Source organism: Sus scrofa, chromosome X (assembly GCF_054392235.1).
Source record: "Sus scrofa isolate SSC_HxYL_T2T_F1_AM1 chromosome X, Sscrofa_HxYL_maternal_Yorkshire_Landrace_v2.0, whole genome shotgun sequence".
Classification (NCBI taxonomy): Eukaryota; Metazoa; Chordata; class Mammalia; order Artiodactyla; family Suidae; genus Sus; species Sus scrofa.
Window position 1 is genome coordinate 44,524,976 of NC_139401.1, and position 129,272 is coordinate 44,654,247.

The 129,272-nt window shown below is 41.0% G+C and overlaps 4 long non-coding RNA genes across 5 annotated transcripts; 2 read left to right on the forward strand and 2 right to left on the reverse strand.

The window, feature by feature from the left end:
* The first annotated feature begins 38,921 nt into the window (after nucleotides 1-38,921).
* LOC102167122 (uncharacterized) lies at nucleotides 38,922-44,450 on the forward strand. The gene is made up of 3 exons (XR_309212.4): nucleotides 38,922-39,049; nucleotides 43,460-43,544; nucleotides 44,162-44,450. It is a non-coding gene; the product is annotated as an uncharacterized LOC102167122 (long non-coding RNA).
* LOC146394572 (uncharacterized) lies at nucleotides 41,984-52,985 on the reverse strand. Its single transcript, XR_014835344.1, has 2 exons — nucleotides 52,820-52,985; nucleotides 41,984-47,027 (listed from the first exon to the last, which is right to left on the reverse strand). It is a non-coding gene; the product is annotated as an uncharacterized LOC146394572 (long non-coding RNA).
* A 150-nt stretch (nucleotides 52,986-53,135) lies between these two features.
* On the forward strand, nucleotides 53,136-104,004 carry LOC110257771 (uncharacterized). Of its 2 annotated transcripts, XR_014835347.1 has the most exons (4): nucleotides 53,136-53,256; nucleotides 88,374-88,462; nucleotides 99,096-99,220; nucleotides 99,543-104,004. It is a non-coding gene; the product is annotated as an uncharacterized LOC110257771 (long non-coding RNA). The 2 variants fall into 2 exon arrangements; XR_014835348.1 differs by lacking the exons at nucleotides 99,096-99,220; nucleotides 99,543-104,004 and adding an exon at nucleotides 94,759-95,950 and having other exon boundaries at nucleotides 88,374-89,812.
* An 827-nt stretch (nucleotides 104,005-104,831) lies between these two features.
* On the reverse strand, nucleotides 104,832-106,377 carry LOC146394573 (uncharacterized). The gene is made up of 3 exons (XR_014835338.1): nucleotides 106,170-106,377; nucleotides 105,790-105,824; nucleotides 104,832-105,128 (listed from the first exon to the last, which is right to left on the reverse strand). It is a non-coding gene; the product is annotated as an uncharacterized LOC146394573 (long non-coding RNA).
* Nucleotides 106,378-129,272: the final 22,895 nt, after the last annotated feature.

Genomic DNA, 129,272 nt, shown 5'->3' on the forward strand with positions numbered 1-129,272 from the left:
ATATAAAAAAAAAAAAAAGAACCCCCACAAGTACAATAATGGAAGATAACATAAGAAAAAGAATGTGTATATATGTATGACTGGGTCACTTTGCTGTACAACAGAAATTGGTACAATTTTGTAAACCAACTGTACTCTAATAAAAATAAAATTTAAAAAAATGACTCCATGTACATTCTAAAGATTTGCTATACAATATCGTGATTATAGTTAACAATGTTGTACCCTACATTTAAAATTTGTTAAGAGGGTAGACCTCATTCTATCAGTTCTTACAATAAAAAAAAATTTCCCATGTACTAAGAAAAAAAAAAACCTCTGGGAGTTCCTATTGTGGCTCAGCAGAAGTGAATCTGACCAGTATCCATGAGGACGCAGGTTCGATCCCTGGCCTCACTCAGTGGGTTAAGGATCTGGCGTTGCTGTGGCGTGGGCTGGCCACTACAGCTCTGATTCGACTCCTAGCCTGGGAAACCTCTATATGCCATGGGTGTGGCCCTAAAAAGACCAAAAAAAAACCCTTTTTTTCCCTATGGCTTCCCATCTGCTGTATCTAGGATAAATCCCAAACATTTCCATAGCTTACAAAATCATGCATGACTGGCCTGGCCCCTGCTTACCTCTCGGTGTAATCTCCATCCATTCTCCCTCTTGCCTATCAGGACATTTCCACCCTAAGGACATTTGTTTCCTCTTTCCACCTGTTGCAGATTGGGTTCTCCTGGAAATAAACTGTGTGACAGTGTTTAGCATACAGGGTGTTGATGAAGGGAGCAATACCAGTAAAAGGTAGGGGCTCAAGCAGGCATGGGCAAAAAGAGAAATCCAGGCTTTCTGTACCATCACCAGCCCAATGAAGGCCTTAGATGACCCTAAGCAGCACTCTGAAGTTAGAATGGGCCTCAGAGTTGTGCCAAGTGGAGACAAGATAGCCAGAGCTTTAAACCCCTGCCTCTGTCAGTCCGGGTATGGCCACCCGGGTCAGGGTATGGCCACCTGGGTCAGGGGCATAACCTTGGGTCAGGGGCATAACCCGGGTCAGGGGCATAACCTTGGCTGAAGTGATTCTCTGCAGCTGAGGCTGGCCCTGCAGGGGCTGATAGCTGGAGGCTGTTTGCAGGCAGCATTCCCAGCAGCTGAGGCAATAAGATCTTCCTTAAAGAGGTGTTATGGGTTGAATTGAATCCACCGAAAAAGATATGTGGGAGTCCTAACTCCCAGTGCCTCAGAATGTGACCTGATTTGGAAATAGGGTCTTTATAAAGATAATCAAGTTAAAGGGAGGCCATCAGGGCAGGCCTTAATCCAGTGTGACTGGAGTCTTTATTAAAAAGGGGAAATTTGGATAGAGAAACATACACAGAGGGAAGACTGTGTAAAGAGACAGGGGAAAAACACCATGCAAAGGTGGAGGATTGGAGTGAGGCAGCTACAAGCCAAGGAACTCCAGATTTCCACTAGAAAACCACCAGAAGCTAAGTAAGAGGCATGCAACAGATTCTCTCTTATAGCCCTTTGGAGGAACCAGCCCTGCTGACACCTTGCTCTTGGAATTCTAGCCTCCAGAACTGTGCCATTTCTATTTTATGAAGTTAACCCAGTTTGTGGTACTTTGCCTGAGCAAACTAATCGAAGGAGCTTTGGGCAGCAAGTTACAATGAATACCACATCGTACACAACCCCATATACTGCATGGAGGCAGTATATTGGTGTTTTTTCTTTAACCACCTCTCTTCTCTTTCATCTCTCTTTGGTCCTACTAGTGGTCTCTTTTTGATGAAGTTGTATAGCAGGACTGATGTTGCCTAAATGTTTGTCAGTCACCTGATACTAGAACTCTATGCTCCCTGACTTAGATATTCCACCTATTTGTGTTAGTGCACTCCTGTATCGCTAGAACCTGAAATGCAACGGGTATTCAATGAAATTGTTTATGAACAAATAAATCAATACATGAATATTCAATAGTCACGTGCTTATGGACATCCAGTTATGTCTGAAAGTCAGCCAAAGGGATGTTGTGTTGAACTGGGCTGAAATCAGACCTGGAAGAAACACAGCAAGTTTAGAAGCTTAGGATAAAAAGCTGTCGATCCTCCAGTAGCCATGCCAGGGAATGAGCACAGGAATCTGGAAATAAGACCCCATACAAGGCAAGCAAACAAACAGAAAAAGAGTCAGATCAAAGCAATGACTAAGAACCAGGTGTGAGGAAGACATAAGGGTATGGAAATATACAGATACCGGAGAGCCAGGCATCAGGAGTCACACCCAAGCAGCGAACAAGAGAATTGTATTTTCCAATGTAAGGAAGTTCATCAAAAACCAAGAGGTCAAGAGACTCTGGGTGTCAGGAACACAGTCAGCTAACAGAGGATTTGAGCAGGAATGGATAATTTTGTACTCTTGAAACTGAGGCAGTCCTGCTAGAGCCAGAAAATAAAAGACCATGGGGCCCTGGAGTCAGACTTTGATCCCTACACCAACTCTGCCATTTATTAGTTGGGAGACCTAGGTAAAAGAAGTCTCAGTTTCCTCGTGGATAATATGCATACAAAAATGGCTATCCCGGTGACAGCAGAGTGTTTATGAAATGCAGTTTGCCTTCCTTTATGTGTTTCCTGCAAGGTTCAGAGCTGTTTGTTAGAAGTCAACTGCAGAATGGACAAAAACCAGCATCTTAGGGAACTGGTGAGATAAAGTTAGTGGTGCTGGGGTTTGTCAAGGCAGGGTGATGGCAGCTCGTTCCAAGGGGGAAGTTACCCCCTAAGGGACTTTCCTGGCTGAGGGAATCTGACATCAAACCTGCCAAACCAGAGTGGTTCCAGGGTAGGCCCCATTTTAAGAGCAGTTCTGAAAGAAACATAACTCTCTAACATACTATGATATATAATAACTCTCTCTCTCTCTCTTTTTTTTTCGGTCTTTTGTCTTTTTAGGGTCACATCCATGGCATATGGAGGTTCCAAGGCTAGGGGTCAAATTAGAACTGCAGCTGCCGGCCTACACCACAGCCACAGCAATGCCAGATCCGAGCCACGTCTGCGATCTACACCACAGCTCACAGCAATGCCGGATTCTTAACCCACTGAGCAAGCCCAGGGATCAAACCTGTGTCCTCATGGTCGCTAGTCGGGTTCATTAACCACTGAGCCATGATGGGAACTTCCCTCCTCTCCATTCTGATGGTTCCAAAGAGTCCCATATTGCCTCCTATGTGCCTGTCCCTTGTGACCAGGGAGCTTATTTGTATTCTCTGCAGTGTTTAGCTCCTTACTCTTGTCCATAACAGCTGCTCAGTAAATGCTGAATTATGAAATGTTACTCCTCTTATATAGGTCCCTATTTTATAAACTGTGACCATAGCAGGTACAATAGTAAGCGTGTTTGAAAAATAATACCTCTGCTTTCACTTCTGGTCAGGTCAGACCAGATTTGCTCATTCTCCTAAAACAACTGAAAAACTGAAAACTACGGGAAATAATATGTTTCAAGATATTGAACATGAGACAGTGGAGAAGAGTGATTGCTAAGACCTGGGAAACACAGTGAACCTGTGGTTACCACAACTTACTGCTTGGAGAGAGACTCCAGGCTGCAAGACAGTCACCCTGAGTTGGAAAGAAAGAACGAGGGGATCCAGGGAGGCCCAAGATGGCTAGATTTCACAGGGCAGAGTAACAGACAGGAGAGAATTGGATAGAAAGAATGCCAGAGATGTGCAGAGGGATTCCCTCAAGTATTTAGGTGAGTACTGATCAGCACATGCCTATGAAGAAACTACCCATGTTCGGAGAGAGAACCACTTAAAGGATTGGAAGAAACAATCCTCAAAACTCACATGGGATTAAAAAAAAATAGTTCTTATTACCACCAGACAAAGTAGAAACCCTCATATATGATATGGTAGGCTAAAAATGGCCTTCCAGAGATGCCCAAGCCCTAATCTCCAGAACCTGCAAATATGTTGTGTTACTTGACTAAAGGGAGTTTGCAGATGTGACTGCATTAAGGGGCATGAGATGTGGATATTATCCTGGATTATCTACATGGGTCCAGTGTAATCACAAGAGTCCCTATAAAGAGGGAGGCAGGAAGGTCAGAGGCAGAGAAGAGGTGACAATGGAAGCAAAGGTAAGAGAGGGAGGAGGAGAGAGAGAGAGAGAGAGAAAGAGAGAGAGAGAGAGAGAGAGAGAGAGAGAGAGAGAGAGAGAGATTAGAAGATGTCATGCTCCTAAATTGAAGATGGAGAAAGGGGCCTCAATCCAAGCAATCAGGCTGCCTGCAGAAATTGGAAAAGGCAAGGAAACAGATTTTCCCCTTAGGGCCTCCAGAAGGAACCATCTATGCTGATATTTGACTTTAGCCCAATTAGGCTTACTTTGAACTTCTGGCCTCCAGAACCTTTAAATAATAAATTTGTGCTGTTTGAGGCCACTAAGTTTGAGGAAATTTGTTATAGCAGCAATAGAAAAATATACACATGGGTATTGAATAGAGTACTCAGTAAAGCCTTGCCTCAGTAGTACAGCAAAATTACTTTTAGACTAACTAGTACTCCAGTCCTGCCCAACAAAGCTTAAAAGCAAATGGATTAAACTATTTGGGGGTAATTTAAACACATTCAGAACAAACATCAAGAATACTTATAGGGAAACAAAAAGACCCAGCCCCCAATAAAGTAAAATTCACAATGTTTGTCATCCAATCAAAATTACCAGGTAAGCAATGAAACAAGAAAACATGACTCATGATGATGATAAAATCAATTAACTGAAACCGACCAAGAAAAAACAAAAAAACATGATGAAGTTTGTAGACAAGGGCATAAAACAATGATTGTAACTGCATTTCATATTTCAGAAACCTAGAAGAAAGATTGAACATGTTAAGTAGAAACATAGAAGACATTTTAAAAAGACCGAAATAGTAATTCTAGAGATGAAAACTACATTTGAGATGAAAAATACACTGGATGGGATTAAGGTCAGATTATACACGGCAAAAAAAGGAGATTATTTAACCTGTAGCCAGAGCAGTAGAAACTAGTCAAAATGAAATGGAGAGAGAAAAAGAATACCAAGAAACTCAAAGAGTATCACTGAGCCATGTGATAACTTCAAACAACCTAATATATAGGTGTAATTAGAAACCCTGAAAAGAGGAGCAGAAGAAAAATGTTTGAATATACAAAATTTTTCCAAATTGAATAAAAGTCACAGATCAAATAAGCTGAACAGACCCCCAAACACAAGAAACATGAAGAAAATCACAGAAAGAAATATCATATATGTACTATAATATATACCTACATATATACATGTATATACACCAAATTACTTTCAACCAGTGATAAAGACATCTTAAAAGCAGTCAAAGAAAAATATACACTATGTAATAATCAAAAAGACAAGGATGACAGCAGATTTCAAGTCAGAAAAAATGCAAATAAAAGACATAATATCAATTATAAGGAAGCTTATAGAAAACTAGAGAGGAGAGGATCACTCTCTGAAGCCAGCAAATGAGATAAAGATATTACAAGGAAGGAAAGCTACACACCAATATCTTTCATGAACAAAATTGATAAATAAATTCTGAACGAAACTTTAGCCAACTAAATTCAATAATATATAAAAGGATAGCACATTAATGCTTATGCCAGGAATCCACAGTTAGTTTAATATTCAAAAATCAATCCATGTAATTTGCCAAATCAACAGATTAGAGGAAAAAATATGATCATTATAATAGACACAAAACGCATTTGACAAATCCAACGTCCATCCTGGATAAAACTCCCAGCAAACTGGGAATAAGAGGGAACATCCTCAACTTGAAAAAAAATTTCTATGAAACACCTACAGATAATAATATATGATGGTGAAAGACTAAAATTTCCCCTTCCTTTCCCCTGCTATTCAGAAACAATATGACGTCTGCTCTATATTCAAAAATCTATTCAACATATTTGCCCTTCTATTCAATATTGTACTAGAGACTCTATCAGTGCAACAAAGCAAGAATAACAAATAAAAGCTGTCTGGATTAGAAACTATTTGTGGGCAATATGATCAAATATGATCAACCAAACGGAATCACCAAAAACATGGTGAAAATTTGTAAGTGAGATTAGCAAGGTTGTATGGCAAAAGATCAATATTCAAAATTTAATTGTAATTCTATGTTCTGGTATAGAACAATTGGAACTTAAATTTATTATAATAACTGGACACTGTAAGCAATGAAACATTGCTGAGAGAAATTAATGAATTCCTTAATACTGTTTCTACAAATTCAGCTTCATTAGATTTCACATATAAGTGATATCATATAGTCTTTCTCTGTCTGACTTATTTCCCTTAGCATAATGCGTTCGATGTCCTTAATATAATATTTTTTTTAAATTGAAGGACAAAAAAAAACAAAACAACCAACAGAAATGTAAAAAAAACAAAAAATGAATACTCTCCTTCTATATATATATATATATATATATATATATAATATATATACACATATATAAGCAAACATTAAACATATTCAAACTCACTCATAATTAGAGAAACGCAAATTAAAACATCCCTGAGTACTATTTCTCACCGATTGGACAGATAAGATTTCAAAAGTATGCCAATACATTTTGTTTGTGAAGCTATGGGAAAGTAGGCACTCTCATATATTGCTGGTGGGAATGCAAATTAGAATATTCCTTCTGGAAAGAAATTTGACAACATCTGACAAAACTACTTATGCATGTAACTTTTGATTCAGTAATTCCAATACTAAAAATCTACCTGAAAATATACCTCTAACAATACAAAAATACATATGCACAAGGGTATTAAGTGCAGGATTGTTTGTAATTGCAAAATACCGGAAACACTCTAAATGCCCATACATACAATGGTTGAATAAACTATGGTACCGCCACACAATGGAGTATTAGGAAGCTGTTTGAAAAAGAAAAGAATGACTAAGATCTCTATGAACCGGTTTAGAGTGAAAATATCAAAGTGCAAAAGAGTATCTACAGTTCTTTTTTTTTTAATAATTTTTTTTTTAATTTTCCCACTGTACAGCGAGGGGGTCAGGTTATCCTTACATGTATACATTACAATTACATTTTTCCCCCACCCTTTTTCTACAGTTCTTATAAAAAAATACACACATATCTGCTCTTCTGTGAAAAAGAAATATAAAGATAAACCATAAACTAAAGATGTTTCTCTCCTATAGGGTATGGTCAGCAAAAGAGGGGAAAGAAAGGTGAAATGGGAATGGGTTAGTAAGTAAGGGTGAGGAAGGAGCTATGTTTCTCTGATTATCCTTTTTTTGTATAGTTTTGACTCTTAGAAACATAATAATGCTTCACATGTATTCCACAATAAATAGCTGAAATAAACCAAGATGTGAGGGCAATCCAAAACAGAATAGAAACAATAATAAATGAACCTAATTGTATTACAAATGAAGAGCATAACCACACTGAAGGAAATCAGGGAGAAAAGTCCTAATCTACATATCCTTAGAGAAGAATATTTTGACTGGATACTATAAGGCTAAAGAGCAAAAGAACTGGACACAAATACCGTACTTAATTAGTAAGTCTGGTTCTCACAGGCCTATGGGCTAGCAATATAGAAATTATTTTATATGAAATCTATAATTGAACAGATAAGCCAAGCTTCTCACTCTCAGAGTTCCAAATAAGGAAAGTGCTAGGATGAACCTTGTGGTGGTTTAGTAGAATTGGAAGTTTCAGAAGGAACTCGTGATTATGTACATATACACACCTATACACACACACACACACACACACACACACATATACACAAACAGTTAGATAGCTACAGCAATAAATACAGACATGTGTGTATTTATGGGTAAGTATACACAGATATATTTCTTACTTCTATCTACTGAGAGAACCTAGAAGCAGTGATACCACAGTAGCATTAAGCACCCCCAGCATCCAGATCTTGGTTTCTAAAACACAATTCTCCAAAAAAAGGACCTGGGACCCCTTGGAGAAATGGTTGATTCCAGGACAGGGACAAGAAAACTGCAGGATGAGCCTGAAATATTTTGTGGTGTCAGAAAATAAGGAAGTACTTAGAAAAGGATGTGGATATGTCAAAAGGACACAACTTGAAGAAGGTCCCAATGGCCAAAGATGGAACGATTTGAGAAATGAAATGAATAATGGTAGTCTTAGATTATAACCCACAAGATAAAATAAATATTCATGAGTCCATGTTGATAAAAATAAATAATTAAATATATCAATGAGTAAGAAGAGACTGCTGTCCCTGACTGAAGAATCCCAATTCTAAAACGTAGAAGTAAGAGAAATGTGTAATCACCATGAGGCAAACACGTGATCACTGCTGTGGGCAAGATCCTCTGATGGATGCTAAAATCAGCGGAGGAGAAACAGGATATTAGCATACCCTAAAAACAGCCCTCTCAAGGTATTTATCAATTCCAAAGGAAAAAAGTAGTAATCTCCCGTAGAGAAATCTGGAAGACACCACCCTAACTAAGTAATCAAGGTTCACAGGAATAAAACACATTGGCATCATGGCCCTGAGGAGGACACAACTACTATACTATTCCCATCAAAAATGCATAATCTAAAGCTCGACATGAAAAAACACCAGAAAAGCTGAAATTAACTGTTCTACAAAATAACCGACCAGTACTCTTCAAAAGTTTCACAATCACAAAAGACAAGGAAAGACTGAGGGATGTCACAGATATGAGGAGACAAAGGAGACACAGTGATAGGAAAGCTGGGATCCTAGAACAGAAAAGTTTCACTTGGGGAAAAATTAAAACTGGTAAAATTCAAATGAGCTCTGTAGCTTAGGTAATCATATTATATCAATGTTAATTCCCTTGTCTGGATAACTGTACTGTGCTTATATAAGATATTAACATCAGAAGAAGTTAGGTGAAACATATACCTGAACTTTTTGTACTATTTTTGCAACTATCCTGCAAATCTAAAATTATTTCAAAAGGAAATGTTAAAAATAACCTGTGTATGTCTGTAGGCAGTAGAGAGAAAGACAGAGAGAGAGAGAGGATGAGGGAGAGAGAGAGAGAGAGAGAGATGTCACAAGAGTCACCAGAGATGTATGGCAGTCATCAAATATAACATAAGCCTTACTAAAACCCAATATGCTAAATAGCATAAAGGTGAATGCCTACCTACTGGAGACATGAGAAAGGCAAAGGAAGGGGCATCAAGCCTTCTTAAGTCACAGAAATACCATTGCACTTCTGATATCTGATCCACTGAAAGATAAACCTAAAGGAGATTAGTCTAGTCAAACATGACAAGCCCGCACAGGTTTGGTGAAAGCAGACAGGGGCAGGAATTACCTCAAGACCAGAATGAACTCAAAAAGACAGGTGAAAACTCACCTTTACTGAGAAAGAAATGACCGTTCTCCCAGAGTTGAAAGTGCCCAGAATTTCAGAAACTCCTTTGTCTCTGATGTGTGAGATTACCCACCCATGGAGACACGGGTAAGGGGCAGCAACAAAGGGTCTAATAGCTGAGTTCTTGTACTACTCTCTGTTCACTGTGATGGTTACAATCATACCAACTTCCTTTTGTTGATCTTGGACTAAGGCCTTCATGCTTAACAGCTCCTTCAAAAGACGGATCATTTAAGTATCACTGTTGTGCCCTTCATTTTTTCAGTCTGAAGAATTTTTCTATTATTGTCTTATTACTACACAGGCTTGTACCTTGAATCCAGATGGAAAATATATGCCTAATGCAATAACCTACAAAATTTTTAGTGTCTGAACCTTTTTTTGGCCAAGAGCAGCCATTTTCATGCTGGAGCTTGGTATAATCACTTTTGCTGATTAATTGCCTCCATGTGAGATAGATGAGTGTTAAGAGCTTTAAATTAGGCAAAATGACAAGACAGACAATAATTAAGACTAGTAAAGACAATTCTTTTCCTTTCAGATAGAACAAGAAAAAGAATCATAATGGTGGTGAATCGTAGGTACAATCTTTTGGATTAAAGAGCAGTGACTCTGTGAGTGGTGGCTGTAAAAATGGGGGGGGGGGTGCACAGGGTTTCTTTTGTGGTTGAACCGTTCTAATGTAGAAGGCTCATGAAATGCTTTTATTAAAATCAATTCATATCATGTTTGCTAAGTCACATCCTGTTTCAGCCTGGGTTCCCTGGAATCTGAGGAAACTGTATCACCGATGGTTTCTTCAGGAGGATACAATCTCAGGGAAGCAAGAAGGAAGGAGAAAGGGAAGTGGGATGAGGCAGGTGGGAGGGCGTACATGGGTGGCCTGGGATGAGTCGGCTACAGCATCTCCAGAAAATCCAACCAGCTCTCAGTCACGTGGGAAGTTCGCAGAGAGGCCTCACGGAGCAGCTCCTCTCTGTCCTCTCTCATTCATCAAAGCCCATCCCACAGAGCTTGATTTTCTCCCATACTCAGGGCAGTTGCTGGGAAAGCCAGGGTCTCTGCTGGTCCAGCCGGGTCACAGCTGGGCCCTGGAGCTGCTGTAGATCCAGCTCGGACAAGCATGGCTGAAGCTGTGGGGACAGCCAGGCCTTTGACCCCAGGGAAGGTCGGGACACTGTGTGCTATCAGGAGAGGAGACGAAGGTGTTGGTGGGGCTTTCAGACAGCCGAAGCGATGATGTGAGCAGCACCAGGCTGCTCTAGCCCAGAAGCCAGGCACGCAGCCAAGGCGTTTGAAAGGTTCTGTGCGTTTGTTCCCTGGGAAGCAGACTCTGAGCTGCAGATCAGCATGTGGGAGTTTTATGAGGGAGCACTCGTGGGATCCACACACGTGGGAAGGCAAGGAAGGGAAAGATAAAGAACTGAGAAGAGAGAGAAGTCAAGCCGTGATTCTGCCCCGAACCTTGGCCCATCCTGTGGGACGCTCTGCAGATAGGATGCTCCTTCAGCTGTCCTGAAGTGGGGGATGGAGGGCTGGGCCCAAAGGCCGCAATCTGTCAGCGGGTGTGGGACACCCTGGGAAGGGGTGTGACCTCAGGCACAGCGGCTCTCTGCAGCTGAGGCAATTCCAAAGCGGCAAACGGCTGAGGGCTGTCTACTGCCATCACTCTGAGGATCAAGGGGAAGAAGCCCTCTGTTTCCAAAGGCGGCTCGGGGCAGTGCCTCTCAGCGTCATCACTCTGGGATGAGACAGAAACATAGTTGCTGCTTTAAAATTTCAAAGCAGCTGTGCTGTGGGCAGGACATAAAGACGTGCAGTTTGGGCTTTAAAGAGTTGAGGTTAGCCTGAGGTAAGCGGTGCCAGATCAGCAGCCCCACATCCATTCTCCAGATGCGGGGCCAAGGCGGAACTGTGGACAGGCCAGGAGCTCAGGCGTCATTCCAACCCCACGGCCTCCACTGGGTTCTGGATTACATCATGACAGGGTTCAGCGCACGGGGCTGGGCTTCCAACCTCCGCATGCCCTGGCTCTTGAGAAGGGCATGGTCTTCATGAGGTTCATGGGGGTAAAGGTGCCAGGAATCGCAACCACAGTTATGGCTCAGACTCTGCTGAGGGCCACACTCCGGATAAAACAAATATGGGGATGAAGGAGACACCTTCCTCAGGAGGCACGCTTCTTAGGCCTCAGCAGTCCCACGGCAAGAGGTAGTGGCCACAGCCATTGTGACACATGACGAGAATGCCCACTTAAGAGAATGGAGGAGCCTTGTCACCAGAGAGATACTATCTGAATATAGCACAGGGTGCTAGACATACAGGACTCGGAGAAAATGGAAATGAAGAGGTTCTATTTGTACAACCATAAATGTAATAAATTCACTGAGCAATAGAAAAAAAAAGAGGTCCCAAATAGATTGTTTGGGGAGGGGGGCGGAGAAAGCAATTCAAATAAGATACGGAGCCTGTGACTGGCATCATTTCAAACTCCCGCACTTGGCAAGAAAGCATCAATGTCTGGCATGGCCATCTCAGAGTATGACCTAGGGCTATTCCACTACAGTTACCATACAGACCTAGTGTCCACATCCACCTCTGGGTGGAGGATTTCCTCGGGGGAGTTTAGGTTGACAAGTTGCAGGCACTGGACAACTGGTATAGATGGCCTGGTGTTTTAGAGAAGCCGAAACCCAGAAGAATGTCTTTGCCCCTTTTATCCTTCAAGATGCCACCGAGCCTCTATTACGTCTTTAGCAATGGTAACCCAGGAACCTGATGGCACCAGCATTAGATTCTGGGATTTCATTTTGTTTGGGAAGACTGCTCTAGTGCTAAAACTTACTAAATGTTATTGATGCGAGTTTGTGTTGTGATAATCTAGTGTTTCCTGTTGACGATTTAGATCTAATGTACTAGAGGCTGATTTAACTTCTAGGTCCCCAAAGAATCCCAGGCCATGGTGCTGAAGGCATTGATAACAACCCAGATGCTAAGAACCATTCCGGCAGACAATGGGCAGAATAAGAAATTGACAGTGCCCTTAATTTCCGGATTTTATTTTGAAGTTTTCATTTTTGGACTCTTTAAAAGTGGACACCTAGAAGACATGAATTTCTCCCTGAGTAATTCATAGTAGGAAGGAATTTATATTCAAATATGGGATAGCCATATTTTCTTTTGCATTTTGTTCTCGGTATCTTCATAATGTCACTTAACTGTATCGCGGATGCTCTAATAGACTGAATAGGACGATTTCGCTAGACCTAATTTGGGATGAGAAGTAGAACAAGGAGTGGATTTTCAGCCATGATTTGACCTTACAGTAAACCTAATTAATATGTATTTCTAACCCATTTCAGAACCTGCCTCTGACAAAATCTGCCTTGCCTACCTGTGGTTAAGGAATAGCTCCACAAAAGCAAAAGTTGTTACCATGAAAGCAGTTTGGCAAACATAGGACTAGAACAACTGACCTCTCCCAGCAGAGGACCAGACATACCACTGGTTGATCATAGGCTTGCTAGTTCATCTGTGGGCGTGAGAGGAGAAAACGTGGGAAATCTATCATTATGGCCAACCCACTGTTGTTGCTCATCGATACCATGTTCTCCAACATCAAGACGACTGTTTTCATCTCCATCGGCCACTCTCCTGTCTATGACGATTGGTACAGAGCTCAGGCATGGGAAAGAAGGGTGTTGTGTATTGGTCCCTTCGAGCTACAACAGCTATGATTACTTTATGTTGTGTTATTGATGTTACACATAGGAGTGAGGGGCAGGGAAAAGGGAGGGAGGGAGAATGCGCCTGTGGTTCGCAATCTTTGGACATAATCAGTGGTAGAAAATTCGCACATTCTCATCTTCAGAAGAAAGCGCTGATTTAGGAAACAGTTCATCACAGCCAAGCCCAGTGGACACAGTGAATAACTTTGGTGTGAGCAACAGAACTGCTTCTTCTTAGGATAGTGAAAAATAGTATGAGAGGATGAAAGAATGAGATGGGGTTAAAGGGAATTGGACTGCTCTTGTAAATATTTCACATACTAGTCTTGCTGGTGATTCCAATAGCATAATCCTGAAAATGTCTGAGTCAATGAAAGCCTCTTCAAAATAACTATTTATTTGGTCTTTCAAGATGATTATTTTGAAACACTGTCATTTGAATATCAAATTCTATCTGGTATTTGTAAGGTTGCCATATAATGTATTGATTGCACCCCAAAGGGGCACTTTTGAGAGTGACGAGGGTGCTATTAATAATCACACTGGGGAGTTCCCAGCGTGGCTCAGCATTTAGCAAACCTGACTAGCACCCATAAGGATGCGGGTTTGATCCCTGGCCTCGCTCAGTGGGTTAAGGATCCAGCGTTGCCGGGAGCTGTGGTGTAGGTCACAGACACAGCTTGGATCCCCTGTGGCTGGGGTGTAGGCCGGCAGCTACAGCTCTGATTGGTCCCCTAGCCTGGGAACCTCCATATGTTGTGGGTGTGGCCCTAAAAAGACAAAATAATGATAATAATAATTATACTGGAACAAAGGCATAAGTCAGCCCAGTACTAAACAAATGGGGACATACGGCACCTTAGATATATGTAAAACACACCATCATCCTTCCTTATAGTCACCCTTTTAAATACCATCAGATGTCTCTTTTTCAAAGATTTCCACTGTGAGGCCCTATGAAAGGAGAAACACGTATTGAAATCTCTTATTGAGATGATATCATATTTTGATAGTGAGGAAGAATTTTATTCCTTTTATATCAGTGAAGGGAACCAGAATATGCTATCCCAAAATATGCCACTTTGGCATAAGAATTATTTTGAGCTAAAGGCAATTGAGAACCAGCAGACCCAGAAAAAGCTTTTTACCTCCCCCTAATTGCCTAAAAATAAAGTATAAATTTCCCCTTTCGTAAAGGAATTTATACTTATACAGGAAATTACCTTAATTTTTTGTAAAAATATCTGTACCGGGCAGAAAGCTACTCCCAGAGCCAACCCTTATCACCTACATGAGAGACTTATCTGCATACAAGATAACCCATTTTTACCGGACATTTCCTCCCCTCATCTTCCCATATTTTACCTCCTCTGCCCAGAAACCCCAAACCCCTTTTCCTTTGTTTAGCCTAAAATGGTATATAAGCCTCAGTCATCTGGCTGCCACCTTGAGCCACATTTTTCTTTGTAACTCCCTTGTACATCATTAAAACTGTTTCTTCTCTTGTGAATCTGTCTTTTATCACTTTGATTTGTGGGCCCCCAGACATCGAACCTAGAAGAGTTGAGGCAAAAAGTTTTTTCCTCCCCTACACTGGCTGTGTTGCGAACAACAACAACAACAACAAAAAAGCCAGAACAAATGTATGAAAAGAAAAAAATTAGTCAATTGAATAGAATTTAATTACTAGATGTTTTGACTCAATTATTCCAAGTGCCTAGTGGGGGTAACATTTCTTCCCCAGGTAGCCTGAATTCCCTGGTCTTACTGGATCTAGGCAAACTGTCTCTGTGTCTTCCAGCACTGACTGCATGAAGTTGCAGGGCACACTGTGATGTGCTGCCCAAATCCTCCCTTAGAAACGAAGAACTTGCTCCACAGCTACTGGGAGTGCTGCCCACTGGCAGCTTTCAGTTCTTAGCCCCCTTCAAGGATTGCCTTGGCTGTAAATAAATTCCTTTGCTCAAGGTCCAGTTGGAAAATCCGCATCCAATGCCTGAACAGTGCAGGGGTTATAAAAGCCTGGCCCCCTTGCAGCAAGAAGAGACAGCTCTGAAGAGCTATCCCAATTCCAGAGCTCCCCAGGACATCAGCTGAAAGCTTCACTGAGACTGGCAGCTAAACATCCCCCTCGACCTAGTCATGTCTCCTTCCCCTCCTTTCTATAGGTCCCAAGAGCACTTTCTAATAAATACCATGTATGCTGATCTCCATCTTGGAGTCTGATTCCTGGTGACCCCAAACCGTGACAGTCAGCTTTAGTCTAACATTTGATCCATTCTGGTCTCAACTCCTGAGTAAAAGGCTCAGATCTATTCTTGGCTCACCAATTCTACTTTCCATGAATGCCCAGATGGAGAGGTGCAAGGCCTCGGCTCTTAAAGCTGCCACTCTCCTTTGAGGATAGACATTTAAGGAGGAATAATAGAAATATCTGTACACCTTCAACAATCAAGCCAAACCCATTATGCACACTACAGCAGCAGTCTTTGTACGTTCTAAGCCACTTGACTCATCAGAATTGTAGGGCCCTACTGCCAGTCTCTCTATAAGACAGAAACTGTCCTATTCAAGGTGCATCCCTAGTGCCCTACACAGCCAAAAACAGAAGAGGTACTTGGTAAATGTTTGTGAATCAATGTATGTCTAGAGAGAATGATGGGCCAACTCATGCAGTCCCCCAGGGTAGTGCTTTAGAGCCCTAGAATTGAAATGGCCAAATCAAGGTATGGAGATGGGAGGAGGAAAGAGCAAAAAAATTAAGGACATAAATGGGAGATAAATAGGAAGGTCCATGAAAGGGAGTACAAGGCTGAATAAAATCAAGCCAGTCTTCTACTAAAGAAGGTGGTGTTCTGGAGTACCTGCTCTGATGCAGTGGGTTAAGAATCTTACTGCAGCAGCTCAGGTCACCGTGGAGGTATAGGTTTGCTCCCTGGCCCAACAGAGTGGGTTAAAGGATCCAGCACTACCGCAGCTGTGGCATAGGCTGCAGCTGTGGTCAGACTCAATCCCTGATCCAGGAACTTTCATATGCCACAGGTGTAGCCAAAAAACTAAAAAAATAAATAAAAACAAACAGAAAAAGAAGGTGGTGTTCTGCAAGCTTAGTTATTCCTTAACCTTCTCCTCCCTGAAGTTACTTTTCAGCAGATTCTCACTTCCATTCAACCTACTAAAACAGAGGAGCATATTACAGGCACTGCTTTCTTGCTAAATTTTTTGTGGCATTATGAGAATGTGTCTGTAGCATCAGCACAGTGCTGGCTAACTCTAAATTCTTTTGTAATCAAAACTGGAACCATGCAGGCCTTGGGCACCATGCTGGAGATGATAAGCAGGAAGTGGTAAATGAATAACTACCTTATTAGATCACATTCTCATTTTACAATTCTTTAGAACAAAGACATTTGCAGCAACAAGACTTGTTACCCAGTGGTATAGTTGTGTCAAAGCCAGTAATGATTGTACCAGGTTAAAAGCCTGCTCAAATCATCACTGGTAAGTATGAAGAATCCTCAGACACATCAGGATTTACTATAATTTCTTCTGGATAAACTGACATAGTAATGGAAGTTTTAAAAATGATTCCAGGCATCAACTAATATAAAATATTTTAAACAATGGTGTAAACTGATTAGTATTCTCTTGATTACAAATAAAATCTACTCTTTTTTTTTTTTTTAAGAGAAAAGACATCTAAGACAAAAGCCTTCAGGGATCCTTTCAAACTCCCAAATATCTGACTAGGGTTTCAAATGACAATGGATCAAAGGATGAACCCCCACCCCATGATAACAAGTATGGACACCATACTTACCCACATTAATTATTACATTAGGCTGAATGAATTAATCCTGAATGCTCAACAATAGTATTAGGTGAGGCGGCTATTTGAAAGCTCTGACTACCTCCAGTAATGACTGATTTACAGGTATAAGAAAGTTTTTCAAAATGTGTGTCTTATAAAATTCACTATGCATGTGAAGCACATTTCATCTCATGGAGCATTAAGCATGTATGTAAATAGGGTAGAATTCAGCATAAAGCACTGATCAGGTGATTATAAAGCATGAAGCAGAAATCAAATAAGAAGGCACTTTTCACAGGGAACTATATCTAGTCACTTATGATGGAACATGGTGGAGGATAATGTGAGAAAAATAATATATATATATACATATATATATATATATACACACACACACATATATATATAGCGTGACTGGGTCACTTGGCTGTACAGTAGAAATTGACACAACACTGTAAACCAACCATGATGGAGAAAATAAAAATCACTAAAAATTTTTTTAAAAAAGAAGGCACTTTTTACTGACACTTAGAATTGGCCCATGAAATCACTCCAAAGAGTTCAGATTCTAGTAAACCTACTTATGGTTACATGTCATAAGGCTATTCAAGAATGTATAAACAATAACTAACTCCAATTTTCATTGGGTGCCATAATTATTTAGAGTTCTTGTTTTTTAGATAACTTCTAAAAGTATAGGTCTCTTTCAGAAACTGATTTTGGGGAATGCTTAAAAATGGCATTCTTTAAAAAAAAAACAAAAAACAACTAGTCAAATAATCTACCAGCGAATGAATAGTAGTTCAAATGTAGTAAACTGTAATTCAAGAAACTCCATTGTTCACAAGCCCTCCTAGAATTGCTTAATTCAACAACGTTCCGAGTTTACCCTCCCACCACACCCTTGCAGAGCTGCCTGCATTCCTCCACCTGAGGGTGGAAGGAAATCACGTAAAAGTCAATAATGAAAGGGGTAAAAAGCATTTTCGGAACCTGATTTTCCCCATTCCTTCCCTTAGTGCTCAGAGCAAAGGGAGGGGAGAAAAAGAATACATACATTTCAAAGGGAACTATAAAAGTTTATCTAACTTTTTAGATAACCTCAGGAGGTATAAGTTTTACACAGATCATGGAACCACCCACTCCCATTCAGGAGGAAGTCTACTTTGTATCCAAAATAAACCTATTCAATTGGAGACCTTGTGGAGGAGAGAATCAAAGGTTAATACAGAGTGTTCAGAGGAAAAAATACATAAATATGCTCTGGGGGAAAATACTAATACAAATGAATATGAATCAGAACATGTATTATTCTTCAATAAACTGATAGGAGGGAAATAAATCTCACAGAGTTCATCTTTATTCAAAATATATTTTCTCTTTTTTTTCCCCTAGCAAGCCAGAAGCATATGCCTCTTAGCAACATCACTGCTCTGTGAGAGCTCACTAGAAGTACAGCTAAAAATGGGTCCATATGTATCATTATGTATCTTTGGCAATAAAGATTTTTTTTTTAATAACAGCTGAAATTTGCTTGTGGGCTTGTAAAACAAAACTTAGCCAGGTTTATCATTACACCTGATACTGTATACCAAACTGTGTGTGCTATTTTAAAATCTCTGACAGAGTTATAAAATTAACTATAGCGCAGGAACTCTATGCTAAAGTGATGAGTGAATGACTGAACATGTGAATTTCAGCCTACATTATTGGAAAACATTTCCCCTCATGTATTCTTGAAGCTTCATCTCCAATTTTATCTTCCCAGGAACAGCGCTGATATTAGAACAGAATCTATGAAGTTCTCCCCCTCAAGAAAGTTCTCCCTTTTAAGTGGAGAATTAAAAAAAAAAAAAAAACTTTGGCTTTTTCTAATTTTTTAAAATAAAAACCTTTTTTTAAAAATTTACATACCATAAAATGCACCAGTTTTCAGTATACAAGTTAATGATATTTAGTATCATTCAAGGGTCATATAACTATCACTACTATCCAACTTTAGAATATTTCCATCACCCCAAAAAGATCCCTCGCACTCATGTGCAGTCATTCTCCATTCTTATTCCCAACCCCAAGGAACACAATAACCTACTTTTAGTCTCTAAAGATTTATCTTTTCTGAACATTTCATACAAATGGAATCATACAATAGGTGGTCTTTTATGACTGGCTTCTTTCACTTAGCATAGTTTTCTTGAGTTCCATCCGTGTATTAGTACTCTGTTCCTTTTAATGGCTAAACATTCCACTGTATGGATATATTACATTTTGTTTAACCATTCAAAAGTTGATGGACATTTGGAGTTGCTATTATAAACAATGCAGGTTATGAACATTTGTGTACAAGTCTTTTGTGGGCGTTATGTTTTTTTCTCTCTTGGGTAGATATCTAGAGTGAAACTGCTGGGTCCTATGATAGATTTTCTTTAACTTTTTGGAAACTGACAAATTGTTTTCCAAACTGGCTCTACCATTTTATATTCCTGTCAGAAACATATGAGGGTTCCAGATTCTCCACATTCTCACTAATGCTTATTGTCTTTTTGAGTATAGCCGTTCTAGAGGGTGTGAACTGGTAGCTCATCGTTTTAATTTGCATTTTCCTCATGATTAATGAGGTTGAGCATCGTGTTTATGTGTTTATGGGACTTTAGTGTATCTTTTTGGTGCAATGTCTATTTTCAAACCTTTTACTTATTTTTCAGTTGGTTCATGTGTATTGAGTTGAAAAGATATTTCATGTATTCTAAAAACAAGTTCTTTACCATATATTTGATTTATTAATATTTTCTCCCAGTCTGTGGCTTGCCATTTCATTTACTTAATTGTGTCTTTGAAGTCCAAAAGATTGTAATTCTGATAAAGTCCACTCTATCATTTTTCTTTGGGGGTCATGGCTAAGAAATCTTGTCATAACACAAGGTCACAAAGATTTCTCTATATTTTTCTCTAAGAGGTTTGTTTGTTGTTTTTTTTTTTTTTTCTAGTTTTAGCTCTTACATTTAAGCCTATAATATATTTTGAGTTAATTTTTGGTTATGGTGTGAGATAAGAGTCTATCTTTTTTTTCATCTGGATATACAGTCATCCCGGCACCATTAGTTGTAAAGACTATCCTTACCCTACTGGAATATATTGGTGTCTTTTCAAAAATCAACTGACCATAAATCTTAAGGTTTGTTCCTGGATTCCCAATTATGTTCTCTTGATCAATTCTTATCCTTGTTCTTGTTTCTAACTTTGCAGCATTCAGCCTTTCACCATTAATTATGTTACTTCTAGGTTTTCATAAATTCCTTTTATCAACTTTGTTGAGAGCTTTTATCAGGAATGTTGAATTTTGTCAGGTGATTTTGTGTCTTTTGAGATGATTATATGATTTTTGTCCTTTATTCTGTTAATACAGTGTAGTATTAATTACTTAATTTCTAGATAAAAAATTAACTTTGTATTCCTGGGATCAAGTCCACATGTCATGGCATATAACCCTTTTTAATATGTTGCTGGGTTTGGTTTGCTAATATATTCTTGGAGATATTTGTGTTTATATTCATGAGGGATATTGGTCTAATTTTCTTTTTATGTGATGTATTGCCTGGCTTTGCTATTAGGGTAATACCGGCCCTACAGAATGAGCTGGCAGGTATTTCCTCCTATGTTTTATGGAAAAGTTGTGAAGGATTATCCCTATTTCTTGTTTAAGAGTTTGGCAGAATTTACTAGTAAATTCATCTGTGTCTGGACTTTACTTTGTGAGAAGATTTTTATTTACTAGGTCTGGGTCTATAAGTATTTTTTACTTGTTCTTCGGTTAATTTGAGTCATTTGTGTCTTTCTAGGAATGTGTTCATTTCATCTAAACTCTCTTGTTTATTGAGTAAAGTTGTCCATAGTTTTGCTATGTAGTTATTTTAATTTTTGTAATTTAGTAGTGGCATCTCCTCTTTCATCCCCAATTTTTATACTTTGTGTCTTCTCTTTCTTATTGGTCAGTCTAGCAAAGGTTGGTCAATTTTGTGGATCTTTTCAAAAAACCAACTTCTGGTTTCACTGATTTTCTCTACTTTTTTCCTGTTTTCTGTTTCATTGATTCCTGCTGTAACTTTATTATTTCCTTACTTCTGCCTGGTTTTTGTTTAATTTGCTCTTATTTCTCAAGGTGGAAGTTTGGGTTATTTGGGATTTTTCTTCTATTCTAAAATAGGTGTTTATAACTATAAATTTCCCTCTAATCACTGCTTTGGTGTCATCCCATACATTTTAATATGGTGCATTTTTATTTTCATTGTGCTCAAAGTATTTTCAGATTTATCATATGATTTCTTCTTTGACCTATGGGTTATATAGATGTGTATTATTTAATTTTTGAATATTTATGAATTTCTAAAATTTCCTCCTGTCATTTATTTACACTTTGATTCCATTTTTGTCGTAAAGCACACAGAGATTTATGTCTGGATGGCATTCTGTTGTTTGTCCTAACCAGTAATGCAACCTAAGTCTAACTGTGATTGCTGTTCTTCCCTGATTGTTTGCCACCAAAATTGATATAGTTTTTGACAGTCCCTCAGGCATAGAGTGCTCCAAACAAGCCATCTTTCTTGCATGGCTGCAGAGCTGTCATTCCTTACAATGCGCCCACCTGGGCAGGATTACGGAGCGAAGGTGAAGGAATTGGGGATGTACCAGGCTAAAACACCAGAGATTCTTACTGTTTTTAGAGATTTTCACTGAATTTTCATGAATAAACACCTTTCTATTTGTTCTATGTCTTTAGTCAATTTTCAGAGTCTTTAAAAGTTCCTTTTTTACAACTTTGCCCAGTTTTAGCATTGCCTTTTACAGAGAAGCTTACTCAGCCCTTCTGGAAGTCCTGCAGAATTTCAGGTGTTTTTTTTTGTTTTGTTTTGTTTGTTTGTTTGTTTTGTTTTGTTTTGTTTTTTTTTTTTTTGCTCTTTAGGCCCACAGGTACAGCATAAGGAAGTTCCCAGGCTAGGGGGTTGAACAGGGCTACAGCTGCTGGTGTACACCACAGCCACAGCAACGCCGGATCCTTAACCCACTCAGTGAGACCATGGATCAAACCCACATCCTCATGGACACCCGTCGGATTCATTTCCACTGAGCCACAACAGGAACTCCCAGAATTTCCACTTTTTAAATCAGTAAGATAGTCTAAACACTAGAAGGCTTTGGGACATATCAGTTATTTCGGTGCAATTAGCATTTAAATTTTACTAATTTCTTTAGGACATTTTTTAGAGTGGATAAATTGGCCAGAGAATTCTTTTTAGAATTCATTTAGGCAGTAGTAATTATAACCATCATTGCTACTTACTAAGGCTTTTCTATGCCCGGGTACTTGGCATAATGTCACATTCAGTAGTAAAACAAAACAAAAAAACCTTCCTGTAATGTATCATTATTTCATTTTATAGATGGGGAAACTGAGATGCTAAGGTCTTTGCCTAAGAGCTCACAATTAATAGGTCCTGGATCTGAGATTTGAACCCAGAAGTATCTGACTTCCAACATTCCTTTTATACACTATGCTATAGAACTAAGCACTGCTAGATAGATTTCTCCCCACGACATAATTGCAGATTACTAGATAAGTCTTGGACAAGAAATAGATTTCAATAATTAATAGAACTGGCATTTATCTACTTGGTCGGACATTAGAGGATAAAATAAATGCCACGTAAACTAAAATACTTCTACTGTCTGCAATTTATTCTATTTATTTATTAGTTTGTATATGAATGATTTATGCACTCCCTACCTCAGAAGACTTGACGTGACTTAGAACAGTCTGTAGACACAAGGATTTTAAACATTTGGGGGTTCATACAACAATGAAGATCAGATAAAGTCTTTCCCAGAAAGATGGAAAAATGTATACCCAATTGTGAATAACGCTTCTAGGAGTACATGGGTCCTCAAAGTCCTCAAAAGTTATAAACTCCAGTTTGAAAACTCTTACTTTAATAATGAGGATGAAGCCTAGAGCAACTACTTGCCCATACAACATGTTTGTAAAGTATTAGAAGAAGGCAGCCACCGTAATCAAATGCCCTTGTGCAATAAAGAAGTGGCACAGCTGTACACGGTGGTCCTGAAAAAGACCATGGACTTCCTAATGAAGGTGTCCATACTTCCTTTGTTTTGTGTCCCCAGTTTCCAGCACAATACCTGGTACACAATTACGTCTGATTCATGAAGAAATGATTACTAAAATACTTTATTCCAAAATAAGATATGACTTAAAATGCAAATGACCTGAGAAAGGCAACAGTGAGTCTAAAATTTAGAGTAGAAGTTAAGTCCCTTGTCAGTTCCTTTGAGATGGGGGAGGAGGGTCACAATGTGGAATTGGGGAGTTGCAGGAAAACTTTCACCAAGACCTGAGTCCGGCAGGACCTCAGTTACCTAGTCCCTCTCTGAAGAAACTAAAGAATGAAACTAGTGAAGCTAGTGAATAACATACTTGTGGGCTGCCACAAAATAGACTTTTGTAGATAAAAACAACACACCTTTAGCCATACTAGAACATCTTCGTGTTTTCCACATCTCTGCATGTTCAGCTTGCTTCCATGTAAACAATGGATTTACACCGACCCATAAACAGCTTCTACAGGCAAAGACTTGGAGAAAGCCAAATGCAAGTATGTCAGGTTCCATGTACTCAGAGGTCTCAGGGAAGGCTGGCAGAGGCAGCCAGCATACCTTCTGACCCTCAGTTAATTATCAACACTCTTACAGGCATTGCTGAATATATCATATTGAATCCCCAAACATCTGATTTCTATACTTCAATGCAGAAAGCTTTTTATTAAGGGGCTACTCGGTGCCAAAAATGGTCCTAGCATCTGTGATTAATACCTATTGACTGCAGGGGAAGGGCTAATGAAGCAGCATTCATCTGCTATGGTATTCTAGGTGCTTACTGGGGCTCCTCAACACCTAAGTGATAGGTTGTCCTGTTTATCCACCACCAAGGCACCTTAGGATCTCCTTTGGTAGCACTGGCCACACTGGCTTAATGGCTAATTTCCCATTACGCTGGGAGACCCATACTCTCTTATTCACTACTTTATCTCTTACATCTAGTGTAAAGACTGCTACGGGGTGACACCTAATAAATGCTTATTGAATAAAATACTTACTAGAGCAGTTTAAATATTTTCAGATGGCAAGATTATTTTCTGAGGGTAAAGAACCACCCTTCTGGTGAGAAGGGAACATGATGAGAAGTAGGGGTTAAAGCAGAACTGTTTGCCTCTTAAGGCAATTAGACTGTAAGCCTTCATTCCCAGCCATGTTTCTTAATGCTGTATCTCTAGCTCCTTAGTTTTTATTCAGTCAGCTGTTTTCTACTGACAGGGACTTTTAGGCTTAAGAACTAATTATTCACATATATTGTAAAGAAGCCTGCACTTTGCCCACCTCCAGGAAAGGAGAGTTTGATGGGCAGACTCTAAGATGACTCTCAATGACCCCAGCCTCCTGATATTTACACCCTTGTATCATCCCCTGCCCTTGAGGATGGTTGGGACCTGTGTCTGAGAAACAGAACACAGCAAAAGGGATGGAATAGAACTTTTGTGATTACGTTACCTGAGACTATAACTTCTGTCTTGCTCATTGAGACTTTGACTTGCCTGCTTTAGTGAAACAAACTGCCATACTTTGAGTTACCCACTGGAGACCAGGTGGTAAAGAACTGAATTCAGCCTCTGACAAATAGCAGGCAAAGAATTGAGGCCCTCGGTACATCATTCCTTGAGGAAAGAAATCCTGCCAAGAACAACACGAGCGTGGAAGCAGATTCTTCTCCAGTCAAGCCTCCGGATGAGACCTCAGCCCTGACTGACACCACTGATGGCAGCCTTAGCAGAGAGTCGGAAGCAGAGAACCTTGCTGAGCCATGCCCAGATACCTGACCCACTGAACCTGAGAGACAATAAATGTGTATTTTTTTATAAAGTACTAAGTTTGTGGTAGATTGTTATGTAGCAGTAGATAATTAATCCAAAGGGGTAGCTTATTCTTTTTGCATTTTCCTTTAGGCAAATAACCTTTGCCGCAGGACAGCCCATCTGTCAACTTCATTGTTAAGATTTAATAGCAAGCAGAGAAAACAGTACCCAAAGTGATAAATTAATTTCAAGGCTAATAATAGCTATTAACAGAACTGCTAGAATCTCAGTAAGAGAATGGAAATGTACAGTCAGAAAGAAAGAAAGAAAGGAAGGAAGGAAGGAAGGAAGGAAAGAGAGATAAAGAAAGAAAGAAGGAAAGAAAGAAAGAAAAAGGGAGGGGAGGAGGGAAAGAGAAGAGGAATAGCAAACTTCTTTATAGATCACAAAAGGAACCCTCCGAGGACTTCAGTTTCAGGCCAAGAGGGTGTAAGAGGGCCGGGATTGAACCTGTACACCGAAACAACTAAAAAACAGACTTGCCATATGAATTAGCAGTTTGTGAGACACTATATATCATAAGACAAAGAACAGTGATCTGTGAGAGATGGCAAGCAAAGGAAGTCAGCTCTACAATTTTCCCAGCTTACTGCCCTGAGAGATTTTTGCAGGCCGTGCTTCAGGAAAGGGAAGTGCAAGCAGAGTTCAATGATTTCCTGACTCAAAGAGACAAATCTAAGAGTCTGGGGACATCAAGGCAACTAGAATTCTCATAAAAGAGTACTGAAGAGGAGATGACTGTACACCAAAAAAATGCTGGAGATACGCAGATGGTCCCCCCGAGGTATTCAACTTAGTAATCATCAGTGCATATGTGTGAGGAAATTACCTGAAGCCGGGGAAGGAACCACCTAAAAGGATTAGAGACAACAGTGCCAAGCCCTCGCAGAGGCCTGGTACTAGTGCCTATTCCCACCATTCACACTGAAAAGCCTCAAAGTCCATAGTGCATTGGCTTAAGAATAGAGAGGGGTTTTGCCTCAGTAGTGGTGGATGATTAGCCTTGGAATAAACACATCTTTTGATGTTTTGAAACATTTACAGCTGTCAGAAGAGCAAAGTATAAATTCTATGTATAACATTGATTTTTACCATCGTAATTTAGGTCAAATATCATATTCTCCTTATTAAAAAAATAACCCTCTGAAGGTGACACTCTATAATCTACTATGATGAATCCTACACAGAAAAGCATACCCTGCCCTCCTGTCACACAATCCCGATTTACAAATGCATCAAATTTTGCTCCTAAACCATCTGGAGCTTTGTCTTAGAGGCATAATTCGTTAGGAAGGGAAGATTTGAAGGTACCTTCCTCAAGGACCAGCCAAATCTTTAAAATTGGGACAGCTCAAATACTTAGGGGCCCTGTGTCCCACTGGTGCTAACTGGTTTCCTTTTAATATCCCTTTAAAATAATCATCATTGTCTCCATTTTGCAGATGAGAAAACTGAGGCTTAAGAATAGTCATTTTATCTGGCTCACTCAATTGCACCAGAGAGCATCATCAAGCTCTAGATAGGCTAGCTTGTAATAAAGTCTAGGATAGTCACACAAAGAGCTCTCCACTCATGTTATCTATTTAATGATGGTAAAAACTCTGAGAGTGAATTGACCATTTCTAACTCACAGATGAGGAAACCAAGCCAGAAACAGGTCAGTGCTGGTAAGTCGCTGAAGAGTTGTGGGTGGATTACGAAGCTGACAGCGCCATAAACAAGCTCAGATAGATGAGTTTCAGAAGCTGAAGAGATGGGGACCAGGGAGATGGCAGAAATGCAAAGGCTATATTCTAGAATCCGGAGACAATGTGCCAGAAAAGATGCTTTGGCTGTGGCTTCCTTTTCTTTCCATTTAAGACCCGCAAGAACATCCTACTCTATTTCTTAAGGGAAGAGTGGTGATTTCTAACAATGTCCTAACAGATGCACGGAGATGAATCTGTGACTGGGTCTGGTCCAGCCTTTACATCCTTCTCTGAGTCCTACACTACAAAACCATCCTAACCCCCAGAACAGAGATACCTCTGTTTAGCATTTACTTTATCCATGTTATGCCATGGTAAATTATTTGTAGGCGGGAAGCCCAGCATCTTGGCTTTATTTAATTTTTTGTTCAAAGACAAGAAAAGATGCAAAATTTTTGGAAAGAATGTCCCGAGAAAATCTTACCTCAGCACTTCTCACTTTGGAAGCTCACAATGATAAAGTCTGTGGTAAGAAATGAGAATGGACAGTATATTAAAGGGCATTGCCTTTATAGAGTGTCCTTCACTTGAAATGGATCAGAAACAAAAACTAAAGTTCTTTGGGTTCAGTTTGGATGATCATTTTTTTTAAGTGCACACATATATTGTAGAAACCCAAATGATAAGAGACCAACCTTATAGAGCTAAAAACAACAATAATAGTAATTTTTTTTTAATGTCGCTAAACGCCAGAAGTTATATACATGCTCCTGACTAATCCTCACAATAATTGGGTAAAGTATGTGTCAGTATCTTCATTTGCAGAGAAGGACAGGAGGGAGGTTCAGAAGGTCATAGGACATTTTCAGGTTCACACAACTAATAGATACATCAGAATGAGGATTCAAACCCAGCTTTGTTTGGCTGCACTCCCCATACGGCACCACCACTCTGGTGCTGCGGGAAAGAGCCACTTCTACTCCGTTTCCACTTTCCTGATTAGACGTGTTTCCGAGGCTATAAAGTGACCAAATTTTCTGATTAGAAAAGATTCGCAAATACTGCCTCAAAGCTAAATTAGCAGCATGGCTCTAGGAGAAACCCCTTGGCTTTGGGCCTCCATCTTTCCTTGTCTCCAAATTAGGTCTAATGGTAGATACTGGGGGGAAAGAGGGCACTGGAATTGGTTTGTGTCATTTTACGAAGATATATTCTGGACTGATCCACCTATAACAGTGTCAGAGTTCCCTCCCACAACCCTGGTGTCGTGCCTAGGGGTCTGTCAGTGTTCCCCGGTGTAGCGTCAATATTTATTAAATTATTTATATGGATTATTTCACTTCAGCCCTCATGTAATTTGATAAGATGGGCAGTGTTTCAGGTGAGCAACAGGGCAGAGAGAGGTTGAGTGATTTGCCTAGGGTTACATAGCTAGAAATTAGAAAACCAGGATCCAAACTAGGTCAGTCTGACTTCAAAATCTACTCCGAGACATCATGTCAGTGTTGCTGAAAGCCTGGTTGTTTTAGGAATTACACAGCGGGGCCATCTGTCAAAGGGAGTGTGTAATCACACAGATTCTTGGGCCCCACTCAAACCTATAGCAAAAGATTGAAGTAGCTGCATTTGAAAGTGTGAAGACTGGCGGTCCTGACACAAACATCCCAGAAGCCTCCTGCCTCTCCTCCCCCACTGCTCCTCACAGGAACACCTGCTGGTCACTCTCTGCTGCTGTCAGCGCTGGACACACGCCCTGTCACCCTTCCCATCTTATATGAGTTCCCCAGCTGTCACCCAGCCCCTTACTGTCAGTTCCATGTCCCCAAGACATGACAAGCACTATCCTGTGAAACTAACGACTACACATCTCAGAGAGTAAGACTGACCAGGGGGGAGTTCCCACTGTGGCACAATGGGATTGGCACTGTCACTGGAGCACTGGGATGCACGTTTCAACACAGTGGGTTAAGGATTCCGCGTTGCCACAGCTGCGGCTTAAGTCGCAACTGTGGCTCAGATCTGAGCCCTGGCCCAGGAACTCCTTATGTCGAGGGACACCCAAAAAGAAAAAAAAAAAAAAAAAAAAAAAAGATTAACTGGGCGTTGAATTGTCTGGAGCTGCTGGAACCATCATGTTTGGGCACCAGAGCCCCAGGAAGAAGAATCACAAATGACATTTGGTACCAGGCACTGTGCTCAAGGCTTCATACACATGATTCCATATGATCCCCTCCAGCCACCCCAAAAGGTAGGTTTCATTTTGTCCATTTAAAAGAGGAGAGTCTTGAAATAAAAGAGGTGAAATAATGTCCCAGCATCATATGCAGTGTCTGAAACCTTCCATACACCTCTCCAGATCCACTCCCCCACTTGCTGTCCATCCCAACGTTGCACCTGTGTGACCAGATCATGGTCCCTTTGCCCGACTGGGTTCAGCCAACAGGTACCCTGGCAGGATATGGGAGGGCAGGAGGAGAAGGAGGTCAGTGTAGTTATTCCCTGGCTTCCTCCCTGCAGGGTCATTTTAGGCTGTTGGCAGCCCTCCATTCTTGAAGGTCACAGCTCCTGTCAGAGGCCCCTCTCTGGGTTATTGCAACCACTCTCTCCTCTTATTCCTTCAGGCCCAGGAGTAGTAACAGCCACACCATTTAGGTACGCTACCCCATGTGGCTCCCATATACCCTTCCCACACCTTCGTAAATTGTTGCCTTTTTAAGTTTTCCTGAAATCATCCTGACTGATGCACATGGTTATTGAGTCATCGAGGTGGGATTGGAACCCAGATCTTGTCTGGCTCCAAAACCCACGTTCCTACTATTACCCCAGTCTTACGCTTTGACATCCTAACTGGAGCAGATTCAAAGAAAACACCACACCTCTTGCTCATTCATTTCAATTAACAGAGCATCTACTGTGTATTAGGAATCACCTGGAATCACAGACGAGTTGCTGAACCTTTCTAAGCCCACTTTATCCATTTTTGTGAAGTATGAATAGAACTATCTACCTAACTTATACAGTTGTTATCAGGATAAAACAATATTCTTTATAAAACATGACAGAAAAAAAGGATGCTACTCATTTTTCTCCCAGAATCTTGTACAATGCCTGGCTCACAGAAGGACTCCAGTAAATGTTATTTGAATGATAGGGTACCTGGATGGATGGATGGAACATGGTTGGGTTTTGTATTTAGACATGCTAGAGGAGTTCCCATCATGGCGCAGCGGAAATGAATCTGACTGGGAACCATGAGGTTGCGGGTTCGATCCCTGGCCTCGCTCAGTGGGTTAAGGATCTGGCATTGCCATGAGCTGTCGTGTAGGTCACAGTCGTGGCTCGGATCTGACGTGGCTGTGGCTGTGGCCAGCAGCTGCAGCTCCGAGTGGACCCCTAGCCTGGGAATCTCCATATGCTGTGGGTGCAGCCCTAAAAAGCAAAAAAAAAAAAAAAAAAAAAAAAAAAAAACAGACATGCTAGAGATGTGTAAGGTATATATTAACTTCCTCTTCCATTGGACTTTGAGCATTCAAAGGGCAAACATCTTTCCCACTCCTATGTGGGGCTCTTCTCCTTCCACTTTAAGACTGAGAAGGCTGGGAAATGGCATAAAGTTCAAATCGGCTTCACTGGCCCAAGGATCACCTTCCCGAAAATGAATGGGCCAAGTGTGTACTCATGCCAAAAACTTTACATTAATTCTAAGACCATCCATGGAACTTTTGCAGATACTTGGAGAAAGACTCAAAATGTGCTCAAACACTCGATAACTTCCAAAGCAGCATTTTAATGAATTACAGTAAATGCAAATTGATTACGCACACGTGGATTTAATTTATCCTTAAGGCCATGCATTTAAACATTTAAAGGGAAAACGTGTCTTTTGAAACATTCTGGACTATGTCCAATGTAGCACATTTCAAACAAATTTTCAGATTTCAGATGACTCCAGATCTCTATGATGCTCACTCAGGCATTATCGAGAGATGTAGATGGAAAGTTGGTTTGTTTTGGGCTTTTTTTATTTTCAAAATGGAATTCTCAAAAAAAGCTAGGAATTGGAAAGCCAGCATTCAAGTCCTGGCCTGACCATTTAATGTGTAACCTTGGCAAAGCCACGGACCTTTGTGAGACTGCTTCACACTTGTGTAAACTTTATAATACCTTGTGCACTTCACTTGCTTTTTGTTAGGATCAGATGAGATGACTGATGTCAGAAGTTGGTGGATGGGAAAGTGCCACAGAAATTAAACAACTATTTGCTGCTATGCACACAGGAGACACTTTATATTTACTTTTTTCTCATAAGTATTGATGTTAATCATGAAACAAATGACTGATTTCCCTTTTCTTTGTGTTTCCCTTCTATCATCACACACTCCGTTTGGAGCACACTGAACTCTCACCTATTTGGCTGAACTACACAGGGATGTTTGTTGCTGGGCTTTGACACTAGTTTTCCATAGACTCCCTGATTCCCTGGAAGGAGCATTAATCCAGCTTTACTCAATGAACACAAAGAACTTGCACGTTTATCCTTCTAGTATAGCTTATTAAAATATATTCCATTGATAATTTTGCTGATCAGCTCTGGCCAGGGGCAGGATAAACAGTGCCTGTTCCAAACTGCACTAGCCTGTTCAAGGGCATTTATGTGGTGCAACGTTGATTGATCTTTGCTGTTCCAGTAGCCGAATCCTTTGACCTAGAGTAACCTCAGGTGTGGACAGCAGCCGTTCAGAAATTCCAAGAGCTGTTCGCTTTAGCATACTTTGTACCTCAACCCCCAAGACAAAATATTTTGTGCTTAATTTTTTTCTTGCTTGAATCTCTGCTGCATCCGGACTCTTTGAGAGAGACATTTTTTAACTTTGTATTTTAAGTTTAGATATAGAGAAATAATTTTAGATATAGAAAAATGTTGCAAAAATAGGAAAAAGAAGCCCCATATGTTCTTCGCCCAGCTTCCACAAATGCTAACGTCTTACATAATGATAGTAAAACTACAAAACTGAGATACTGACATTGGCACAGTAATATTAATTGAATTATACACTTTATTTTTATTTCACCAGTTTTTCCGCGAATGAACATGTTCCATTCAGGATACAAATGAGTGTCCCAAATTGCATTTAGTCATCATATCACCTTAGTCTCCTCCAGACTGTGACATTTCTCCTTTCCTGTCTTTCATAACCTTGCCATTTTTGAAAAGTACTGGTCAGTTGTTTTGTATAATGTCCCCCAATTTGGATTAGTGGGATGTTTTCTCCTGATTATACTAAGGATATGCATTTTTGTCAAGAACATCACAGAAGCGATGCTACGTCTTTCTCAGTACATCGTATCAGAGAATACATGAGAGCAATATGTCTTATGACTGGTGATCTTAACCATAATCACCCGATGGAGGTATCATCTGTTGAGTTTTCTCTACTGCAAAATTACGATTTTCTCTTTGTAGCTAATAAATATCTTGGGAAAGATACTTTTAGGATACAGAAATATCCTGCTTATCCTCAAAATGTTGTTGACTAATTTTGGCATTCATTAGTGGTTATCTTGCCTGAAACAATTATTACTGCTGTCTTCTAACGGTGATTTTGTATTTCCTTCGTATCTTCTACATATATTGTAATTCTTCTCCAAAGAAGAGCTATTCTTCTCCCTTCTTCATTTATTTATTCAATCATTTATTTATATCAGTCTGGACTCATGGGTATTTATTTTATCCTGTGGTTGATGATTCAGTACTACTGTTGTTCATTTTGTTGCTCATATTGCTCCATCTTTGGCCATTGGGAGCTTTTTCACATTGGTCCCTATGCTCTTTTGACAAGTCCTATATTTTTTAAAGAACTTCCTTATTTTCTAGCATTTAAGATGCTTCAAGTTCATCCTGTGTCCTCCTTTCCGTGGAACCAGCTGCTTCTTCAAGAAGTCTTTTTATTGGAGAATGATGTTTTAGAAACCAAGATACAGGCGCTAATGAGTTTGACTGCTTCTAGGCCCTCTCAGTGGACAGAACTAAGAAATATATCTATGCATCTCGACCATGCATATGTTAATTTCTCTATCTGTATCTATCTACATACAGAAATAGATATATTTAAAACCTGTGAGTTCACACTGATAACTATGACCTCAATCTAGCATGGAAGGATTCATTCTAGCCTTCCCTCTTTCTTTATTTATATAAGTGTATTTCTTAACAGGGAAACGTGATTCTCATTATCTATAAAATATTTATTTATTTAACTCCAAAATTCACATCAAATAATTTGAAAATTACTTATCCATTTCCTGTAAGAGTCACATATACTAACCAGAGTGCGGCATTTATGTACGGTTCTTTTTATCCCTGGGTTTACAATGTCCAGTCAAAACACTGTTTCCTAAAGTTATTTAGGTTAATTCTTTGCTTCACTATGGTTGCATTATTCATTTGCCATATAGTAGGTTCATTTGTTTCTGTTTGTATTCCATTTGGGTTCCCCCACATCCTAGTTGATTTTTTTTTATTTACATATAATAAATTTCACTCTTTCTATTGCTCTGTTCTATGGGATTTTAAAAGTGCATAGAGCCATCTGACACCATATTCATGCTACAGAATAGTTTCATCCCAACAAAATTTCCCTGATTTCAAAACTCTAAAGACTATAGTAATTAAGTGTCATATTGGCATACCGATAAACATAAATCAATAAAATAGAATTGAGAGTTTGGAAATAAATCCTTGTGTTTATGGTCAATTGATTTTCAACAAGTGTGCCAAGACAAATCAATGGTGCTGGGACAACTGTCTATCTCCATGCAAAAAAAGGAAGTTGGACCCCTACCTCATACCATTTACAGAATTCACTCAAAACAGATCAAAGACCTGAATATGAGAGCTAAAATCATGAAACCTTTAGAAGAAAGCATAGGTATAATCATCATTAACATAGAGTAGACAAAGGATTCTCAGATACGACACTAAATGCAAAAGCAACCAAAGGAAAATAGATAAATTGGATTTCATCAAAGTAAAAACTTTGTTACAAAAGATACCAACAAGAAAGTGAAAATAGGAGTTCCCGTTGTGGCGCAGCGGAAACGAATCCAACTAGGAAACATGAGGTTGTAGGTTTGATCCCTGGCCTTGCTCAGTGGGTTAAGGATCCAGGGTTGCTGTGAGCTGTGGTGTAGGTCACAGACGTGGCTTGGATCTGGTGTTGCTGTGGCTGTGGTGTAGGCCAGCAGCTGTAGCTCTGATTAGACCCCTAGCCTGGGAACCTCCATATGCCGCCGGTGCAGCCCTATAAAGACAAAAAGACAAAAAAAAAAAAAAAAGTGAAAATACACACATATACACACACAAAGGAGTTTCCTGATGGTCTAGTAGTTAAAGATCAGGTGTTGTCACTGCTGTGGCTTGGGTCACTGCAGTGGTGGGGGTTTGATTCCTGGCCCAGTACTTTCTGCATGCCATGGGTGTAGCCAAAAACTATATACAAACATATATGTACATATATACATATATATATATATATATACAACTGACAAATTGGAGAAAATACTTTCAAATTATACATCTATTAAGAGATTTGTATCTAGAATATATAAAGAACTCTTACAACTTGATAATAAAAAGATACCTCAATTTTAAAATGGGCAAAGGACACATACAACTAGATATTTCTCAAAAAAAGATATGTAAATGGCCAATAACCACATGAAAAGAGGTTCAACATCATTAGCTATCAGGGAATGCAAATCAAAACCACAGTCGGATACCACTTCACTCCCACTGGAATGGCCATCATCAAAAGGACAGATAATAACAACTGTTTTTAAGAATGTGGAGAAATTGAAATTCTCATACACTGCTGACAGGAACATAAAATGGTACAGCTGAAAGTATGGAAATAAATCCTTACATTTATAGTCAAATTGATTTTCAACAAGGGTGCCAAGACAAGACAATGAGGAAAAAATAGTCTTTGGAAAACAGTCTTAGAGTTCCTCAAAAGTAAACACAGAGTTACCATTTGATCCAGCAATTCCATTCCTGGTTATAATACCCAAGAGATGTGAAAACTTATGTATTTATAAAAACTTGAACTTGAATGGTAATAGCAACAATGTTGCTTAATTTTGATACCTTAAAGGATTTTAAAGACATTTTTATATGATTGATTCCAGTTTAATTCCATTATCATCAGGGAACATATTTTGTATGATTTCTTTAATATTAAATATGCTCCTTGATTTTTGATAGAGAATATGTTCTACATGGGGGAATGTTTTATGTATACTTCAAAAGAATGTGGATTCTGCTCCTATTGGTTTGCCTTCTCTATATATGGCATATAGGTCAAATTGTTTGATGGGGTTGTTCAGTTCCTCTGTGCTCTTACTTTCTATGTACTTGTTTTACCAATTAATAACAGACTAGGGAGTTCCTGTTGTGGCTCAGTGGTTAACAAATCCAACTAGGAACCATGAGGTTGCGGGTTTGATCCCTGGCCTCGCTCAGTGGGTTAAGGATCCAGTGGTGCCGTGAGCTGTGTTGTAGGTCGCAACGCAGCTCGGATCCCACGTTGCTGTGGCTGTGGTGTAGGCTGGCAGCTACAGCTCTGATTAGACCACTAGCCTGGGAACCTCCATATGCCGTGGGTGCATCCCTAGAAAAGGCAAAAAGACCAAAAAAATAAAAAAATTAAAAAAAAAATAACAGACTAGTATTGAGGTCTCCAACCATAATTGTAGTTTGTCTGTTTCTCCTTCTGGTTCTATCAGTTTGTGTTCTATGTATTTTGAAACTCTATTGTTAGGTGCATATACATATAAAATTGCTATGTCTTCTTAAAGAATTTATTCCTTTATTATTATTATTATTATTGGATGTAATTCTTTATCTCTGATAATATTCCTTGTTCTGGATTTTACTTTGTCTGATAATACTATAGCTACCCAACTTCTTTATTATAGTGTTGCTTCATATATAGTTTTCCATCCTTTTATCTTTCATTTTAAGTAGATTTAGTGTAGCACCATATAGTTATTTTTCTGCCTTCTCTTGTATTCATTGCATATTTTTGTTGAGACTTTTCTTATACCATTTTATCTCCACTACTGTTTGTAAACTTATGATTTATACTTCATTAAAAAATGTTGTATTACTCTAGGGCTTACAATGTATATCACCAGTTAAACAGAATCTACCTTCAAATAACACAGTATCACTACATGTATAGTGCACAGACCTTAAATAATGTGCTTCCAACTCCCCTCTCCCAGTCTTTGTTCCATATTATCATACATTCAACTTTTACACAGTATGTCATAAATACAATTTTGCTTTAGTTAGTTTTATTGCAGAGCAATTTAAGGTAAGAAAAAAACAATTTTATTTTACCTTAATTCATTCCATTTCGAGTGCTCGTCATTTCTTTGTGTCTAAGTTTTTACCTGGTATTACATTCCTTCTGCCTGAAGAACTTCTTTTAACTTTTCTGGTAAAGTAGTTCTGATTTTTTGCTTGTCAGAGGAAGTGTTTATTTCCCCTTCATTTTTGAAAGGTATTTGTGTGGGCTTTAGAAATTCTGGGTTGAAAGATTTGCTTTTCTTACAGCACTTTAAAGTTGTCACTTATTGTGTTCTGGCTTGTGTGGTTTCTGATAAGAAGTCTATGGTAATTTTTTTCTTTTTTTTGAGCAAACATTTACTCATTTACTTATTAATTTAGTTGATTTAAAATGTTCTTTCAATTACTGCTGTACAGCAAAGTGACAGTCATATATATATGTCATATATATGTATACATATATATATACACATTCTTTTTCTCACATTATCCTCCATCATGTTCTGTCACAAGTGACTAGATATAGTTTCCCTGTGTTATACAGCAGGATCTCATTGCTTGGTTAATTCTTATCCTTCTTCTTCTGTATGTAGCCTGTCTCTGTTCTTGTTCTAATTCTTTTAGGTGGTAGGTTAAGCTGTTGACTTAAGATTTTTCTAAATGATAATCTTGCTGGATAGCGTATTCTAGGCTGCAAAATTTTCCCCTTTAGCACTTTGAATATATTTTGCCACTCTGTTCTGGCCTGTAGTGTTTTTGTAGATAAATCAGCTGATAGCCTTGTAGGAATTCCCTTATAATTATATATATAATTATAATAATCTTTTTGCTTTTTTTCTTGCTGCCTTTAGAATCCTCCCCTTATCTTTAACTTTTGCCATTTTTATTATAATATGTCTTGGTATGGGTCTGTTTGGGTTCAACTTGTTGGATGCCCTCTGTGCTTCTTGTATCTTGATATCTCTTTCCTTTAGATTTGGAAGGTTTTCAGCCATAATTTCTTCAAATATATTTTCTCTCTCTTTTTCTTCATCCTCTGGAATCCCTATTATGCATAGATTGGCCCACTTTATATTATTTCATAGATCTCTTACGTTGCTTTCATATTTTTTCATTTGGTTTTCTGTTCTGATTGGGTGATTTCCATTGTTCTATCTTCCAAGTCACTTATTCATGCCTCTGAATTATTCATTCTGCTCTTCAATGCCTTTAACTCAGCTTGCAACTCTGCAAATGAATTTTCTAATTTTTCTTGGCTCCTCCTTATATTTTCTAGTTTCTTTCTAAAGTAATCTGCATTACTGTTCATATCTGCTCTTAATTCCTTCAGTATTTCACTATCTCCTATTTGAACTCAGTGTCTGTTAGACTGCAGAGGTCTGTTTCATTGTTTGCTCCTTGAGGAGAATTTTCCTGTGCTTTTAACTGGGAATGGTTCCTGAGCTTCTTCATTTTGCTTATATTTTTGTTATTCTGTGAGTTTAGGGGAAACAACTTCTGCAGTCTTAGAGGGGTATTTATATGCAAAAGTGCCCCTGGGCTTACTTTTTTTTTTTTTGGCATGAGACCTGCTTTTGGTTTGGATGCTTTCACTCTCTTTCCTCAGTGTGTACAGGCTGTTATCCCCTTGATAGGAGGTGTGCCAAGGTAAGGCCTGCACTTGCTTCCAGGAAGATGGAGGCAATGGGCAGGACCAGTACCCAGTGTATGGTTGCTAGGCCCTTCACAGTGGCAAGGACCCACAGGGAGGTGGCACAGGCTGTTCCTGGTTGCAAGGCCCTGGACATTGGCAGTGACCCTCAGGGAGGTGTAGATGGTGGCCAGAGCCTTTGGCAGCAGCAACAGCTGGGTGTGTGTGTTCCCAGAGGAGTGACGGCAGTAGGTGGCCCTTGGTTGCAGTGCCCTCTTTTATCATTGTAAATTTCTTGGCTAAATCTGGCCCAATGATATTTACCCATTTAAAATCAGCCTGCCAGGTTTCATTACAAAAGCTCAGGATCATGAACTGAGGATTAAAAACAGATATTTCAAGAAAACAGGCTCCCCCTCTTCACGGAGTATACTAGGTAGGGTGTGCTAATCTTGGAGATTTACTGGAGACCCAGTTTGGGTGCAAATTTGTCCCAAATGGCTACAGTAATGGCAGATTTCCCTCAGGGTAGGAAACAAGTACTTCTAAAAAGGCAATGGAACTTACGGGGAAAGATGAGCAGAATCAACAATCATAGATGACTTTAGCTTCATAGGTATAAGGCTGAGCCAGAAAACTGTTCAAAAATTGGGGGTATTAGGAAAAGGGGAAAAGGGAGGAAGGAAAAGGAAAAATAGGGAGAAGAAGGAGAAATAACAGAATGAGGATAACACCTGGAGATTATTCCACAGAGGCAATATATTCAGAAATTAGAAGAATGAGAAACAAGCCTAGGATGAAAAGGGAGCTGATAAAATTGGTACAGAAGTCATCTTGGGCAGAAGCTGTCCACTGTCCAAGGTCATCTGTTTGTACTAAGTTTCTTGGGAAAGATTTTCTCCTTTGTGTCATCATCTGCTTCAGAAGAGTTTCAAGAAACTCTCAATTTTAAGTCTCTGCTTAAGGAAGAAGGTTGAACAGATCTATTACTACGATGCTGGAAATGGAGGTATAAAGCCAGGAGAACATGATCACACTATATGGCTTATAGCCCTTCAGCCGTGTGTAAAGAGGAGGACAGGAGCGCCACAGGGACCGACGTAAGGAATAAGCAAGTCTCCCACCGGGTGTTGTAGTCCCTCTGGTGCTTTGGGTTTTAGGAGATACTGGGACAACTTAGGAAGAAGCATTGTGGGATCTCACAAGGCTTCTATCATCTTCTTTTTCCTCCCATTTGTAGGTGACGAAGCCCAGAGGACATGAGACACTTAGGAAGGTAAATCAGAAAACTGAGGTGATTCTAAGGAGAAAGCAAGCTGGGGAGCCGAGAGTGCGGGGTAGTTAAGGGAAGCCACCCTAAGATGATGTTCGGAGTCATCCCAGTTTGGGAGATCAAGAAAAAGTCTTTCAGGTGAGCCCTTAATAGTGATTTCTCATTGAGCCAAAAGTTCCCTTCATGAGAGCCTGGGAAACAGGGGAGGAAGGTGGAAGGACTGAGGAGAAAAACATGGCGAGAAGTTAAGGATCCAAGGAGACAGACAGGAAACTGTGTTATGTTTGTGGAAGGCCCTTTGTTTCCCTCAAGCTGTTGAAGCTGTAATGCCATAAATTGCAGTATAAGGTTTCCTCTTTTTTTTTTCATATTATCCACAAAATGCTAAGTGCTGTAATTCATGGATAGATATGATCTGCCAGCCTATTTTAGGCTTCTGAACCACATCTAATATTTTAGGCATAAGGCCATTCATAATAATTAAAAAAAAAAAAGATGGTGATCATGTGTGAAAGGGTGGTATCAGTCAGTTCCTAAAGTTGGAGACAAACCCATCCCACCCTTGACGACCCATCCCACCCCAATCACTGAGAGGTGGTAAAAACTTCAGGAATTACTTTTTAAAGACTTTCTCCAATATCTAGGGTTTTGGTCTATCTGGAGGAGGTGTTATTTCTAGGAGAATTAGCTAAATCCTCATTTATGGTGATCACTTGGCCTTGTCAAATCAGGTTCTGTCACCCCTTGGTCTTACTTAAATGTGTGTTAACTAATATAGATGGGGAAACTTAGGAGCATAAGCCCTTCCAGTTCTCCCAAATTACAGTACATTTCTCTCTATCCTTTTGAGGATTTGGGAAATCTTTGACAGTCAGCCCAGGACCAGGGTTTGAAGGTAAAGTGTAACTGAGGTATTGGATTTGGGTCAGGACCTTCTTGAGGGGGAGCAGGTGAAGGTCTGGGTCTAAAGGTGAGAGAGCTGAGGAAGGGCAGGAGGAAGAGGGAGGCAGAAGGATCAGGAAAGGAGGGAGGCCAAAGAGGAGTGAGGTTACAGGAGGCAGAAACAGCTAGACAGAACGCAGGCAGTCTTTCTGGAGGGAGAAGGCCAAGGATGTTCAAGAGCCAACTTCCCTAGATTGGAGTCGGCTTGACTTGCTCCTTTTTCCAGAGGCTTTCCTCTTACGTATTGAAGAAAAACATCCATTTTAAATGACTTGTTTTCATTTGGTCTAAATACCATGCAAATACACATGTTTTGATTTGTCCCAAGAGCCTCCAAGGGGCCACTGGAGTTCAATAGTTCTTCCTAAAGTCCTACCACTTAGAAATTTAACAATTAGGATCATAAGGGCAGAACAAATGCCTGGCGTGGGTGCATGGGGGTTGGGCAGACTATGTTTCCCACGGTCAAAGAGATCCTAGATAAAAGAAGGGAGCATGGCCTTAGGACTATCATCTAATGCTCTGCTTGCCCAGAGAATCCCCAAAGTCAAAAGGAAAAGCAATGCAGCAACTTGTCAGACAATTATGTTAACCCTTTCAAAGACTCCAATCCTGAAACCTACATGCAACAGGGTAAAATTGAATGAAGCACAAGCTTAGAGGAGGACTCTTCTCTGAACCCAACTGTCACCAAGAAGGGAGAGAGTAAGGGTTCCTCAGCACATTCCATCCTTCTCTGAAACCTCAGCAGGATCCAGGGTTCACCTAGACTCTATCCAAGCCACGGCAATAAACTGTCAAGATAAAAATAGCTAAGTGACCCAAATAGAGGCTGAAGGCTTCATTGACCTGATGTGTGCCAGGCAGTCTCAAAACTAGGTAACTCTCTGAGCTCCAGATTTGAGTTGTTTATAGACTGGAAAAGAGAAGGGTATGGGACTTGGGTCTTGTCCAAGGTTGCTGTGTTATTTATCTGTAACGGCTGCAAAATCTGCTGTTGGAAAGCTTAGGATAGGGTGGTTTTTATGCCTCTTTCTCAGGTCAACAGTGCAATCTCATTTTGGCAACGGACAATTGTTCTTCTGAGGGTGCTTTGCAAGCCTTGATGGTGGTCTGTAAGCTGTCTAGCGCCAGTTAAGGTTCAGGGGAGTGGGAAACAGAAAAGGAGAAAGAGCGAGAAAGAAAATGGGACGCAAAATGGAGGCAAAAATCTAAGCAAGAAAAACTGGGGTCTGTTTTAATTATTTCCAGTAGGAAGTAATAACCTGGGTTCTTTTAGTGACATGACCCACTCAGGACATTACTCCTTTAACTGCTTTATGAGACCTGAATTTGAGTCTGTGCTTTGCACAGACCCTTGGCAACTGGCCCTCTGAAATACAGCAAGAGTCCCTAGACCACTACAGTAGCAGCTAAAGCAAATCCCTCATGGGCAGATTTCCTATGACTGAAACTATAGCCAGCCAGGGAAAGGGAGGCAGAAAAACTGTTTGGACAAATTTTCTGGAACAATACATTCCTGAACTCTGCCCAGCCACACCTCTGTCCTACCCTGAGGCATTGGCCACTCCTGAACATGGAATTCACATACAAGCCAGCGGCCAACTTCAGAGCTGAGGAACACCTGTGTCTATGAGGAAATGAGCTGGTCTGATCTCTTCCCTCTTCCCAGAGGCTACAAACTTGAGATGCTCACACAGTCTTGTGTTTCCCTACCCAGAAATGGGCACAGGCTGACTCATGGGCAAGCAAGCATTAAGCAGCTACTTTGGGCCAGCCTCAGTGAATTAAAAAGTGAGTAACACCAAGCTATGAATAAGTGAAAGGCTGATAAACTTAGCTTTAATCATACATTTCTTTGCTCAGCAATGTGTTCTCCCAGAAATGGCAGAATCCACCATTCACAGGATCGGAATCTCTGATCATTAAGAAGTTCAAAGTCTTGAAGTTTTGCCTAAGCATGGGAGGAGTCAAAGGGAAGAAGGAAAGATAGAACCTGAGAGGTCTAATGCCCTGGTTGATCAATGACTTCGGTCAAAATATCAGGCCTTTTCCAAAAGCCACAGATGCAGCCCTAACCCCATACCTGTTCTCTTTACATTCATTCTGGTTTCAATGCCAGAAAGGCAATTTTTTTTTCTTTGTATATTTAATTTGGAAGTACCTTGGGTCAAGAAGGGACTTTTGACATGCAGGGGAATACAGGAGCAAAAAAAAAAAAAAAAAAAAAAAAAAAAAAAAAAAAAGAGCATTAGAACAGATGCGTGGGTTAATGCCCCTGATCCAGCTCACGAATCTAGGAACACCAGAGAGGTCATAAGCAGTCTCCATGAAGTGTGCTTCCAAGCCTAGGCCATACCTGCAAAAGATGCTTTGCCTCCTTCCTTTGTTACGGTTCCTAGAAGCAGTGACTGACATAGAAATTCCTGTTGAAGTGATGTATTGAGGGAGGACTCAAGGCTGTGGTTGGTGGTGGGGATGTAACTAGCAGGACATGATCTAAGCGGGAGTATAGCTTCAGTCTGATGGCACAGGGAAGGCTCTGGGGCACTAACATACCCCTGTATCAATTACTGGCCAAGGACTGCAGTAGGCAGAAGGGCATGGAGATGACTGAGCAATTTTCTCTGGAGAAGAAGGTATCCTATAAGATATCAGCCGACAGTCACCACAGCTGGGATATGGGCAGGGAACAGGAAACGGGGTGAGGCATCTGCAGCATCCAGTACCACTCCCTCCACCCTTATCTTCTAAATCAGGAGTCAGCAAATTTTTTCTGTAAAGGGCCAAACAGTAAATAGCTCAAGCTTTTGCCATAGAGTCTCAGTCACAACCACTCCCCTCTACCATTTTAGCAAAAAACGTAGCCATAGACAAAATGTAAATGAGTGGACAAGGTAGTATTCCAATAAAATATTTACAAAAACAGGCAACTCTGGTTTGCAGCTGTCCTTCTGAAGGCAAGGCATCATCTTGGTCTGTCACTAGTACCAGGTATGAGAAGTACATGTGGACTCTGGTGGAAAAGACTGGGCTTCTACCCACTCCTAGGCATATATGCGGACAAAACTTTCATTCAAAAAGATACATGCACCCCTATGTTCATCGCAGCACTATTCACAATAGACAAGACATGGAAACAACTTAAATGTCCATCGGCAGATGAATGGATTAAGAAGATGTCGTATATATGTGCAGTGGAATACTACTCAGCCATAAAAAAGGACAAATAATGCCATTTGCAGCAACATGGGAGGAACTAGAGACTCTCATACTGAGTGAAGTAAGTCAGAAAGAGAAAGACAGATACCATGTGGTATCACTTACATGTGGAGTCTAAAATATGGCACAAATGATCTATCTACAAAACAGAAACAGATCATGGACATGGAGGACAGTCTTGTGTTTCCCAGGGGGAAAGGTGGAGACCAGGGGACTGATGGGAAGTTTGGGTTGGTGGATGCAGAGTGTTACATTTGAAACGGATGGGCAATGGGGTCCTGCTCTAAAGCACAGGGAACCTGTATATGGTCTCCTGGGTAAGAACCTGATGGAAGAACAAAAAAATAAGACTGGACTTCTAACCATAGCCTTGTCTCTCCACAGCTTTTTCAGAAGCAGGTGCCAGAAACCCAACTCAAATGAGCTCAAGGGAAATGGAGCAGGGGAGAGGGAGTACTTAATGACTCAGGTAACCGAACCATGGGTGAGCTGGCTTCAGGGACAAACAGTTCCAGGAGCTCAAACTCCTTAGGACCTGCCCTCTGCTTATTCAACATTTTGGCATTTCGCTCCTGCTACTGAAGCCGAGCAAGGCCCTGTGGGGCTCCTGGGCACAAAAAGGATTTCTGTGCCCCCATTTCCTGTTTTTAGGAAATGGGCCTCATTCAGCCTCCACGGCCTTCCCTGAGTTCCAAGGGGTTAAGTTCAGATAGTTGCTGATTGGGGAAGGGAAAGGATGCAGAGACAAGGTTGGAACGGTCAAGAAATAATAATGCACCCTTGGGGCAGGGTCCTGATTCCCCCTCAAGGGATACACGTAATGATGTAGGCATCTTACACACCTACAAGAAAAGTTATATTCCTCATGCTTCTTTTCGAAATGAATACTTCAAAACTGAAATAGCTTGGAGCCCTCCCTTGTGCTTCTCCCTCATGTGATTGTACCCTAAACACGATCACCTGTAAGCTAAAGATTAGGCACCCTGAGCACAATTGCTTGACGGTTAAAGATTACAAGCACATGAGGTTTTTTAGGAACCTTCCTAGGTGGTTCTAATCTCTGATCAATATGCTCTTTTTTGCAAGTATTATTATTCCAGGAAAAGTCAAGATGCCATAACCTAGAAGACCACCACCAGGATCATGCTGAGATCTCCTGATGCCTGCTTCGATGACTAAGATTCCCAGAAAGAAAGAAGAATGCATGTTTGCCCCAACCCTGATTCTTATCTGAAACCCTGTTTTTCTCCTTTTGACTATAAAACTCCCCACAATCATTCTTCAAGAGAGGGCATGGTCTTTAAGGCATTAGCTTGCTGTGGCCTCCTTTGCCTGGAAAAGCAATAAAAGCTATTTTTTTCTCCTTCACCCCAAACTCTATCTCCACGTTTCTACTTGGCACTAGTGGACAGAGGCTGAGTTTCAGCAACACTCTCAGTGGACTTTATTTCTATGCCAAGGAACATGGCCTCTGGCAGTTCTGGACTCAAACAGTGATGGCCCCAGATCTGGAGAGAAAAGGGGAATCTTCTCTAACCAAGATTAAGAAAGAAGGTCATGGTGCGAAAACTGAATCATGTGCTCATCCATGGATTATTCACTCCTCCTTCCCCTCCCCATGGTCAAGGTGAGAGACAAAGTCTCACATAGGAAACATGGCAGAGAGAGACCAGACCTGGCCGCTGGGGCATCATTATGACCCAGAGTCTCCCCAAATTATGTCAATTACATTGACCTCGATCTACTAACCTTCCTCAATGCCTACCGTGCTCCATACTCAACAATACTTTCTGAGCACATACTATATGCCAGGTACTGTGCTAAGAAGGTCGTGTGGATTTAGCATGACCAAGACAAAAATGTCTCTGCCTTCACTTGACATCCTGTAGGTTAGCACTGCAAAACCCAGAACAGCCAGGCCTGATCTTTGGTCCCAATGGTTTGAGAATCACAGAACAGAGGATGTTATCCTAAAGAATAGTCCCCATCACTGTCTCCACTTCTTCTTCCTTCATTATCTCTATCCTACTGCACTTTCCTCCTTCATTCCACTGAAACCGTCCTGGGAAAAGTCACCAGGGACTTTTTGCCAAAAGGAGGATACTATTTGTGTCCCCATTTGTACTGAATTTGGAGGCATCTGATACAGCTGCCTACTGCCCATGTTCTAAAATTGTACTTTCTTACCTTTGGTGGCATGTACTCTTCTGGTTCTCCTAGATATGTGGATGAGAGGTCAGTTAATGGTGCTTTTTAATTTTTACTTTGTATGCTTTTCTATGAAGAGGAGGTTTTATACTGAAAATTGAATTTTAAAAATAAAGTTAAGGAGTTCCCGTCGTGGCGCAGTGGTTAATGAATCCGACTAGGAACCATGAGGTTGCGGGTTCGGTCCCTGCCCTTGCTCAGTGGGTTAACGATCCGGCGTTGCCGTGAGCTGTGGTGTAGGTTGCAGACGCGGCTCGGATCCCACGTTGCTGTGGCTCTGGCGTAGGCCAGTGGCTACAGCTCCGATTTGACCCCATATGCCGCGGGAGCGGCCCAAAGAAATAGCAAAAAGACCAAAAAATTAAAAAAAATTTAAGACTCATAAGAAAGTTTAAAGGAAATAGCAGAAAGACCAAAAAATAAAAAATAAAAAAAAAATTTAAGACTCATAAGAAAGTTTAAAAGTCTAGGATTCAAGAGAAAATGGGTTTTAATCTAACTTTAATTCTATCTAGCCATCAGGATAATCTTTCTACATCTCACTAGCGTAATCTCTAAGAAAGGATATTGCTAGGTTCAATTTCATAAGCACTGACTGTACATTCTTTTTGCATTAGGATGGATAGATATACACACATTAGGAGTACAAAAATGATGAAGACGTTGCAATGGCTTCCACAAAGAGCACAGGGGAGGGGCAGGAAAGGTTTCATAGATGAGATGATAATTGTCTTGAGGTATGAGTAAGCGTTCAGCAGGCCAACAAGGTGGCATGCCAAACAGGATCGTGGCAGGTAGATTAGAAACAGCCAAGTTTGTGCTTGGAGTCCGGAGAAGGTCCTCATGGCTGAAGTGTGACGTCTGGGGGTGGGGACAGAGGGCCCGGAATGAGGCCAGAAAAATACAGCAGTGAAATCAGGGAATGATACATGAAATTTGAACTTTTCACGCAAGCAACAGGAAGGCAGTAGAGCTATGGTTTCTTAATTGGAGGTGTTAATGTGGTTGATCATCGTTTTATTTGTGTCAACTGTTTCAATTTCTACTGGGTGGCTTCTCTTTTCTTATCATTTGGCAGGGTACTTTTTGTAATCTGGATCCTAATAATTTGCCTTTTTCTAGTGGTGCAAATGTTTCTTCTCGATCCATCACTAGTTTTTTTGCGCTTGCCTATATGTCTTTGCTACAAAGGAGGTCTGAACGTTCATGTAGATACATGTTTTGATCTTTTACTTTGGTAAATTCAGAGAATTGATTTTGTGTCTTAAAAACCCTTCTCCATTTCAAACGTGAAAAATATTTTCTTATCTAACTCTTTTATAGTTTTGTTTTTATAGTTCACTCTTCATCTGGGAATTATTTCTATGAAGAGTATAAGATAAAGACCTAACTCCTTTGTCTCCCAAAGAAAGAACCATCTTTCACGGCACCATTCATTATACAGTCTATTATTTTCCACAATATGAATTGTCCTCTTAATCACACTCTATTCCAAATTTCCCTATGCACATTAATTTACATCTGTAAATATGTATAAAATTGAAAAACACCAAAACCTAAGTAAGAAAATGGTTAAAAGATATTAACGGGCAGGGGAGTTCCCGTCGTGGCTCAGTGGTTAACGAATCCAACTAGGAACCACAAGGTTGTGGGTTCGATCCCTGACCTTGTTCAGTGGGTTAAGGATTGGCATTGCCGTGAGCTGTGGTATAGGCTGCCGACTCAGCTCCAATCCCGTGTTGCCCTAGAAAAAAAGGCAAAAAGGCAAAAAGGCAAAAAAAAAAAAAAGATATTAATGGGCAGTATATAGAAAAATATATTTAGCTAATCTCCAACTTCAATAGAAACAAACGGCTGACTAAAATATAGGGTTTTTTCTTCCAGTTTTATAGAGAGAAAATTGATACACAACATTGTATAAACTTTAGATGTACAGTATAATTAATGATTTAAGTTACATACATAATGAAATGATTATCACAATAAGTTTAGCAAACATCCATCATCTCATGGAGATACGAAATAAAAGATAGAAAAAAATATTTGTCCTTGCAATGAAAACTCTTAGGATTTATTCTCTTTATATATATCATTGAACAGTGTTAATTATATTTATCAAGTTGTATATTATATCCCTAGTACTTATTTATCTTACAACTAGGAATCAGTACCTTTTGACTGCCTTCATCCAATTCCCCTATCCCCAACAGCCCATCTCTAGTAACCACCTATCAGAGCTCTTTTTCTATGAGTTTGTTTGCTACTTACAACACCATGTTAGTGCCTGTTACACAACACAGTGATTCAACATTTCTATATATTTCAAAATGATCACAATAAGTCTAGTTATAATGTAACCATACAAAGTTGTCACATCGTTATTGCTATAATCCTCATGCTGTACATTTCATACTGGTGACTCATTTATTCTGCACTAAAAGTTTATGCCTCTTAATCTCCCTCACCTATTTCCTTCCTCCCCTCACGCCCCTCCTCTCTGGCAACCACCTGTTTGTTCGCTGTGTCTATAACTCGGTTTCTGTTTTGCTATGTTTCTTGTTTTCTTTTTTAGATTCCACATACAAAATCGTACAGTATTTGTCTTTCTCTGTCTGACTTATTTCACTCAGCATAATAACCTCCAGGTCCATCAACGTTGTTGCAAATGGCAAGGTTTCATTCTTTTTTATGGCTGGGCAATATTCCATTGTATGTGTATATATGTCACATCTTCTTTAATATTCATCTATTGATGAGCACTTAGGTTGCTTCCATATCTTGGCTATTGTAAATAATGCTGAAATGAAAATATGGATGCATATATCTTTTCTAATTAGTGTTTTTCTTTTCTTTGGATAAATATCTAGGAGTGAAATTGCTGGATCATATGGTAGTTCCATTTTTAATTTTTTGAGGAATATGCATACTGTTTTCCATATTGGCTGGACTAATTTACATTCCCACCAACAGAGCACAAGGGTTCCCTTTTCTCCACATTCATGCCAACACTTGTGATTTGTTGACTTTTTGATGACAGCTATTCTGACAGGTGTGAGGTGATATCTCACTGTGGTTTTGATTTGCATTTCCCTGATGATTAATGATACTGAGCATCTTATGTGCCTGATGGCCATCTATATGTCTTTGCTGTAAAAAAAAAAAAAATGTCTATTCAGCTCCTCTGCCCATTTTTAAATTTGGTTGTTTTTTCCGTATGATGTTGAGTTGCATGAGTTCTTTGTATATTTTATTTACCCCTTATCAGAAATATCATTTGCAAATATCTTCTCCCATTCAGTAGGCAGCCTTTTCATTTTGCAGATAGGTTCCATCTCTGTGCAAAAGCTTTTTGGTTTGATGTAGTCTATCACAACTGCTTCTTGGATAGACTGTCTATCTTTACTTCACTTAGATCTGCTGTGGCTTTATCTTATTCCCTTGTCCGGAACATGTTGCCCCGATGCTTCATTTTGCCCAAGTTGCTATTTTTATTTTTGTATCTGGTAGGTTGGTTACATTTCCTGATGTTAGATAAGTGATCTTTTTTAGGAGATCTCCTATGTATCCCAGCAGCACACTCCCCTCTTACCACCCAAGCTATAGGGGGTTCCCCCTATGCAGGCTGTATGGGTGCTTCTATTTTGGTAGGCTAACGACGTGGGCAGTCTGGTAGGCTCAGTTGGCCCCAGGTCTGGTTGGTTGCTGGGCCCTGCTTTGTATGGAGGCTGCCAGCCACTGGTTAGCAGGACCAGGTTACCAGGCAGCAGACTACAGAACCCCAGAGATTGTGCTGGCTCACTGGTGGGCAGAGTCAGGGTCCAGAAGGCTCTGGGGCTGTTCTCTGCCCAGTGGTGGGTGAAGCTAGATCCTGGGCCTAGGATCTAGCACCACTGATGAAGAAAGATCGGAACCTACCAAAAAGGATCTGGCCTACTGGTGGGCAGAGTCAAGTCCTAGAGTCTGGCTGTAGGACACAGGGGTCTGAGAGCTGGTGTCCAATTGCTGGGGGGAGAAGAGGCAGTTCCTGACATGGCTGGGTATGAGGTCTGGGGTGTCCTGAAGCCTGTGCTGGCCTAGTAGTGGGCAGGGCCAGGACTCAGCTGGTCCCAGGGCATGATCTGGTCTGCTGATAGGCAGGCTGGTCCTCTGGGCTGTGGGATTGTGGTTTTCTTGAGTCTGGTATCTGCCCCCTTGTGGGTGAGACTGGCCAAAGGCTAGAGTAGGCTCCCTGGAGGGCAGGGCCAGGGCCCAGGGATTCTGGGTACCTGCCCACTGGTGGATGGAGTTGGGTCCTGGTCCCTCTGGTGGGCAGGGCCCCAGAAGTGGATGTGGGATCAGGGGGTCTTAAGGTAGCTTGTCTGCTGGTGGGTAGGGCTATGTCCCCACTCAGTTACTGGGCTGGAAGCATCCCAGTACTGGCACCTAAGGCAATTAGGTAGGGCCAGGTTTTGGCATTAATGAGCTAGAGAGAGGATTTTCACAATGGTGCTTGCAGCAGTAGTTTCCACACAATAAAAGGAACTCCCCAGAATTGCTGCCATCAGTGTCTATGTTCCCAAGGTGAGCTGCAGTTGCTTCCTGACTCTCTGGGACACTCTCCAAGATCAGCAGGTAGGTGTGACCCAGGCTTCTTTGAATATACTGCTGCATCCCTGAGTCCCAGTGCATAAGATTTTGTATGCACCCTTTAAGAGTGAAGTCTTTATTTCCCCCAGCCCATTGGGACAACTGAAAGTAAGCGCCATTGGCCTCCTAAGCCAAATGTTCTGGGCTCTCATTTTTCCAGAGCAGGACCCCAGGCTGGGGAGCCCAAGGTAAGGCTCAGACCTCTCACTCCTTTGGGAGAACCTCTGCAATGTAATTATTCTCCAATTTGATTATATTATGAGTCCATCCCTTCTACTCATCTCATTATGGTTCCTTCAATATGTCTTTAATGGTAAAAGATCCTTTTTGGTAGGTTCCGATCTTTCTTCATCAATGGTTGTTCTGCAGATATTTGGGATGTTGATGTGCTCCTGTGAGTAGGTGAGCTTAGACCCTTCTCTGTGCAAAAAGCCCTACCTGCAGGGCATTCATTAAAAAAAATCATTGGCAATTGTTTAACATCACACCTGCCTGAGATGGTATTAAAGGGTGGGGTCAAAAAGAGGCTGACCAAAAAATTTAAAAGAAAAAAACTGGGGAATGAGATTTCCATAGGGTGATTTGAAAAGCTCTAACATATTCTCAGCTATCTAGAAAGCCACCTGAATGTTCTGGGTTGTTCCTGTGCCCAGGAAAGCTCTCAGAGGGCCCTAAATGCTTACCTCTGGCTTATCTTGAGGCTTTGCACAAGCAGGAAGTGAAGGCTAGCACAGAGGTACAAAACTGCCTACTGGAACATTAAAAGTATGCCCCAACACATGTACAGAGCCCCTCAGAAAATGCTGGGAGACTTACTAGTTCACACATTTAGGAAAATCCCTGTTCTGTAAATAACTGATCATTATGCTAACTAGGCAGACTTCAGTGGCCATGCACAACAAATAATATAGATTTTATAGAACGAATCCAGAAAAGTAACTAAACACGCTACAGATCAATATATTCTATTAATACAAATGCAAAAATCCTCTAAAATAGCAAATTAAATCTAGCAGCATATAAAAAGGATCATCCAGCAACATATTAAAAAGTGGCATTTATCACAGGAATGCAGGGTTAGTCTAACATACAAAAATCAACCATATAAATGGAACAGAGAACAAAACCCACATGATCATCTCAATTAATGCAAAAAAAAAGATAACAAAATCAGCACACTTTTATGATTAAAAAAAACACTCAAGAAACTAGGAATAAAGGAGATCTTATACAACCTAAGAAAGATATCTACAAAAACCCACAGCTAACATCATACTTAATGGTGAAAGACTGAATGCGTTCTTCCTAAGATCAGGAACAAGACAAGAATGTCCATCCTCACAGCTTATATTCGGGATTGTAATGGAGGTTTTAGCCAAGGCAATCAGGCAAGAAGAAGATATTAAAAAAAATACAGATTATAAAGGAAGAGGTAAAACTATCTCTATTCACAAATGACATGGTCTTAATATAGAGAAAATCTTAAGAAAAATAAAAGAGTTTACAGTGTGGTGCAGTGATTTAAGAATCCAACTGCAGTGGCTTGGGTCACTGCAGAGGTGCAGGTTTGATCTCACAGTACACTGGGTTAAAGGATCCAGCATTGCCACAGCTGTGGTGTAGGCAGCAGATGTAGCTCAGATTCAGTCCCTGACCAGGCAACTTCCATATGCCACAGGTGTGGCAGAGGGAAGGGATGGGGAGGGAAGGGAAGGGAAGGGAGAAAGAAAAGAAAGAAAGAAAATCATAGGACTAGACACCAGAATTGTAAGAATAAACAAGTTTAGCAAGGTTACAAGGTATAAGATCAATATACAAAATCATCTATTTTTCTATACACTAGCAATGCACAATCTGAAAATGAAGAGAACAATTCTATTTAGAATAGCATCAAAAAAAACTAAAAAGGAATAAATTTAACAAAAGAAGTTACAATACAAAAATGATCCAATTAAAATTGGGGCAAAAGTTTGAGTAAATATTTATCCAAAGAAGATACACAAATGGTCAAAAACATAAGCAAAGATGCTCAACATCACTGGTCATTAGAGAAATAAAAACTAAAACCACAATGAGATACCATTTCCCATTCACCAGAATGGTTATAATCAAAAAGATAGATAATAACAAGTGCTGACAAGAATGGGAGGAAACTGGAACCCTCATACACTACTGGTGGGAATGTAAAATGGTACAGCCACAGGGAAAACAATTTGTCAGTTCCACACAAAATTAAATATGACCCAGTAATTCTACTCCTAGTTATACACCCAAGAGAACTAAAAACTTATGTATGTATACACACAAATTTGTCCATGAATGTTTATGGTGGCATTTTCCTAAGAACCAAAAAGCAGAAAACAAACTTTGTTAAACCATCAATAATAAAATATTTTAAGCATCCATACTAAAGGAAAGACTATCTTTGTATCCTCTCTATTAAAAAAAAACATTTTTTTTAGGAGTTCCCAGTTGTGGCTCAGCCGAAACGAATCTGACTAGCATTCATGAGGATGCAGGTTCCATCCCTGGCCTCGGTCAGTGGGTTAAGGGATCTGGTGTTGCCCTGAGCTGCGGTGTAGGTTGCAGGCATGGCTCCGATCTGGTGTTGCTGGGTCTGTGGCTAGGCCGGTGGCTTCAGCTCTGATTCGACCCCTAACGTGGCAACCTCCATAGGCCACGGGTGCGGCCCTAAAAAATATACATATGTATATTTTTAAATCACTATAATATAAAGAGGTGATCAAACAGTATGCAGCCTACAGGTAGTCTGGCAGTGGAGTATATTTTGAGAAACTCTTCCCTTGTCCTTAGACAGTGATCCCTAGGCATGGCTCAGTCCCCCAGCAAAGCTCATTAACAATTCCCAGGAAGTAAAAATAGAATCTGGGTAATAAAATAAAATCTAACCTTATTTCTTCCTTTGTGCTTCATCTAGTTTCATTTGCTCATAGGATGCCACATGCAAACGCCTCACACCCTTCGGAGTTTCCAGTACCAAATGGCTGGGCCTGGCACTGCAGCTTCAGGGTCACATGCAGAGGCACCGTCCCCCCACATCACAGCAACTCAAGATGGCGGCAGCCAGCTCTGTGCAGAGATGCCGCCCAGGGAACTGAGCAGCGTCAGTGGCGTGGGCAGCGTGAGGAGCGTGGGCAGCGTGAGCAACGGAGCTCCGCCCCCCCACTGAAGGGATCCTTATAAAGCAGCCCCACCTTCGCCTTGTGGGGGAGAGAGTGGAAGAAAGAAGTTCCCCTTTGCTTCGGAATAAAACTCATTCTATTGGCTCAACTAACACGGGGGAGGGGGGGCGCAGAAGGACCCTTGCTGGAGACGGACTCTAGAAGGTAGGTCACAGCTCTATATCAGAATCACTTGTGGAGCGCAGTTCCCGACATGACTCAGCAGTAGTAAACCCGACTAATATCCATGAGGATGCAGGTTTCATCCCTGGCCGCGCTCAGCGGGGTAAGGATCTGGCGTTGCCGTGAGCTGTGGTGTAGGTTACAGTTGCGGCTCGGATCCCGCATTGCTGTGGCTGTGGTGTAGTAGGCTGGCAGCAACAACAGCTCCGATTTAACCCCTGGCCTGGGAACTTCCATATGCTCCGGGTGCAGCCCTAAAAAGACCAAAAAAAAAAAAAAAAAAATCACCTGTGGAGGAGTTCCTACTCTGGGGCAGTGCGTTAGTGATCTGGCTTGTCTCTGTGGCATTGCCTGCTCCATCCTGGCCTGGTGAAGTGGGTTAAGGATCCGGCATTGCCACAGATGTGGTGTAGGTCTCAGGTGCGGCTCGGATTCAATCCCTGCACTGGGAACTTGCAGATGCTGAGGTGTGGGAAAAGGGGAAAAGAGCCAGAAATTGGAGCTTTTCAAACAATGACTCCTTGGGCTTCATTCCCGGAAATTCTAACAGTGCCTGTCTGTCTGACAAGGAACCCAAGCATTCTGAAAGTTTTGAAAAGATGATTCCAGTACTAGCCAGAGTTGAGAATCATTACTTCACAGCAGTGATCTCCAAATATTTTTTCTCCATGTCTATAGCGGAAAAAAATTCAGCATATATCTGTAGTATATGTATATCTATTTATGAAATATAAGCCAGTTTTACTGCACTGTGTATTATATACTTTAAAAATATACAAAAAATGGACATTTTAAAAAGACAAAATAGTGTGCAGCCTAAAACATGCAGAAATTATTTTAGAGGCATATCAGATACTAATAAAAAATATCGGGCTCTTTTTTAAAAAAGTGGAAACAACCCAAATGATAAATGGATAAGCAATATGTGGCGTATCTGTATGATGGAATATTATTCAGCCATAAAATGTACTAAAATGTACTATAACATAAATGACCCTTGAAAACATTATGCTAAGTTAAAGAAGCCAGACATAACAGGCCACATATTATATGACTGCATTTATATGAAATGTCCAGAATAGTCAGATTCATAAAGAGGGATAATAGTTTAGTGGTTACCAGGGCCTGGGCAGGGGGAGGAGGGAATGGGGAATTGCTGCTGATGAATATGGAGTTTCTTGGGGGGGGGGTGGCAAATATTCTGGAATTAGTAGCGATGGTTGTACGACCTTGTGAATATACTGAAAACTATTGTATACTCTAAATTTTATGGTATGTGAATTATATCTTAATAAAGCTGTTACTAGAATATAATAGAACACCAGAAAAAAATAAATGAGGCAGGAGGGCTTGCCAGTTACAACCTCTGTATAGGGAAGTCACAGGACCTCCTCCTGGGTGACATCCAGGCCAAAGCCCTCAGGCAATTTTCAGCATCCTTTGAACCCATCGGTGTAACTTCATGGTCTAATCGGGGATTGCAAAGAGCTGGAGTATTCTCTTCCAGAGATCCTGGGAAGAATGAAATATGTTTGCACATATGAGCTACCAAATACTAATTGTGTGATTTTGGTGAATCGGCATACAGGTATAAATACTCTTAAATTTGCATTTAAAAGTAGTATTGGGAAATATAAAGATGAATGGTAAAATTCATGCTAATATTCAAATGTTTAATTTTTCTTTATTTAGAATCATGTTCAAGAGCAAATTTAAAACATCGTGACAGGTTGAGGGAAAGACCATGAAGGAAAGGAATAATTTGTACTGTTTAGTACCATTAATGGCATGTTGTTCCTGCTTTTTGAGCAAAGGGCCCCACGTTTTTCTTTTGCACTGGGCCCTGCAGTTTATGTAACTGGAAATTGCCTTCATGTCTGCATTTCTGGTTCTCAAAATGTCTGCTTCTTCACCACCCTACACTTTATGTTGGAGTCACTATGTGGGTGTAAATTGTGTCAGCGGGCGTATGTTAGCAGGGGTGCGGTGAGGTGGAGAAGGTTCTGGAGAGTAGGCTGACAGTAGCAAATCCAAATTAAGAACACACAGAGGGGTATCAGAAAAGGAGATGGTAGTTGGATTCTCTGAGAGGCTCATGCTCAGTATTAAAGTCACAGAAAAAAAAGCTGAGGTGTTATCATCATAAATTTTCCAACTCAAATGCTGAAGAGAGAGGGGACAGGGAGGAGTTTGTGCTTTACTGTGGCAGCAAACAATGTTTATAGATGCCTGAGTGAGGCAGTTCTTCCTCGGAGCTAAAGGTACAGAATGTGAAGGAAAATTAGAAATGGTCACAAATGTCATTTGTTGTGAGATATAAAGCAATCTCAAGCTTTCCTCTGAGAAAAAGAGTTTCTGCCTCCCAGTGCCCAGGCAGGAATGTGTTCAAACTCCTCTCACTGCACAAAGTGAAATTTTTTGTTTGTTTGTTTTTGGGGGGGGTTGTCTTTTTTTAGGGCTGTGCCCACGACATATGGAGGTTCCCAGGCTAGGGGTCCAATCGGAGCTGTAGCCGCCGGCCTACATGACAGCCACAGCCACGCCAGATCTGAGCTGCGTCTGCGACCTACACCACAGCTCACAGCAACGCTGGATCCTTAACCCACTGAGCAAGGCCAGGGATCAAACCCACAACCTCATGGTTCCCAGTCGGATTCGTTAACCACTGAGCCACGACGGGAACTCCACAAAGTGAGTTTTAGATTATTTTCCATTTCTTAGCATCTTTTTGAGGATCTCAGTATTTAAAATAGGTATAAAATATTTTAAAGATACAAAATTGAAGCTCAGTGATATCGGGTCGTTTTCTCAGTGTCGCACAAAAGGCTGAAGAAAAGCCGAAATATGTTGCTGCTTGACATAATGAATGGGATACTGGATCTCGTTCCTTTATTCTATGAATGCAGCACACAGTTTTCTAATTCGGTATTGGTTGTGTGGTTTTGTGGGCAGAAAGGAATAATGATTCATTTTAGACTAAGAGCTACTTCAGATCTTATTAAAGGTCAGCTGATTAGCAATCTTAATTCCATCTGCAACCTTAATTCTCTTTTGCCATATAACATAGCATATTGAGGGATTCTAAGAATCATAACTTGGACATCTTTGGGGAGCCATAATTATGCCAATACACACATGATACAAAAATGAAGAAATACACAATTCAACAGGAAATTTGGAGAATTCAATATTTGACTCCCCCAAATTGAGAGGACAATTAGACAAAAGATCAGCAAGGACATTTAAGACTTGCTGTGCCTTATACATACAAACAACTTGACCTGGCAGCTATAGAACACTCCACTAAACAACGTCATATGCATTCTTTTCAAGTACACATAGAACTTTCTACAGGATAAACCATATTCTAAGCAATAAAACTAGCACCAACAAATTGAAAACGATTGAAATAATTTAAAACAAGTTCTCTGAAACACAATGGAATTTAATTAGAAATAGAAAACAGAAAAAATTGAAAAATCCACAAATATTTAGGACTTAAATATCACTTTTCTAAATTACTCATGGGTCAAAGAAGAAATTACATGGGAAAGTTTTTTGTTGTTGTTATTGTTGTTGTTGTTGTTGCTATTTCTTGGGCCGCTCCCGCGGCATATAGAGGTTCCCAGGCTAGGGGTTGAATCGGAGCTGTAGCCACCGGCCTATGCCAGAGCCACAGCAACGCGGGATCCGAGCCGCGTCTGCAACCTACACCACAGCTCACGGCAACGCTGGATCCTTAACCCACTGAGCAAGGGCAGGGACCGAACCCGCAACCTCATGGTTCCTAGTCGGATTCGTTAACCACTGCGCCACGACGGGAACTCCTGGGAAAGTATTTTTGACTTTTGGATTTTTAATTTCTTTTTTATTGGAATTTTATTTTTTGTTGATTTACAGTGTTGAGTTAATTTCTGCTGTACAGTAAAGTGATTCAGTTATCACAGGATATTGAATATAGTTCCTTGTGCTATACAGTAGGATCATGTTGTTATCCATTCTATATATAATTGTTTGCATCAGCTAACCCCAAACTCCCAGTCCATCCTTCCACCACCCCCTCTCTGCTTGGCAACCACAAGTCTCTTCTCTTTGTCTGTGAGTCTGTTTATGTTTCATAGATAAGTTCATCTGTGTTTTTATATTCCACATATAAGTGATATCATATGGTATTTGTCTTTATCTTTCTGACTTACTTCTCCTAGTATGATAATCTCTAGCTCCATGTTGCTGAAAATGGCATTATTTCATTCTTTTTTATGGCTGAGTAGTATTCCATTATATATACATATGTGTGTGTGTGTGTGTGTGTGTATATATCACATCTTCTTTATCCATTCATCTGTTGGTGGACATTTAGGTTGTTTCCATGTCTTGCTTATTGTGAATAATATTGCTATGAACATAGGGGTGCATGTATCTTTTTAAATTATAGTTTTGTCTGCATATATAACCAGGAGTGGGATTGCTGGATCATACGGTAGCTCTATTTTTAGCTTTTTGAGGAACCTCCAAGCTTTTTTCCATAGTGGATGCACCAACTTACGTTCCTACCAACAGTGTAGAAAGATTCCCTTTTCTCCACACCCTCTCCAGCATTTGTTATTTGTAGACTTACTAATGATGATTCTAACTAGTGTGAGGTGGTATCTCATTGTTATTTGTAGACTTACTAATGATGATTCTAACTAGTGTGAGGTGGTATCTTATTTTGATTTGCATTTCTCTAATAATTACAATGTTGAGCATTTTTTCATGTGCCTGTTGGCCATCTGTATGTCTCATTTGGAGAAATGTCTATTTAGTTCTTCTGCCCATTTTTCAACCGGGTTGTTTGGGGGTTTTTTTGTTATTGAATTGCATAAACTGTTTGTGTATTTTGGAGATTAAGCCCTTGTCTGTCACATCATTTGCAAATATTTTCTCCCATTCTGCAGATTGTCTTTTTGTTCTTTTAATAAATGAAAAAGAATGTATTTTCTGCTGTGCAAAAGCTTATAAGTATGAGTAGGTCTCATTTGTTCATTTTTGCTTTTATTTATATTGCCTTAGGAGACTGACCTAAGAAAACATTGATATATATGATTTATGTCAGAGAATATTTTGCCTAAGTTCTCTTCTGGAAGTTTATGGTGTTATGTTTAAGTCTTTAAACCATTTTGTATATGGTGTGAAGGTGTGTTCTAACTTCATTGATTTACATGTGGTTGTCCAGCTTTCCCAACACCACCTATTGAAGAGACTTATCTTTTTCCCATTGTATATTCTTGCCTCCTTGGTCAAAGATTAATTGATCATAGCTGTGTGGTTTTATTTCTAGGCTCTTTATTCTCTTCCATTGATCCATATGTCTGTTTTTGTGCTAATACCACACTGTTTTAATTACTGTAGCTTTGTAGTATTGTCTGAAGTCTGGGAGCGTTATGCCTCCTGCTTTGCTCTTTTTCCTCAGGACTGCTTTGGTTCCATATAAATTTTAGAATTATTTGTGCTAGTTCTGTGAAAAATGTCATAGGTAATTTGATGGGGATCGTATTAAATCTGTAGATTGCTGTAAGTAGTATGGCCATTTTAACAACATTAATTCTTCCAATCCAAGAGCATGGGATATGGTTCTATTTCTTTGAATCATTTTCTGTTTCCTTTATATGTTTTCTAGTTCTCAGCATATATGTCTTCTACTTCTTGGTCAGGTTTATTCCTAAGTTTTTTTTTCTGGTGCAATTTCAAAAGGTATTTGTTTTTACATTCCCTTTTTGATATGTCATTGTTTCTGTAAAGAAATGCAACCTGTTTCTATATGTTAATTTTGTATTCTGCCACCTTGCTAAATTTGTTTATCACTTCTAGTAGTTTCTATGTGGAGTCCTTAGGGTTTTCTATATACAGTTATCATGTCATCTGCATATAATGACAACTATACCTCAAGGGAAAGTGTATTTGAACTACATGAAAATGAAATCACACCATATAAAAATGTATGGCATGCAGCTAAAGCAATTCTAAGAGAGGAGATTATGTGCATAAACGGTTATGTTAGAAAAGAAAAAGATCTCAAATCAACATAGTAAGCACTCATGTTATGAATCCCACACCCAAAAGAAGAGCTAATTAAACACAAGGCCAGAAGAAAGAAGAAAATAAAAATAGAATGGAAATCAATGACATACAAAACAGAAAATCAGTAAGGAAAAATCAATTAAACCAAAGTCAATTCTCTGAAAAGATAACGAAACTGAGAAACCTTTAGCCAGACTGACCAAGAAAAAAAGAGAAGACACAGAACACCAAAATCAGGATGAATAAGAGAGGATATTACTACTGACCTTAGAGAGAATAGAAGAATTATAAGGAAACACCATGATCAACTTTATGACAAGCCAGACAGTTTAGATAAAATATACACGTACCTGGAGAGACAAAAATTAGCAGAACTGACTCAAAAATATAGAACATCTGAATAGACCTATAACAAGTAAAGAAATAGAATTAGTCATTTAAAATCTTCCTACAAGCATGAGAATGTGAGAAAAAAGAATGTATACATGTATGTGTGACTGGGTCACCTTGCTGTGCAGCAAAAAATTGACAGAACACTGTAAATCAGCTATAATGGAAAAAATAAAAATCATTATAAAAATTTTTTTAAAAATAAAATCTTCCTACAAAGCAAAACCCATGACCAGATGGATTAAATGGTAAATTCTATCAAACATTTAAAAATGAAATAATGTCAATCCTACACAAACTTACAGAAAATACAGGAGGAGGGAATAATTCCCAACTCCTATGAGGCAATATTACCATGATACCAAAACGAGACAAAGACATCACAAGAAAAGAAAATTAAAGACCAACATCTCTCACTATAATCCTCAAGAAAATATTAGGAAACCAAATCTAGTTAAACATAAAAAGGATTGTGTACCACAACCAAGTGGGATTTATACCAAGAGTGCAAGATTGGTTTAAAGCCAAAAAACATTTAACATAAACAATATTAAAAGAATAAAGGGAAAATACTACATGATCATCTGAACAAATATAGAACAGGTATTTTGCAAAACCCAATACCCATTCATGATAAAAAAAAAAAAACCTCTCAACAAACTCGAAATAGAAGTTAACTTCCTCAAGCTGAGAAAGGGCATCTATGACAATTCTATAGCTATCATAGTTCATGATGAAAGACTTAATAATTTCCTCCTAAAATTGGGAACAAAGAAAAGATGTCCATCTCACCACTTCTCTTTAACATTGCATTTGGGGTCTGGCCAGTGCAATGACGTAAGAAAAAGAAGTCAAAAGCATTAAGGTTGAAAGGAAGAAGTAAAATTCCACAGATGACTTAATACTATGAATAGAAAATCCTAAGGAATCCCCAAAACATTATCTGATTAACAAGTTCAGCAAGGTTGCAGGATGCAGTTCCAGTATTTGAAAATCAATTGTATTGTTATGTATTTGAGGAATAAATGATCCAAAGTGACATTAAGAAAACAAGTACGTACATTCATAATATCACCAAAAAGAATACAAATTTAGGAACAGATTTAACAGAAGGATTTCAAGACCAAGTACACTGTAAATTATAAAACATTGCTGAGGAAAATTAAAGAAAATCTAAGTAGAGAGACAGTCTATGTTCATGAATTGGAAGACTCCATATTGTTAAAGTGGTAGTTCTCCCAATATTCATCAGTAGATTCATTGCAGTCCCCATTAAAATCCCAGCAATGTATGTATGTCTCTCGCTGTGACTGATAAAAAGTATCCTAAAATGTATATGAAAAACAAGCCTCAGAATAGCTGAAAAACAAGCCTCAGAATAGCTAAAAAACAATTTTTAAAAGAAATTTGGCAGACTTTCATGTTAAAATTTTAAGAGCTTACTATGAAGCTACAGCAATCAAAACAGTATGGTACTGCATTAAAGATAGACATATAGATCAATGGAACAGAACTGAGAGTCCAGAAATAAACTCTTATACTTATGATCAATTGATTTTCAACAGAAGTACCAAAGAAATTAATTGAGAAAGGATAGGCTTTCCAACGAATGGTGCTGGTACATATTGACATCTACAGGCCAAAAGATGAACTAAGACCCTGACGCTATACACAAAAATTATTTTAAAATGAACTGTAGGAGTCCCCACCGCAGTAACAAACCTGACTAGTATCCATGAGGATGCAGGTTTGATCCCTGACCTCACTCAGTGGGTTAAGGATCTGGCATTGCCATCAGCTATGGTGTAGGTCACAAATACAGCTCAGATCCCTGTTGCTGTGAGCTGTGGTGTACGTCGCAGATGTGACTCGGATCCCACATTGCTGTGCCTGTGGTACAGGCTGGCAGCTGCAGCTCTGACTCAACCCTTAGCCTGGGAACTTCCGAATGCTACAGGAGCGGCCCTGAAAACACACACATACATACATACATATATAAATACGATGAACTGTAGACCTAAATGCTAGAGCTAAAACTGTAAAAACTTTAGGAAAAAAATTTTAGGCCCTTAAGTTTTATAAAGATGTCCTGGATACAATCCTAAAAACATGATCCACAAGAGAAAAAAATTATTAAATTGGAGTTCATCAAAATTTAAAACTTGTGCTTCAAAAGAAACCATTAAGGAAATAAAAAGACAAGCCATAGCCTGGGAGAAAATATTTGCAAATCGCATATCCAGTAAAAGATCTGTATATAGAACATACAAAGAACTCTTACAATAATAAGACAAGCAACAATTAAAAATTGACAAATGATTTGAATAGATATTTCCCCAAAGAAAATATATAAATAGCCGATGAGCACATGAAAAGATGCTCACATTAGGAAAATGCAAATGCAAATTAAAACCACAATGAAATACCATTTGATATCTGCTAGAATGGCTATAATCAAAAAGACAGACAATAAGAAATGTTGCAAGGATATGGATAAATAACAACTCTCATACATTGTTGGGGGAATGTAAATGGTACAGCCACTTTGGAAAATCACTTGGGAATTTCTTAAAAAGTTAAACATACCTTTACTGAATTACCCAGATGTTCCACTCCTTTGTATCTACCCAAGCTAAATGAAAACATATGCCCACACCAAAAAAAAAATTGTACACCAATGTTCAGAGAGCCTTATCCATGAAAGCCAAAAAGTTGAAGCCACCCAAGTGTCCATCAGTGTACGAATGGATAAACAAAATGCAGTATATCCAAACAATGGAATTTTATTTGACAATAAAAAGAAATGAAGTACTGATACATGCTACGACATGGAAGAACCTTAGAAACATGCTATGAGAAAGAAGCCAGACATAAGAAGCCACAAAATGTATGGTTCTATTTAGATGAAATGTCTAGAAAAGGCAAACCTATAGATACAGAAAATAAATTATTGGGTGTCTGGGACTGAAGGTGGAAATGGGAAGTGACGCAAATGGGCAGAAGATTTCTTTTAGGGTTGATGAAAATATTCCAAAACTGGATGCTAACTCAGTGAATTTACTAAAAAGCATGAATTGTATACTTTAAATGGGTGAATTTATGGTAAACAAATTATACCTCAATAAATGTATTTGATAATTCTAACGGAAACCAAATTACCCACTTTAAGGTACAAAACATACTTCAGCTACTTTGGAGAACTGACTAGTGTTTGTTGCCCATAGGGCAAGGCCCTTAGAAGCTTCTCTTTATAGTTACTAACCATAATAGCTATCACACTGAGTTCTTACTATAAGTGGTACACCATCCTAAGCACTTGAAATGCACTTGCTCCCTTTAATGCTTGTGGTAAATTTGAGTTAGATTTAGTAACGTGATCAAAGTCACACAGGTGGCCAAATCAGTGCTTAAATTCATGCCTGCCTGACTCTAGAGTCCCAACTCTGCATCCCCATATTCTTATGTATTTACATGAAGCTAGAAAAAAGAACACATCACCACCTTTAAGGAGATCTAGAAAACTTGATCCCCATCTGACAAGCTAGCAAATACAATAGCAATTATGATCACAGACTTTGAGACAAAGAAATTGTATTATTTCCTAATGCTGCATTAAAAAAATTACTTCAGGAGTTCCCCCTTGTGGCTCAAGTGGGTTAAGAATCCAACTGGTCTTCATGAAGATAAGGGTTCAGTCCCTGGCCTTGCTCGGTGGGTTAAGGATCTGGTATTGCCACCAGCTGCAGTGTAGGTCCTAGATGCAGCTTGGATCTGGTGTTGCCATGGCTGTGGCATAGGCTGGCAGCTGCAGCTCAAATTCAGCCCCTAACCTGGGAACTTCCATATGCTGCAGGTGTGGCCGTTAAAAAAAAAAAAAATTACTCCAGACTTAGTCAATATAAAGCAAATATCAAAAAACAACAATGAATATTTATTATCTTGCAGTTTCTGGAGGTCAAGAATCTGGAGGTGGCTTGGCTGGGTGGTTCTAGCACAGGGTTTCTCACAAGGTTGCACTCAAGATGTCAACCAGGACAGCGGTCGTCTTCAAAGCTCAGCTCAGGCTGGAACATCCACTTCCAAGGGGGCTCACTCACATGCCTGGTAAGCTGGTGCTGGCTGTGGGTGGGAGGCCTTTATTCCTCTTTACACAGTCATCTCCACAAGGCTGCATATGTGTCTTCAAGACATGGTTGCCCACTTCCTTCAGCGTAAACTGTCCAAGAGATCAGAGTTCAGTTGTATTCTCTTTTATGATCCAACCTCAGAGGTCACACACCATCATTTTCGCAATATCCTGTTCCGAGTAGGAAGAGTCTCTTCGAGACTGTGAATCCCAAGAGTGGGGATCATCACAGTCCAGCTCGGAGGCTGGCTAACACAGCAAGCGTTCAGCTCATTCTGGGAGGGCTGAGCCAGAGGTGTCAAACGTTCAGTCCCACAGGCACCACAGACATGCACCTGACACGCTCACCACTTTGGAAATAGTTTCTCCAAAGTCGTGGATAACAGCCTGTCCTTTGGGCTGCAGTCTCGCTCTGCTGGCCACACATGACCATCTGAGTAGACCCACATGATGACTGAGAAGCCAGAATATGACTTCGAGTGCCTCCCCAAGCCCCCTATCCCCTCTACCTGCAATCTTATTATGGTATCCTGCCTCTTGTTGATTTCCTATCCTGCACATCGCTTCACTGCACCTCCCCACGTCCACTACTCCTCATTGAAATAGACTTTTCTCAAATCCCATCTTCTTGAATCCTCCTTTTCATCTAGAGCTCGGAAAGCTCTAAATCTGGAGTATTCATTCAAGATAGTGGGTTAGGAACTCATTCAGTATATTTGCATTCTAACTGCCTTCCAAAGCTTTAGCCCCAAAATGGATGCACGTGAGAGTTTCGGTCATCTGCAGGCAGAAGTGGAGCATCTCTGTCTCTTCAGATCATACCAAGTTGATTCAGACTCTATCTTCATGCATTCATTCAGTTAATCACCTAACCCGCATTTACCGAGTGCCTACCATGTACCACACGCCGTATTACGCACTGTGAAACTCATCTTGGATACTTGAATGCACGTCAGCAAAACATTTTATAGGTCACGCAACTACAGAATATGGCAAGTTTGAACATAGCTCCCTTCCTAAGGTTCCAAGGAAAGGGAAGGAGCACATAAAGGTATCTCCTTGTACAGCACCCCATGATATGCATACATTACTGGAAGGGTACATTTGTTCGAGTCTCAGCCACACCTAGGAAAAGCTTGTCAGCCAAAAGAAAAGCCCAAATTAGTTCCTCTGAGTGCAAGCCTTTTTTAACTGCATTTAAAGTACCACCCCCATGAATGCTTCAATAGGTACATTTCTGAACCCTATGAATATGAAAATATATCACATCTAAGAGTTGATATTCTGCCTAAAATAAGGCAGCTAACAAATGTCGCATCCCGAATAATCAGACATTACAAGCATGAAGAGCTATCAGGACAGGACACCATTGTTTTAGAAACCAATCAATTAAAAATGTATTACATTCTTCAATACCTCTTGGATTCCCTTCCCCCCAATTAACAGAGAGAAAAAGAGGAATTGACTGGTTTATTCAGTCAACGAAAATTCCTCAGTGCCTCCTCTATCGGAACTAGCTGTCCTGGTGCTGGGAATGCAAAGATGGACAAGACAGACACAGCTCCAGTGTCACTGAGCTTAATCCAGCAGAAAGGCACAAATTGAATAAATACTGCAGAAATTTATTCACAGGGTAATGAATGCTAAGCAGGAACAAACACTCCAAAAATATGCAACCCTACACTTCAAGAAAGAATCTTTAGGACCAGGCTCCTATTTTAGCATACAGGGGAGCAGTATCACATATTCATCTTGGAAACCAGGTTCTAAAGACTGGCTCCATGAGTTCAAATTCCAACTATACCACTTCGAAGTTGCAAGCCTGGGTAGTGGATATTCTCTCTCCAAGCCCCAGTTTCTTCATTTAAAATGAAGCCTGCTTTGGGGTGCCCTTGAGATAATTAGGTGAGATACGTGACAACGCATACTGCTTGACATAGAATGAGTGCTTAGTAAATGTTACCTGCAATTGTATTAACTATGGATCATCCAAAGTAATAAGAAAAATGTTTCCATTTCTTGAGGATACACTAATGTTATGAAAGAAGGCTTGGGTTTATATTTCCTCCATGTATTTATTTAGCCACCTATTTACGTCTTTGACACCTTTCTTGCCAAAACCAAGGAGAATATAGGCTCCTAATGCTTTCTTTAAATGTCTTACTTGGCCACACTTAGATTTTGCTCACTCCAGACACTTGAGAGCATAAGTTTCTTTACTCCCACACTCTAAACCCCATTTCTCTTTTCCTTCCCGCTTCTTCTCAAGGGCATCATGGACTAACATATGGACTCAACACCCAAAATAAAGTCAACTCTTCTCATAGGTATAACAGCAATCAAGAGAGACCGTGCCAGAGCTGTTAGTGCAAGAATGAGGCCCTGCTATGAGCACTTGGTCTCTGTTTTTGGAATGGTTTGGGTAACCATTTTAGAAAGGGAATTTTTAGCCTTGAAAAAATTCACTATATCCTGGGCAGAAAAGTGATCCTTCAATATATGGACCCAGATTATACCCACCTGTATGAAACAAAGTCAATATAAAGCAAATACCTATCATTCATCTTAGAAGAAAAGGAAGAGGTGTGCCATTCTTCCATTTCTCTCTTTTTTTTTTTCCATGATTAATAGTGCCATTTACTCCCTTCCTCCTCAGTTCTTTATCCTCCTGTTTTAAATACTTGCTGGGGTTGTTCCTAAAAAAAAAAAAATCTCTTGCATAACTTAAGCATCTCATATAACTCAATAAATGGTTATGGTTCCAGCATCTCAAGATTATTATTAACTTGAAATCCATTTCTGGGTTCAAACTATATATATGTGCACAACCACACATGCAGATATGTTTAAGGCAAACTATTTACCTTCTCTGAACCTCGTTTTTCTCACATATGCATTGGGTTTATCACAATGAATAAATAACATCCTTGGAATACATGCACCATACCATAATATATGGTCCATAAGTATCAGCAGCCTCTTTTGGAAGAGGTGTAGGAAGGGAGTCACGTATAACGTAAATGTCCACAGGCTGTACAATTCTTTCTGTAGAAATGGTAGAAACTCAACTCCCACTGGTTCAGGCCCCTCAGCTGCATCAGGACATCTTTCTCCCCAAAGTCTCCCCACTTTTTGCTGAGAATTCTTGGGGAAAATTTTACATGTGTTCACAAAATCGTTCCCCACCTTGGCATTGATTTTGGGGTCCCCAAGTCTTGTGAAGCCAAAAAGAGGCCTCCGTTTACCCTTTCCATCACTATTTCCCCCACCTGCAGCGCTCTCCAGAAGAGCATCATCTTTCATGCCAGGGAGGCGGTTTGTGCTTCATCTCAAAGCTGTGCACCATGAGGTATTTGAACAAAACTGGTTTGTTTCGAGTCCTTACTCTGATGCACCACACTGCGTTCTAGGTCTTAGTGGGGGAGACGCCCCTCCTCCCAGCTCTGTGCCGCATTTGTCACCTGGCCCCTAAGAAGCACTATTTTGTTTCCTGAGTATTAACATGAAGCTTCATGAGAAAATCTTTAGTTTCTGCCAGAAGCCCCTCTGCTCATGGGCCTCAGACCTCCTTGCTGGCAACAAGCGGGGGCGCATACCATGTTTACCTCCTGTGTCACATGCCATCTGTGTCCCATCCGTATCTCTCAGGCCTTACCAATGGCCAACACTTACATCGCTTTGCCTGAGTCCTTCTTCTGTAGCCCGCCTGCCCTGCTTATCAGCAGGCTTCTCAGGTGCAGTCCTCAGCCAGCGACTGACAGGAATAAGTGTGGATAACTCCAATGTCCATGTCCTGTATCAACTTCTAGAGTTGCCCGGTACAAGGAAGCCCCAGTTAACCACAGCAGTACCTGGCTTGATAAGGCATCATTTAGTGGCTCTCTTCTTAGCTGTCTCACTTCCCCACTCCTTTATTAGTGTCTCTTAGGATTAGCTCCCCCCAAAACTACTTGCACGCAAATCCTTGTCTTAGAGTCTACTCCTCGGGGGAACCTATTCCAGGATGCCTCCTTGTGTCCCCATCTTTCCTTGTAGACACAAAGGGCAAACATCTCCTCAGAGGCCCGCATCCCCCAGGCAAAATCAACACGTACCAGTAGATATCTGAGGAACTACTAGTCCACCAGTTCCTTTAGACATACCCAAGCTCTGAATCCTTGCCCCCACCCCCCACCCCCACCACCCCACTCCGTGTAGGAACCCACTTTTCAGCATTCCTGGTAGGAAGCCTCTTTTTTTGAGCACCTCCCCAGGGAGTAGTATATGCCTTTCATTCTAAATCTCTCTTCGTGTATGAGCCACTTTCACTCTAGAGTTCTCGGTCACTGAGCCCTAATTTGCCCACCATAGCTTCCATCCAGTTATCAAGATTCTATCCGTAAGACCCATTAAAAATAGGTCTCGTTTTTCTTGCGTATAACAATCCCTCAAATTATCGAGAACACCTGATATTTTTCCCCTACTCTCTTCTGTTAGCTCGCCACTAGCCCAGTTGAACTTACCCTTCCACAGGTGAAGTGGCTTCTAAACCTTTCACCATGTTACATTCCTTCTCTAAATACAGTATCATTTATCCGCACAATTTAAAACACGGCACTGAGAACAGAATACTGTTTACAAATAACTCAGAGGAGGATGGGATCATTACCTCCTTTGTTCTGGGATAAATTCATGCATCCTAAGACTGTACTCATATTATAAAAAATGATGTTATACGATTGACTCATTCTGACCTTCTTGGCAGCTGAAAACCTGAGTGTTTTATTGAATTTCCATTAAACCTGGTTTCCCTTATATGCCTATGTGGGGAAAATGGAGTAACTCAGGCTATTTCCTCCTAGCCACCACATTGTTCCAGTGAGGAATGACTAAGCAAATGTTATATAAGAATGACTATGCATGTGCATGCGCAGTAGAATATGATGACAGCTACCCCTTATGCAAATAGCCAGCTTTGTGTATGCTAGTATAAAAGGCAGACAGGACTTTCACCACTGCTGCTTGTGAAACCAATAAAGGGATGTCTGATCTACCCACGGTGCCTCGGCTCTTCTTTAGGTTGCTGGAAATCTAGGGGTGAACCTGCCTGGTCTCAAGTGACTGCATTATAGCCCATATGCTTGATTTTGGAATCTATGTGGAATATTTTTTATATACTTCTGTAAATTGCCCCTTTTTTGTTTCAGCTCATTTTTCCAAGCCGTCAAAATATCTTTCAATTCTGATTTCTCATCAGCATGATAACTTGCTCTGACTGACTCATTCCCATGCTCCCCTACTCCCATCCCTGGAACTTCACACTCTGTCTTCAGGCTCTGGCTCTTAGAACCTGCTCACATATTCCTATAAGCCATTACTCCTAGCTCTTGACTCTTCTCAAGTCATGACAGCCCATTTCTGGGCCAGGGCACCAATCTCTAAAGCTCCTTCCATCTCTGATCTTTTATCGATGTTAGATACCAGCAGATATTCGGAATTATTGCCTTTGATAAGGTGCATGTAAGTGTAAAGAGCCGCTAGAGCCCCTTTTGGGATCCCAGAGGACAATCAGTGTTTTATAAATGGCATCAAAGCAGTATACTGGGGAATTACAGCATCTTTAAGAAGATTCACAACAAGGTTTTTGCAGCCCTTTTGGATTCTCTTCTCTGTGCTGCAGGTATGAAACCAAAAGTGGCTCTCAGAGTTCCCACTGTGGCTCATTGGGTTAGGAATCCAACTAGTATCCATGAGGATGCAGGTTCAATCCCTGGCCTTGCTCAGTGGGTTAAAGATCTGGCATTGCCACGAGCTGTGGTATAGGTCAAAGACACGGCTCGGGTCTGGAGTTGCTGTGGCTATGGCGTAGGCCGGCAGCTGCAGCTCAGATTCCATTCTCTGGCCCAGGAACTTCCATATGCCGAAGGTGTGGCCTTAAAAAGCAAAAAAAAAAAAAAAGTGGCTCTCATAGGCCTGTGGACCAGTTCTAAGGCACTAGGGGCATCACCACCTGACACTATCAAAACTAACTCAGTAAGAAGGGCCCAGAGTTCACTAAGGTTGTTGGGGCATAACTAATAATATCAATACCTTGCAATTGTTCTTTATTGAATTAAAAGGCATGTCAATAAGAGAGGTGAAAGGGTGAGGTAGGGAAATGTGACATGCTTGGGGAAAAAAATCCTATTTCAATGCCACCTTTTCTTTTTTCTTTCTTTCTTTTTTTTTTTTTTTTTTTGCTTTTTAGGGTTGTACCTGCAGCATATGCAAGTTCCCAGGCTTAGGGTTGAATCGGAGCTGTAGCTGCCAGCCTACGCCACAATACTAGTTAAAGGCTGCGTCTGCAACCTGCACCGTAGCTCATGGCAACGCTGTGGATTGCCAACTCGCTGAGCAAAGCCAGGGATTGAACCCGCATCCTCATGGATACTAGTCAGATTCACTTCCACTGTGCCACAGCAGGAATTCTGCAGTGTCACCTTTTCTGATTATTTTTCTCCATTTTTTTTCTGAAAAAAAATTCAATGTTTATTACTGTTTTACAAATTTTCATATTCCCTATGCTATTGATGCAAGTTATTCTTAAAAGTATTTATAACAAATGATGGACCAAAAGGGCTAAAAATAATAAAAATTAAGCAAATACCTTCAATCCAAAGTCACCACACAATGGTACTTTATACCTACATAGCACTTTACCTTTTTCAAAGCACTTTTGCATGCACTGAAAACTCACAACAACCCTATAAAATTGCCACTATTATCTCTGCTTCAAAACGAGATTTGATAAGGTCAACAGTCCTGCCCAAGTTCATAAAAGTAGAATTGAGAATTGAACTGTTATATTCCAAGCAGTATTCTTTTTTAAAAAAAATTTTTATTGAATTATAGTTGATTTACAATGTTGTATTAACTTCTGGTGTACAGCAAAGCAATTCAGAATATATATGTATTCTCTTTTTTTTTTTTTTTTTTTTGCTTTTTAGGGCCGCACATGAGGCATGTGGAAGTTCCCAGTCTAGGGGTCCAAATGGAGCTACAGCTGCCAGCCTCCACCACAGCCACAGCAACTCAAGATCTGAGATGCATCTGCTAACTACACCACAGCTCCTGGCAATGCCAGATCCTTAACCCACTGCGTGAGGCCAGGGATTGAACCTGCAACCTCGTGGTTCCTAGTCAGATTCATTTCTGCTGTGCCATGATGAGAACTCCTATATATATATATATATATCTTCTTTATCATAATTTTTCCCTTATGGTTTATGACAGAATATTGAATATAGGGGAGTTCCCGTCGTGGCGCAGTGGTTAACGAATCCGACTAAGAACCATGAGGTTGCGGGTTCGGTCCCTGCCCTTGCTCAGTGGGTTAACGATCTGGCGTTGCCGTGAGCTGTGGTGTAGGTTGCAGACGCAGCTCGGATCCCGCGTTGCTGTGGCTCTGGCGTAGGCCGGTGGCTACAGCTCCGATTGGACCCCTGGCCTGGGAACCTCCATATGCCGCAGGAGCGGCCCAAGAAATAGCAACAATAACAACAACAACAAAAAGACAAAAGACAAAAAAAAAAAAAAAAAGAATATTGAATATAGTTTCCCATGCTATACAGGAGGACCTTATTGTTTATCCATTCTATATAGAACAGTTTGCATCTGTTAATCCCAAACTCCCAGTCCATCCCTCCCTCATGCCCTCTCCCCCTTGACAACCACAAGTCTGTTCTCTATGTCTGTGAGTCTGTTTCTATTCTGTATATAGGTTCATTTGTACCATATTTTAGATTTCACATGTAATTGCTATCATATGGTATATGTCTTTCTTTTTCTGATTTACCTCACTTAGTATAATAATCTCTAGGTCCATTCATGTTGCTGCAAATGGCATTGTTTCATTTTTATGGCTGAGTAGTATTCCGTGTGTGTGTGTGTGTGTGTGTGTGTGTGTCTTTATCCATCTTCTTTATCCATTCATCTGTTGATGGACATGTAAATCGCCTCCAAGTCTTGGCTTTTGTAGTGCTGCCAAGTATTATTCCTCGACCATGGTACAACTATTGTGAAAGAAGAAAGAACAAATCATTACTAGCACAGCAATCCTGAAAAACTGCAATTATCTTTAGATTTCTTTTATATACAGATGGAAATAATGTAATCATACTGCACGTCCCCTATCTCAGCCTGTTTGAGTCCACAAAGATGTTTCTAACGACGCCAATTCAATGATTTAACAAATGTTTATGTATATTTGAAACACATAATGTGCTATGCTAACACAATGGAAATTATAGTTATCTCGGGTCTCAAAAAGATGATCATCTAATAGAGAAGACAGGTCTTAGTTATCTATTATTGCTCCGTAATAAACCAACCCAAAACATAATGATTTAAGAAAACAACAGCCATTTACTATCGCTCATGGTGCTGTAGGTTGGCTAGGCTCAGCTGGGCAGTCTTTCTTTTCCACTGCCATTTAGGGGTCCCCAAGACACCCCTCAGGTTCAATAAGAAGGATTCACAGAACTGAGAAGAGCCATTATGCTCAGAATTACAGTTTATTACAGTGAAAGGATACAGATTAAAATCAGCGAAGGGTAAGAGGCACATAGGGCCGGGACCAGGAGAGACCAGGCACAAGCTTCCAGTTGTCCTCTCCCAGTGGAGTTGGATGGATAGAACTTATTTCTCCCAGCAGTGATGTATAGCAACATGCACAGAATATTGCCAACCAGGGAAGGGAAGCTAACATGAGCCTTGATATCAGAGATTTTACTGGAGCTCAGTCCTATAGGCATGGTTGACCCCCATATGGCTAACCTTAGTCTCCAGCCCATTCAGAGATCAAGCTGATACCACATGGCCCAAGGCCTCTACCCAAAATCACATTGTGAGCAAAAACTATCTGCTATGGCCCATGGCCCCCAGGTAAACAAAAATACTCTTATCAGACAGTGGTCTGATAAGATCTTAGAGGTTACCTCTCAGAAGCTGGGAAGGATCAAACCTTTCTTTGAGAAAGATTAATCCTTTGTTGCCTACTCACATAATGTCCCCCGGGGCTGCAGACAGATAGGGACTTGATTAGACCGAAAAGTCCAAAATGGCCCACTCACATGGTGGCAGTTGGTGCTGGCTATAGTCTGAGAAAACTCAGCTGGGACTGTCCATTAAAACATCTTATACAAAAAAATAAAAAAATAAAAATAAAGAGGAGTTCCCGTCGTGGCACAGTGATTAACGAATCCGACTAGGAACCATGAGATTGCGGGTTCGATACCTGCCCTTCCTCAGTGGGTTTGCGATCCGGCGTTGCCATGAGCTGTGGTGTAGGTTGCAGACGCGGCTCAGATCCTGTGTTGCTGTGGCTCTGGCGTAGGCTGGCAGCTACAGCTCCGATTAGACCCCTAGCCTGGGAACCTCCATATGCCGCGGGAGCGGCCCAAAAAAATAGCAAAAATACAAAAAAATAATAAATAAATAATTTAAAAAAAATCTTATACATGGCCTCCCCGTGTAACTTGGCCTTCTCATAACATGGCAGATGAGTTATAAGAGGGATCCTTCCAAGTATACAAAAACAGAAGTTGCAGATATCTTAAAGCTCAGCCTTAAGTTGCTCAGTGTCACGCTATAGTCTACTGGACAAAGCAAGTCACAGACTAGGCCACACTCAAGAGGAAGGAAATCAACTCTACCTCTTGATGGGGAAAGTGGGAAAAAATTTATAACCATATATATGGTTTTATATATATATATTACATATATATATATATTTTTTTTTGTCTTTTGTCCTTTTTAGGGTCGCACCCGCTGCATGTGGAGGCTCCCAGGCCAATCACAGCTGTAGCTGCCAGCCTACACCACAGCCACAGCAACACAGGATCCAAGCTGCGTCTGTGACCTACACCACATTCACAGCAATGCCAGATCCTTAACCCATTGAGCAAGGTCAGGGACCGAACCTGCAACCTCATGGTTCCTAGTCGGATTCGTTTCTGCTGCACCACAATAGGAACTCCCATATTTTCTTAAGTATAAAAAAGTGAAACCACCATTTTAACTACATTACAAAAAAGTCCAATATTCATAAAACACGAAGCCAGACTATAATCCCAAAACCTAAGACATTTTAACTCATAGATTTTCCTTAGTAAAATAATCATTTTTTGGAGTTCCCATCGTGACACAGTGGAAACAAATCCAACTAGGAACCATGAGGTTGCAGGTTGGATCCTTGGCCTTGCTCAGTGGGTTAAGGATCTGACGTTGCCATGAGCTGTGGTGTAGGTCACAGACTCGGCTCAGATCCTACGTTGCTATGGCTGTGGTGTAGGCTGGCAGCTACAGCTCCGATTGGACCCCTAGCTTGGGAACATTCATATGCCACTGGTGTGGCCCTACAAAGACAAAAAAAGACCAAAAAAAATCATTTTGTGAAATTTATCTTTTTCTGTATAAAATATCCATTTATATAACCATTGAAAATTCTTGAAATTCTTTTTTTAATTTAATTTTTATTTTACATTGGAGGATAGTTTTACAATATTGTGTTTGTTTCAGATATACAGCAAATTGATCAAGTTATACATATACATATATCCGTTCTTTTTCAGATTCTTTTCCCTTATAGTTTATATAGAATATTGAGCAGAAGTTCCCTGGTCCTTGTACTATACAGTAGGTCATGTTACTTATCTATTTTATATATATAGTATGTAGATATTAATCCCAAACTCTTAATTTATCCCTCCCCTCTACCTTTCCCCTTTGGTAACCATAAGGTTTTTTTTCAAAGTCTGTGTGTCTGTTTCTATTCTGCAAACAAGTTCATTTGTATAATTTTTTCAGATTCCACACGTAAGTGATATCATATGATATTTATCTTTCTCTGACTCATTTCACTTAATATGTTAATCTCTAGGTCCATCCATGTTGCTGTAAATGACATTATTTCATTCCTTTTTATGGCTGAGTAATGTTCCATTTTATATATGTACCACATCTTCTTAATCCAAGTGTCAATGAACTTTAGGTTGTTTCCATGTCTTGGTATTGTGAATAGTGCTGCAGTGAACTTTGGGGTGCATGTATCTTTTTGAACTATGGTTTTCTCCAGATACATGCCCAGGAATGAGATTGCTGGATGGTATGGTAGTTCTGTTTTTAGTTTTTTTAGGAACCTCCATGCTGTTCTCAATAGCAGTTTTACCAATTTACATTCCCAACCTGTAGGGCAGGTTCCCTTTTCTCCACATCCTCTCCGGCATTTATTGATTTTAGACTTTTTGATGACATGCATTCTGACTGGTATCATGTAATACCTCATGATTTGTATTTCTCTAACAATTAGTGATGTTGAGCATCTTTTCATGTGCTTTTTGGCCATCTATATGTCTTCTTTAAAGAAATGTCTATTTAGATCCTCTGCCCATTTTTTGATTTTGTTGTTTGTTTTTTTGATATTGAGCTGAATGAGTTGTTTGTATATTTTGGAAATTAATGCCTTGTCAGTCACTTCATTTGCAAATACTTTCTCTGATTCTGCGGGTTGTCTTTTTGGTTTTTTTAATGGTTTTCTTTGCTGTGCAAAAGCTTTTAAGTTTAATTAAGTCCCATTTGTTTATTTTTGTTTTTATTTTCATTACTCTAGGTGGTGGACCCAAAAAGATATTGCTGCATTTATGTCAAAGAGTGTTCTGCCTATGTCTTCCTCTAAGAATATCCATTTTTGAAATAGTGTCTGGTCTTACATTTAGGTCTTTAATCCATTTTGACTTTATTTTTTGTGTATGGTGTTAGAGAGTGTTATAATTTCATTCTTTTATATATAGCTGCCCAGTTTTCCTAGCACCACTTGTTGAAGATACTGTCTTTTCTCCATTCTTGCCTCCTTTGTCTTAGATTAGTTGACCATTAATTTATTTCTGGGTTTATTTCTGGGCTTTCTGTCCTGTTCCATTGATCTATACTTTAGTTTTTGTGCCAGTACCATACTATTTTTGATGAATGTAGCTTTGTAATAGTCTGACTAATACTGCCATATTTAATGCATGGAACGGAAGGAATGTTTACTTCAAAGGGACTAGAGTTTTCTTCTCCAAACTCCAGTGACGCTGCCCTGAAGGTCCACTGTGAACTCTTGTTGGAACAACATAGCTAGAGGGAAGTGTAACTTACACTCTTGATCCTGTTCTGGGTCTCAAAACTACAGGAGAGTTGAGGCCAAGGACAAACCACATAGCTATGCCCTATTTGTAAGAGGCATATGTGACAAGCTGAAGGAGAGATGGTGAGTGCGTTGTAGTCTGCAGCTGCTGATTAGTCAGCAGAAGATAAATACATATATACTTACATACATATAAAACAACCACAGAAAAAATGTCACCTCTCCAATGTCCCTGTCCCCTGGGAAGCCACCCTGTCTGTATCCCCTTTCTGGGACATAAACCAGTTGCCGGAACCTTCAAACATTTAAGAGTCTTAGCGTGGCAAATCTGTACCACTGAACTGCCTCTATTAATCCTAAATTTAGTTTTGGCCACATGATGAAGACCTTGAAGGCCAGCTGTGCATGTGACAACTCCATAAGACAGGCAGTTTCTGAATTCTTTTTAATACTAGAGGGACTTGGTAAAACAATGAAATGGTTCACCAAAATGACTAAGCAACTACAAGTTCAAGACACTGTGTTTCCAGGTTTAGTTTAAGAAAAGATTTGTTTACAGTTTAGTCATGGTCTACCTCATTCAAAAAAGAATCAACGCCCCCCCCCCAAAAAAAGGAGGAAGACTTCCTAAATATTCTAATAACAGAGTGTCAAAAACTGATAGAGCTGGGAGTTCCCGTCATGGCTCAGTGGTTAACGAATCTGGCTAGGAACCATGAGGTTTGATCCCTGGCCTTGCTCGGTGGATTAAGGATCTGGCGTTGCCATGAGCTTGGGTGCAGGTCACAGATGCGGCTCGGATCCCGCGTTGCTGTGGCTGTGGCATAGACCGGCAGCTACAGCTCTGATTAGACCCCTAGCCTGGGAACCTCCATATGCTGCAGGAAGTGGCCCTAGAAAAGGCAAAAAGACAAAACAAAACAAACCAAAAAAACCTGATAGAGCTGAAAGAAGCAACAGACAAATCCACAATTATAGTTGGAACCTTCAATAGTTTTTTTTCAATAATTGATAGAAAAAGTAGACAGAGGAGTTCCCGTCGTGGCGCAGTGGTTAACGAATCCGACTAGGAACCATGAGGTTGCGGGTTCGGTCCCTGCCCTTGCTCAGTGGGTTAACGATCCGGCGTTGCCGTGAGCTGTGGTGTAGGTTGCAGACGCGGCTTGGATCCCGCGTTGCTGTGGCTCTGGTGTAGGCCGGTGGCTACGGCTCCGATTCAGCCCCTAGCCTGGGAACCTCCATATGCCGCGGGAGTGGCCCAAGAAATAGCAACAACAACAACAACAACAACAAAGAGAGACAAAAAGACCAAAAAAAAAAAAAAAAGAAAAAGTAGACAGAAAATCAGTAAGGATATAGATGATCTGGACAGCACTACCAAACAGCTTGACCAAATTGATATTTATAGAACACTCCATCCAATGAAAGCAGAATACACATTTTCTCCAAGTGCACATGGAACATGTACCAACATAGACCACATTCTGGGACTTACAATAAAGCTGAACAAAATAAAAAGAATAGAAATCATACAAAGTACATTCTCAGACCATAATAAAATTAAACTGAAAATTAATAATAGAAAGATATTCAGAAAATCACCAAATATTTATAAATTAAATCATATACTTCTAAGTTACTCATCTCAAGGGAGTAAAAAAAAATCATCTCAAGGGAAATTTTGAGACATTTTAAACTAAAATTAAAATAGAATGTATAAAGATTTGTGGTAGGAGTTCACTGGTGGCTGAGCAGATTAAGAATCTGGTATTGTCACTGCTATGGCTCTAGTTACTATGGCAGCATGGGTTTGATCCCTGGCCTGGGAACTTCCACATGCTCCAAGTACAGCCAAAAAGAAGTGTGAAGAGTCAGTCACAGACAAATATTTAATAATCTAACTTATCTGGGATACCTGGAAAAAGCAAATTTATAGAGAAAAAATAGAGGTTAGCAGGGGCTGAGGGAATATGATGAAGAAGTTCTCGAAAATGATGATGGTGGTGGTTGCACAATATCATGAATGTACTTAATGCCACTAAATTGCACACTTAAAAACTCATTAAAATTGCAACTTTTTATGTTATGTATATTGTACCACAATTTTGAAAAGTATAAAAAAATGTGCAGGAAGCTGATATAACAGTGCTTAGAGGTAAATGTATAGCATAGCTTTAAATGAAAATGTTAGAGGAGTTCCTGTTATGGCTCAGTGGAAACGAATCTGCCTAGCACCCAATAGGACGCAGATTCAATCCCTGGCCTTGCTCAGTGGGTTAAGGATCTGGCGTTGCCGTGAGCTGTGGTGTAAGTCGAAGATGTGGCTCAGATCCTGCATTGCTGTGTCTGTGGCATAGGCCAGTGGCTACAGCTCTGATTTGACCCATAGCCTGGGACCTTCCATATGCCATGGGCGCAGCCCTAAAAAGACAAAAAAGAAAGAAAGAAAATGTTGTATAAAAAAAAAAAAAAAAGAAGAAGAAGAAATACCTAAAATCAATAACCTAAGCTTAGACTTTGGGAAACTAGAGAAGAAAGAGCAAATTAAACCTAAAGTAAGCAGAAGGAAGAAAGTCATAAATATTACAAATTGAAAAGAGAGAAAGCAATAAAAGCTAAATCTTTGAAAAGATCAATAAAGTTGATAAACCTTTAGCCAAACTATCAATCAAGGAGAAAAAGAACCTGAATAGCCCAGTATTTATTGAAGAAATTGAATTGATATTTTAAAACCTTTCCCCCCTCAAAACTCCTAACCCAGAATATTTCATTGGTGAATTTGACCAAACATTGGGGGGCAGGGGGGAAATATCAGTACCACCAAATCTCTCATAGAAAACAGGAGGGAACACTTCTCAACCTATTTTATGAGGTTAGCATTATTGTAATCAAAAGCAAACCCTATAGACCAATATCTTTCACAAACATAGATGCAAAATTCCTTTAAAATTAGCAAGTTGAGTCCAGTCATGTATATTAAAAGGATATCAAGACCAAGTGGGGTTCATACCAGGAATACAAGGCTGGTTCAATATCCAAAAATCAATATTTTTTAAAATGTTAAGTATATGAAAAGACTAAGAAAACCCATATGATCTTATCAATAGATGCAGAAAAAACTCTCAAGAAAAAAATTGTAAATCAACTATAATAGAAAAAATAAAAATCTTAAGAAAAAAATATCCATTCATGGTAAAAACACTCAACAAACCAGAAATAGAAGGGAACATCCTTAACCAAATAAAAGATCTCTACAAGAAACCTATAGCTAACATTACAATTAATGGTGAGAGATTGAACACCCTGAAGTCATAAGGTAAAGACGTCTTTTCCATTAACTCTTACTGGAAAGTGTACTGTAATCACTAGTTAGTACAATGAGGCAAGGAAAAACAATAGAAACTATACAGATTAGAAAGGAAGGTATAAAATTTTCTCTATTCCCAGACGACATGATTATATATGTAGAAAACTCAAACCTACAAAACAGCTATCATAAAATGGTTAAGGAGCAATTATGAAAATTCTTGAAACAAATGAAAAAGAAATAGTCTCAGCAAAGAAATAGAAAATATAAAGAAGAAACTAATGGAAATTTCAGAACCGAAAAATCCATTGACCAAAACTAAAAACTCATCAAACGGGCTTCATAGCAAAATGGAGATGGCAGAAGAAATAATCAGAGTTAAGGTAGATCAAAAAAATTACCCAGTCTGAATGACGGAGAGAAAATAGATTGGAAAAAAATGAAAGAGAACAGAGCCTCAGACACCTATATGAAAATGAGAAGATCTAAGATGCATGTCATCTGAGTCCCAGAAGAAGAAAAGAAGGTGGAGCTAAAAGAAAAATTAAATTTTAAAAAATGGCTGAAAGGTTCCCAAATTTGGTGAAAAACAAAACTGCAGATTCAAGAAGCTGAGAAAAACCCAAATAGGATAACCCATATCCATACCGAGACATATTAAAATAGAATTTCTGAAAACTAAAGAAAATGAAAACATCAGCTAAAGAATGTTTTAAATTGGAAATTTAGAGAGATCTACTTTTAAGGTTTCTTTTTTTTTTTTTTTATTTTCCCACTGTACAGCAAGGGGGTCAGGTTATCCTTACATGTATACATTGCAATTACAGTTTTTCCCCCACCATTTCTTCTGTTGCACCATGAGTATCTAGACATAGTTCTCAATGCTATTCAGCGGGATCTCCTTGTAAATCTATTCTAGGTTGTGTCTGATAAGCCCAAGCTCCCAATCTCTCCCAATCCCTCCCCCTCCCATCAGGCAACCACAAGTCTCTTCTCCAAGTCCATGATTTTCTTTTCTGAGGAGATGTTCATTTGTGCTGGATATTAGATTCCAGTTATAAGTGATATCATGTGGTATTTGTCTTTGTCTTTCTGGCTCATTTCACTCAGTATGAGATTTTCTAGTTCCATCCATGTTGCTGCAAATGGCATGATGTCATCCTTTTTTATGGCTGAGTAGTATTCCATTGTGTATATATACCACTTCTTCCGAATCCAATCCTCTGTCGATGGACATTTGGATTGTTTCCATGTCCTGGCTATTGTGAATAGGGCTGCAATGAACATGCGGTGCAAGTGTCTCTTTTAAGTAGAGCTTTGTCCGGATAGATGCCCAAGAGTGGGATTGCAGGGTCATATGGAAGTTCTATGTATAGATTCTAAGGTATCTCCATACTGTTCTCCATAGTGGCTGTACCAGTTACATTCCCACCAACAGTGCAGGAGGGTTCCCTTTTCTCCACAGCCCCTCCAGCACTTGTTATTTGTGGATTTATTAATGATGGCCATTCTGACTGGTGTGAGGTGGTATCTCATGGTAGTTTTGATTTGCATTTCTCTTATAATCAGCGATGTTGAGCATTTTTTCATGTGTTTGTTGGCCATCTGTATATCTTCTTTGGAGAAATGTCTATTCAGGTCTTTTGCCCATTTTTCCGTTGATTGATTGGTTTTTTTGCTGTTGAGTTGTATAAGTTGCTTATATATTCTAGAGATTAAGCCCTTGTCGGGTGCATCATTTGAAACTATTTTCTCCCATTCTGAAAGTTGTCTTTTTGTTTTCTTTTTGGTTTCCTTTGCTGTGCAAAAGCTTTTCAGTTTGATGAGGTCCCATGGGTTTATTTTTGCTCTAATTTCTATTGCTTTGGGAGACTGACCTGAGAAAATATTCATGATGTTGATGTCAGAGAGTGTTTTGCCTATGTTTTCTTCTAGGAGTTTGATGGTGTCCTGTCGTATATTTAAGTCTTTCAGCCATTTGGAGTTTATTTTTGTGCATGGTGTGAGGGTGTGTTCTAGTTTCATTGCTTTGCATGCAGCTGTCCAGGTTTCCCAGCAATGCTTGCTGAATAGACTTTCCTTTTCCCATTTTATGTTCTTGCCTCCATTGTCAAAGATTAATTGACCATAGGTGTCAGGGTTAATTTCCGGATTCTCTATTCTGTTCCATTGGTCTGTCTGTCTGTTTTGATACCAGTACCACACTGTTTTGATGACTGTGGCTTTGTAGTATTTCTTGAAGTCTGGGAGAGTTATGCCTCCTGCTTGGTTTTTGTTTCTCAGGATTGCTTTGGCGATTCTGGGTCTTTTGTGGTTCCATATAAATGTTTGGATTGTTTGTTCTAGTTCTGTGAAAAATGTCATGGGTAATTTGATAGGGATTGCATTGAATCTGTAGATTGCTTTGGGTAGGATGGCCATTTTCACAATATTGATTTTTCCAATCCAGGAACATGGAATATCTTTCCATTTCTTTACATCTTCTTTGATTCCTTTGATTAAGGTTTTATAGTTCTCGGCATATAGGTCCTTTACTTCTTTGGTCAGGTGTATTCCGAGGTATTTGATTTTGTGTGGTACAATTTTAAAAGGTATCGTATTTTTGTATTCCTTTTCTAATATTTCATTGCTGGTATACAGAAATGCAACTGACTTCTGAATGTTAATCTTATATCCTGCCACTTTGCTGAATTTATTAATCAGTTCAAGGAGTTTTGGGGTTGAGTCCTTAGGGTTTTCTAGGTATAGAATCATGTCATCTGCATACAGTGACAGTTTGATCTCTTCTCTTCCTATATGGATGCCTTTGATTTCTTTTGTTTGTCTAATTGCTGTGGCTAGGACTTCCAAAACGATGTTGAAGAGCAGTGGTGAGAGTGGGCATCCCTGTCTTGTTCCAGATTTGAGTGAGAAGGCTTTCAGTTTTTCCCCATTGAGGATTATATTTGCTGTGGGTTTATCATAAATGGCTTTGATTATATTCAGGAATGTTCCCTCTATACCCACTTTGGCGAGGGTCTTGATCATGAATGGATGTTGAACTTTGTCAAATGCTTTTTCTGCGTCTATTGAGATGATCATATGATTTTTGACTTTTTTTTTGTTAATGTGGTGTATGATGCTGATTGATTTGCGTATGTTGAACCATCCTTGTGAACCTGGGATGAACCCAACCTGGTCATGGTGTATAATTTTTTTGATATGTTGTTGGATTCGGTTGGCTAAGATTTTGTTGAGAATTTTTGCATCTATATTCATCAATGATATTGGGCGATAGTTTTCTTTTTTGGTGGTATCTCTGCCTGGTTTTGGAATGAGGGTGATGGTGGCCTCATAGAATGTCTCTTTTGGAAAATAAAAGGCAATAAACAGAAACAAGGATGCAAGACATAGACCCATGTTCATTCTTATTTTATATAAACCAGGGTAGGGTCATTATTTATCTTCAATACCAAAATAGCATTCATTTACTTATTTATATCCTGCCTTCCTCAAAGGAATGAGATCACAAAAAAAACAAATAACTTCAAATATTTAACCTAGCTATTAGGTTTGATTAAATCCAGAAATATCTCAAACATTTGGCTGGTACAGTAGACAGCACAGTAGTCTCCCCAAGATGTTCACAACCTAATCCCCAGAACCTGTGAGTATGTTACGTTGCAAGGCAAAGAGGACTTAAGGTTGTAGATGCTATTAGGGTTGCCAATCAGCTCACCTTAAAATAGGGAGATTATCCTGGATTATCTGGTTGGCTCAGTGTAATCACAGGGGTTCTTAAAAGTGAAAGAGGGAGGCAGAAGAGGAGGTTAGAGTGATGGATATGGAGGACTCAACCTGCTGTTGCTGGCTTGAATTTTAACGAAATGGCCCATGAGGCAAAGAATGTGGGTGGATCCCTAGAAGCTGGAAAATGCAAGAAAGTGGATTCTCTCCTAGAGCCTCCAGAAGGAGTGCAGTCCTACAAATACCTTGAGTTTAGCCCAATGAGACTAATAGTAGATTTCTGATTTCCAGAACCATAAGATAATAAAGCTGTTGTTTTAAGCTGCTAAGTTTATAGTAACTTGTTACAGCAGCCATAGAAAACTAATACAGCTGGGAAAATGTTTTTTCCAAGCGCACATTTGAAGTTAAAAGAAATTTAAATCTGCTTTACAGAAGGTTGTTTGCCCTTTATGATCAGACATTATTAGTATCTTATTTCCTTTCCTTGTGACTTGACAACTTGGACACACATTCACTTGCAAGAATAATTTGGACCAGATATTTTTTAAGTTAAACTCTTAGGAAGATAAAGCCTTTAGGAAGCGTTCTTTTACAGTTAGTTAATAGCAGATGTAGGTGGCATTCTCAAAGGTCATCCAGATTTAGATATGGAAGTTTAGGTTGTAGAAAACAGTAAGAAGATACAATTATTTTAAATTATTGTTGTATATTAATATCTTATTGCTGATGGGAATACCTTTAGACATTTTTAATTAGAGCCCTGACGAAACTTACATGACTTTTTGTTTGACTTATGCTAGATTTTACTTCTGGAAAACTCTTCTAGAGACATTTGCAGAAAAAAATCAAAGAGCAAAAGCCTTACTTGTTTACTCAAAGTGGCCTTTGGTCTGGTTAAGAGCTTAATGCTCTCCCACTCTACACAGCCAGAGACACAGAATTCTTCTATAGAAAAAAAAAATTCTGAAGAATTAAAATTGATTTAAAATATACTGGGGGAGTTCCTGTTGAGGCTCAGTGGAAACGAACCTGACTAGTATCCATGAGGATGTGGGTTTGATCCCTGGCCTTGCTCAGTGGGTCAAGGATCTGGCATTGCCGTGAGCTGTGGTGTAGGTTGCAGATGGGGCTCAGATCCCGAGTTGCTGTGGCTGTGGTGCAGACCAGCAGCTGTAGCTCCAGTTCGACCCCTAGCCTGGGAACTTCCATATGCTATGGGTGTGGCCCTAAAAAGACAAAAATAAATTAATTAATTAAATTAAACAAAATATACTGGCAGAGAAGTTCCCATGTGGCTCAGCAGGTTGTCACTGCTGTGGTGCCATTTTTTTGTTTTGTTTTGTTTTTAGTGAATTTTATTACATTTCTAGTTGTACAATGATCGTCACAACCCAGTTTTATAGCATTTCCATCCCAAACCCCCAGCTCATCCCCCCACCCCCCAACCTGTCTCCTTTGGAAACCATAAGTTTTTCAAAGCCTATGAGTCAGTATCTGTTCTGCAAAAAAGTTCATTGTGTCCTTTTTTTAGATTCCACATGTAAGTGATAGCATATGATGTTGGTGTCTCACTCTCTGAGTAACTTCACTTGGCATGATCATTTCTAGGTCTGTGGTGCAGTTTTGATCCCTGGCCCAGGGAGCTTCCACATGCTACAAGTACAGCCAAAAAAATAAGATATACTGGGAGATACTATGGATTCTCAAGAATCTGCTGGGAGAGAAATAAAATGGTTATTCATGTAATTCAAAATAGCTGATAAGCTTTTAATCTTTAATATATGTTTATGAAATATGCTATATGTCATACCACATATGAAGCATTCTTGTAAAAAAGTCAAACCTGAATATGACCAAGTCTAGTTCAAATTAACATTTTATAAGAAATTCAGAAGACAGGAGAACTTGTCATGTTAAATGACAAGTCAATTGCAAGAAGAGACTCGTAGATTTACATGGACCTAAAAGCCAAATAACCAATTACAATGTGTGGACCTTATTTGGATCCTGATTAAAATGAATAATCTATGCTATTTATGAGAAAGTTGTAAATTTGAACATCTAATGGATATTCGAAGACGTTAAGGATTTTTTGTTACCTTTTTAAAGTCTGACAATGGTACTGTGGCTATATTTTTTTAAAGTCCTTACCTTTTAAAAGTGCATGCTGAGGAGTTCCCGTTGTGGCGCAGTGTTTAACGAATCCACCTAGGAACCATGAGGTTGCGGGTTTGATCCCTGGCCTCGCTCAGTGGGTTAAAGATCCGGCGTTGCCATGAGCTGTGGTGTAGGTTGCAGACACGGCTTGAATCTGGCGTTGCTGTGGCTCTGGTGTAGGCCAGCGGCTACAGCTCTGATTAGACCCCTAGCCTGGGAACCTCCATATGCCTTGGGAAGTGGCCCTAGAAAAGGCAAAAAAAATAAATAAATAAAAGTACATGCTGAAATGTGATGGATAACGTAACATGACATTTGAGATTTGCTTCAAAAAGCATGGGAAGGAGACAAGTGGATGGCAACACAAATGAAAAAAGATTGGCCATGAACTGACAGTTGTCAAAGCTGGGTGATAGGTAGTGGGATTTTCATTATATTATTCTGTCTACTTGGTTTTATGTTTGAAATTCTCCACAATAAAGAGGGTTTTGTTTGTTTGTTGTGTTTTTGTTTCTCCTAGGGCCACACCTGCGGCTTATGGAGGTTCCCAGGCTGGGGGTCCAGTCGGAGCTGTAGCCACCAGTCTACACCACAGCCACAGCAACTCAGGATCCAAGCCGAGTCTGTGACCTACACCACAGCTCACGGCAACACCGGATCCTTAACCCACTGAGCGAGGCCAGGGATCAAACCCGCAAACTCATGGTTCCTAATTGGATTCGTTAACCACTGAGCCATGATGGGAACTCCAAGAGTTGTTTTTTTTTTTTTAATAAACACTAAAATATACATATTTCATATGATGTTTTACACATCCAATTTTAATTTCTTATCACCATTCACTGGGCTAATATTGAAGTGGGATCATTCTCAGGAAAGTAGGTGGTGGCTAAGACTTTTCCGAGGTGATACAGAAGTGTGTTATGGGAAGAGGCAAACCTTTTTCATCTTTTGTTCAATATTTGTTTTGGGGGGAGGTTGGATGCCTTTGTCCTAATTGGAATAAAAACTCTGCTCAGGAAAAATTACACCTGGCCTTTTTCATTCCCCTCCTAGGGGGATGCTAATGTTTTCAGATGTGCCTCTATTTGCTGAATTAATCTTCTCCACAACAGAGGGACTCCTGAAGAGAGTAGGAAGGAGTGGTTCCTGGAGCCTGGGTGGGGAGGGAGTAGGAGGAGGGCTTTGACGGTTCTTCACAGTCACTGCTATATATAAAATAGGCAACCAGCAAGGACCTACTGTGTAGCCCAGGAACTTATACCCAGTATCTTGTAATAAACTAAACCATAAGGGGAAAGAATCTGAAAAAGAATGTGTGTGCATATATGTATATTACATATATGTGTCATATATATATGACTAAATCATTTTGCTCTACACTAGGGCTAGGACTGCAAGCACCAATGAGGAAAAGGACAGGGCTAGGCATATCGAGAGGGCAAGGAAGTTAAGCCTTTGAGGGAAAATATGCCTGACTCTGATAACAAGAGAAGCGAGGTGAGGAGTTCCAGTTGTGGCACAGCGGAAACGAATCCAACTAGTATCCCTGAGGGTATGCGTTCAATCCCTGGCCTCGCTCAATGGGTTAAGGATCCAGCATTGCCGTGAGCCGTGGTGTAGGCCAGCAGCTGTAGCTCCAGTTTGACACCTAGCCTGGGAACTTCCATATGCCGAGGGGGCGGCCCTAAAAAGAAAAGAAAAGAAAAAGAGAGAAGGAAGATGATGAAAGAAAAAAAAGTTATTCTCACCTAAAATCCAACATGCAGAGGCCAACTGCTGGTACCCAGAACACAGGAGGCAGAGGGACCCGATGGAGCTGCGACTCGAGGTTCCCGGCAAAGAGGGAAGAATCCTGAGAGCTGAGAGGCTGAATGAAAAAGGCATTTCCTGATGTCTTCTACTGGCAATAGCAAGGGGACTTTCTTGCTCCCTTTTTTTAATCTCAAGAATAAGGGACCCCAAGAGAAAAGAAGCCAAGCCTTCCTCCCCGCCCTTACCTCCCCCATGGCTCACCCTTTACAGCAGTGGTTCTGGCCTTTAGTGTATCAGAATCACCTGCAGAGCTTGTCAAAACCCACTGGGCTCCAAACCCAGGGTGTTTGACTCCTAGGTCTGGACAAGGCCCAAGAATTTGCATTTCTAACAAGTTCGTAGATGCTGCTGCTCCTGCTGTCCCCATGCCATGCTCTTGAGAGCAGCTGCTCTACAGAAGAGCTGATAAAAGTCACCAGGATGTCCCCAGCGTGGGGAAGGTGAAGGTGTGAGGCTTGAGCTTGGGCCTCAGAAGGGCTGACATCAGTTCAGGTCCCAAGACCGTTAGCAAAGCATCAGCGAAGTGAAGTGAAGTAGAAATCACTAGATTTCAGTTTGCATATGTTACTCCAAAGTAAATGCTTTAAACCGGTGAGTTGCCTTTTTCTTAAGTTGAGGATGATGAACGTTTCTTGAGCATCTGTTATGTGTCAGCCCGTATTTCAGGCTCTTTATTCTTTTTTTTTTTTTTTTTTTGTCTATTTCTTTGGGCCGCTCCTGCGGCATATGGAGGTTCCCAGGCTAGGGGTCGAATCGGAGCTGTAGCCACTGGCCTACGCCACAGCCACAGCAACGCGGGATCCGAGCCGCGTCTGCAACCTACACCACAGCTCACGGCAACGCCGGATCGTTAACCCACTGAGCAAGGGCAGGGACCGAACCCGCAACCTCATGGTTCCTAGTCAGATTCGTTAACCACTGCGCCACTACGGGAACTCCAGGCTCTTTATTCTTAATGATCATAGCAACATCTTTGTAAGGTAATGTTATTATACCAGCTTGCAGACGAAGAAACTAGTTAGTTAATTAATCCTGCACGATTAGCTGGACTACAACCAATACTCCTCCTTCTCCTCCTCCTACTCAGGTGATAAGAATCCTTACAGGAGCTGCGTAGAGAGCGCTGGGTTACCCAGTCTAGTAAACTCTTGCCAGGTGAGCTCTGCGACGGGGCTGCGTTCAAGTGGTACGAGGTTTTCTAAAGCAGAGTCAGGGTCAGGATCAAGATCACTCATGTAGCGCACTGGATGATTTGTGGTTTGTGGACAAAATAGCCAGAATCTGAGACACTGGAGAAAGGTCTTGGGCCACAGTGGTTGATGGGAACACTGCCCAACAACTGAAAGCCTTCTTGGGTTTCTCTTGCTATTTAGGGTGAATTTCACAAGGAGACAAGAAGAGGGTTGCATGTTGGTTGCTGAAGAAGATACAAAAGCCGAGGAATTCTGACAGTGGCCTCTGGGTAAGTAAATCCCAAATAAAAGCCTGTGTGTCCTATGCTGTAACCAACAGGACCACGAGTCACACTTGATTATGATACTAAGGAAGAAAAGCACAGGTCCACAATTTCAAATTGCAGTCTTCGTTTCCTAGTTATTTATTGGCACGAATCAACATAGAACCCCTTCCTTAACAGATTAAAAGGTTGCATCTGTTCCCCAACCAGCTAGTTTCTGCATGTTCTATCAGAGCCAGTGCGATTTGGTTTGGATTGGTTTGGTTATTACTCTGATTCAAGTGATGTAACATCCTGAGAGAAAGATGGGAGAACATGCAAACCTTTCTAATCTAGGAAAGCAACTGCCATAAAGAACATGAGAGGAAAGGGAAAAAAAAAAAATCAAAGCTCAGCATTTGCCCAAGCAAGGGAAATACAGCAGGTCGAAAGTGCTCTTTTGCGTGTGCACATGGGCAGTGTTTTCTAACTCCAGTGAAAACACAGTTGTTTGCCTTTTTCAACCACAGCAACCTGCTTGGACTTTGTAGAGTTTCATAACTCATCAGTGAAGCCGATGTTCCTTACTTGGCATTTGTCCTCCCACTCCAACCAGCATCTCAGGCTGAGGCTGAAGTCGTGGCATGGGTACACCCGCTGCAGCGCCCACACCTGGGAACAGGGCTGGGAACCCCTGACCACCCCTTGCCTCGGGCCCCAAGCCTCTCCTCCAAGAAGCAGCACTATCTTCTTATTCACTGTGATGTTTCTCTCTCCTGCTCAGAAGAAAACCTCTAATGAGATGAGGTTGAACTGTTTTGTAGGTTAAAAGCAAGTAAATATCAGCCATTTCATGTGGTTCAACCTCATAAAATGGAACAATCCAGCTTCAGTTATATACAGGAAAGGGCTTTTAAGAGGAGGGAGTTGGGAATATAGGGCAGGTATTTCAATAAGAGGGCTTTGGGAGATTTTGGGATAGAAGAGAAGACACCAGATCACCAATGGCAGGAGTCCAGAGCATTTTTATCTTTCTTTTTTTTTTTTTTTTATTTTCCCACTGTACAGCAAGGGGGTCAGGTTATCCTTACATGTATACATTGCAATTACAGTTTCTTGGCCTTTTGGCTAAGATCAAGTGTAGCATTTTTATCTTAAAGACAGAGGAAGTTCCCTGACTCAGCCATTCCACAGTGGTTAATTGCCCCTGTTCAAAAAGTAACTCTCAGAGCTCCCATGGTGGCTCCGAGGAAACGAATCTGACTAGCATCCATGAGGATGCAGGTTCAATCCCTGGCCTCACTCAGTGGGTTAAGGATCTGGTGTGGCCATGAGCTGTGGTGTAGGTCTCAGACTCGGCTTGGATCCAGCTTTGCTGTGGCTGTGGTGTAGGCCGGCAGCTCCAGCACCAATTCGACCCCTAGCCTGGGAACCTCCATATGCCGCAGGTGCATCCCTAAAAAGACAAAAGCCAAAAAAAAAAAAGTAACTCTGACCCCAAAGGATAAACCAATCTTTCTAGGGGTGGAGTGAGCAGCTGCAACTAACAGCTAGGAAGATCCTTGAGCTGTCACATGCATTTCAGTCTCTGTCCTCTAGGAAGAAAGGCACAGTGAAGGGCCTGATACCTCTTGCCTTCTGAGCCTGGAAATTAGTCAATACAATGGTCACAGCCACAACGAAATTGCGATGCTTTCCTGCAGGCTCTGCCACATTATTGCTTGAGCGGAGGGAAAGCTGTGGGGTTGCCATGGCAGAGGTAATGTATAGTCACGTCTAAAGCAAACTATAAAAAGTCAGTGTAATGTGAGGGCTCCGACTCAGGATATACCACAGTCGCACTGGTGTGAGTCTCTGCACCCACCCCCACACACACCCTGCATCCCTCCATGCACCAGTTTAGGCCTGTCTGAGTGAGGAAGTACACTCCTCTTACATTTTTCATTTTTTTCCGAAAAGCTAGAAAGGATAAAAGAAATGGCTCCAAGGGTAGTCGCAGGTCTCTAGCTTTAACTTAAAAAAAAAAAAAAAAACTGAAAGAAAAATTGCAGTCTCAAAAATTCATTGCTACAGCACCGCCGAGAAGCAAGTTTAAATGACAAAAGATTTGAGGCCTGAAAGCATAAGTGCCCCTTGCCAGGAGCCCATTCCCATCCTCATGAGGTGGCCCTGGCAATTCTGGGAGGAGGCAGCAGGGGAGCCCCTCAAACCCCCACCTCCATTAGCACCTCGAAGCCTCTAGACAAAGTAACTGAGCCACAGACCGACACACATGAGAGATAGTGCTGCTTCTAAGCCTTAGAACCACAAAATCATTGTTTCCCCAACATCAGAGCAAGATCAGCAAACTCCATTTTCTCCTGTGCATCCCTGGGCTTGGTTATATTCGAGAGTTGCGATGGCTTGGCTGCCTTTTCTGCAGTTGACTGTTTCTCAAATTATTCTTCTCATGGAAAAGAATATGAAAAGGCATATATGTATAACTGATCCACTTTGCTGTATGTCAGAAACTAACACAACATCTTCAGTTAAATAAATACAAATTATTATTGTCTTAGCAAAGATGGTTTCTTGAAAGATTTCTCACATGCTCTATGCCTCAGCTTTCTTCTCTGAAAAACAGAGATGATAACAACACACCCCTCATAGGGTGGTTATGAGGCTTCAGTGAGTGAATAAATATAAAGTGGTTAGAACAGTTTCTGGGCTATAGTTAGCACTTCATTTTAGAGAGCCTTGTTATATGATATTTAGTGATTACTATTATAAATGCCACCACTTCAATAATATATCAGGTACTCTCCTGGATGAGAGTCTCTACCTCAAAGGGGCTGCAAGTCTAACAAGAGAGAGTCAGAGGTATCAACAATTAATAGCAATATCTATTGTGTGATGCCTGCTGGACCAAAGGTATCTGGAGTAATTAATCTAGGCAAGTGGAAGGAGAGTAAGACTCGGGGAACTGGGCCACAGATGACCTGGGTGTGCGCTTACCAAACCTGGTAAGTCAGGAGAGCCTAACCAGGGCCCCATGAAAGCATATGAACAGTCTTTTGTTATCAGGTTGTCAATCTTCCCTGAACTAGAGATGCGCAAATTCTGTCCACTCTGCCAAACTCTTACAACTAAGGGGCAGATGATCAGCAGGGGCCCCACAGGATATAGCAAAAACCATCCACCTCAGTAAAGGGTACAAACAGCATGTCTCACCAGGGAATACAACCAGAGGGAACTAACCTGTGAGTTTCCACGTGAACTTTGATGATTTCCCCCCAGACTCCATGAATCTGATGCTTTTACAGAACGGGAAGCATTCAGCTGTTGCTGTCAAAATGTCACGGAATAGGAAGTAGGACTTCCACAGTGGCTATATAAGGAACTCAGCAATCCTCTCCCGAGAAAAACAGTGATAAAACTGGGGGAAACGGTTAAAAACAACAATAAATTGAGAAGCAGGCATTCTATAAAATCTACTGAATCTCAGTAAGAACAATGGGAGCCTGTGACATTTGAGCCAGGGCTGTTCCCATCCCTCCACCTAACCCCCCAGCTCTGTATTGTAGAAGATCTGTTCTGGCCGGGTAGAGTAGCCCATGAAGACCAGCAGCTCCCATCCTCCTGCAGCTCTGGTTCCACAGTGTGGAGTTTCCACTTTAGGTGGAGTGGCATATGGCCAGTGGCTCCTCTTTCCGCATCCCCCCTCCAGCTCTGGATCCATAGCACAGAGGGTTGACTCTGGGAGGGAAAACCGTGAAGAACAGTAGCTCATTGAGTTCCTGTTGTGGCGCAGCAGAAACGAATCCAACTAGTATCCATGGGGGTATGGGTTCGATCCCTGGCCTCGCTCAGTGGCTTAAGCATCCGGCATTGCCATGAACTGTAGTGTAGGTCGCAGAGGCAGCTTGGATCCCATGTTGCCGTGGCTGTGGCGTAGCCCAGGGGCTACAGCTCCAATTGGATCCCTAGCCTGAGAACTTCCATATGCTGCCAGTGTGGTCCAAAAAAAAAAAAAAAAGGACAGTAGCTCATAGATGTCCCTATGGCTCAAACTCTCCTTGGGGTGGGGAGAGAGGACAGGACATGAGGAAACTGAAAACTGGCAGATCCGAGGCTCTGCCTAGAAGGGATGACTTTATTTGGAGCAGAAAATGGGGAAATCTATGCCCAGGAGTATGATTAAAAAGAGATGATACTGGCTAGCAATTAGAGAAGACTAACCGCACTACTTACATTAGCCAAGACATGAAAGCAGCCTAAATGTTCATCGACAGAGGAATGGATATAAATGATAAGGCATGGAATATTATGTATATATAATAGGATATTATTCAGCCATAAAAAAGAATGAAATAATGCCATTTGCAGCAACATGGATGGATCAGGAGCTTATCACACTAAAGGAAATAAGTCAGACCGAGAAAGATAATTGTCACGTAAGATCACTTATATGTGGAATCTAAAATATGATACAAAGGAAGTTATTTACAAAACAGAAACAGACTCACAGACATGGAAAACAAAGTCATGGCTACCAAAGGGAAAATGGGGAAGGGATAAATTAGGGTTTGGGGTCAACGGATACACACTATTACATAGAAAATAAACACCACAGTCCTACTGTATCGCACAGGGAATTAATATTCAATATCCAGTAATAAGCCATCATGGAAAAGCATCCAAAAAAGAATGTATATGTATGCATAGCTGAACCACTTTGCTGTATGCCAAAACCTCAACATTGTAAGTCAACTATACTCCAATCAAAAATTTTAAAATATAAATGATAAACTTGATTTACAGAAACAGGTGGCGGACTGCATTTGGCCCAATTACCCTGGTTTGCCTATCCTGGGGTCTGCACACCTGCAGTGCAGACAGCTCCTCTGGGACCTTCACCACGGAAGAGTCAGCTCCTTGGTGCAAAATCTCTTGGCTGTGGAAATTATCTCAGGGTTGCCTGGGGCATAAGTAACACCTGGCTGCTCAAGAACCAGCTGGATGCTGCTCCGGGCACCTACTGGTCTCCTCGTCCCAGCCCATTTCCTTGCTTGCTCGCTTGCTCGTTCTCCCTGCTCCACTTGCAGGTCGGCTCTCTTAGCTCCCTGAGGGAGACTGTTTCGTGATTCTCTAGGATTTCATTTCAGTCTAGATTGTATGCCCTCCCTCCTTCCTACTGTGCTTCTCTGCTCCCCCAAAGTACATAATCACCCGCATCTAGTCCTTTTCTGGGCAGCTGAACCCCACCCTGATTTGCCTCTGATCAGCCACAATGCTCCTCTCCCAGTGCTCACCCCAACTCTTCTATCTTTGAGTGAAACGGCCTCCCCCTGCCAGAGCCTCAAAGTCTTTTTTTTATGGTGTATGAATCATAGGTCAATTTTTTTATCGAATAAACTTGACATGCAACATACAAATTTAAGGAGTACATTGCAATATGTACACATTTTGTAATATGTTTCACCATGTATTGGTATTTATCACATCATATAATGACAGTACAATATTATCTATATTCATTATGCTGTGCTTTAGATCTCTATGGTTCATCTACTACTCTTTATAAGTTTATACACTTAAACACCATCTCTCTTATCCCCATGCCCCCCATGCCACCACTTTACTCTGTTTTTTATAGGTTTCGCTTTAGATTCCACGTATAAGTGATGCCATACAGTACTTGTCTTTCTCTGATTTACCTGGCTTAGCTTAATGTACTCAAGGTCCACCCATGTTGTCACAAATGAAAGGATGTCCTCCTTTCTCATCCCAGAGCCTTGGTTTCTTTCAACAACTCCCCTTTCTCTCCATTCTGGCTCTAATCAGATCACTGGGTTACGTAAAGATCATGGTCTATGATCAATTTTTTGTTGAGTGAACATTTTAAAAGCCTCGTTTACTTAGTTATTTCACCATTTCAGCAAATATTGATTGAGTCCTTGCTGTGGAGTAAACAAGACAAGCAGAGTCCTGGCCTCTTTGAAATTAGCCGTCCAGTTTGAGAAGCAGGTCAGTAGGCAATCAGAACAGAGGATCCTGGGGGAAAGTGTAGGAGGAGTGCCTAATCCCATTTCTTAATCTGTTTTGCTCTGTGCAGAGTAGGATAAAACAATGTAATCTTCACTGACCTCAGGCAAGGCATCTGGCATCATCAATGGGCTTTTTAACAGGAAGGCAAGCAATGCAGCCTCCAACACTGGGCTTGTATTTTTGAGTGTGCAGAAGTATTCTTTTTTTTTTTTTTTTTTTTTTTTTTTTTGGTCTTTTTAGGGCCGCACCTGCGGCACATGGAGGTTTCCAGGCTAGCGGTCAAATCAGAACTGTAGCTGCTGGCCTACGCCACAGCCAGAGCAACGCCAGATCCTTAACCTACTGAGTGAGGCCAGGGATGGAACCTGCTTTCTCATGGATACTTGTCAGATTCGTTTCTGCTGAGCCACACGGGAACTCCCAGGAGTAGTCTTGAATACATAGCAGGTTTGTATTCCTTTGGGGTTTTGTACCAGCTCTGGTTGCCACCTAACAGCACTCACACCAGAAACATGTAGAGGTCCAAGGACCTTCCAGGTTCCCTGCATAGCTGGTCTAATCCTTGGCCTTAGCCTTTCTAATCCTTGGGGGAGATATGTGCCCAGCTTCTAGACTGTGGAGCTCAGCATATTAAGGGTCTATAAAAGCTCTCTACAAGTTATTAACTGAAGCCCATGCAAAGAAAATAATGCATTAGAAAACTTTCTGTTATGTAGGCTGGCTACCATGGTAACAACCAATTTCTCCCAGATCTGGGCGATTTAAAATGCAAAGGAGATTGAAAAATCCATTTGTATTTACAGGATTTAAAGCTTCACGAAGGGTCACACGGTGGTAGATACTCCAGATTAACCACACAGATAATATTGGTGTCTCCATTTGGGAAATGTGCTTCTCATTGATTCCACCTTACTTGGTACATCAGGCAGCCCTCTGGCCATTTCTCAGAACAAAAACAAAACAAAGCAAATCCCAGCCTCTTTATGTAGTCAGTGAAGGCTGTTTCTCCAATAAGGCTTTTGCTCAGTGTCTACGGCTCTGCCCAAAGTCTGAATCCACTGTGTGGGCTCTGGCATGGGGCCCTGTGTCATCAACAGGTGGCTGGACTTCATGGGATGTGTGCTTGCTTTAAGAGCCAATATCACGAATCAGGGATATAGAGAAATGGAAGAAAAAAGTATAGGTTCTTCAAATAATCATGGTCAGACTATTTGTTTGAATGGTTGCACAAGAGTTCCCATCGTGGCTCAGCAGAAACAAATCTGACTAGCATCCATGAGGATGCAGATTTCATCCTGGCCTCGCTCAGTGGGTTAAGGATCCGGCATTGCCATGAGCTGGGGTATAAGTCGCAGGTGCGGCTCAGATCCTGCGCTGCTGTGGCCGTGGTATAGGCCAGCGGCTACAGCTCTGATTCGACCCCTAGCCTGGGAACCTCCATATGCTGCAGGTGCGGCCCTAAAAAGATAAAAACAAATAAATAAGTAAATAAATGGCTGCACACTTGTTGCTGGTTATAGATTGCGGGTGCCAAGTTTCGCTTCACTCTTAGGATAGTACAAAGATTCTGGAGTCAGACTGCCTAGTTCAGGCCAGGGCTCTTCTGCTACTGCTTGTGTGACTTTGGACCAGCTCCTTGGCTTTTTTTATCTTTAGTTTCTTCATCTGCACCGACTTCATACGGTTGTGAGGATGAAATAGGGCTAAGCACACAGCACCTGGCACATAGGCTAAAATGTAGTACAGGGTCTCTTGTAATGGAATGGTCACTATATATCCAGAGGTCTATGAGAGCAAATAGGAGTCTCAGACACCGCTGAAAAGCCCCTTACAAGCCTTGCTGGGACCTCCATTGCGGGGAGAAGGGAGAAATCTGGGACCAGAAGGCACCGATGGAAGGAGAGAGGGAGTTGGGGCGAACATCACAAAAACAACCTGTCGCTAGACTGTGAGCATCAGGAAGGTGGAACCCAGGGCTGCTTTATGTCTGTGTCCCCTGAATAGGCTGAGTGCTTGGGCACAGTAGGTGCTCAGCGTCTGTGAAACGGAATAGAAATTATTGAACTGAAAGGATCTGGACGCCTCCCAGAACTGGAGTCAATGCAAGGGGAAACAGAACAACTCTGTTGCCAGAGCGTCACATTGACGCTGGGAACATTGAGTCACAGTCCCAGGTGGTGTTGGGGTCATTTATGAGGTGAGTCATAAGTAATTTGTTAATAATAATAGAGTATGCAACTTTCTGACTGGTGTGCTCTTGCATAGATGAGAGCAGATTCAAGGTTATCACTATAGCAATGATATAGTCCACGGTGCTCTGTCGAGTGCGTTCGCTTGTGGGGGCGTTGCACACATGTACATGCTGATTGCAGGGTAGGTCAAGGCAAACAAGAAAAAGTAAAAACAAATGAGGGTCACTGACTCAGACTGGGGGAGAAGGGGGCCGGTTTGATTTCCGGTGTGAACCAGACAAATGCAATTCCTTTCCTCCATCTTTCCCCCTAGGACCCCAGGGTGGGCGAGGCTGTCTTTACAGGAAACAACCGAGAAGTGGCATTTGAAAGGGTGATTTTCATCATATAAAAACGGAAACCGTATCATTCATATTCGCTTAGCACATTAGATATTATCAGTGCTTTCATATGAATTATCACGTGTTAAATGATCAGCTTGGCTAAAGTGAATGGCCTGTCATTGAAGGCTGACAATGGCAGCAAGCAGTGTAAACGATGCAGGGATGTCATCTAAATGGGATCTGAAAGGTGGGGGTCTTTGTCCATGGGATACACGCCAGCTTCGTGTTAGGGATTTCATGATCCACATCTTCCCAACAGCTCATCTCGTATCTCAACACATCTCCAAAAAAAGGAAGGAAGGGAGGAAGGGGAGTGTTTTTCTTTTATTTGTCTTAACAGCCAGTCAGTATGGGGGACAGCAGTTGCATCTTTTGGGTTCTACTTTGCCTTCCACTCTCACAAGGCAGGTAAAAGCAGAAAGGCTTATATGCTGACCGTGGAAACCAGAAATTCACGGTCAAGATCGCATCACCCTCATAAGCAGGCCTTTTCCCTGTTCTCCCATTGAGACTCCTATGGGCCACACTGACCCAAGGCCAGCACTCGGCAGAGGTTGGTTCCAAATCTCCTGCCACCATAGGTTGTTTGTCATGCCTGGATAGGTCCTGTGCCTTCAAACTATGACCTTTTCAACTCGATGCTCTGCTCCGCTACTTAATTACGAAGACTATGCATTTATGGTAAAAAGGAAAAGTGCCCCCATACACAATCACTGAGTGAGGTAGATATATATGGTTGAAGTCTTAATTCCTATTGTAGCCAATGTGATTTACTCTGATACTTTCATTCCATAACAAGAGGGTAAACCTCTTGAGGTCATTGATGGTGTCTCATTGCATTCTTTTACAAGGCCTTGGCCAGTGCTAGACACGTAATAATAACAGGTATTAACTCAAGAGAGTTAGCTGTAGAAATATTGGCCTCGTTTAGTTTTATTCACTTCTTGTTGCTAAGTTTTCGTTGCTGTTAATGTTTTTGTTCTTTTAAGGCTGTTTCTCTGCCTGAACACCATCCTTTCATGGGGCTACACAGAAATGCAATGAGTCTGTGGCTACCCATCAAAAATAAATAAATCAACAAACTAAAACCCTGGGACGCTGTGCTTAACACTGCCATGCTGTACTCTTAAAAATGGTTAATACGGTAAACTTTGTTATGTGTTTTTTTTACCTAAAAAACACACAAACAAAAAAACCAACCCAGGCAGGCTGAAGCCAGATGTCTCACTTCTTGCACGTGCTAAAGGGTGGCACAGGGCACTGTTTGCAGGGGGCAGTTACATGCAGCCATAACCCTCTTATCCAGTAATGTATTTACAATGCATCCTTTGTAGCAAGAGATCAAAGAACAGCTTTTATTGACCTATATCCGAATTTGATTGTACAGCGAATTAGCACAAACACACACCCAGAGACCAGCTTTGGTTTCCTCTTACCATACCAGCTCTCTAAATAGAAAGAAATCTTCGTTCCTAAAAACAGAGTTTTGCAAAGAGGAACTCCTGAAAAACAAGCATTTGTCACTGAGGTTAATAGGACTCAACTTGAAAAATGACCCTGTGCTCATGAGCAAACATATAACTCTCTCTGAAACTACTTCGAGTGAGAGTAGCTAGGGTGGGAACAGGGGGAGAAAAACAGTGGGAGTATAGAGAACATGATGAATGAAGCAAACAGAAAGACACATATATGTACGCGTGTGTAGACCTGTGCACAAAACGTCCATTATTTGTGTGCTGTCATTTCCAAAGGTCCAGATAATGTCAGGTAAAAGTATAACTTATGACTCAGTCAGGGCAACGCTTTGGCTTTGATAAATCAATGTTAGCTAAGTCAATTAGGGTGGGGGTGGCAAAAAAAAAAAGATGATAAGCAGCAGTATATTTGTTCAGCAGAAAGACAGAATGAGGTAGCTCTCACTTTGAAGAACTGAGTTCAGAGGTTTCAAAGGGCACACAGGAAATGCTCCAGCAGCATAAACTGTGCCCCGAGCGTCATTCCAGCAAACCTGCAGCCCTCCACATGGCTTTATCTGATCGCCTGGTTCTCTATCTCCAGATCCAAGGCACCCACAAAGAAAAAGGACTTTGTGATAAAATCAAGAGCTCAGGGCTTCAATCACTTTTTCTGATCACTGAAGACTGGGAGGTGTCGAGATGAGATTGTCAGATGGTCAGACTCTGGTAGGTTCTCTTGAGTTATTGGAACCTTTATTTTTTTGTCGGTTTCTGGTTCTGAACATGTTGACGCAGACACAGTGACACCGTTTTCATCATAGATATCACAGGCAGACTACCAAAAAGGAAAAGGACATAGCGCTCCGAACCAAGCCTGGAAAACATTGCAAACTCACCCCTGGTTCTCACAAATATATACAAGGCAGTATTTTTGGTGATGATGAATAGGCACCCCTTGGGCCAAAGGAGGAGAAAAACCAGCATTTAGGGCTTGCCATTTTGCTCTTTTGAGGTTTGTTTTTTGTTTTGTTTTGTTTTGTTTTTAAAGGCACCACTTGAAGTAGCTATAAATTAAATCCAGAAGACCAAATTGCAAACGCTACTATTTCCCCAGCACAAAATAGTATCCACAGAACAGAGAGGTGGAATATGATGGAAAGTCTTCACGGAAGAAAAGCAATGTTCTTTTCCCTCTGTTACTCTGTGGGTCACCCTCACTGTGGGATTTGGGGCCCATGGCTGGGAGAAGAGAGCGTGTATACCTTGAGAATAATAGCCAAACAGTTGCCATCGAAGACGTTATGTAAGAAAAGAGAATGTGGAGCTGTCGTCATGGCGCAGTGATTAACGAATCTGACTAGGAACCATGAGGTTGCGGGTTCGATCCCTGGCCTTGCTCAGTGGGTTAAGGATCTGCCATGAGCTGGGGTGTAGGTTGCAGACGTGGCTCGGATCCCGCGTTGCTGTGGCTCTGGCGTAGGCTGGCGGCTACAGCTCCGATTAGACCCCTAGCCTGGGGACCTCCATATGCCGCGGGAAGCGGCCCTAGAAAAGGCAAAAAAAGAAAAAGAAAGAGAATGCTTTAAATGTATATCAGGTTTGAGAATCGGGTACTGCAAGCGAACATTTTCACAGAAAATTGTTTATGTCAGAGATGATGCCCAAGCTTTCAAACATCCTGGCTGTATAAACATTCAGGGGAAATCAATATAGACGTCACGGATAATTCACAGGAAGTAGTTTGTGATCCTATTTGGATACTTTCACAAACGTTTTCCTAAGAAAAACCATAGAAAATAAAGTTAGTCACAGAATAACCGGATACACTGATAAATAACCCTCAGAAATATTCCAGGCGTAAGATCTCGCTGCTTTCCTCTATCTCTTTAGCCTGTGAAAAACTCGTCTTCATTACCACTTAAAGTGTCAGGTATTACAAAACTCAAAATACACACTTTTGATAGGAGGCAACTGATGGTAAAGAGAGAAAAAAGTGGAGTTCCTTTTGTGGCGCAGGAAATGAATCGGACTAGGAACCATGAAGTTGTGGGTTCGATCCCTGGCCTCGCTCAGTGGGTTGAGGATCTGGCGTTGCCATGAGCTGTGGTGTAGGTGGCAGAGGCGGCTCGGTTCTGGTGTTGCTGTGGCTGTGGTGTAGGCTGACAAGCTGTAGGTCCGATTCGACCCCTAGCCTGGGAACCTCCATGTGCCACCAGTGAGGCCCTAAAAAAGGCAAAAAAAAAAAAAAAAACAAAAAAAAAAAAAAAGAGAGAGAGAAAAAAGTTTTGGGTAGCAATGCTGTGGTTTATCACGTGCTGCACAGATCCAGTGTGAATTTCCCTTTTTTGATTTATAGATTCAAATTGCAAACATAAAAATCAAACAGTTTGAACAATGCCCCTGCCCCCCCCACCATGATTTCTGTCTTTGCTTTTCTCTACTTGATTTCACTGGGAGACTAGCCTAGTGCCTCTCTCTGATACCTCAGGAGTCCCTGGGCCTCTGTTATTAGCCCCGAAGGCATGGAATGGAGAAGTCATTTTCCTTAATTGACCATGACTTTATAGTCAGTGGTCTGTAGTCTTCTAAGCAGGGCCATGTGGGAGTAAGGAAAAATGAATTTTCCAGAATAATGGGAAAGTCTGAATCCAGGGAATTTTCCTGGACTGCCTGGATCCAGTAAGGCAACACTGCAGATGAGCAAAGCAGCAGCCCTCAGGGCAGCACACCTTAAACACATGATCATAAGGGTTTTCCTTGTTGTCTTCCAAAATAAGCAACATATTAGAGGAGCCTCTATGGAGATCTCTAATCGCTGCTCAGACAGCACAATGTTAAACCATGTGTTTAATAGAAACAGGGGGAAAATAATCCAATAACTCATTTCCTGAGCAGTCAAAGTCAAGCAAAGCAATACAAATAGTGGTATAGCTGAGGAAAAACTTCCTCTACCCTCTTATGTTCAGTTCTTGGGGCCTGTGAATTAAGCTGACAAAAGACTGATTAACAGGAGGAAAGGCATACTTTCTTTATTGATGTTAATAGTTTTATGTGCACAGGCGCTTTGCAGAAAAGAAGTGAAAGCCAAAGGCAGTTAGATCTTTTAACAAAGGGCAAGGGGTTTGGACTCCCAGGAGCAGTAAACTGTAGGAAAGAAACTAGGAAATGTACGGTAGATAAGGGTTGTTCAGTAAGATTTGTTATGTAGACTCAAGTTCTTCTCCTCTGATAAAGAGTTTTGTCCTCTTCCTGGTATGGCAGAAGGGGACACCTTTATAAATGGAAGTTTATGTCACTTTTACCATGAGAAATTTATGCCCTGCTTTTAAGCAGAAAGGGTCATTTCTTCCTGTGTCTGCTGCTTCTTAGTTCCCCTCAGCTCAAAAATCATCTGTGTCACAGTGGCATATTTTAGGGTAGCATATTCTGATCCCCTTCATTGGTGACTATATCTTTACCTGCAAGGCAATCAGTTTCATCTTTCCTCTGCAGAAGGTAGAGAGCAACAGGACACAGGAACCAATGGGAAACTCCCAGAAAGTTGAGGCACAGGATTAGGTTCCTATCACGTTACCGCTTTGTCCATCTTCTTCTCTCCCCCAGTCTCTTTTCAGGATGTAAGATGCTAAATTTTGACTCTCTTCACCCCACCTTAAGATGTAGCTTTGGGACAGCAGAGCAGTTGTGGCCCATAGCTAACTCTTTTTTTTTTTTTTTAATTTTTTGTTTTGTTTTGCTTCTCGGGTCCACATCTGAGACATATGGAGGTCAAATTGGAGCTACAGCTGCTGGCCTACACCATGCCGCAGTAACTCGGGATCCTTAACCCGCTGAACGACGCCAGGGATCAAGCCCACAACCACTTGGTTACTAGTTGGATTCGTTTCCACTGTGCCCCAATGGGAACTCCCGCCCGCAGGCAGCTCTTGATCAAGGACCCTCTTTCTCAGCCCCTTCCTGGAACACCTCCTCTTCGGCTCCCATCCCTGCTTTTGGCTTCCCCAGGCCTCTGAATCCTTTTCTTAGATGGGGGAAGTTGACCTCCTCTACCACGGCCTCTATCTAGCTCTCTAGGCTGTGATAGAAGTTCACTTCCTTGGTCCAGGGGTATGAGCATTTTAAAGACCCGCAAAACATGTTGATGCCTTCTCACTGAAGGGGATTAGACTACGACACCCCAAATTATACCACTTTGGCATAAGGATTATTTTGAACCCAAGGCAATTGTGAAAAGGCAAACGCAAGCAGAGTTCTCTGCCTAGAAGTAGGGCATAAATTCCCCTTGTGAAGATGTCCCGCTCTGCCATCCCAGGGGAGAGGAGAACAGTACTTATGACTGAGACAGAGAAGGTACCAAGATGAGTCTGCATAAACAAACCTATTAAATAGGCTTTATCTACCATTAGTTTCCCCCACATACTTCCTAGTCACCTTCCCACAGTTTATTGTCCTAAAAGCTCAGCACCTCTTTCCTTTATCTAGTCACTTCTGCACAATTTATCACCCTTTGTTAAAATGGTATATAAGCACTCAAGCCTAATAACTGCTTTGGGATTTCACTTCTTTTCTGTGAAGCCCCCACGAATGTATAAAAAATATTAACCTCAATTGCTCCTGCGAATGTCTTGTTTCTCAGTTTAACTCGTGGGTCTCAGATACAGAACAGAAGAGGATGCAGTAAAAGTTTTTCGCCCCTAAATTGTTGTCTGGCTCTCTGTCTGTCTAGTTGATAAATACGTATTGACTAAGCAACTGCCAGAAGAGCCTCCCTGTACCAGAGCATGTGACAAGGAAGAACTCTCAGCTCAGAGGCAGCTGTGCCAGGCTTCTCTGCCCAAGCTTAGCAGCGAGTCTTAATGACTAGCCATGAGAGCCAAGTGTAAAAGGACATAGCTTCTCTTTAGAGAGCTCCAAGATACCATCCACCTCTGTCCCAGCCCAGGGAAAGGGGGTGGGGGTGGGTGGGAAGTGCCTCAAGCACTGAGGAGGGGGGCGTGCAGGGGCCAAATGGGTAATGAGTCAGAAAGGAATGCCTGCTAACCCACACTCTCATACCTGCATGCCACCGTGAAGAGAGCCCCGCGTAAATTCCTGTACACATACCGGGGTCTCACACGTACTTCTGCGGGCAATTTTTCCATGGGAGAATCTGCCCTGTGCTTTACAGAACAGTAAGTAGGTCACCTATTTGCTTTCGGATAGAACTCGCCAAAAGTGTGCTGTCAATGTGATAGCCTTTTTTCCTCTCATGCTTTCTCAGCATCACCAGCCTTGACTTTCTTCATGAGATAACAGAGTGAAATTCATGCAGTGGCCCCATAATCACTGCTCCAGAGGAAAGTGGGGGGAGGAGGGCTCAATCAAAGCTTGAGCGCGCTAGTGGGTTTGGGTGTTTTCAGTTGTCTTTACAGAAATGAGCCTAGAACGACATTTCCCGCATTTGAAAACAGATGCTTTTTAGAGTCGGTTTCTTCTGCAACAATATAAAAATAAGACATTAAATCCAGAAATGAGAAGTAATTCTCCACCTTGGTTTTGTTTTGAAATCTCCACTTAGATGCGGGTTTAGGGGAAAGAGCGCCATCTAAAGAGCCTACCTTTCCCTCTGTTACTTTAGATAGCAGGTCAGAGTTAGTACTTTTAGAAAGCTTAACTTAATGTCTTTGATGCAATAGAGGAAAAAAAGAAAAACATACTTTCTGAGCAGTAAAAACTAGGCTATCCCTATTCTTTGTTTCCCATGATGCAATGGGTCACTTTGGAGAGTCTCAGCAAAATAAAGCCAGAATGGCCATCAGGATTGTTGCAGGAATTAAGCCTCTGTCTGCTGGTGCAGAATTGAAATGCAGAGACAGTGTTTTGGGTAAAGGAGAAAAAAAACAGCTTTATTGCTTTGCCTGGCAAAGGAGGGTCACAGCAGGCTAATGCCCTAAAGACTGTGCCGCGCCCCTTCCCCCACCCCCATTAGAAAGAATTGTGAGGAGTTTTATAGTAAAAAGGAGAAAAACAGGTTTTCACATAGGAATCGGGATTGGGACAAACAGGCATTCTTCTTTCGGTGGGGGGTTTTAGTCATCAAAGCTGGAGTCAGGAGATCGAGGTATGATCATGGCGGTGGTCTTCTGGGTTATTGCCTAGAATAACAGTACTTGCGAAAAGGGCATATTGATCAGAAATTAGAACAAACAAGGACGATTCCTGAAAAACATCATGTGCTAATAATCTTTAACCCACAGGCAGTTATGCTCAGGGTGCCTAATCTTTAGCTTACAGGTGATTGTGTTTAGGGTGCAATTAAGCCAGGGAGAAGGACAAGGAAGGACTCTAAGCTGTTCAATTTTATTTTATTTTATTTTATTTTATTTTATTTTATTTAGGGCCACTCCCGCGGCATATGGAGGTTCCCAGGCTAGGGGTCTAATCAGAGCTACAGCTGCCGGCCTGCGCCACAGCCACAGCAACACCAGATCCGAGCCACATCTGCGACCTACACCACAGCTCACGACAGCGCCAGATCGTTAACCTCCTGAGCGAGGCCACGGATCGAACCTGCAACCTCGTAGTTCCTAGTCGGATTCGTTTCCAGTACCCCACGATGGGAACTCCAAGCTGTTCAATTTTAAAGTATTCATTTCTAAAAGAAGCATAAGGAATAACCTATATCGTTATGTGTACTCCTTGAGAGGGCCCCAGGACCCTGCCCCAAGGCTGTACTGTCGTTGCTTGACTGTTCCTCTCTTGTCTTTACATCCCCTTCCTTCCCCATTAGCAGCTGGCTGAACCTGTCCCCAGGAACTCAGGGAAGGTCATGGTGGCTGAATGAGGCCCATTTCCTAAGGACAAGACATGGGGAACACAGAAAGACTTTTGTGCCCAGGAGCGCCACAGGGCCCTGCTCAGTTTCAGAATTAAGGCATTTGCTGGCCAAAACAGCTGCAGAGCAAATGGATTTTCCATCCCAAGTTGCCATCCTCCTAGTGTTTTCTCTTTAGAGCAAGAGGTGTGACAGAGAGCAAGAGGTCATGGGCAAGGCAGCAGCTTTGTCGTCCTTCTGCTCTTGCCAAGGAATAACCCAACCAGGATTCTATGCATTTGCATGTGACAAAAAAAAAAAAAAACAAAAGTAAGGTAGAAAATTGTGGAAGGTGGGACTCAAGATTGCCAAAGATTCTCAAACCCACCTTCATCTTTGGTTAAAAAAGTACATATACGGTTCTTTTGGGGGTGGGGGGTCTTCCCCTAACGGGGCAGAGGCAGAGCAGGAGCAGAGGTAAGCAAGTGGAGGGGACACTTACCTTAAGGCAATAAGGAGAAGGCAGACTTTCTTGCCCTGGTAGAGAAAGTTCATACTTCAGTGGAAAACTCTTAATTGCCTATAGCCCTTACTTCCTACGGGAGTTATTTCCGAACTCTGTAAGTTGTAAGAAGGGATAGACGTGTAAATTCTGTTCTGTCTGGTTCAATGGACTTCCTTCCCCGGCTGGGGAGGGGCGGAGAGAGCAACAGTTTGCCTCCATTTGTAATTCGTTTCAACCTTCTTTACTCCCTATCAATGCGGGCTGCTGCTTTTTTAAAATCAGTTATAACCCGTGCCTGGTCCCCTCAGTTATTATGAGTAAAATAAACTCTTTAACACGTGTTCGCTTTTATGTCTGTGCGAGGGTCACGATTTTACCTGGGCTCTAAAATGGCTCTTGTAACAACCTTGAAAGACTGCTTTCCGGGGTAGCAGCAGAAGGCAACGCGGCGGAGGCCTTCAGGCTGCAGGAGGCTGGTGCCAGTCATCCGATCTGCAGGTGAGGGGAGCACATGGGCTCTTTGCCCTTTCTCCGCTCTAATCTTACACGTTAATGCCACCCTCCAAAACCTGGATTTGGTCCCCTTTCAGGAGACGGCATCCTTCCCATTTTCAAAGGCATTCTCTCAGCTTGCAGGTTTCCCACGCTCTCGATTTGCAGATCGCTGCGTGGGAGAGCTGCAGTTTCACCCAGTGGGCAGGGCTGGGTTTCTGTTAGCCTGCCTGCAACCCCCTGCGCTCTGCCAACACACAATGATCAGTGGCATTCCTGAAATTCCTGCCATAGCAGAGAAGCCAGGCTTGGCCCCGAGAACGCCCTTGAACTGTGGTTCTGACCCTAATGGGGCATTTATCTTTCATTCGCAGCCAGAGGTTAGGACCTATTTATGTAAATCCTCCACCAAGGGTCAATTCATCTTGACTCCCTGGTTTTCATTTCTCTAATTGTCTCAGGTATTTTTTAGACCCCTTGGAAACTCTTCATTCAGTGAAAAGCTTTGGGGTCAGTAAGAATTCGGTTACAAAAGGGAAGGGGTGGAGGGCTGGAAGGGTTGAGGAGGCTTCCTTTGAAGTGTTCTAAGAAGCTTTCAGAGGCCACCCAGTTGACAAAGTAAAAACAGCAGTGACCTTATGCACCCCATTTTATTCACGGAAAGTAAGCTTTCTTGAAATGGTATCTCCACCTAAAAAGTTGCTTAGAGCACACATTGTCCAATTTCAGTTTCCTAGAGCACATATTGTCTGCTCTCAGCGGTGGTAAGGGGTTGGGAAAGGAGCTATTAGAATTGAGGGCCTATGGGCTGGTGCTGGCTCGGCAGACAATTGTTCCCGCTTAATAGGCCCCAGCACCCTCCCAGCTTTGCATTTTAAAAGGGGGCCCCAGAATAGTGAGAAAATACTTGAGTCCTAAGCCTGACCCAGGTTACAGGGATTTCAGGCCACACGGGAAGCCAGCAGGGGAGATATTTAGAGGTCAGCAGGTCTTTGGGGGGCCCTCAAATCATTCTTGATTGAGAGCCTTGTGCTCTAGCCTGCAACTCACAGCAGTGAAGACTTGGGAGGGAAGGAATCGCTTGGGAAGCAGCTCAACTGTTTAACAACCCTGATGGTGAATTTCTCTTTCTTTGCTAATTGGATTTTCATCTTCTGTACCTTAAGCCTGTTGAAATTTTTTTTTTCATGCTCCATTTTCAATAGAGAAGTGGGCAGAATCTTCTTTTTTAAAAAAACAACTTTTTTCTTTATTTTCCTTCAACGTTTTAGCGTGAAAAAATGTCAAACATACAGGAAAGCTGAACTATTTGTTCAACTGTTTGTTCAACTCCTATTTGAAACGTAAACACCCCATATACCCACCATTTAAATTCAACAAATGCTAAACTTTTGGTATATTTGCCTTATCTATATACACATTATACATACATATTTACTCTCTGTATGTTTGCATATATATTTTTTTTGCTGATTTATTTAAAATTGGAGACATCATGACACTTCGGCCCAAACACTTCAGCCAGCATATCCTAATATACGTTCATTCTCATATATAACTATCATAACATGAGCACCCCTAAAAAATTAACAGTAATTCATAATATCATTTCACTTTTAGAATACCCAGTCCGTATTCGAATAGCCCCAATTTCCATCATAATGTCTTATAACAGTTTCTTTTTTAAAACCAGGATCCAATCACAATTCATACATTTGGTTTCTTTAGTCTTTTTGGAATAGTCCCCCTACATCTTTATTTAAATGGCATTATCTTTTTGAAGAGACTTTATAGAAAAGTCTCACATTCTGGACTTGTCTGATTATTTCCCTGTGGTGATACTTACCTTGTTCTTCTATCTCCCATATTTCCTGATGTTAAGAGTTGTATTATGTCTGTGCCCTGAAATCATAAGTTGAAGCTGAAGGGGAGCAGAATTTGTCATCTTAAAATATGCCTCTTTGGGGAGTTCCCTTTGTGGCTCAGCAGGTTAAGAACCTGACTAGTATCCATGAGGATGCAGTTAGATTCCTGGCCTCACATAAGGATCCCAAATCCCTGCATGTTGTGGCATAGGTTGCAGGTGCAGCTTGGATCTGGCATCGCTGTGGCTGTGGTGTAGGTTGGCACTTGCAACTTTGATCCAACCCCTAGCGTGGGAACTTCCATATGCCGCAGGTACAGCCCTAAAAAAAAAAAAAACAAAAAAAAACAAAGCCTCTTTGGCATAAGGACTATTTTGGGCTGATTATTTTTTTTTAAGAAAAAGCAGATAGGAAAAGCTCTGAAAACCAAGTAAAAGTTACTCTTTGTAAGGGACATTTACATTGATAAGGGAGATGTCCATTTGTAAGGGTGTCTCCCTCTCTTTACCAGAAAGAGAGGATGACTAAAGCTCTAAAAACTCTTATCAATGGAGAAGACAGGGACTCGTGTGCTTTTCCTGGTAGCCTACCCCAACTGGCTCCCAAGCCTGTCATCTAATCTTTTATCTTTAGCTGGAGATGGTATTTAAAGTGGTGGCTTGAGCCAATTGAGAGGATTACTCAGTTTTCCTGGGTATCTCGGGTATGTATATAGGCAGAATCCATGTTATTAAACTGTTTGTTTTTGTCCTGTTAATCTGTTGTTTTATTACAGGGAAGGGGGTCTCAGCCAAAAACCTAGAGAGGTAGAGGGAAAATTATTTTTCCTCCTCTATAAAGCCCTGATCCCCAGTACTTCCGAATATGACCTTATTTGAAAATGGGGCTGGTTGCAGACAGAACTAGTTAGGATGAGATCATACTGGAGTAGGGTGGGTCCCTAACCCGATGTGACTGGTGTCCTTATAAAAAGAGAAATGTGGAGATAGACATGCATGTGAACATGAAGCCAGAGATCAAGGTCATGCTTCTATACATCAAAGACTATGAAAGATTGCCAGCAAACCGTCAGAAGCTTAGGAGAGAGGCATGGAACAGATCCTCAGAGCCCTCAGAAGGAACCAACCCGGCCCACCCTTTTAATCTCACATTTCCAGCCTCCAGAACTGGGAAATGATAGATTTCTGTTGTTTTCACCACTCAGTTTGTGATTCTCAGTTAGAGAAACCTAGCAAACTAAGACCTATAAACTAGATATTAGGTCTAGAGGCCTGATCAGATTCAGGCTAAGCAGTTTTGGCAAGAATGCTATATGGCGGCCACTCTGCCCTTCATACTGCATCACATCGTATTGCACCACAAAGCCTCAGCCCACTTCACTGTAAGTGGTGTTCGGTGTGATCACCAGTTTGAAATCACAACACCCAGGCTAAGTTTTTCTCTTTGCAATTAAAAAGGAACTCGAAGGGTGATACTTAGGCACCACATAAGTATACTGCCTCCACCAGTCTGTTGCCCCGTTGTTTCAGCATTCCTTGATGATCCTTGCCTGAATGGATGATATTCTTGGAAAATGGCAAAATGACACTATTGTAGAAATTCGTTTGCAGTTGTTAGCTCGCACTCAAAACAATCAAAATGGTGACAAACTTAAGTCTTTCCTTAAAAGTCAGCGTAGATGCTTAACTCTTCCCTTTAGTTGCCAATTTTCAGAATAAAAGCGTTGGCAGAACAGTCATCACCAATCACTGCATCTTCGCTCTCATTTGTCATGATGGACTCATGATACTCATGGGTCATGATACTTTCTTGAGTCATCATAAGCAAAGACAGGCATTATTCTCCTTGATGCTCAGTTGTCCCAAATTTGGCCAGTTAGAGCCCCTTTTAAGCCAGCTCCTTTGTCCTTTTGACACAGCCCCACTGGTCATTTAGCACTTTCTTGTTCTTTAGCATAAGAAGCTTCAGCCTCGACTTATAGATTGACTGTTCCAATCGAGAAATAAGCCATTTCTCCAGGAAGCACTGTTTCCTTTTATTAGGGAATGGTATTTAGAAACCAAGATCTGGTTTCAGTGTAAGCTTATTGCTACTAGGATGTCATCACTTCTAGGCCAGAGCAGTGAACAGCATATGAAGCAGAAAGGCTGGCTTTGTGGGCAAGCTACCAGGACAGTCACACAGGCACTCATGCCCAGAAGAACCCTGTGTTCGAAATGTAATGCTCTGCAATCACGGTCTTGAAATTATTTGCAATTTTATTTTTATCTTTGTATTTGGTCAGTGGAGTCTGCTGTGATCATGGACTATGCACCAGGGGCTTGGAGCCTCAGTTCAGGCCTGGATCCCCAGGACAGGTTCCCAGGGCCCGCTCCCTTGCCTCCTGGTGCCCCCGGGCCCTGCCCAGCCTCCCCCTCTCCAGCCCTTCCCAGCAACCACTGTTGCCCTCCGTCCCCAGTGGGACCCTGGGTATGGGTGCAGGGACTGAGTGCAGCAGGTGCTTAATATAGCCCCTCATCCACCACCCATCCAGATCCCTCGTGTATCTGAGCCAAAAGGTCCCACTATGCTTAGAGGTCTCCCATTAGCAGTTGAGTTGGAGCCCATGGGAAGAGGAACTGTCTGGGTGCACATCACATCACGTTCGTCATGCCCCACTGTCACAGGGCAGGGCTCCTAAGAGCCTGGGATCATCTGTCCTTGCCTCCTGAGTGTCTCGTGCAAAGGGAGTCTACGGGGCCTCGCAAGACCTTTTCTTTTCCCTTCCCACTTCCTGAATCTGGTTTGTGTTTGCCTCTTCTGATCAGCTCAAGACAGTCTCCAGGACAAGTCACAAAATACAAATTGTGAAATTTCATGGAGTTCCCATCGTGGTGCAGTGGTTAACGAATCCGACTGGGAACCATGAGGATTTGGGTTCGATCCCTGGCCTTGCTCAGTGGGTTAAGGATCCGGCGTTGCCGTGAGCTGTGGTATAGGTCGCAGACGCAGCTCAGATCTGGCGTTGCTGTGGCTCTGGCGTAGGCTGGTGGCCACAGCTCCGATTCGACCCCTAGCCTGGGAACCTCCATGTGCCTCAGGATGTGGCCCTAGAAAAGGCAAAAAGACAAAAAAAATTGTGAAATTTCAGCTAGTCCACATTTACATTTGCTTTCAAAACTAACATTTCACAATATAAAGATGAAGGTTGGAGTTCCTGTCGTGGCGCAGTGGTTAACGAATCCGACTAGGAACCATGAGGTTGCGGGCTCGATCCCTGCCCTTGCTCAGTGGGTTAAAGGATCCGGTGTTGCCGTGAGCTGTGGTGTAGGTCGCAGATGAGGCTCGGATCCCGCGTGGCTGTGGCTCTGGCGTAAGCCGGCGGCTACAGCTCCGATTTGACCCCTAGCCTGGGAACCTCCATATGCCACGGGAGCGGCCCAAGAAATGGCAAAAAGACAAAAAGAAAAAAAGAAAAAAAAAGATGGTTAAAATTCATGTTGGCAACATAAAATTTTATTTTTTTCTCCACTTAGAACAATATTAAACAACAAATAAAAAACACCATGACAAATTGAGTGAGTGAGAGACTGTGGAAGAAAGGAAAAGGCTTTATGTCTTACTTTTTTTTTAATATATATATAAAATGATTTTTATTTTTTCCATTATAGCTGGTTTACAGTGTTCAGCCAATTTTCTACTATACAGCATCATGACCCTGTTACACTGGGAACTGTCTTACTTTTAATGGCACTTTATTCCTGCTTTTTCTTTTGTGTGTGTATGTTTGTTTGTTCTGTCTTTTGGGAGCCACACCAGCGTTTGTTCCCAGGCTAGGGATCGAATTGGAGCTGCAGCTGCCAGCCTACACCACAACCACAGAAATGCCAGATGCAAGCTGTGTCTGTGACCTACACCACAGCTCACCACAACGCCAGATCCTTAATCCACTGAGAGAGGCCTGGGAACAAACCTGCGTCCTCATGGATACTAGTCAGATTCATTTCCACTGAGCCACAACGGGAACTCCTATCCTGCTTTTGTTTGTTTGTTTGTTTGTTTTTTGTCTTTTGAGGGCCCCACCTGCGGCATATGGAGGTTCCCAATCTAGGGGTCTAATCATATCTGTTGCTGCCAGCCTACACCACAGCCACAGCAACACCAGATCCAAGTGGAGTCTGCGACTCATACCACAGCTCACAGCAACACTGGATCCTTAACCCACTGAGCGAGGCCAGGGATCAAACCCACAACCTCATGGTTCCTAGTCAGATTCATTTCCACTGCGCTACGATGGGAACTCCCTATCCTGCTTTTTGAACAAGTGGCCACACATTTTTTTCTTATAGTGGACCACAAAAATTATGTTGCTTGTCCTAAAAAAATATATGTGCATATATATAATGTGCTATATATATAAAACATATGTATAAGCATGAGATCATATTGATATATATGCCATATATTAAGCATGAGATCATATTGATATTTTCAATTCAAATTTAACATTATAAGGTTTTTTCAAAAGTTATTTTATACATGCATTTATTTTCTATTACACTGAAGATTTTGGTTTTGAATATAAACAATTACTTGCTTTATCTATAATACATACATATACCTACATACATTTCAAAATTTTAATACCAATGTTACCACTAACAATAAAACTACAAAGTAACATTTAAGATTCTTTTCACTTCTTTTTAAATTCAGTACTATGAACTTAGTATGTTCATAAGTTATTTGAAATAATTCTTGTCTCTGTGTGATTCCGTTACCTTTGATATTCAGTTAGGTATATTTGGTTGGTTTTTTTTTTCCTCTAATTTTAGGCTTTGCTCTGTCTTCCTTTTTATATAATTGCATTTTTGGGGGATGTTAATTTATATATTTTAAAAGTCAAGCTGTATAAAAAGGCATACTCAGAAAAATCCCTCTCTAATTCCTATTCTCTCCTCCTCAACCCCTCGCCAAGCTCTCTGTAGGTAACTATTTCTATTAGTTTCTGCTTATTCTTCCAGTATTGGGGGGGGAGCAAATATATACACACATTCTCGTTTCTCTCTTTTCATGTTCAAAAGATAAAACACTATATACACGTTCTGCATATCTTTTTAACGAAATAAGCCTTCATATCAGTTCATAGACATCATTTCATTCTTTTTATACAACCGTATAGTACTTATTATGAGGCTATATCTTCATTTATTCAATAGGTTCTGCACTGGTGGACACTTCAGAGTTCCAGTCTTCATTATTAAACATAATGCCACAATAAATACGCTTGTACAGTTATTATGTCATAATTATAGAGGCATACCAACCAGGTAAATTTCTAGACGTGAGATCACTAGGTCAATGGATCCATGTAATTTTCTTACATAAAGCCTAATTCCCCTCCTTGGGAATCGTACCGTGTGGCGTTCCCACTAGCAACATCTGAGACTGTTTCTTCACAGGCCCATCCACAGTGTGTTTTGTCAAACTTGGGGGTTTGGACCAATGTGATTTTGGTAAAATGCTATCAGTGTAATTTTAATTGGTGTTTCTGTTATTGTGAGTGAAAGTAAGCATCTTTTCAAATGTCCATTTGCATTTCTCTGTGAACTCTGCCATTTGTCAATTTTTCTATCAAGATATTCGTCTTTTTCTTTTTCACTGTTAAGAGCTCCTTGTTTATTAGGAAGACTAACAACCTTTCATCTGTCATATAATGTCAAATATTTTCTCCAGGTTTGTCCTTTTACTTTTGATTATGTGTTTTTATTTTTATTTTTTGATTATGTGTTTTTAATGTAAGTAAGTGTATTCATCATTTATTGACTGATTCTAAATGTTGAGTCATAGTTTGAAAAGCTTTCTCTACTACCTTATACGAAAGAAATACAAGGAACTTCTGGTTTGGGCCAAGATGGAGTGCCCCATTCTTCCTCGGGCCTTCCCCTTACAACTAAGAAACCCCGGATATAATTCAACAAACAAATATAGGGAGACTCTGAAAGGCAGAAAGAAAACAGACTTCCTAGGGACCTCGAACACAACACCACGAGGGAGTTGCCTGGGTTTCCTTATTGCCTCCCTTATGTCCCAGACAGGGCCCTGCGGAAACCTCTAACTGAGACCTGCCATCAGGCAAAGACAAAAGAAAAAGCTTCTAGAAAAGCTCGATAACCCTAGTCAAAGGACCAGGAAAAGGATGGCATAACAACAGAAAATATTTTTGGCAATACCAGTCCTACTCCAACCAACCAGCACAAAAAAGCACCTCCCCCTATGTGGGATCTTCCAAGCTGCGCTGGCAGAAGCAGGTGGTGCTTCAGTTCCCCTGCAGGGGTACTGATGGGGCTGAGCAGAGAGCTGAGCTTCTATCTCTGTGCAAGGAAGCAGGCAGTGCTCTGATTCCCTGATAGGGTAGTGCCAGCAGATCCAGCAGTGAGCTGAGCCTCCATCCCCAGCGGGTATGGGGGAAACGATGCAGAGAGAAACGAGGCTAATCAGTACTCTGATCTCCCCCCAGCCCAAGTGTTAGCAGGGCCCAGCAGTGGGGAGCTAAGTATTCACCCCCCATTTGGTATCAATGACACTGGACAAGGTGGTGGTGCTAGTACGGGTCTAGTCAATGCCACACTATCCACTCTTCTCCTGCTTCTTGTGTCAGCATGGTCCAGTAGGAAGCTGAATCTCCACACCAACCCAGTAGCAACCAGACTGAATAAGGTGCTGGTTATTCAGGCACTCCTCTTCTCCCCCACTCGCCATCAGCAGGTCCCAGTGGAAAAGTGGGCTTCTGGCACCACCCAACATTAATGATGAGGCAGAATGAGGTAGTGAGAGGTGAGCTAATCCAAACTTCTCTTCCTCTCTCCCCTCGTATCAGCGGGACCCAGTCAAGAGATGAAGCTTCATCTACCCCCACCCCTCCGCCAAGGCATCAACAAAGCAGAAGGAAGTGGTGAGAGGTGGGGTTTCTTGGCGTTCCACTTTCCCTTTCCCCTCCCTGTATGTCTGAGGGGCTGAACACAAAGCCAAGTTATTGCCCCTACCCTGTAGCAAAAAAGGAGTGTGTCAACCCTCAGCTTTCCCCCTCGCTGATGTCAGTGGGGACCAGTGGGGTGCTGAGCTTCCATCCACACTAGGAGGCAGTGAGACATCATGAGTCAGTGCCCTGTTTTCACTGGGAAGGTGTCAGTGGAGCCAAGGGGGGAGCTGAACTTCCACACCACACGTCCATAATAGAGCAGTGGGAGTCACTGCTTACTTTTGCTGGGGTAGTATCATCATGGACCAGAGGGAAGCAGAACAGATGCACCACTCAGCCCTCCTTCTACTCAACAACCAGAGGACTGCCTGTTTAAAAAAAAAAAAAAAGGAATTAATAGGATCCAGAATCTACTGTTATAATATCCAAAATGTTCAGGATATAATCAAAAAGTCACTCATCATACCCAGAACCAGGAAAATCACAACATGAATGAGAACAGACAATCCACAGACACTAACATGGAGATGAATCAGATGATGGAATTGTCTGACAAGAATTTTAAGGCACCCATCATAAAGATGCTTCAACAGGCAATTTACAAGTTGTCTTCAAACAAATGAAAAAATATAGAAAATCTCAGCAAAGAAATACAAGTTATATGAGAGAACCAAACAGAGATTATAGAACTGAAAAATACAATAATAAAAAGAGTAGAGATAACAAAAGATAAAATTCTGGGAATTTGAGTATACATCAATGGAATCTCCCCATCTGAACACAGGAGAAAAAAATTAACCATCTCAGGGACTGATGGGATTTAAAAAAAAAAAAGATCTAACATTTGTATCATGGGATAGCAGAAGAGAGAGAGAAAATAGAACTGAAAATATTTTTGAGGGAATAATGGCTGAAAACTTCCCATATGTGGTAAATTCAAGAAGATTGAAGAAACTGACTGAACCCCAAACAGGAGACACCTAACAAAATCAATGTCAAGACACGAGACTTCTGAAGAATTTTGAAAACCAAAAAGAAAAAAAAAAAATCATGACAGCAGCCAGAGCGAAATAATGTATTACTTATAGTAGAATACTGATTTGAATCACAGGGTATTTCTCAAATGAAAGCATGGAGGCCAGCAGGAAGCAGCACAACATTTTTCAAGTGCTGGAAGAAAAGACCTGTCAATTTCACAATTCAATATCAAGTGAAAAGATCATTCAGGAATGAAGAGGAAGTAAAGGCATTCTTAGTCAAAGGAAACGAAGAAAATTTGTTACTAGCCAGCCTACCCTTAAAGAATGGCTGGCTAAAGGAGGCTCTCTAAATAGCAAAGATGATAAGAAAAGAAGGCTTGGAAATTCAAAAAGGAGAGAAGAACATTGGAATGGTTAAAAACGAGAAATTAGAAAGAGCAAAATAAACCCAAAGGAAGCAGGAGAAGGGAAATAATGAAGATACCAGCAGAAATCAATGAAATTAAAAACAGGTACACAAGACAGAAAATCAATGAAACAAAGTTCTTAGGAAATCGATAAAACTGATAAAGCTTTAGCAAGACTGACAAAGATAAAGAAGAGGGAAGCCACATATCATCAATATAAGAAATAAAACACAGGACATCATTTCAGATCCTGAAGCCATTGAAAGGATAATAAGGGAATACTATGAACTATATGCTCATAAATTTGAAAACTTGAAAGTGGACCAGTTCCTCCAACTCCACCAACTACCACAGTCAACCTCAATAAAATAGGCAACCCGAATAGTCCTATAAGCAGTGAAAAAAATGAATTTGTAATTAAAAAGCTCCTGAATGGTTTCATTGGAGAATTCTACCAAATGTATAAAAAGAATGAACACCAATTTTACAGTCTTTTCCAGAAAATCACAGAGATGGGAATACTTTCCAACTCATTGTATGATGCTAATATTACCCAGATACCCAAACCAAAGACAGTACAAAAAAAAAAATAAAAACTATAGAACAATATCTCTCATGAAGTTAAACACAAAAAAATCCTAAATAAATTATTAGCAAAACTAATCCAGCAATATAGGAAACTAATTATACACTACAACCAAGTGGGATTTATTCTTAGTATCAAAAGCTGGTTCAACGTTTGAATACCAGAATAGCCATAATAAAAAATAGTACAAACACCTAATGTTTGCAAAGATATGGAGAAACTGGATCACTCATACGTTGCTAGTGGGACTGGAAAAATGGTACAGCTACTCTAATAAAGAGTGCAGTACTTTCTCAGAAAAGTAAACATGGCTTACCATACAACCCAGCTATTATTGTATGGCTCTTTGGCATAAATCTCAAGTGCACTATTTGGCATAATTCTCAAAGAAATGAACACTTGCGTTCACACAAAAATCTATGCAAGATGTTCATATAAGTTTTATTAGTAATAGCCTAAAATTGGCAGTAACCCAGATGTCCTTCAATGGGTGACTAGTTAAACAAACTGAGATACATCCATACCAATGGAATACCACTTAGCAATAAAAGGGAACAAACTCTTGATACAGAAACAGCTTGGATAGCTCTCAAGGGAATTAGGCTGAGAGAGAAAAGCCAATCCCAAAAGGTCACATACGACATGACTCTACCCATATAACATTCTGGAAATTACAAAATTATAGAAATGGAGACCAGGTTAATAGTTGCCATAGGTCAGGGACAAGGGAGGAGAGTGTGACTATAAAAGACAACAGGAGAGGCCCCTGTGAGGAGGCAGCTGTTTTGTATCTTGACTGTATCAATGTCAATCAATATCTTGGTTGTGACATTGTCCTATAGGGTGTTAATCTGCTCAGGTCTCCATAACAAAATACCATAGACTGGTGGCTTAAGTAACATTTATTTCTCATAGTTCTGAAGGCCATGAAGTCAAAAATCAAGGTCCTGACAGATTCAGTTCCTTGTAAAGGCTCTTCCTTGCTTATGAATTGTCAGCTCCTTGCTATATCCTCCATGGCCAAGACAGAAAACTCTGGGGTCACTTCCTCTTCTTATAAGGGGACCACACTCTCATAATCTCCTCTAAAGCGAATGAACTCACAAAGGCCCTATCTCCAAATACCATCACATTAGGGGTTAGGCCTTCAACATATGATTTTTGGGAGGGACACAGTCCGTAACAAGGTCGTTTTTTTTATTATCGTGATGAAATATACATACTCTGAAGTTTGCCATTTTGACCATTTTTCAACAGTACAATGCAGTGGCATTAAGCATATTTGCAATGTGATATAACTATCACTGCTATCTATTTTCCGAACTTTTCCACCACTCAAAAAAAAAGCAAACAAAACAAACAAACAACTCTATAATCATTAAATAATAACCCCCCATTGGCCCTCTGAGCCCCTGGCAACCTCTATTCTACTTTCTGTCTCTATAAATCTACCTGTTTGTACTATCGTTTTGCAAGATGTTAACCCTGAAGGGAGACTAAGTAAAGGATATGCAAGATCTCTCTGTATTATTATCTCAAAAAATAAATTTATTCATGTTTTTGCCTATTATTTGTATGGGTTTTATTATTATTATTATTAAAATATCTGATGCAGGAGTTCTCTTGCAGTGCAGCGGGTTAAGGATCCAGCATTGTCACCGTAGCGGCTTAGGTCAGTGCCGCGGCATAGGTTTGATCCCTGGCCCAGGAACTTCCCGCATGCCATGGCTGTGACCAACAAAAATATCTCTAATCCATTTACTAATTAACCTCAGTCTCTTGAACTGATGCTGCTATGACAACCATGTGACCACTACTCCTCTGCCCTCGTCAAACCTTTTTACATTGGATCAAATGATTTTGGTCTTTCCAGCTTCTCTCATTCCCACCTTCTACCTCTTAACCATTTTAGTTAATGTTCCAGAAGACAATATGCCTTTGAAGGAAAGAGAGAAATTGGAACAGCCACAAAATGAATATATAACACTAATAACTACAGTGACAACAGCAGGAACAATAAGTAATGATTTATTGACTACTAGGAATTCTAGATAATTATAGCCATCACTTGGTATCATCAGGAGATTGTTTCCAAGACCTCCTGGCCCAGAGGAGGTCTGTGAATACCAAAGTCTGTGGATTCTCAAGTCTCTTATATAAAATGTCATGGCATAATATTTGCATATAACCTATGTACGTCTTCCTGTATACTTTGGGTCATCTCTGATTACTTATAATACAACGTAAATGCTATGTAACTAGTTGCCAGCATGCAGAAAATTCAAGTTTTGCTTTTTGAAACTTTCTGGAATTTTTTTTTTACAAATACTTCTTACGCACGTTTAGTTGAATCTGCGGGTGCCGAAACTGTGAATACAGAGAGCCAACTGTGTATCATTTAATCTTTATATCAACATTGTAGGAATAGTATTATTAGTCCAATTTTATATATGAGGAAATTTAATCTTAGAAAGGTTAACTAAGCCAAAATCACACCTTTATTAAAATGATGGAGCGGCTATAAGAATGCAGGTACATTTGGCGCAAGAGCTTATGGGCTTTCCTTTGTGAAGCACTGAATTGAATCCAGGAACTCTCATTTGGAAAACAACAGGACATTCAGGTGTCCCAGGTTCCAGAAATGGAATATCAAACTCTAGCCCCGTGTTAGTATGCTAGGGCTTCCATAACAAAATGCGGCTCAGATCCTGAGTTGCTGTGACTGTGGCTGGCAGCCGTAGCTCCGTTTAGACCCCAGCCTGGGAACTTCCATATGCCGCGAGTGTGGCTCTCAAAAATAAATAAGTAAATAAAAATTTGTAAATACATTTTGCACCATGGCTCAATACATGCATATTTATTTTTATAAAACCAGACAAGATTCAGCAATTAATTCTGATCTTACTATGTGCAATGTATTCTGACATTTTCTATTCTGTTCTGTTCTTTTATTCTGTTCTTGTGAATTGAAAGACTGCTAGTTGCCCCATACTGAATTGATTTTAGGAACTACTCTTTACGACCTGCTGTTTGAAAATCAATGTTCTAATTTGTGCTGTCAGCTGTGACTGTCCAATTTTTTCGTTCATTCTACCACTGCTCTTAAAGCCCGGATCCCACTCTCTGATGGCCCCATACATGTATTGGATCAATTGGGTTTTGGTTTTTTCAAAGCCTTGATCCACTCATTCATTAGTTTCAATTCGTTAATTCCTTCATTTCTATTAACTGCCCAGCAAACTGTGGCGCCATTTCGTCTCTAACAAATAGAAAATTGCCATCTAATGGTAGAAGGGAGACAGTGCAGGCTGACATTTAGCATCTTTCCTCTCTCCTTTTCTTTTCTTTTTTTTTTTTTTTTTTTTTCCTTCTCTGCTCTCCCCCATTCTCCCTCTCTGATACAATTTTCACAAGTGCTTAGCAGCATCTTAGCAGGGGCTGAAAAATCTTCCTGAAGCGATACTGCATTCTGTAAATTTAGCTACGCCTTTCATAGAATTTTGAAGATCTGGGTGCTAGATACAGCTCTATCCTATACTAGCTGTGTGGCCTTGAACATGCTACTTTACCTCTCTGAGTCTCCGTTATCTTAACCACAAAATGACATGATAAAATATGCCCTAAACAACTTCATTGAGTTGTCCTGCAGTTCAACAAGGAAAATACAGCCTGTTTCTGCCCCTCCCCTGTCTACCCTCAACTCACCAACTAGATTCTGTTAAAACTAAGTCAGTTCATGTTACTCCCTGCTCAAAACCATCAACCAGATATATGCCCAAGCGTGGGATTGCTGGGTCCCATGGTAGTTCTATGTATAGTTTTCTAAGGTACCTCCATACTGTTCTCCATAGTGGCTGTACCAGCTTACCTTCCCACCAACAGTGCAGGAGGGTTCCCTTTTCTCCACACCCCCTCCAGCACTTGTTATTTGTGGACTTATTCATGATGGCCATTCTGACTGGTGTGAGGTGGTGCCTCATGGTAGTTTTGATTTGCGTTTCTCTAATAATCAGGGATGTTGAGCATGTTTTCATGTGCTTGTTGGCCATCTGTACATCTTCCTTGGAGAAATGCCTGTTCAGGTTTTTTTTTCCCATTTGAAGTGGATTAGCAATGAGATCCTGCTGTGTAGCCCTGGGCACTATGTCCAGTCGCTTATGATATAGCTTGATAATGTGAGAAAAAAGAATGTATACATGTATGTGTCATGGGTCACCATGCTGTGCAGTAGAAAATTGACAGATCACTGTAAACCAGCTATAATGAAAAAAATAAAAATCATTATATAGAAAAAAAAAATCAACTGGTTTCTCAGAGTGAATATCCCAGTCTTTACAATCACCTTAAAGGTCCTGTCTAATGTAAACTGCCTGGCCGCACCAGGTAGGGACCTTGGGGTGCCACTGCCTGCTTCCACAGGGCCAGGGGTGGGGGATAGGTGGCAAATAAGCTCCCTGTTTGGACCCACTGGAACTGTGGTCAGGGGTCTGGTGTGGTGTGATTGGCTGAAGTAGGGAGTGTATTATCAAAAAGATTTCCTTGGAGTTCCCGTTGTGGCTCAACGGAAACGAACCAGACTGGTATCCATGAGGAGGCAGGTTCGATCCCTGGCCTCGCTCAGTGGGTTAAGGATCCGGCGTTGCCATAAGCTGTGGCATAGGTTGCTAATGCACCTCGGATCTGGCGTTGCTGTGGCTGTGGTGTAGGCCAGAAGCTGCAGCTCCGGTTCGACCCCTAGCCTGGGAACCTCCATGTGCCACGGGTGTGGCCCTTAAAAAAAGAAAGATTTTCTCTTCTGGAAGGCCACCCTTTTCCTGTTCCTTTGGCTGAGGAAACAGGCTTGTCTTGGAGGGGTTTTTTTTCTGCTTGTGTTTACTGGCGGTTTCAGATTGGAGGCTTCTGCAGCCCCTTGTCCAAAATGTAGAGGCGATGAGGAAGCCATTGGTGTAGGGGTTAAACTCCTCTAGCACCTGAATAGAGCCTATGGGCACATGGTTGTGTAGGCTGTGTAATGCACAACCCTATAAGCGTCATTCGTGTAGAACACAATATAAACTGTACCCTTGGGGTTGGACCGTGTACCATGTGTATCATCGTACAGGTGATACACCATGCGGATCAGCAGTTTGCAGTGTTTGCTTGACCCCCTTCACCAAGTTGGTACCAACATCGCTGCCAGGACTTTGAATCGCTCTGTAGTATGGACCTTTTCCAGTCAACTTCTCTCTCTACTGAATGTTCCTTAATCTGTCATCCATCCTCAAGGGACCACATGCTCATCAATCAGCCTGTCCAGGTTTTACTCCCATCCATCTTAGTTCATGCTGCTCTCCCCACTCCCTCTCCTTGTTCCTTTCCCTGCCAACTCCATCTCCACTAAAATACTCCCTGTTTATAATCTTCCAAGAAGCCTCAGTTAACTGACCTCATTACCCTTTGAAGCCCTATAAAGTGAGGAGTCATTCAGGGTATTTGTCCTGTTCTTCCTCTGTAAATCTGAGGATTCTTATTCATCATTTTGTCCTATCACATTTGTCTTATTTGGCTTCCACATAAGAGTTGTGCAGGCTATGCATCCTAGTTATGTAGATGTGCCCTCTGGAGCTATGCAGTGTACAACCTGCCCAACTCTATGGGGCAGTCCTGCTACATTAATGCTTTCCACATATGTGTCTTGTAAATGATTATTTAATTGAAATAGAATCATAAACTTCATAGTTCAATAGGAATAAGTTACAGAATATATAACATATGATGATTTCTTGTTCATGTCCAGGAAAGATGGTTGCATAATGTAAGTTTTTACTCTCAAATTTTTAAAAACAGCATTTAGGATTTCCCATTGTGGCACAGCAGAAACAAATCAGATGAGTATCCGTGAGGACTCAGGTTCAACCCCTGGCCTTGCTCAGTGGGTTAACGATCCAGCGTTGCCGTGAGCTGTGGTGTAGGTCGCAGATGCGGCTCGGATCCCGCGTTGCTGTGGCTCTGGTGTAGGCCGGTGGCTACAGCTCTGATTAGACCCCTAGCCTGGGAATCTCCGTATGCCACGGTGGCGGCCCTAGAAAAGGCAAAAAGACAAAGAAAAAAAAAAAAAAAAGGTCCTTCAGGCAGAAACCATGCTTTCGTTAGTAATCTCTATTCCTCTAGTTCTGAGCAGAGTCAATTATCTAGTTGCTATTTTTTTTAATGCTTATTGAACAAAATTCATTCATTCAATCACCATTCATTTATTTAACACATTTTTAGTAAGTGTAGAAATATATGCCAGGCACTATGCTAGGCTTAAATATACAGCAGCAAATAAATCAGATCAAAAATCCGTGCCTTCATCACATGTTAAAGGTTTAAAAGTGCTATGGAGAGAAATAGAGCAAAGAATGATATGGAAAGTCTTGGGAGTGCAATTATAAATATAGCAGTCAGAAAAAGGCTTCAGTGAAAGGTGATAGTTGAATCAAGACACAAAGAAGTAGAAAGAGCAAGCCAGATGGATTTTTGGAGGAAGAGTATCCCAGATAGAGGCAAGAGCCAGTGCTAAGGCCCTGAGACATGGACTAGATCTGGAGCAAAGTGAGCTAAGGCAGGAGCTGCTAGTGATGAGGCCAGAAGGGCAGTCAGATACCAGATTACGGTGGTATTATATTACCTAGATGAGCAAGGGAAAGAAAAATAAGAAGAAACAATAGAAAACTCAAAGTAAGATGACTGAAAAAAGTCCAAGTGTATTAGCAATCATAATAAAAATGAAGGAATTCCTCTAATAGAACTAAAAGAAATACTGGGCTTTTTGATATCTTAAGAGGCAAAATGTCCAAAATATCTTAAATAAATGAATTTTCAAAGATATACCATAAAAACTCTATCAAAATGTAAGCAATAGTAATAGGAGACAAAATTAAATTTCAATCAAAAAATATTAGACGAAGAAATCTATTTCACACTGATAATAATATGGTCTACAAAGAAACCATATCAGTCTGAATCTCTTCATATAGATCAAAACAACTAAGAGGACAAAACTATACAAAGCAAAAACTGACTGATAAAAGGAAAACACAAATCCAAAACTCTGACTTGACTTTGACCTTTAGGGCCTTGGCCTTCCTGATCATAGTACCTACAGCTTCCTCTGGCTCACCGTGCAATTTCATAAGCACACTCCCATCTCAGCCTTTGCACAGAATGTTCCCTCTGCTTAGAACATCCTTCCTCCAGATAATCCCATGCTTTGCCTCCCCACCCCCACCTCCTGCCAGTTCATTCAAGTCTCCGATCAAGCGCAGGGCCCCTGATTGCAGGTTCAAGGCTCTACACAAATAGATGAGGTAAAAACAATTGACATGCAGTTTGCATTGGTATTTGACATAATTGGTCTTGGACTCCCTTCTGGAACCCCGAGTCCCAGCTATGTGTACTTGTTCCCCATCCCTCTTTTCCATCATGATCCAGTGTTATCTATCAAAGGGGCCTGCTATTACACCACATCTAAAATAGCACCCACCCCCTACCTCCAACATCCATGTCATTTGCTATCCTTTTATCTGCTCTATTTTCTTCTTACCACTTCTTACCACCTGAAATATTATATCTTTTTGTTTATTTATCATCTGTTTCCTCCACCCAGAAAGTAAGGTCCACGAGAGCACAGTCTTTGTTTCATTCACTGCTATATCCTCCACACTTAAAACAAGGCCTGACACATGGTAGGTCTTCAGTAACTATTTATTGAACTAATAAGTGAATCCTAGTGGATGATTTACATTCTTGTTCATATACTGACAAACTGAATGACTTAAAATACATTCGAACATGCAAGATCTGAACCCAGTTAACAAGCTTAATGTAAGCCTATACAGAATATAGAATCCAACAAATAGAGACTACTTACTCTTGCCAACTAATGGAGCAATTACTGAAGTAGACAATGCATTATGGCGCAGAGAAGATCTCAATAAATTCCAAAAAGTCAATATCATATAGGCCCATTCTTTCACAACGTGCAATAACATTAGACATTAACAAGAATAGTCAAAAGGAGACATTCCTGTCATGGTGCAGCAGAAATGAATCCAACTAGGAACCATGAGGTTGTGGGTTCAATCCCAGGCCTCGCTCAGTGGGTTAAAGATCCAGTGTTGCCATGAGCTGTGGTGTAGGTTGCAGATGCAGCTCGGATCTGGTGTGGCTGTGGCTGCGATGTAGGCTGGCAGCTGTAGCTCCAATTCGACCCCTAGCCTGGGAACCTCCATATGCTACAGCTGTGGCCCTAAAAAGCAAAAAAAAAAAAACAAAAAACAAAAAAGAAACAAAAAACCCCACAAGAATAGTCAAAAGGAGTTATGCACGAGGAAACTATAAATAATTTTGTAAACTACTAAAAATGACTCAATTTAAAGAGGAAGTAAAAACTGAAATTATGAAATATTTGTGAATAAAGACCAAAGAAACCATTATGTCAAAACCTGTAGGATGCACATCCCCACTCACCCTTTTCTTTCTCTCCAGAGAAAAATCATAATTGTGAATTTGGTAAAATTAATTCCAGCCTCTCATATTTTTCTTGGCTATGCCTGGGGCATACAAAAATTCCCAGGCCAGGGAGTGAACCTGTGCCACAGCAGTGACCCAAGCCAAAGCAGTGACAATGCTGAATCCTTAACCTGCTAGGCCACCAGGGAACTCCCAGCCTCTCATATTTTATATTTCAATATTGGAAAAAGAAAGGTTAGAACAAACTAATAAGACCAGATTAAAGAAAATAATCATTAGAAGCAGTCTTCGTATCTTTTTTCTATGTAATTCAGCTATATTAACAAAGTGTTGAGTAGGAAAAATCTTTAGGGGCTCTGCTTCAAAGATGAGAAAATCCGTATTTGTAATTTGTACATCCCTAATGACAAGCAATGAAAATATTTGATATCTTCTTATTCCCTTGAGCATTTAACCTCTCACTCTCAAGTATAATAAAAATTTGCATTAGCCATGTCCAGTTGAACAAAATTTTACTCTGCATGGAGGAAACCCATAATTATTTACTTTCAGATTTATTTTCCAGGATGAATGAATTCATAGCTCAATTCATGTTGCCAAATCTACATAGCAATTTTCTGAACTTAGTGAGTAGAAAATTATTGATTCATAACTCCCTAATTTTCAAATAACAGCTTCTCCTAATTCTACATTACCTTATTGTCAACTGTGCTCAACAGCTCATAGGCACCATGGTGCTCAAAACAAACGATGGAGTTCCCATTGTGGCGCAGTGGTTATCGAATCCGACTAGGAACCATGAGGTTGCTGGTTTGATCCCTGGCCTTGCTCAGTAGGTGAAGGATCCAGCGTTGCCGTGAGCTGTGGTGTAGCTCGCAGACGTGGCTCGGATCCCGAGTTGCTGTGGCTGTGGTGTAGGCCGGCGGCTACAGCTCTGATTCGACTCCTAGCCTGGAAATCTCCATATGCTTCAGGTGCGGCCCTGGAAAGGGCAAAAAGACAAAAACAAACAAACAAACAACAACAACAACCAAAAAAAAAAGGAAAGTAAAATTTCACGCTTTCCTTTGCTATCATGAAACCCTTATTCTCCCAGTAGGAAGAGATGGGAAAGCTTATTCACTGGTCAATAATCGCTTCTATATTCTGTGTACCCCTTAGTTAGGACTTTACATCTCTTCTAGGATAAGACTTTTTATCTTCATGAGAGGGCTATTCCTAATTTTTCCTGTGATGACATAGGTGACCTTTTTTCATGTGTGCGTGTTTGTCTTTTTAGGGCCGCACTCGCGGCATATGGAGGTTCCCAGGCTAGGGGTCGAATCGGAGCTGTAGCCTCCGGCCTACACTACAGCCACAGCAGCTCCAGATCCGAGCCACGTCTGCGACCTACACCACGGCTCACGGCAACACTGGATCCTCAACCCACTGAGCCAGGCCAGGGATGGAACCCGCAACCTCATGGTTCCTAGTTGGATTTGTTTCTGCTGAGCCACGATGGGAACTCTGATGAAATAGGAGACCTTTGAATCCTTTGCCTAATAGTCCGAGTAAATTTTAAATCAGGGTTGGGGGAGAAAAAAAAAAAAAAAAGAGGTAGAAAAATGTATATACCAAGAAAGTTAAATATAGCAGAGCCGGTCTTATAAGAAGAAAAGAGGAGTTCCCGTCGTGGCGCAGTGGTTAACGAATCCGACTAGGAACCATGAGGTTGCGGGTTCAGTCCCTGCCCTTGCTCAGTGGGTTAACGATCCGGCGTTGCCGTGAGCTGTGGTGTAGGTTGCAGACGCGGCTCGGATCCTGCGTTGCTGTGGCTCTGGCGTAGGCCGGTGGCTACAGCTCCGATTCAACTCCTAGCCTGGGAACCTCCATATGCCGCGGGAGCGGCCCAAGAAATAGCAACAACAACAACAACAAAAAGACAAAAAGACAAAAAAAAAAAAAAAAGAAGAAGAAAAGAGCCAGTAAGAATAGGTACCTGGGGCATCATTTGTTCTGCAGCACTTTCTGGGGTTAAATATGCTACTGTGTGTTTCAGGATGCTCCATAACCCATCTATCTCCTTGGCAGGCTTTCACAGTTCTGAGACTACGCATTTCTGTTTGATGCACCCTAAGTCCTCAGTTTCACTCACACTTGCCCTTCACTCAAGACTCCTTTGAAATACAATCTCCACCATCTCTCCTTACCTAAATCCTACCTACCTTTCAAAGTACAGATCAAATCTCACCCCCTTGAACGCTTGTCTGACCTTACCCCTGGGATCGCTGTCTTTGCCAAATTCTCAAATCACTTCTCAGGGCAAGTCACTATGAGGGACACAAAGATATGACATTGTCCCTTTCCCTCACTCATACTCACCCTTCCCAAGGGCTTTCCTGTTTATTTAGGCAAAGGAGACACCACAAAAATATACCATGGCAGAAGAAACACTGCTGGGAATGAACTGCCGGAGAATTTAGATAGATGGAGAGAAGGCCATTATAAGTGGATAAGACAGAAATAAATGAAGAGTTGAGATAGAAAAGAACGAGATATGTTTCAGGAGCAGGAAGACTCTGAACTGTATTCTCTCACATGCCTGTGTGCTTCGCCCTGGCAGGTGCTCAGAAAGCATCACTGATTGATGGAATGAACTGAGAAGGTACTATTTTTGCCAGGCAATAATTTGCCATTCAGTCAATATATGAACAGAAGACAGCTTTATGTTAAGGAAGTATAAGAGCATTAAATTGCCACAAACATGAAATATTACCTTGCTATCATATCTTACCAAAAGGCAATGTTAAGATAAACTAAAGTCACCTTTAAAAATTCAGTGGCAGTGAATAATAAAATATAAATATGATCTCAATCAATAACAGTGCTAATGTTATTCTATATGTTCTCTGTATTTAGTGGTCCAAGATGTCAATATTTGTCAGATATCTACAAAAATATGTGCAGTTGATTTTAGCATAGTTCCCTTTTATTGCAAGTGTTGACCTTTTTGCTTTTTGAAAATGCTTCTTTTGAGAGACTGCTTCATAGTGTCTCTCCAAAGAAGGACTTATGTACGCAATTAACCATGGAATATATTGTTTCTGTTAGAGCAATAAATGACTACAAGAAGAACAGATCTATTTCTGGTTCCCAGAACCAGCATTCCACACTTTTTGGGGGCATTATCACAGCATCCTTGAGGAAAGGGCTTTTCTTCTGCTGAAATCTGTGACGTGTATCAGCATGAGTCAGGATAGCTGCTGTGAACTTAAGCGACCCGCTCCCTCATGCCTGGCTTTGAGCAACGAATTCACATCAAAGCTTTTTTTCTTCCTGAGTGTCAGACAACTGACTCAACTTTGAAAAACCTAACCATCCATTCGCTTGATTTCATTAACCAAATGAGTTAGTGTGTTTTGTGTGAGTGTGTATACACATGTGTTATGTATGCATGAGCTGACATGGTTATTAACAAACTGTAAAAACTCAAATTTAGAAATAAAACAAGCGGGAGTTCCTGTTGTGGCTCAGTGGGTTACAAACCCGACTAGTATCCATGAGCATGTAGGTCTGACCCCTGGCCTCGCTCAGTGGGTTAAGGATCCTACATTGCTGTGGCTGTGGTGTAGGCCGGCAGCTGCAGCTCTGATTCGACCCCTGAGCCTGGGAACTTCCATATGCCACAAGCACGGCCCTCAAAAAGCAAATAAATGA